We start from the raw sequence: 144,179 nt of genomic DNA on the forward strand, positions 1-144,179 counted from the left end.
CAGAAAACGATCGGTTTCAAAGCTCTCACGCAGGTCACACGGAATACACGCAAGTAGAAGGTAAGTAGCACGCGTCTAGCAGGTAAGAAACAAGTGCAAAACTCGCAAACATTCTTGTCCGCCCGCAGAAAATTCTCCTGCGTGATGGAAAATCCCTCCCTCAACAAGCCCGCGTAGCTATCGCTGCCCGGAAAGGTGTGACACGGCCTTTGCGTCTGCTCAATTCACGACGCAGAGGGCTAACTCCATGCACTGATCATGGGGGCGCCATTTGTACATTTGTATAGATTTCATGCAAACTGTGATGCAAAAGAACATTTTACTGATGTATAAGTGAACATCATTTTCATTATTTCACAGATGAAGAGCGTGAGTCAGAGGGAGAAATCTCTTATAGTGAAATTGAGCATGCATTGAAGAATATGAAAAATAATAAAGCTCCAGGGCAAGATGGATTTACAGCAGAATTTTTAAAAGTATTTTTTTGAAGAGTTATAGGTACTATAATTATGGTGCGTGGCATGAATTTTGCTTACACTTCAGGAAATCTGTCTCTTTCGCAAAAGACTGGCTTGATAACACTACTTCTTCCTAAGGGTGACAAAGTGAGACATTTTATCAAAAACTGGAGACCAATTTCGTTGTTAAATGTTGTTTATAAGATACTCTCAAGTTGTATTGCTAGTAGACTCAAAGCTGTATTAAATCGTATTGTTCATGTTAACCAAACAGGTTTTTTGAAGGGACGATTTATTGGTGAAAACATTAGAATCTTATATGATATACTTGCCTATACTGAAAGGGAAAAAGTCCCCGGGATGATTTCATTAATCGATTTCGAAAAGGCATTTGATAGTGTCTCTCACCACTTTCTGTTTAAAACCCTTTCTTTCTTTAAGTTTGATTATTCTTTCATTCGGTGGATACATTTTATGTATAATGGTGTCTTTTCTAGTGTTCTTGTCAATGGACATGTATCACGCAGATTTCGCATAGAAAGGGGATGTAGGCAACGAGACCCACTGTCCCCCTAGTTGTTTTTGTTATGCGTAGAAATTCTTGGGATGTTAATTCGGAATTCGCACCTGGTGAAAGGAATCTTTGTCGGTGCGAAAGAATTTAAGATCCTTCAGTATGCAGATGACACAGCACTATTTTTAGATGGTAGGCCTACTTATGTTAGTTTCCGCAGTGCTCTACATATTTTGGATTCATTTGGAAAATGTAGTGGGCTGAAGATTAATATGCAAAAAACAAATGCAGTTTGGATTGGTGCATTAAAAGGTCATTATGTTTTAGAAACTGAAAGACAAGTGCATTTTGTGCGGGATGATTTTTTTTTTTCCGTTATCTTCGAACAGATTTCCATATTGTAATTGATAAAATACCGGATTATAATTATGATTGGATTTTTGATAGGGTAAAACGTCAGATGATTTTTTGGATTAAACGAAATATTACGGTGTTGGGAAGAGTTACAGTTGTGAAATCATCACTGTTGCCACAGTTTAATCATCTTTCTATTTCAATACCAGCTCCCTCAGCTAAGTTAATGAAAACTATAAAAACTAAGTTTTTTTCAGTTTATATGGGAGAATAAGCCAGATAAAATTAGTAGGAAACAGGTGGTTGAAGAGGGGGGGGGGGTCTAAGAATGTCAGATGTCGAGTATTTTGTTATGTCATTAAAACTGACATGGATTCGAAGAATGGTTTTAGGTACATGTAATGATGTCAGTCATTTAATGCAGTCATTTATAACAAAGCCATTTGAAGTAGGGTTTGGCAATGAATATTTTTCAACTTTATCCGATGAAGTTGCAAATCCATTTTGGAAAGATGTATTTTATGCCATGTCCCTATTATGTCGTTCAGAGGGATCTGATTTTTTAACTTATCCATTGTGGAGAAATAGTTTTATTCAAATCGGGCATAAAACTGTATTTTTGAAATCTTGGCATGAAAAAGGTATCAGGTATATCAATGATTTGGTTGATAACAAGGGAAATCTGTTGACCCGTGAAGATTGTGAACGGAAATTCTGTTTGAAACTTAATTACCTGTCATATCATTCGGTAAGTCAAGTAATTAAGTGTCGGTTTGGTGGTTATTTTCAAAGATGTGAACAAAATATTGTATGTATAGATCCGTTATTGCCATCACATATTAGAATACTACTGCAAGGATGCAGGTGTATGCAGGTGTATAATAATATCATAAAGCTCTTCTTGGAAAAACAAAATGTTTACCTTTGATATGTTCTAAATGGGAACGAAATTTAGATACCCCCCCCCCCTGAAATGGTCGAAATGGAAAAGTATCACACTATGATATTTCGTTTTACTGTGGACATTGGGTTGAGATATTTTCAGTATGAAATAGTTAATAAGATTTTGTTTTTAAATAAGCAACTGTACAAGATGAAAAAAGTCATTAGTGATAAATGATCATTTTGTAAAGAAGAGTTGGAAGAAATTATTGTACATTTCTTTTATGAATGTGAAACTAGTAAGTCAATCTGGAATGAAACTGAAAAATGGATAAATGAAGGTTCTAGAGCAAAGACAAAATTTAGTCTGGAAAATATCATTTTTGGTTTTAAAGAAAAGAGAAACGATATTCTAAATTGTGTTGTGATTTTGATTAAGCAACAACTGTTTGTATAAAGTTAAAAAACAAAGTTCCTAGGTTTAGCTCTATGAAGAGAAAAAAAAATTGAATACTGTGCAGATGAGAGATATATTCATTCTGTATCGGGTTCTCTCAACAAGTTCATTTTAAAGTGGCAGTTACCAAAACATTTGTTTGTGTAAACTTTTACGAGAGAAATGTTAAGAAAAAAAAAAGAGACTATGGTTGAATGTTTTGAATTTGTATTATGTTGACCTGGGGCCCGTTGCATAAAACTTACCGTTGAATTTCAGTGGTAACTACCATCAAAATTAGGCCTCACAGCCAATCAGCATCAAGGATTATAACATTTACCGCCAATTTGAAGACTTGCCGCTAGAAAGGAGCGGTAAGTCCAGCGGTAATGGTTTTATGCAACAGGGCCCTGGAGAAAATAAAATAGTCCATGGAGGGCATAAAAGTTTGGAAAAAAAAACCGTAAGTCGCTCGTAACAGAAAACGGATCGGTTTCAATGCTCTCATGTAGGTCACACGGAACAGACGCAAGTAGAAGGTAAGTATCACTTGTCTAGCAGGTAAGACACAAGTATGAAACTCGCAAACATTCTTGGCCGCCCGCAGAAAATTCTCCTGCGTGCTGGAAAATCTCTACTCGCAACAAGCCCGCGTAGCTTCCCCGGAAAGATGTGACAGGTCCTTAAGACCGGCATGTCGACTCTCTATAATCTTCATGCATGTCCAAAATATTACACTGCAAGGAAAACCGCATTACATATTGACCTGTAAAAAGGTTATAGCCAGTTGATAATCAAGATAGATTTTGTAGATTGAATTATTTTCATGTTTGCGATGTTTCTTTCCTACGTTCTTTCCAGGGCATAAGGACTATTATTTGCCTATTTGCCTGTAAGTCTAGGTTATTGAATGATATTCAAAACAAATCCAGTCCATATCCTATACCTTTCACCTCTACAATTATCTTTTTGAAGTGTACATTTCTTCACGTGCTTAAAGACTTATGTTTGTATCATTTTGGATCTATAGGTCATCTTAGGCTACGGTCACAACTCAGAGCGGAGACCGACCGATTTGTAGCCTGCTCGGTCGCTGCTGAAATTTTGGCACCGCTCAGCAGTTTTTGGAGATGCTGAGCAGGCTGTAAAACCCTAGCTATGGCCAAGCAGTGCCCTGTCGATTTCCCGTCTGTCACCGATCGATTTTCAGAAAAATTTTGGCGAAATATGGGGATCTGCAACGCGCAGAGTCCGAGCAGTCACCGAGCGATGCCTCATCGGCAACTGGACGATCTCCCACCGGTCACCGGCCGATTTTTACGAAATCGCTCAGCGACCGACGGGTGATCGATAGGTCATCTACCGGTGACCCGTAGGCGTACCGACGGCCACCCGCCGGTCTCTGCCGGAAATTTCTCACGAGCTACCTGTGTTTATTAATGTACCCGTGTGATTTGTGATGTGTTAATTAATTAATCAATTAAGATAAAACTCGAGGCAAAAGATCTAAGAGTTAAATTATCAACTGACAAACCTCAGATATGTGATACCACAGATAACTAGAAATTAGGAAATAAAACAAAAGGGAGGAACACCCGAGATTAGAATAGATTAGATTTTTCCAGAATATCTTCAAAAAATCTCCAAAATATCTTTTATATTTTACAGTATTTTTCTATTCGTATTTAAAGGGGCATAGTCCCGGTAGTGTAGAGGGCGCTGTTGATGATACTGCCGATCACCGTTAGCATTGATACGAAGATTACCGAAGTTGAGCTGTCATCAAGAGTAAAGTGCGTAGGTGTTGCTAAGTAACGTTGCCTTCGTTGTCTTCTCTGCGCATCGCGCAGTCTGTAGTAATGCCAGGGTGCGTGCATATGTGCTTGTTATTATGACATCACAAAAGAAGTTTGCTAAAGCTGTCATCCCCCTCAGCCCAATCATGAGCCGAACTGTGATCGGACCACTGACTGCAGTGGATCGGACTTCTTCGGACTCGGGAAAGTGGGCCAAAGCGTAAGCGCTAAAGAGGAGTCGATAGCGTAGGTCTCTATAGGAAACTAGCGCCGTGCGCCCGCGTACGCATTTGTCTAAAACATGTACTTTTAATTTTATATTTTGATTTTCCCCATCTCTTGTCATTCATTTCTTCTTCCATCAATAGGCCTTAAATGAATGATAAGGTAACCAAACCATAGTTTACTACGTCAACATATCAACACTAACTTTCAGCTTTCATCTCTTTTGCCCCAAAGTGGTTGCCTCTGACTTCCATGTCCCTCATGTTGGTTGCCGAGATGCTGAGATGTTGGTGGGGTTTCTTTGCCTTTTATTCTTCCCCCTGCTTCTTCCACATAGCGTTAGATTATCTTCTCCATTTCGTCCCTGGTTTCCTTCAGTGCTTCTGTCATTTTTATCTTAACATTTTTAGTCCCTAAGTCGCTCAACGGCGACCGCTCGATCTATTCTCTTGGTTTTCTTCTGTGCTGTTGTCATTTTTGTCTCCCTATTATTTTTGTTCCCTAGATCGCTCGGCAGCGACCGCTCAATTTGGTCAGTGCCTGGGCGGTTCCCGCTCGGACACCGAGCGTATTTTGGGCAGCGAGTGAAAACTGGTCGGTCGCCGCTGAAATTTTAACTCCGCGCTAAAACTTCAGCGGCGACCGACCGATGCCCACAAAATCAGTGGCGCCTGGTCGGTCACCGGTCGGTCACCGGTCGTTGTCCGACCGGTTTTGGCCAAAAACTCGCCGACCGGTCGCCGAGCAGGCTGATTTTGGGGGTTGTGACCGTAGCCGAATTAAGCAATTAGTGCGGACAAAGTTGGAGAATCTCGTATCTACAATCAAAAATATCATATTAGAAATGTATACATTTAAAAGAGATTCCGGTGGATCATGACAGAAATTCACAAGTTTACACTGACATAATTATAGTATAAAGCATGGGGAGAGGAGGATCACCATCTCCTCCACCACACACGCCAACATCTCAAGAGGCATGCTTTATATATATTATGCTGTCTAATGAAAATCTTATTGTCGTCGGTACATCTGTTTGTTTTTTTTTTTTCGGGTAAATATATCAGCTTTTGGATTTAGGGGCCCCACAGGACAAAATTAAGGGCTTCGGTGTTTCGGTTATAATTGCAAAAGAAATTAGCCCCGTCTCTCTCAGCTATTTTGATAAGATCACATGTGGGGGGGGGGAGGGGGGTACTTCATAGCTACTGTCTGGACCCCTATACAAGATGAAATAACTGGGTTTGGTGTTTGGGGTATCTCTATTGTGTGCTACTTCCATTGCAAAATAAATTAGTAATGGCTCTTTTCAGGTAAATAAAATCATATGGGAGGCACTTTGAGGGCCTGGGGCCCCCGTACAGGATGAAATAACTGGTTTTAGTGTTTTGGGTATCTCTGTTATAGTACTTCCCTTGCAAAAGAAATTAGCCGTGATCCTGTTCAGCTGAATATGGGTGGGACATTTTGCAGCTACTGTCTGGGGCCCTGTGCAGAATAGAGTTACTGACATTGCTGTTTTCATAATGGGTAGGCCGACCCCGGAGGAACAATAATATTTATCGACTTTCTGTCCATGACTCTCTTCGGCTGAATAAATACATTTTGGGGGTCCTTTTGTAGCCCCTATAGGCTTATGGTACAGGATGTGACTTGCCAGTAATTATATGATATTGACTGGCCTCGAGGAAGATACCAAAAAATATTCTTTCAGTGCGGGCAATATTTATCTGGTATCTCCCTCAAGGCCAGTCAATATCATAATTATTACCTATCCCCTAGGTAAATTAAGAAAATATGTAAATACGGCTATACACTATGATATAGATCAAGCCACATTTGACTACCTGTAGATCATCAACATGTCGAATAATTGAAAAATTGTTCATCAATGTATATCATTCAACTCCAACTTCAAAGATACATATGTAGTTGTAACAGGCGAACTTCAAACATCTGAACGCTTTTACACTTTATTTTTACTTCTGTTTAAATTTGGAGAGTTGTAAAACTGATGGTCACTCTGCAATTATTGAGCACAAATGGACTAGTCATTGTTTGACGCGTAGTGCTGCTGTAAGTGGTCGACCTTCTGCGGTGCGTGTAACCGACACCCAGCGACGTCCTGGAATGTTTTCTTCGGAATATTTACATGTAAAGCAGGGAGGTGGGGAGAGAGATCCCACTCTTTCTCTTCCCACCTCCCTGTGTAAACAGGCGCGGTGGAGCACTCCAATTTGCATCTCATTATCGCCCCGTTCTATTTGAATTTCCAACGGGCATCCACGGCTGCCCGAAACTGTGTGCATGAAAAAGTCAAATCTTTACCTTCTCCTAGTGCCGCTATGCGTGCCGCTAGTAAACTCAAACTTCCCACACTATCTAAGTTTTTAAAAACCTTCCTTTTGATGAAAAAAATATGAAATTTGCTGCACTAGAACTTGAGATATTAAAGCGTTTTGAAAATCACCTCTCGCAAAACATGCTCTCTGTTTTTTTCCGACTGGACTATGGCCGGGCTCCAATGTGTCCGAAATTGGCAACATAAGTTTATCAGGCCTCAATCCATTTATGGTGAAAGTTTTCACATGGTTCCACCTGTACTTTTTGAGAAATCAACTTGTTTCTACAGGTTTGGAATAGAAAATTGTAGTCAGCGAAACAATTGAAAATGACGTAATTTCTTTTCCCGTAATATTGGGCATGCGTGGTACAGTACGTGAGATTCAGGATTTCGTGCTCATTGTTGGTTTGCATGTGACGCAGTCAATTTTGCTGAGTGTCGCACGGCGGTGACTGCTGAGCTGCTGCCGCGCACGTTGCATGCAGCAAAGCGTTGTGTGTGCTGTGACATGCAACGCTACAGTCACGCGATTACATATACATGGGACCGACCTGTACGCTTTGCGTTCGTGTCATTTTTGACATCACCTTCTGTTTTTTCCCGACACAACCATGGCCGGGAATATTACGGTATGACATTTAAAACGCAAGCAGATAAATAAATTTCGGTGTACTTTGTTCGAATGGCGCTTTTGTTCCGCTATCACACTTCGTGAATTTTAGGATGATTTTCGTGGCACATTTTTGGTAATTTTGCTCGCCAGGTTTTCGCTAAAATTTCACATTTTATCATTGTCAAATCCTTTAATATGTTATATATGCATATTCGGACATGTTTTCAAATTCAAACTAACTCAATTTTAATCCGAAAATAGGTTTCCTTAAATTGTTATTAGCTTGAGAAGTTGTTTACTTTTTCTCAACTACGCGAGTACATGTTGTTTACTTTATGCAAATGAGGCTCGGCTGCCGATGGATTTCTGCGAGATAATTGGGGTGCTCCACCGCGCCTGTAAAGTGAATGGCGAAAACCGGAAGATTGCACTGTTTGCACACATTGTTTTGTGTACGGTACGGTGTGCGTAACCGACACGCAGCGACGTGGCGAAAACCGGCAGAGGCGAACGAATATTGCCTGCTGACCTTTAACCCTGCAAAATAACAACTGCTGACCTTCAACCCTGCAAAATATCAACTGCAATTGCCTCGCAAAACTACCTCGTATAGGTAATAATTGATTTTATTGACCCTTGGCCACATACTAGTATGACGAGACCACCCAACCTTGTGATCGTTTTCGGCTGAATAAATCTTGTAGCCCCTCCCTCGTCTCATAGTATAAATGATATGTTACGGTGGTTACTAGGAAGTCATAACACGAGTTTTCCGTGGTCATTTGATTTCTTTTTCGCAATGCAATTTGACCGTGTATAATCAATTTTAAGGCGTATATACTCTTGAATATTATGAATATTATCATAATTGCATTCACATTGCACATTTTGAATTTCACTCTTAACGAGTGAAGAAGCCTTAAGAACAATTTCGATCTCAACAACGTTTAAAACCCTATCAGTTTGATATGAACACCAGTATAATATCGCTTTAAATGAGTGTCAGTGCTCTTCAAGCAACTAAACACTGGGAACGGCGGGGACAAGGTAGTATAATAACTGTTCCGAAAAGGAGCAGTCGTATTTACGTTAAGATTATCATTATTTTTTTCTTATTGACGGTGGAGTTAACGGGGACAGGCATTTGCTGTTTGGCCTGCGTGCACAGGCTTCCAAACCTCGCTATACAAACTGAAGTTACATAACCGACCGATAGTGCTACGATAAAGAAAAGATGAATGAAAATCCTGCTGAGTCACTGTATGCGCTGCGGATGAGAAGTCACAGGCAACGTCGCCCCTGTGCAGCTGACACGCCCTGATAAATATCGGAACCAGTATAAGGTGTAGTATAAGGTATAGTATCGGAACTAGTATTACTTTAGATGGCTCAATCCTGAAAATCTTACCCACTATACGACTTTTTTTTTTTTGTTTTTTTTCTTTGTTTGTTTTTAGAGCTAATCATTGACAACAATAAGCTTACTTGGAAACCTCAGATCGACAGCGTTTGTCGTGCCATATCCCGTAACATAGGAGTAATTAATAAAGTAAAGTATACTTCCCATAGTATGCTCTAGCTGTTAATGTTGTATTCTACATTGACTTTACATTATCAAGTTTATGGTACTCTGGCATGGGTTCACACTCATTCAACATAATTGTCATGATAGAATACTTCTCCTCCTGAAAAAAAAAAAAAAAAAAGCTTTGCGAATAATTTGTCATACTTCCTGCGGGTTCCCTTGCAAATGTTCTAATTTCTGAAACTAAGATACTGAAAATTTCGTTATCACCTGGGTCAATTCATGTACAAACTAAAAAATCAAGCGTTGTGTTCTGTTTTCTCCGATTTATTCCATAAAAACGAATCAATTCATATTATGTGTCCAACCTGTCATTCGAACGAACTTCATCTGCCGTTAACGGGAAGCATTCTCATCCATTTTATATTTACATTTTTCTTTTGTGAGAATGTGTTACCTCTCCTCTGCAAATTCTTATCCTTGTCCAAAATGATCTGTTTCAAAGTGAACTCATGATTCCTTCCCAACCCCATTTTTTTTTTTTTTTTTTTTTTTTTTTTGCTGCAAGAAGGCGATTTTGTGAAGGGCTTTCATTGGTAAGGTTATAGTTCTGTTGTTAGTGTTCGTGTTAGTGTATTCACCAACAATTTATTTCGGCACACAAATTTGCGAGGTATATATATATATATATATATATATATATATATATTGTAGCGAACAACGGGGCCTTGGCACTTATGCAGACCGAGCCGACCGTCCGTTTGATCGAAATATACGATCACTCTATGAAGAGGATAAAACCTTAAGTTTCCCACCACTTGTACGTCACCAGTCTACACCTTGCACTTCACACCATCTGATTCAACGGCACACTCTCACTCTCATATCTAATTCACCCAACACACTTGACCAGTGAATTTTCACTCTCACTCCCGACGTCGTTTCTAGAGTAAGTCGTCCTCCGACGTTCGCCCTGGAAGTACGTCGTTTGTACTTTTCATTTCCAAAGTACTGTACTTCGTTCTCCGACGTCAGTTCTGGAAGTACGTCGGACGTACTTGTTCCTTCCAAAGTACTGAACTTCGTTCCCCGACGTCTGTTCTGCTCGGACGTACTTGTTCCTTCCAAAGTTCTGAACTTCGTTCTCCAACGTCTGTTCTGGAAGTACGTCGGACGTGCTTGTTCCTTCCAAAGTTCTGAACTTCGTTCTCCGACGTCCGTCCAGATACTCAGTTATCCCACGGTGCAGCAAAGCCCGCTCGAGAATGCTCGCAAAGGCTGCTGGACGAGTTGTCTTCTGCTGCAGAACCACTGGTTGCCATCCTAGTCTCACCAGCATTCATTCCAACCAATACTTATATTATATTGAACACGAATGCATTAACTTCCGAGGCGATGTACCGGAACACCAACTTGATTATTTACAGGTATAGTGAGTACATACTCACGTTCACAACTCGTACCGAGCACAAGACAGAAAGACAATGCTATCCCGAGGATCAGCCTCTCCTCTGCACTGTCGAGCACTGGGTATATGAGCAGAGTAGCGTGCAAGTACACTATCAGCACTTACCTTCCTGAACAAAAATTGACGTAGTTAATAGTACCTGTAATAGTACCTGTGCTGAATTATTATCGGCATGGTTATCAATTTCTCCTAAAATTTCCTTTATTCTTTCTTTAGTTTTACACAGAGTTAAGCTATCCCTTTAAACTCTTCACAGTTTGATTGAAATTATTTAAATCAAACATCAACACCATATTCAGTCCCATAACTGATCATGTTTACTAATTAATCAACGTTAATTGTCTAAAATGTGTCATATGGCCAACCTGTATACACACGTATACACACACAATGCTAAATGTGTGTGTCAAACCTCTGTAACACAACTTTGAACTAACTGTAGGAATTATCGCTGCACTTATCATCCATACTTTTTATCACTATCTGAATCTCCACAAAAACCACTAATTGACAAATAATCATCAATACAGAAGGCTGACTTAAAGGAATAATTCAAACACTCTTTTAGAATGCATAGCTTGTTACATGTATAAATCAGCAGAAAGTAACCACGACTACATTGTGTTACTGAATTTCTATGAACAAATTTCGCTCTAACAATGGTGTTGCACAAATTCCAAATGAACTGCAGTAACACTACACAAAATAAATATCATTTTGTTACAATATATAAGAATGAGTTTATTCTACTCAAGTTTTCAGCGGCCTCCGCCTTCAGGAGTCTTGACAATGACGGCATCAAAACAGAGCAAAACAAAAATTGAACACTAGAGCGCGCACTCATAGACAGACTTGGTTGCTATGAGACACGGCTGGGAGTGCACACCAGTGAAGGGAGCTAAGGGACCAAGCTTTGGAGAGTGCGTTTGTGTGTGTGGGTGTGTGGAGGGGGGTTTCTCACCTCCCGTGGTTAGAAGCATCAGAATGCAAGCTGTTATTCATGCGATCTGGTGCATTATAAATACAATGTTACGGCTTATTCTAATAAACCAACACATCGTCTTAATTTGTGACTTTTTGGTGGTTGGAAATCCATATTTGTTTCTTAATCGCGCTGCGTGAAAAAAAAAAAAAAATGTGAGGCGTATTGACGTGAGCGTGACAAGGATCCCTGAGAGGTGAGTCTCACGAGAAACGTGGTAGGTGTGTCATTTCATATTCTTCAAATCTTGAGCATTGAGATTATGAATTATTATATTCCACATGATAAGAATCTTGCCATAGGATTGGTCAAAAGCTGATCACGTGGTAAAGCGTATAGTTTTGCCCATCACAGTCCGTACAGTCCTAACGCGTGATCACCTATAGTTTTTAGTACGTGCGAAGTATTTAGAAGTGCGTTACACAGTGGACTATATCCTTTACCTAGGTCAAGTGATAGTCCAACTCATGTGTAAAGCGGTAAGTACAAATTGTTGTTATTGTCAGCTACGTCTAATGTTGATTCGTATATGTTACCGTGCGTGTCGTAGTCTGAGCTTCCTTGGAGTTTTGCCTTGTTCGTGCTTCAGAATGTTCAGCGGGTTTTTGTTGTTGTTGTTTTTTTAACAACAACATGATTGGTAAGTGAACATAGCCTAAGCCTGATAAGGATACCTGGTCTATACCTACTAAGGATAGGCCTAGACCCTAGCTAGGCCTACACGTTAGATCTGTAGTTTTCATGTTTACTTTAAAGGGGCATTCCAGACGGTTTTCATAATTTCACATCATGAGGTACATAAGTCGACAGCTCCATTATAGATTTGTGGAATTTATTGTGGTCCTTGAGCAGAAAAACAGTACTCTGAAAAATCTTAAACAAATTACATGCACTGAACAGTGTTGATGACATTCCATTGGGAGCCTCACATATTTCAGAAATGTAGCAGTGTAATCCCATTACAATACCACTTGCTTGACAAGTTCACCTGTGTAGAATGTATGCATGTCATCTTGTTTTGTTCTGTTCCCTTAAGCCCCAACTCATGCATTCTTATGGTGAGGCTGCTATGTCATCATCCTTGTTCATTGCAATTTGTTGTAAATTTCGAAACATTCTTATTCCTCAACCCAATAACTATAAACTCTGAAACCTTGTACTCGGTATAACTGATTTACAATTGTTCAAATGTAAAAGTCTGAAAATCATCTGGAGGTCCCCTTTAATAGTCTAACTAGCTGTGTTGTTCGTCACCTCACCATAAAACACATTCACATATACGCCAATAGCAATCGACAGTGACGTGTAACACTGAATTGTAAATAATAAATATTTGGACATGGAGCTACAGATCGGTCCGTCCTGGCAAACCATCCAGAGTTGAAAACAAGAGAAACCAAATTGCTGATGAATGTCTTTCTTGAAACAAGGTATGAATGAGAAATGCTGAAACTGTCGAGAAGCTTCATTCTGGGAGACAATATACATGATCACATGTTGATGTGACCCTTCTTTGTGCTGATGTGACCCTTTTCATTCATTTTTTCCAATTTCCAACAGAAATATATAGATATTTTACATAAATTGAATGCTCGCTCATGCAAAATCACATCACAATACATAATAAAAGATAAGTTTACAAAATATTTTAAGTAGGCCTATACTGAAATGCAGGAAATAGGGAGCGATAAAAAGCCGTGCTTGTAGGGTAATGCAACAGATTATATGATTGATATACTGTTATACATTTCAAAAAAAAAGGCAGAAATACTAAAGAAACTGAGATATTGAAACCGAAATAACCTGAAACAAACACCCTGGACAAATCCCTACACTAAGTTGCTGTCATGCTGGAGGAGAAAGGAAAGAGGCCGGGAAAGAGGTGTGTGCCTGAGAGAGAGAGTGAGAGAAACTGATTACATGGTGTGAAGATAAAAAGATAGAAGCCTATAACAAGGAGCCGCTCAGCAGTGTTGCTTGATTTGAACAGAAAATAAAGTTGGATTTTCCACTTCTTTGAAACCATTAAAGGATCAACACAATTCTACGATTTCATGATGTCAATACAGCTAAGCCATTAGATTTGGTGATGAGACTCAGAAAATTGTTTGTATATAATAAGATTATTTTTCTTCAAATCATTTTTAACAGAACTTAAACTTGGGAACGCCTTTAAACTATGGAGCAGAGATGAAACCAATATCTAAGTCCAGCAAATGTAAATTTAGCCTGTGTAAAAATAATCCTAGTTAAAGGCAAATGAAATTCATCAGAGCGATGAGTCGGGTGTTTATGGCAGGAGCGGTTTCTCGCTAACATGCTCGTGAAAACGGATGGTAATGAATTGTTACATGATTATTACTGCGTTTGTACATAAATTGGCCAAGATGATAATAATAAACATCGGTTATCTTTAAAATGTTGTTTTCGGAAAACAAAACATTGGTGTAAGATCTCTAAGATACGTGGCAAATTATTCGAAGGGCTTTTTTTTTTTTCTGCAGACTGGACAGTCTGTCGAGATAAGTTGGATGAGTGCTCCCCAAAGTTATGGTACCATAATTAAGATAAGGTAAAATTATACTATTGGGGAGACTATTCAAAGTATTATGAATAATATTCATTTAGTTTTTAGACAACTTGTTTGACCTTATCCAACACAGCAATTCTTTAAGTTCAGAATTCAACGTATCCACCAGAATGTGGGGATCTGAATAGGAAAGAAATACATTTGAGTCATTAGCAAACAGTGCGGAAGATGAAATTTTAGAAGCATTTATTACATCATATATGTACAGAATAAACAAAAGAGGCCCTATACCCTGAGAAGTACAACAGTTGACAGAACTTCAAAACAACAGAAATTCAATTCAATTCCTTTGAGATATGGAAATATACTGTTCTGGTGATATCTTGTCCAATCTGAGAAAAATAAAGGTTAAATGCATCAGTTATCAACACAGGGTCTGCCATTTCCTTATCATCAAATTCAGCCCTATTATACGGTATTTATCCTTATCATTATTTGCAACACTATTTATTATTTTCCAAGTCTTATGTCATTCTTGAAAAGAGATATCTGATTCGATAATGCTTCTTCCCCGTATAAAACGCAGTATTCTTGTAAGAATACTTTTATACGTAATGTACGGTAAGATAGTCAGTACGATTAATTTTGTCTGCATAATATAAATCATTTTGTTCAATTGTTATCCACGGTAATGTAGGATTTTTTTTTTTTTTTTTATAATCACGTTCAACTTCAACCAAAGGAACATATTCATCCAAATAAGAACTCAGAATTTTCATAAAAACATCAAATGATATCCAAATCAGTCTAGTGACTGCTATATACTTCTCTCCCAATTTCTTCATTCAAACTATTCTTCAAATTCTGTGAATTATCCGTTGTTACATTTCTGAATGCTTCTCGAGTAGGACTTATTGGTTTCGTGGTGACTGAAACAGAAGTGAAAATCATAACCAAAGTGTGCACTTAGATCGTTGAATGAAGATCATAAAAATGCACGAACTCTCTCGTATGGTAGGGGTTTCCCCTTCCACACCCTCCCCGTAAATATACCTGAAGATAATATTTGAGTTTCAGGTTTGAAAATACCAAATCTCCCTCGTGTGGGACTAAATATATTTCTCTTACTTTTCATGATAAAAACAAAAATCGAATATTTCACCAAAAGTCTGCCCCAGATCTCTGATTTTCAAGGATGAAGATGCAATAATCTCCCTCGTGTGGCAGGGGGTCCCCTCCCACACTCTCCCCTGCACATTTTCTTGAATATATTTTTTTTTCTTATTTTTTGACAGAAACAAAAATCGAATACTTCACGAAAAGTATGCAGCAAAAAGTATGCACCAATAAATTAATTCAGAAATCTCCCTCGTGTGAGAGGGTATCGTCCCTCGATCACCCTCCCCCACACATTTCCCTGAATATAACATTTCTCTTACTTTCGTTGCAGATTTGTAGATTTGAAGTCTAAAGATGCAAAAAATTTCCCTCGCGTAGAAGGGGTATCCAACTCCCACAACCTCCCAATCACATTTTACTCAATATATATTTTCTTGCTTCTTTCAAAGAAACAAAAATTGAATATTTGACCAAAAGGGTGCACCAGATCTCTGAATTTCAAGTCTGAAAATGCAAAATGGAAGGGGGTACCCCTCCTATACCCTCCCCCGCTCTCGCACATATCTTCCAAGTCCCCCCCCCCCATGTAATAAATTCTCATATAATTTCCCTATTACCATTTTCATTCCATTTCATTTAATTTTGTACGCACACATCTCACGCGTGTGCGTATTACGCGTTTACACTCGTGCAGTAATGGTGACGGATTTTCGCCGGTGATACATAGGCCTCCACATCAGTTTTCGGCTGAATGAAAGTCCATCGGACACCAAGGTTCACATACTTGTGTGAAATAGGACTTTGTTAGGTGATACGCTATCGGCGTATCACCTCTTGAGTTTGTACGGAATCTTCCTTTTTTTTTAATTATGCCTCCGCCAACGAAGTGGCCGGAGGCATTACGCTTTCGGGTCGTCCGTCCGTCCGTCCGTACGCCATTGTCGAACGTCCGTCCCGTTTTGTTTTTGTCGATATCTCAAGAACCGTGTGGTGGTTTTACATCAAACTTGGTATGAGGGTATATCCTGGGGGGGGGGGGGGGATAATACTTGTTTGGATTTTAGGGTCACGGGGTCAAAGGTCAAAGGTCACAGGTTATTTTGTAAAAAAAAAAAAGGGTTGAAAATTCATGTTTTTTTCCATATCTCGCAAATGGTTCAAGGTATCTTCATGGAACTTAGTATATTAATATGCTTGTTCCAATGGGCAGTGATTATCTAGGGAAGTTGGGGGTCATGGTTCAAAGGTCAGGGGTCAAAGGTCAAGGTCAACTCAAAATATCACTACTTTCCTTATATTTATGCAATGCCTGAAGGTTTTTTTTTTTTTTTTTTTTTTTACTTGATGTATGCATGTATTACCCAATATATATTCTGTGGGAAGTTTCTTGCCAAAAGGTCAAAGGTCAAGTGAAAGTGCTGAATTGCACTTTTTCCTCCATATCTCAAAAGTAACTCAAGGTATCATCATGAAACTTACATATTTATGCATGTTCAACCTAACAGTGATTCTCTTTGGAACTGTGAGGTCAAAGGTCAAAGGCCAGGTTTAGATAATGCTATTTTCCCATTTGATACTGAAATTATACTTTTTCTCAATACCTTGAAAATTACTCAATGCATAAACTTATAAAACGGTCAAAAGTAAAATAAAAACCAATAGTTCCCCAAATACCTGCACTCTGACATTTTAATCATTCATCCAATTGAACCTAGTTCTAGGAAAGTGAACAGTCAGCACATTTGTGGCAAACCTGTCATTTTAATATTTTGCCAATTGTGTGAAACTGTCATCACACATTGTCAAGACATTGTACTATAGACCTATTAGGAGAACCATGCATTATGGCGGAGGCATGTCAGTCGCCGTAGCGATATATCTAGTTCTTCTTTCTTTCTGACGAATTTTGTGGACAAAATATCTCAACAATGACAGGACGGAATAACATGAAATTTTCAGTCAACATATCTCATATCAATATCTCTGTACATGAAACTTTTCATGACGATAACATATCTGTGACGTCATCTAGCCGCCATTTTTTGATTTTCAGATAAAGTCACATGATCGATCATAACTTCATATCAAAATGTCATTTCTATACCATTTTCGGTGAATATAAAGTTCAGATCACGTTTGATCTTCATTTTCTATGCTAATTACCCAAGTCATCATTACACAATTTTAAAATGCCTAAAACGACTTCCCAATGGGAAATCTCAAAGTTTCAGACAATTTTAAGCGTTTCAAAAAATTCCGCGCGTACACGTCCGTCCGCGCATTTTCACGCGCACAGCGCGTAAGCAACATGAACATGCACTTTTTTTTTCGACTGATTTGGATTCCTGATATATGAAGTAACAATATCCATTGATTTCCGATCGGTTTTGACCTATAACAAAGGAATGCACTGGCGCCAAAGTGAAAAATCCACGCGCGCGTCTTTCTGCAAATATAGCTAAAAAACATGTCTTTGTTTATTTAGCTCTTTAAATCGTAGAATTAATTTTTTTTTTTTTTTTTAGGTACTGCTTCTGACATTCATTTGCTCGTATCTCTGTTGTTTAAGCTCAATATTTTTCCAAATTCAGGTATGTTTTACTTTGAACATTTGCCTTTCAAGTCTATGTCATGGTTTTGAAATTTGATGACGTCATCATAATTATTTTAAATTGTGATTAAAGGTAAAGACTCAAAATCAGACAAGGTTACGTATTATGTTTATGGGAAGTGATTTTTTTTTAAACCATGCATTGAATTGACAACGCTTAAGCACCTTTATCTCAGTTGATTTTGCTCCATTTCCTCTCAAACTTAAGTATGTTGTAGCTTAGACAATAAGCTGCAGTAATCATACATTTCATTTTTTTCAAATCTCATCAGGTTGACAATTTTGCAACTTAAAAGTGAAAATGAGAATGGAATGTGGACGAAACGATTCCTGATTCATCTATCACGTACATAAGCTTACGTTCCTCATATTTTCTCGTCGAAAGTATGGCCGAGAGGTTAGAGGCGACGTCTCAGAGACGTGAGGTTGCACACGTGCGGTTTCGAACCCCATTAAAGCACGAAACAGAATACTTAGCTCTTTTACATTTTTCGTCTTCAATGGTGTATTACACCTTCGTCCATGTAGAAATCACGTTCGTATGTAAATGCACCTATACACACACACACACACACACACACACACACACACACACAATATCCCTTTGTTTTGTGTTGGATACCGCATTGCTTCGACGGCTGCAAAATTTTGCAGGCTGAGTTTGTCAAACCGATCATAGTATGTAATGACGAGGATGTGTTTTACTTTGAACAATTGTCTTTCAAGTTCATGTCATTGTTTTGTATTTTGATGACGTCATCACACTGAAAATTGTGATTAAAGGCAGGGTATCAAAATCAGCCGATTATAGGTGTTATGTCTACGGGACGTATTTTTCCCCAAGTTGCCAGAAATGGCATAGCAACATCAGTCGTTACAAGGCCGCATTTCCGTCCAGCAATGCAATACATGTTCACAGGGCCACGTTTGTTGAGTGGCCATTGACTTTTCCCCCTGTTATATCTATAAATTGTTTTTTTTTTCTTACCAATTCCGTGGATGTTCCGTGGCCGAGTAGTTAGAGAAACGGTTTCGCATGCACGCTCAATATAACTTCAAGTTGCTATATCACATTCTTTTCCTTGCCAATCACAGATGACCAATATCTGATGACCCCAAGCGTATCACCTAACTCATCCTCAATGTGACGAATTTCATATCTCGTTGTTGTTGTTTTTGTCGTTGTGTGTGTGTGTGTGTGTGCGTGTGTGCAGGTGAATGATGCGTGAAAGATACGCCAACATCCATGAATGTTGAAAACTGACATCTGTTTTCTGAGTCTTATTATTTCGTATCAATTTCCCTTTTAAGCGGATAGGCCTATGTTTATTCCACAAGAAAAACAAACAAACAAACAAACAAACAGACAGACAAACCGCGTGACTGATATATGATCGAAACACAAACGCATGCCTTTAGGTTACGAAGCAGCTATCATGGATGAAACTGAATACGAATTCTTCCTCGTTTGGCACTGTCTACTCCGTGTTGCCTCCGTATTCCTACCTTGTAGGCACCGGCTACTCCGTGTTGCCTCCGTGTATGCTCATTCCGAGATAATCCGTGAAGATATCGACGTCTGGACGTTCGTATTAGCATCGGCTCCATCCGGGATGAAAAAAAAAAACAAAACACACACACACAAAAAAAAAAAAAAAACATGTATTTTGCCAATACAAGCTCATAAAGTCCATGAAATTTGCTAACATCTTCCCCCATCAGTACAACAGCCACCAGCCCCTCAAACTGTTCGTATAGTGGTCGCCCGAGAACCTTCAACGTGACCCACACACATCTCATACCTGTGTTTTGTTTTGTTTTTGTGTGTGTTTTGATTTGTTTTGTTTTGCTTTGCTTTGTTTATGCCATGATGTTCCCGCAAGATGAGAGTTTGCAACATAGAGATTTGCCTTTGTGATGTCGACAAGCAGAGGCATATGTAGGCTGCTGTATTTTTTTTTTCTGGTGTGCTTGTATTGTTATACTTAGCTCTGGAGGCATGACTCCCGAGAATGATATAGTATCAACAGCAAAGGCAAATGTCATCTGTCAACATTTTGGGGATATCCATGTAAAGACGGCGAAAGGACCCAGTTGTATCCGTGCTCTTCCTTGATATGTTAGCTCCGTATCATTTCCGCTGTGGTCCGAGTGCTAAGGCACCGTACTGATATATGACCGAAACACAAACGCATGCCTTTAGGTCACGAAACAGCTAATTTTTCATCCCGGACATCATGGATACGGCCTCCGTACTTGTCTGTGTAGACACCCAGTTGGGATCGTATTCACATCGGCATTGCCAGGAAGAAGATCCTTGGTAATCCGTGAAGCAATCCGTGAAAGTGTAAAAAGGGCTTAATGCTATATAACATTTTAAGTCAACCATTCAGTACTTCATGCATATATAGGCCGATCAGTCGCGTTTGGTATGAAATACCAAATTGTTAATGAACTGGATGGTGGTGGGGTTCCGTTCCATTTCCCCCCAAGTCCAATTTTGTAGCTTTTCATTGGTCACACCAAACAAATGGTTACTATTCCTTAATCTTCTCACCCTCGGCTTCTTTAAAAAGTCATATGTATTCACAGCTGTATTCCTAATACTGAGTCTATTTTTGTGGAAATCGAGTAGTCAGTTCATTGATAGTTCAAAGTTGCATTTTTCTCATGCTTTATCTTTTGGAACATGTGCATACTGTCGAGTGCATTGCACTACGGCTATGATGTTGCCAAGTCACCCATGCGATACACGTACATTATGCGGCTTCACAAGTACTAGGTGTTTCAAAAAACATTTCCCACTTTTGATCGTTAATAGTTCAAAAACTATTCATCAGATAAAACTGTAATTGATATGAGTAATAGCTGAATAGTGTACACTTTTGTTGAAGGTAATTTGAGTGTGAAAACTGTGAACTTATCATGGATTTCATGAAACTGATTTATGCTTTCATATTTAAACCACCTCCAACAAAATTGTACACTATACAGCTATCACTCATCAATGACGTTGTTATCTGATATATATTTATTGAATTATTAAGAATCAAAAGTGGAAAATCTTTTTTGAAACACCTAGTATTTCACATTGTAACAAATTGGTTGACCAAACCGAGATTTCTGACGTTATTGTATTTTCTTCTGAGGATTATTACAAGCAATGTTACACCACCTTATTATCTTACCCATGTATGTCTGTTAAAAATGTTAGGTAATGCATCTAATGGTATTGACGATATCAATACTCTTAATGATGATATGCCTGATCTTGACCTCATTCACGATGACCATGACGCTTCATTCCATCCGAAACCAAGAACATCTAGTTATATTTTACCGCAACATGTAGCACAGCTCAAGTCTTTCAGAGCGGAGTATACTTTCTCAGTTTGCATTATAATATAAGGAGTTTGATTAAAATTTTTGACCAATTACAATTATTTCTTGACACTTTGAATGTAAAACTTTCAGTTTTGGCATTATGTGAAACTTGGATGGCTGAAAATTTAACTTCCTTTGTACAATTAGATGGTTACACACTGGTAACAAATAATAGAGTTTGTGAACGCGGTGGAGGTGTGGCATTTTATGTGAAAAATAATTTGAAAGTTGAAACGATAACCCAGCTGAATCATATGTCTGATTAAATTGAAAGTATTTTTATTGATATAAGTATGCCAGGTGGTAAAAATGTATTAATAGGAGAAATTTACAAGCCCCCAAGCTGTAATCATTCTGACTTCATCTAAACTTTAGAAATTATTTTAGATTCGCCCTATTTCCGCAACAAACACGTGTATATAAGGGGCGACTTTAATCTAGACTTACTTGATTATGGTAAGCCACAAACCGTGATTTTTTTGATACTATGGTTTCATCCTCTTTCACTCCTTGTATTACCAAGCCAACAAGATAATGTGGAGCCTCCGCAACACTGATCATATAACATATTTTTAAACAGTCATGATTATGTTGATCAATGTATCGTTGTTACGGACATATCAGATCATTTTCCCGTTATAGTTTCTTCCATTTCTGTTATACCTGAATCCCATAAACAAAAGGTGTGTAAAAATTTATCGCAATCACGAGTATTCTCCGATCATAATATCCAGCTGTTCAAACAAAGTTTATCCGAAATTGATTGGAATGAGGTTTTTGACTCTACTGATCCGAATGATGCGTATGACAGATTTATGAATATTTTGGTACCCTTATATCACTTGCATTTCGCTTTGAGAAATCAAAGAGGAAACTACAAAACAGTCCCGCGCTCACCTTGGATAACAAAAGCTCTAGATCCATAAACAGGAAAAATACTTTGTTTTACAGATATAAATCACGTAATACAGCTTTGAATAAATCAAAGTACATTTAATATCGGAACACTCTTACATCCCTGTTGCGTAAAGCAAAAAAAAAGGATTATTTTAGTTCTTTGTTTGAACAGCACAAGTCAGACGCAAAATCTCCTTGGCATGTAATAAATAGTGTTATTCATAAACGTGTATCCTTTGTGGAGGGAAGAATTTAACAGATGATGTCGAAATTGCGGAAGCATTTAACTCTTTTTTTTTTAACATTGGTCCGAATCTGGCCCGCAATATTTCATCTGTACACAGACCCTTTCATTCATATGTACTAAATTCCAGTCCTCAGTCTTTATTTTTTTTCTCCCAGTACTTGAAGCAGAGGTCTTAGATATTGTCAATTCTTTAAGCCCAAAGAAGAGTACAGGTCATGATGGGATTTCTAATCACCTCATGAAACATATTGTAAATGAAATACTTTCACCATTAGTTCACATTTTGAATTTATTTTTATTAACAGGTATTGTGCCCACTAAAATATTTTTTTCACATTGGCGGGAGACAGCTCGGCGACCCGAGGGCAAAACAGATGGGATTGAAGTTTGCATTTTTAGTTGTTTTCTTGTGACACAATATTTTTTAAATGTTTTCTCTACTTACATAGATGCTCATGAAATTGCATTTTAATGCTCTTTCTTGTTGTTTCATGGTCATTGGAGGCTTTAGTTTCGCCTTCGGGCACGAGCGAGTTGTGTTTGTGTATTGTGTAGCCCCACATACTCTCAAATTTGTTGTGCCTGTGGATCAGCTGCTGTGCAACTGCAAGTCATCAGTCGTGATCGGTGTAGCAAAGCTTTGTCACGGTTTTCATCTCTAACTTGGCCTTGGGCATTTCTGTTTGCATCAGTCACTGTAAGTTAATTTTCCTTTTTTCATTATGGCCACAAATTTTAGTGAAGATACTAGCCTAGTTTCACATGGGTCCACTGCCAATCAATCTCGGTCTCGCACACTCAGTCACACAAAATGCATTGGTCCATGTCAGACTAAGTACAATGACTCAGTTCGAGAGGTTGATATGTTAGAATGTAGTGCGTGTTGTGGTTGGATGTGTTTCAAGTGCCTGACATACAATAAAACTGAGAAGAAGATGCTTTGCAAGCCTGAAATTCAGTGGAAGTGTCCTTCATGTGTGAAGTTGCCTGTGCAGGGCCAGGCCCAAGCACAAGGGCAAGGCAAGTCAGAGGTTTCACAGGCTAGACTTGATAGCATTGAAAGCAAGCTTGATAAGGCAATCCTCATGTTTCAAAATAGCTTTCAGGTTCTGGCTGACAAGCTGGATAGGAAGGTTGATCGAGTTGAGGTTGAGCAGCTTCAGACACAGCTCACAGCTGTTCGGTGTGACGTGGATAAGTTGAAAGCAACGCAGAATGTAGCCCCTGCTGCAAATGAAGGTGTTGATTCATGTATCAGTGAATTGGAAGCAAGGGAAGAGAGGAAACTCAATCTTGTCATTTTCAATGTGAGGGAGAGTGACAGTGCTGATGGCAAAATTAGACAGAGGGAGGACACTGAAACAGTCCAGGCTGTTCTGGCTCAAATTGAGGTAGCATCAGTTACTATCACAGACTGCAGACGCCTGGGACCATACAGACGAGATTTTGCTGGGAGGAAACCCCGTCCCTTGCGCATCAGTACTGAGTCAATTGCCCAGAAGGATGCTATCCTCAAGTCAGCCCATCGCTTGAAGGAGCTAGATGGCACAAAAAACATTGTAATTAGGAAGGACTTGACTCCACTTCAGAGGGAACAGGAAAAAAACTTAATGGCAGAGTGGCAAAAAAAGAAGGAGGAGTCTGTCCGGAAAGGCGACCTGTCAGCCAAGTGGATTCGGAGGAACGGCAAAGTTGTAAACATCGGGAAGTATCCAGCTGTTCCCAGTCAGTCGCCTCAGAGCACAGCACAGGTGCCTCAAAGTCAAACCCCGCCTCGGGAGAGGCAGGTTCCAGAGATGCCGGATCTGGCCAGTCGTCAAGACTTCCCAGAGATCGGCAAGTAGGAGGGCACGCAGATAATCTCAAGTGTATATATACTAATGTAGATACATTGTTAAATAAGAGGCATGAGTTACAAGCTCTTATATCTGTTCATTGTCCACATGTTATTGGTGTTACAGAAGTTAAACCTAAAAATTCACGTTACAGTTTGTCTTTGGCTGAAATTCAGCTTGATGGGTATGAGGTATTTCACAATCTGCAAGAAGATGGTAGAGGTGTGTGTTTGTATATTTCTTGTTATTTGAAACCTGAGGTGTTTTCGGGTTTGTCTTCACATAATTATAGGGATGCTGTATTTGAAGAAATAAGCTTTAGTGACAAGAAGAATCTTCTTATTGGGCTGTTTTACCGCAGTCCAAATAGCAGTGAAACAGAGAATGAATGTTTGTTTTCAACAATGAGTAATATTGGATCACATAACTTTCACGAGATTTTGATTTTAGGGGACTTCAATTTCCCTGAAATTGATTGGAGTACGGAGTCATGCAATGTAAGTGCAGACCATAGTGCCTTTAAGTTCCTAGAAAGCACTAGAGACAGTTTCCTTGTTCAACATCAATCTGAACCGACCAGGTACCGGTCGGGGCAACGTGCCAATATTCTGGACCTGGTATTTACTAGTATGGAAGAGTCAATATCTGGCATCACAACCTCAGCGCCCATTGGAAAAAGTGATCATTATACTCTTATCTGAAGTTATGAAGTTATGTGGAAATGATGGAACTGGAAGGGAAGTAAAATACCTGTACAACAAGGCAGATTATGACGCAATGCGGGATACCCTTGGTGCCGTTGACTGGGAGGCGGAACTCCGTTCAGGATCTGTGGATGATTTCTGGCTGTTTTTTAAAGAAAAGGTAAATTCTGTACTAGATAGATACACACCAAAGAAGGATCTTAAGAAAGGCAAGAAGAAGAAATCATGGATGGATGCTAGCACTCTCAATCTAGTAAGGGAAAAACATAGACAATTTAGAAAGCTGCAAGATATGTTGAGAGTGCAGACTAACTCACAGTACAATAGTCATGATATCAATATGCAAAGACTGTGCTACACTCGTGCACGGAATCAAGCCAGATGGGCGTGTAGAAAAGCAGTTCGTAACTTTGAAAGTCGTATAGCAACTGCATCAAAACAGTGCCCTAAAGCTTTTTGGTCGTATGTGAAATCGAAGACTACTGTTCGTGAGTCTGTTGCCAATCTTAAGAAAAGTGATGGGAGCATCACCTCTTCAAGCAAAGAGAAAGCAGAGGTATTGCAAGGTGTATTCACATCAGTATTTACACAAGAGGATCTGGAGGATATGCCGGACCCACCGGTAGTTGAGTTTGACCATCCACTCTCAGATTTTGCCATATCGACTAAGGATGTGTTTGACCTGCTCCACAATCTCCAACCGATTAAATCCCCGGGACCTGATAATCTTCACCCTCGCATACTCAAAGAATTAGCAGATGTCATCTCTGAACCTCTTGCCATCCTTTTTAAGGAGAGTCTTGAAACAGGTAATTTACCAAAGGATTGGAAGAGTGCTAACGTGACTCCAATTTTCAAGAGGGGTAGTAAGGCAGATGGAAAAAACTATAGGCCAGTAAGCTTAACCAGTGTGGTGTGTAAGTTGTTTGAAAGCCTGCTGAGAAAGCAAGTTGTTAATCATCTCCAAAGGAATGATCTTCTTTCTGATCATCAGCATGGTTTCATTGCTGGGCGGTCATGCATGACAAACTTGTTGGAAGTGTTGGATGAATGGACACAAGTACTAGACGAGGGTGGTACTGTTGATGTTGTGTATATGGATCTAATGAAAGCTTTTGATACCGTTCCCCACCAGCGCTTGCTCTGTAAATTGGAGGCATATGGCATTCAGGGCAAAGTCCTTGCTTGGATTAGATCTTTTTTACTTGGCAGACGCCAAAGGGTCGTGGTCAGTGGTCAGAAATCAGGTTGGTCAGCTGTCTCAAATGGAGTACCACAAGGGAGTGTACTTGGCCCGATTCTGTTTGTAGTGTACATAAATGACCTCCCAACATGTGTTCGGTCTAGCTCAAAACTCTTTGCAGATGACACAAAGCTGTATGTGCGCTCAGATAAGCCAGGAGCTACTGAGCAGCTGCAAGAGGACTTAGAGGCACTTGAGTCATGGGCAGATAGATGGCAGCTTCGTTTCCACCCTGATAAATGTGTTGTAATGAAAATTGGTCGGTCATGTTCAGACTCCCAATATGTCATGAAGAAAGGGTCTGACACAATTGTCTTGGCTCAAACAAAAGCTGAGAAGGATTTGGGTGTTTTAGTGGACTCACAATTGACATTCAAGGACCGTATTTCCCAAGCTGTTGCAAAATCAAATAAGCTGTTAGGAATTATTAGGAGATCCTTTGTATATTTGGATGAGGATACTGTTAGGCTCTTGTTTAAAGGCATTGTGAGACCCATCTTGGAATATGGTCAAGCTGTGTGGTCACCTTTCAAGCTAGGTGAACAAAGAAGACTTGAAAGTGTTCAGAGAAGGGCGACTAAAATGATTCCGGGGATTAGGCATTTGTCCTACTCTGAACGTCTACGCCACCTTTCAATGCCATCTCTTAGTTACAGGCGAAAAAGAGGGGACATGATTGATGTGTACAAGTATCTACACGGACACTATCACACAAAGGTTGACATGTTCTCTCATAATAGTAATGGACGAACACGTGGTCATTCTATGAAACTGGGAAAACGGTTTGCAAGGTTAGATGTCAGAAAGTATTTCTTTGCTAACAGAGTTGTTGGTATGTGGAACTCTCTCCCAGAAGAAGTGGTCTCTTCTTGTTCCATAAATGCCTTTAAGAATAGGCTAGACAAGCACTGGAAAGGTGTTGTGTTTGCTTATGACTGATTGGGATAGTCATTACATGTATGTGTATTGGTACATAATACATGCTCTTGGTCTCCAGTAGCTGTCAACTCCTGCCATAGGCCATTTTTGGTAATAACACAAATACGCAATAGAAGTTGAGCTGTTAATTGTATAAGAAGGGTAACAGCGCTGGACAATTGCTTGATTGGAAAGAGAGCATCAAGAGATAACTCTACCTGATCGACGAACAGGCTCTGTCCTACACCATCGTTCCGGAAAAGTAAAAAAGTAAAGTAAAGTAAGTAAGTAAAATGAAAATTGCTAAAGTTATCCCAATTTATAAGAAAGACAGAGAGGATGAGTGTTCTAAATTACTCGAGAAGGTGGTTTATAATCGTTTAATCAAATTTGTAAATGAATGTGATATTTTAGCTGATAATCAATTCGGGCTCGGGAAAAAAACATGCAACCACCCATGCTATATTACTACTGGTTGAGAAAGTTGTAAGAGCTACAGACACAGAGTCGCATACAGTCGGTCTGTTTCTGGACTACTCCAAGGCCTTTGACAAAATAGATCACGAAATTCTTTTGCATAAACTAAATCATTACGGTATTTGTGGAAAGGCCTTGGAGTGGTTCAGAAGTTATCTTACCGGTCGAACTCTATTTGTTTCAGTAAATAGTCATGACTCTAAAATAAACTCGATTTGTTGTGTCCCACAGGGCTTCCAGGTATAGTTTTGGTGAACGGATTACAGTTAAACCAAATAGATTCAACAAAATTTTTAGGTATTTATACTGACAGTAACCTTTCATGGAAGGTACATATTGATTATTTATGTAAATTGTTGTGTAAGAGTGTTGGAGTTATTCACAAACTGAAATATCTCTTCCCCAAGCCAATATTGCATTCTCTTTATACAACTCTATTATTACCTTATTTGAATTACGGAATATTGGCCTGGGGGAATTGCTCAAAGACTAAAATCGATTCGTTATTTTTGATTCAGAAAAAGAGTTTGCGGATTATCAATCGTGCACATTTTTTTTTATCACACTAATGAATTGTTTTTTTCAAGTAAATTGTTGAAAATTTCTGATTTGTATTTGTATCATGTTGGAATTTTTATGTACAAGTTGAATACTGGTGATCTTCCTAGTATATTTTCCTCAATGTTTGTTAAAAACAGTGATATCCATACTTACCGTACAAGGCACAGTGAATCCTATCATTTTCCCCTGTTCGTACAGTTTTAGCCCTTAAGACAATTACATCCACCGGAACTTCTTTCTGGAATGAGTTAGATTCGGTTCGAATGCAATCAAGTTCTTTAAGTTCCTTTAAACAAAATCTCAAAGCCAATTTTCTAAAATCCTACGTTTAATTATTTTGCCGTGATCACTTGAAAAAATTTCTGCATACTCAAATGATGCCTCACTCGGATGACTTCATTAGTTTTACCAACTTGCTTCCTTTCTTAGCATTGATACTACAAGTTTAATCATGGACATCATACAATACTTTCTACATTCCGTAAACTTTATGATATTCTCGACATCTTGTATTTTTGCATGTTACGTCACTTTTGACATTGATATACTGTACTGAAAGCCTGTGTTATATTTTTGGAACCCACATCCTACAAGCTTTGCTTTTTAGTGGGTTCCTCACATTACACGTCAATCATACGTCCTTATACATTTGTGCAATTTTGTGTCAAACTGACCATTGTGTTAAAAACATTGCTTTTTCAAAATCAAATGGAATATAAAACTTGTATGAAATGTGGAATATGAAATAGGAATGAAAAAAAAAATAATGCATGTACACGTTTTGTTTGTGTTTGTTTGTGCGTGTGTGTGTGGGTGTGGGTGTGTGTCTAGATTTCATCTTTCTTTTAAGTTCGAACACATGACTCTGTGTGAATTTCGATGTATGATAATCACATTATTATACGGGGGGGGGGGGAGTGCTTGTATGTTGGGGCATAATACTGGTTGTGTTTTTGCCTTATAGTGATACTGCCGAGTCATCACACGCATTGTATATGCGCTTATTTGCATGAAGACCCTCGGCAGCATTACGTAATCGCTATTGTATGTGGGCCTATAAATTGAACTGCCTCTCACGTCGAAGTTGGTAGTCTTTCACTGCAGCTGAAGTCGGACGTCGAAGTGCAACTTTGTCGTTTTCTTACCCCGTCGCTTGCTCTGTCGTTGAAGCTTTGGTCATAATGCCGTCGTACAAACTCATGTACTTCAATGCGCGCGGGCGTGGAGAGGGAATCCGGCTGCTCTTCGCCCAGGCCGGAGTCGAGTACGAAGACTGCCGATTAACTGGCGAGGAGTTCCGAGACATTAAGACTGACCCAGAACGTAAGTACAATTCTACACGTTTACTAAACATGTAATGCATCGTGTGTCTTACAAGTATCCGCTCTAACGAATCTTTGATTTTTCAGGATGATTGAGAATATGGGGAATCCATAATTGTGGAAGATGTTTTTAATCTTAATTAATCTTAATCTTTAATTATCTATTTTTATTTTCCACATATTTAAAGAAAAAAAAACAAATACAAATACAAATCAATTTTGGGAAAAAATCCACTAATTGGCACAATCAAGGTAGTTGGTGTTCTCTGTACCTCAACTGATATGTATACATCTCCGAATAAGAAACTTATACTTCTCATCATCCTCAACATCCTAGTGTTCATGAACAGCTGTAAGGCATGAATCGCGCTAACCGATTGAGCCACATGGCTCTATATTCAATGGAATATTATTCATCTTTGCAGGAAAAAAATAATATCTAAAATAAAAAAATAAATTACTCTTGTGAATTCCCATATACATGTATATTTTCCCTTCACAAAACCTGTCTGACACGGGCTTATCAATTTATCAGTCAGTTTGTTCGTATGTTTTGCAAAAACCTTCGTAATAATATTAACATTTACGTTTAATAACGATATAGGTCTCCAATTTTTTATCTCTCTTTCATCCTTACCTTCTTTCTTTGTCAAAACAATAATAGCCTGTCTTTGTGAAACTGTCATTTCACCCTTTCCAAAGCTTTCTTGTAAAGAGTTCATAAATAGATCTTCTAATTCATTCCAGAAGCGTTGGTAAAACTCTACAGGAATTCCATTATTCCCAGGACTCTTATTTCCGGCTAAATCATTGAGCATGTTGAGTGCTTCCCTACATTCTTTCTTTCTTTTCTTTTTTGTAACTGGTTTCTCTAAAATCTTCCCTTTCATTTTCATTCAACTCTGGTATCTATACGCTTTTAAAAAAGTTCTACATTGTTTAAAGTTTCAAGTTTATTTATTTCACCAAAGCAAAGAAGATGTGAAAAACAAACAAACACATACAACAACATTAGAAAACAATTACAAATATATCAGTTAAACAATGGAAAAAGAAATGCTATGGTAGGCAGCAGCCAGAAAGGAAATTGTCCCTTATTTTCGGCTGACCTAAAAACATTCCTTACATTTCTGTTACCAATGTGTTCGAATCGAGTAAAACATAAGAACAGGACAAGACTAAGACATGACAATCAACATACAATGACAAATAACAAAATACCTGATGTCTCATAACAAAAAAGATAAAAACTGATGCTTTTAACTTAAATGAGTTTGGTTGTAATTATTGAGATTTTTTTTTTAATAACCAGATTTAAATATATTCAAAGAGTTAGCATTGCGTATTACAAAGGGGAGAGAATTCCGCAGAATAGGATCACTGTAAAGAATAGATCGTTGATAAAAAGATGTACGAGATAAAGGTAGGTGAAAATCACTCACGGTTCGCGTATTGTAATTATGACTTTGATTATTGCATGTGAAGAAATCCAAGAGAGTTTTTGGTAACAATAGATTCTTACATAAATACATAAAAATTCCCACTTGATATTTGTACATATCAATCAATTGCAATATTTTCAGGGATAAAAAAGTGGTGGGGTATGGGCAAGATAAGAGGCATGGGAAATAATTCGTATTGCACGTTTTTGAAGTACTGAAAGTCTTTGAATATGACATTCATGAGCATTACCCCAAACAGTTATTCCATAATACAAATAAGGTAAAATTATAGCATTATAAATTGATTTCAAAACAGACTTCGGGTGAAAACTAAGTTTACACATTACACCAATATTTTTTGATAATTTATTAATTTTTTGATGATTTATTAATTATCTTGCCCATACCCCACCATTAAAACATAATTAGTATGATTAGACCAATTCAACTTGTTGTCTACAAAAACTCCAAGAAATTTCAGTGAAGATGTCTGCATGATTTGAGAACCACACATGTTAATAGGTACAGTGTCAATGCTGCATTTTTTCTTTGTAAATATCATAAAAATTAGTTTTTGATATATCAATTAATAATCTATTTATTCGTAGCCAACTTGTAACATATTGCAATTCCTTATTAAAAACCTCTTGTAAAGAATCGATATCATGAGACAAAAATATGCTTGTGTCATCGGCAAATAAAATGCATTGTAAAATATGAGAAACATTAGGCAAATCATTTATATACAAAAGAAACAGAATAGGCCCAAGGATCGATCCCTGGGGCACTCTACATCTTATGTTTTTATATTCAGAAACATTCTTATCAATTGGTACAAACTGCCTGCGATTACTCAAATAACTTTAAAAAGAAATTAAAATAACTCTACGAATACCATACTGACCTAATTTAGCTAAAAGAATATTATATGATCAAGCGTGTCAAATGCTTTGCTCAGGTCTAAAAATAAGCCCAGTAAAATTTTCCCGCTGTCTATTGCACAGGTCACCTTATGAATGAAATCAATCAATGCAGAAGATGTGGAGTGCCCCGGTCTAAATCCATACTGATTTTTCTTGATGATATTGCACTTTGTCAGAAATTCAACAAGCCTAGTGGAAATACATTTTTCAAAAACTTTGGAGAAAACGGATAAAACTGATATTGGGCAATAATTTGTCATTAAATCAGGGGAACCACTTTTAAAAAAACAGGTACAACTCTTGCTATCTTCAGTTTATCTGGAAAAATACCAGATTCCATGCACTGATTAAATATTGCACATAAGGGTTTACATATCAAATGAATAGCTCTTTTCACAATTCGCATATCAATATTATCGTATCCAGCACTGACATCATTCTTAAAACTGGTTACAACATCAATTATTTCTTTACAAGTAATTGGTTTAAAAAATGCGGTTGACTCAACTTTTGTAACATATTGAAGATAATCATACTCGTCTCAATCATTAAAAGACGAATTAATATCGCAACCAATATTAACAAAATATGTATTTAAAAATTACAAATCTCTTTCTCATTTACAATTGTTTTATTATTACACTTGATAGATTTAATGGTTGTTTTCTTATTGCACTTTTTCCCTAGGGCATTATTAATCGCATCCCATGTCTTTTTACTATTCCCAGTACTATCAGCTAACTTTTTTCTCATATTTCTTTTTAGCTAATTTTATCATACTAGTCACTTTATTTCGATATTTCTTATAAAGAGTTTTACGATAATCATTTGGATTCTTCTTATACAGTTTATACATTTTACACTTTTCCTTATTAATTTACGAATATCATTTGTACACCATACATTATCATTTTTCCTTCGTTTACAACAAGTTGAAATCATCGGAAATGATTCATTATATTTGTCAGTGATTAAATCAAAATAATTATCAAAACTAATGTGACCATCATTTCTATCATATACCCAAGACGTGGATTCCAGTCACCGTAAAAAAAAAAAAAAAAAAAAATATATATATATATATATATATATATAATATATATATTATTTTCATTTATGTTTCTCTTCATTTGTCTTTGCTGACTTTTAAACGATTAAATCACACTTTTATACAATACAATCTTTATCTAATTTTATAAAATACAATATATCGGGAAATGATCTGATATAATTCCGGAGTGAATCTGACAAGAAGCATTAATAGAAATATTGTCAAGTAATGAGGCGGAAGAGTCAGTTACACGTGTGGGATAATGAACCAAAGGTAACATAGAATTCAATGAAAACAAATCCAAACAATCATTTACATATTGCACATATCCTATTCTAAGCAAATCAATATCAAAATCACCCATTAGATAAAAACATTTCTTTTCCTTTTTAACAATATCTAAAATATGATTCAAAGACTAACAAAATTTATTAAGTGACTTATTGGGTGGTCTATACAAAACACATATCAAAATAGAGGTATTGCAATTTGTTATTTCTATGAATATACTCTCAAAAAAAAAAATCAGTGTTAATATCAAGATCACATCGGCGATTAAAAGATATATCTTTGTGTACATAAAGTATTGTACCCTTGCTCCACCATCTAACTTTGAAGCATGAAGCTCTTAAAGCTGCTTTTGGGCAGCTAGAATGTCTCTGAAATCAGTAATTAACTCGCCATGCTTCAACACTTAACAACACATTTTTCTTACATTGTTTCTTTTCTCCAATCCTAAAAAAATATATAGCTGTTACTCTTTTCTCCTTTCTCATACCAGCGACCCCGGGATCTCACAATAAGCCAAGATATCTTCATTTCATCTATTTCCAACAGTTTCTCCTTAAACTTCTCAATCTCATGTATTATGCTATCTTCTCTGTCTACAGCCAATCTACTTTCTAACATATTCCAATAATTCTGTAAAACTTTCTCATTTTCCAACATTTGCTTCTGCTTATTACCAGAATATCTGACACTAAAACACCTGGTCTGAAGTTCTATCCAGTCCCATTTCGCTCTTGTTCCATGGATGAATATTCTCTCTTCCAATATTTAATCTTCTCATTCATTTCCTTTACGTAATTTTCGTCTTGGAGGAGATATACATTCAACTTCCAATATCCTTTTTCATGTTTACTCTTATGTAATTTCAAGGTGGTCAGTTCGTATACGCCCAGGTAATATTCACCTTAACCTTTGAATATGAATTAATCAAAAAATAATCGAGCAGACATTGAATGAGATGTGTGTTTTTTCGGCATTTTGTTTTGTCACCATGAATTGTCTTCTATTCCAATTCATTCTCCAGGACCTCCAAATATCTAATAGTTAAAAATGTATCATTATATTCCTTATTTTTTGAACTACACAATTGTGTGTGTGTGTGTGTGTGTGCACATATGTCCCACCCATCTTATTCATCTGCAGATCTAATGTACAATTTAAGTCTCATCGAGTATATATAGTATATAGAAGAATCTAAAATGAATATGTTTTTTTTTTTGGTATAACAAATTGCTGCTGTTGTTGTTGTTTTGTTCCAGTGTTCCACGTCTTACAAGCTTGGCTTTTTAGTGAAACACTGTTTTCCATCGTTATAATTATTTAATATTTTTGTTGCCATGGCTAAGTGCATTGTTTCTTTTTTATGACATCATTCGTGCATAATATTATACTTTATATTGTATCTGAAAAAAGTGCCTTTATCAGATAAATGAAAGACAAATTGAAAAATTGTACCACTTTGGATCATGTTCCCTTTTTCTTTTCTATTTTTGATGATGGAAATAAATAAACTATTGAATTGAATTGAATTGAATAATATTTTCTCTACCATCCCATTCTTCTTCCATCAATTCTAACAAATTCTCATAAATATTGACTCGGACAACATATCTATTAACCATATATTTTATGTGGAGCATTAAGAGCGGGAAAGTAGGCTTCTGTACAATCTGTGGCGAAAAAATCCTTAAACTGCCATGCTCTTAGAAAGGCTAGATAACAAAGAGGATTTGTTACTTGTTACTACCGATGACACGACATGACCAAGCTTATGCGTGAATTTTACCAATCTGCCTATACCATCCAGGGCTCCCCTTGGGGAAACTGCCAGTACTGATTGTGGATAACAACCCACCCATCCCGCAATCTAGCGCTATCGAGCGGTACCTTGCCAGGGAATTTGGTGAGTATTCTTCCAAAGTTTGATAAAATAAACTCGGCAACAGACGTATGTCATTAATACGTATTAATGTACGTATGTCATATACACACATATCGACCGCATACAATGTTTCCATTGAAGTTTTAATACACGGGCAGTAAGCGTGTAAGATTGTCAAATGTTAACTGACATGGAAAGAAGCGAAGTCCAGTAGGTTCCAGATGGACATAGTGGCGCAGAATTGCGAATACATTTCAAATTTAAGGCATAAAATTACAAAGTACCTAAAATCTGTTTCAAAACTTCATTTTCTTCACATATCTATGATATCGGAAGTGCTAATTCGATGTTTTGCTGCGCAGAGAAATGTTTTAGCATGTATGAGCATGATTTCGTTCAAAGCAAGTCCTACGAACACTGTACGTGACAATGCGGCGTATCGAAGACAGACCATATCTGAGCCCATGATTTAACATAAACCTGAAGCACTTTCGTAGAAATGAAAAGTTCTTTATTCATTATTTAAACTCATTTTGCAAGCATTTTCCGTAGGCTACACATTGTGTACCAAAGGCATAATTCATGTAATGTGTTTCAGAAAGATACAATTGTATCTGATATGACACAATTCAACACGCGTGCCTATTGGCAGAGAACACGGATGAAAGGTTTGTGTTATCAGATTACAAAGACTGTTCCTTTGCTCTTACTGCAGGGATGTACGGTAAGAATACTTTGGAGACAATCAGGATCGATGTCGTCTGCGAGACTGTACTCGACCTCTTCAACGGCACGATCAAGTTTGCCTTTGAGAAGGATGAAGCGACCAAGGTACAGTAAACGTTCCTTTCTTGCCTGCTTATGGTCTCATACTGTTCACGCTCCTCATGAACATTGTGTTGATTACTGAGTATCACAAGTATCTACAGGGGATTTCCGTTATAACAAGATCGGATGCAACGAGAATCCGCTTATAATAGTCCGGCAGCCATGGGGGGTAAGATTGCATTGGAATGTTATAGTTTGTTTTTTTGTTTTTTTTTTAATTGATGTTGACTGTTAAGACCCTCTATTTTAACAATCCACATGCTGGAGCTCTGTCAGCATTGAGCAATTTGAGATATACGCGGAAATCCAAGATGGCCGCCGGCGGCCATCTTGAAAATGCAATGATTACTTACTTTTAACCCCCCTAGTACATCAAAAATGGGCATTGAATGTTTTTAGGGATGGAGAATTCAAATCTGAGGTTAGTTTCAGGATGTTACTATGTTTTGATGTCTTATAATAAAATGGCGGCCATTTTTCAAGATGGCCGCCATACAAACATGCTGTAGTGTAGACTATGTAGAATCGCGCAAAGACCAAACTTATCATTTAAGTTTTCCCTTTTTTGGGGGCAAGGGAGGTGCATAATGTAAAATATTTATGAAGATTAAGGCTTATTAAGCTTAGATTCATTGATAAAAATAATACAGGTTACCTGTTATAACGAAGTCGCTTATAACGAATGACCGCTTACAACGAAGCAATGCTAGCTGAAGTCCCGATTCTCTGTACATACAAACCTATAGCACAGCGATTCGCATATGTATACAACGAAATTCGCTTATAATTAAGTATTTTATGTGATCCCAAGCATTTCGTTGTAACAGGTTTCGACTGTAGTATTACAGGGGCCGCGGAACGGGGGGGGGGGGGGCTGCAGCCCCCCCCCCACACACACACACACACACACACACACACGTTTGGTTTGTGAAAAAAAAAAGAAAAGAAAGAAAGAAAAAAAGGAAAAAATCGGGGACAAAAAATCAAAATACCCATGAATATGAATATCCCAAGATTCCGCCCTTACATAAAGTTCCCGTCTAAGCACCAGCATAGCAAAAGCGGGGGGGGGGGGGATGGGGGCAGTCGCCCCCTTAATTTTCTGAATAATTCTGAATGCACAAGACTTACATTCCGAAAAAAATCAGAAGTTCCGTCATGTACAAGGGGAATATCGCCTTTTAATCAACCCTTTCCTCTCTCGGTTCCCCCATCATTTTTGTAATACTTTCCCAAATATTCCATCAAATATGCGTATACGAAATATAGATCTCATTTTCAATTTTAAAAAGGCAAAAGCTCCCTCGTACGGGAAGGGTGAGGATATTACTCTCCCACGCTTTCTCCCTATCCCCCCCCCCTCCCATGCAAACAAGTAGACTATGGCTACACTTCGAGTTTTCCAAACATATACCACAAAATGTGTGCACAAAAACGTTTAACTGCAATCAGAAAATACAGAATCTCCCTCATGTGGGAGGGAGAATAGGGCTTATCCCCTCCCACATCATACTGTTATGTTTCCTTCTACAGACTTGCACTTCTGTATTTGACAAATTTTCAGATATTCCAACAGAAGTGTGCGCCAGATTGTTGAATCTCAGTTCTAAAAATGAAAAAAAAAAAAAAACAAACCTCCCTCGAATATGGGAGAGGTATCTTGCCACCTTCCCATTGATTGGTCCCCTCTATAGACTTAGTACACTTTGGGGAATGGCAATTTCCCACAAAAAGTGTGCTTCAGCTCGCTTTATTTCAATTTTAAAAACTCAATAGCTCCGTCGAGTGGGAGGGGGCATCCCCCTCCCAAACCCTCCCCCTCTACCTCATTAGACTTTGTACATACACACAGGTGATGCACATGCGGAAAAATAGCTAAGTCCCATGATTTTGCTATTAACACTTCCCTGAAAAAAGCCCTAATTATTTCCTCTTTTTTTGGGGGGGGGGGGAGCTAGACAAAACTCCAAGTATTTCAACAAAAGTTTGCACCAGATCGCTCAATATCAGGTCTGAAAATGTAAAATCACCTTAGTGTGGAAGGAGAAATATCCCTTATGTACACCCTCGACGTGTGCATGCCTTTTCTGTTTGATTGCTTTACGAAAGACAGCGTTCATGAAATTCATTGTAATAATCAATACAAGAAGTTTATTAAAATGCTACCACTAATGTCTTTACAGGCAAGTTGTTCAATAATAATCCACATCAAAATATCCTGCTACCTTAATTAAACAAATGTGGCCGTTTCAATTCCATAAGACGCGCAAAAACACGCATCAAATTGCGCCATTTACAACATCAAAATGCAAAAAGTTCTCACCCTGGGAAAAAACCCTTGAAAAACGTTCCGCGGCCCCTGGTATTATCAGAAGTATTTCAAAATAGTCATGTTGCTTTTCTGTATACATTATTGGTATCACCACACATAATTTCAAGGTATCTTTTAGATGTGATTTTGAAAGTGATCTCTTTTGGGTGATACAATATAATGATCAAACTGGAACCTTAATGACTGTTGGAAGATCTGTCCTTGCAGAAGAGTAGTGCGAAACAACTCAACAATCCTACCTGAATGAAGTGCTTGTTCCCCTGTAGTGTCACCATTGGTTACACTGCTACAGGCAGAGGTGAGAAAACAGATCTTCTGTTCTATCAAGAACCAAATATTTAAGTTTGTCGACTACTTTATTTGGTTCAGATGTATGGATCATGTTCCTGAATATCAGTCTTTTTCTTGAAGATTCTTACTGTTTATGCATCTATTTCATTTGCTTCTTCTGGATTGCTGGTAATATCTCTTACCTCACTCGTTTGGTCATTGTGACAAGAATAATCAGCCGTTACAGAACAGAAGTATTTTAAAAAATCATATCAAAAAGATACCTTGAAATTATGTGTATACCAATGTACAATTACATGTATACAGAAAAGCAACATGACTATTTTGAAATACTTCTGATAACTCTACAGTCGAATCCTGTTATAACGAAATGCTTGGGATCACATAAAATACGTCGTTATAAGCGAATTACGTTGTATGCGAATCGCTGTGCTATAGGTTTGTATTTTCAGAGAATCGGGACTTCAGCTAGCATTGCTTCGTTGTAAGCGGTCATTCGTTATAAGCGACCTTGTTATAACAGGATTAACCTGTATTGTTTTTATCTATGAATCTAAGCTTTAGGCCTTAATCTTCATATTTTTTTTTACATTATGCAACTCCCTTGTCCTCCCCCCCCCCAAAAAATAAAGGGAAAACTTAAATGATAAGTCAGGTCTTTGCGCGATTCTACATAGTCTACACTACAGCATGTTTATAATATGGCGGCCATCTTGAAAAATGGACGCCATTTCATTTTAAGACATCAAAACATAGTAATATCCTGAAACTAACCTCAGATTTGAATTCTCCATCCCTAAAAACCTTCAAGGCCCATTTTTGATGTGCTATGGGAGGGGGGGGGGGTTAAAAGTAAGTAAATAGCATTTTCAAGATGGCCGCCGGCGGCCATCTTGGATATCCGCGTATATCTCAAATTGCTCAATGCTGACAGAGCTCCAGCATGTGGATTGATAAAATAGAAGGTTTAAACATTCAATATCACTTAAAAAATACCCTATAACATTCCAATGCAACCTTAGCCCCAAAATCCGGGTTTGGCTACCGGACTATAACGAGATACATCGTCCGGTCTCAACTAACTTTGCGTGCTAGCCTATGGAAATTTGAAGTTCCGTTTGTAGCGAGATAATTTTCGGGCCTAAAAACAAAGACGAAATTGTGCGGATATAACAATTTTCTTTTTGTTTTTAACCGAACTAAACAACGGGCAAAATCACGCATTGTTTTAAAACCGGAGAAGGTCCATTCTACATGTAATTGTCTGAAATATCTTTGCGTGCAAGCAGCCACTAACAACTGCCGGTGCCAAACAAAACACAATCAAGGAGTACGCGCCGGAAATTCGTGAAGTCTCTTTCCGAGGGCCGAGATGGAACAGCATTGGAATATCTGGAAGCTATTGCCTTCGCTAGGAAATAGGCCTAAATGTTACCGCAAACGCTACAATTCGAATTAAAGGGATTGTATAGTTTTGGTTAAGACCTAATTTCAGGTTTCTAACATTTTTTGGTGAGATAATGAGAAACCTCTTATGAAATGTGAAAGAGCATGTAATTCTATGAGGAATTCAAAATGTATCTGTTGAAAATTGGTTTTGAAATGGCTGAGATATCCAAAAAAGAGCGATTCTAATAAAGTGTGGGACCCACACTTTATTACGATTGCTTTGTTTTACTGTGTTTTTGGATGTCTCAGTCATTCCCAACCCGATTTTCATCAAATAAACTTCGAATTCCTCTTAAAATGATACGCTCTGTACTATATCATAAGTGATTTCTTGGTATCTCGCAAAAAGTTAAAAGCCCAATTTTCATCTCCACCAATACTGTATACCATCCCTTTAATGTGTGTGTTTTTTTTTTTTTGGGGGGGGGGGCTGAAACAAGGAAAAAAAAGTAATAATGGTGTATTTATTCATCCGAAATGTCAAGTTAACCTTTCCCGTATAGATACGTAAAAGGGGGTATCTCAATGAGCTGCGAATGTTTGAGAGTGTTGCGAATTCTAGGGAATTTCAGGATTCGCTAACAGTTGCAATCAAATTCGTAAACAGTTGGAATCAAATTCTCAAACAGTTTTCATGGTCGTTAACAATTTTTCTTGTCGCAAAGAAATTTTGAACATGTTCAAAATTACTTTGCGCCATCCGTGGTAACTTTCAATAATGTTTTATTGCCTAACCAATCTTTCGCGGGTGATATTTCTTATTTCTAAGGTTCGTTATTCCGAAACACACAAATTCCCTACACTAACATGTTCGTCAGTTCGAAGATGAACTTTTTCATTAATCCGAACATGTGTTTTCAGTGAATGTAGAAATATTAGGACACTCGAGCGAAGCTTGAGGAAAGTCGAACAGTCTGAACAAATATATACAGTATGTCCCCCCAAAAAAATTACAACGGGGCTTTCCGCAATGATATCTTTAAAAATAGTGAATCAATCTAAATACAAATTCAGGGTATGAAACTATAACTCATTGCCCACATCTTACAGAAAACCCCATTTAATTTGCTTCAGTGGTCAAAGAGAAATGAGGAATTTTGTAGAGGATGTCGGGAATCTTTTCTGTCCACGTTCTGTCTATTATTCACACGCAAGATCGTCGAAATTTGTGTTTAGATTGATTCACAATTTTTAAAGATATCATTGCGGAGGGCCCCGTTGTAATTTTTTTTTTTTTTTTTTGGGGGGGACATACTATATATATATATATATATATATATATATATATATATACACTGTATATTGTGTAATTTAAAACTTCGGATTTTTCGTCACCGCATAAGAAGGCTGCAACATCCTAGAAGTGGAACGGTGTAAAGAAAATTTAAAGAGAATTCCACATATTTTTGCTGTTTGCTATCATGACAAAAGATCATTTGACTTACTTCCTTCAAGGGGAATATTACGTCAGTAACAAATTGAGGGAATGTGTACTTTCACATTTTATTTTGTGGAAAGCTCTTCATACTTGCTTGATACCATTCCAGCACTGGGACACGTTGTTGCGACAAAGATTGTCGCCCCGTCAAAGATTGTCGTCTGGCGACAATCTTTGACGCTTGTGCAGTTCCCAATTTTTGACCTCGATGGCGACAATTTATGATGGCAAAAAAATTGTTGCGACAAAGATTGTCGCCCCGTCAAAGATTGTCGCCCCCGGCTCGGGGTGGTTGCTCCGGTGTTATGCTTTGGTGGGATGGGTATGACTTGTAAGTTATGCGTATGTGTGTGTGGGTGTGTGTTTGTGTTTGTGTTTGTTGGGAGCTGCATGGTATGTGCTGTGTATGATTTGTAGGTGCGTACAATAAGTGACTTGTGTATGCGTTTGCATATAGCTGTGTGTGTGTGTGTGTGCGTGTGTGTGTGTGTGTGTGTTTGGAGTATAATAATACAATATGTAGAAACTGTGCGTGTGTGGTGGTTGCATAGTGGTAGTGTTGTTTGTCTGTGTGTATACGTGTGCCTGTATGCGAACGTGTGTATGTGGGTATATAGTGGCGTATGTGTATATCAAAGGGTGTGTGATGATGCGTGTTTGTGGGCGCAGTTTTGTGCCTGCATGAGTATCTGAGGGGTTTGGTGTTCGTGGGCTGCGTAGGCCCTACGTATGTGTGTTGTGTGCGAGCGTTCTTGTGTCCACGTAAGCACGCAGGAGATAATAGGAACGAAACATTCAAGCGACACAATTCCCATAATACGCGCAGCGCTCCATCACACACACACACACACACACACACACACCGATTGTTTTTTAGTGTTCATAATATATATTGTAATGATAATAATACATGAAAAGCACACAAATACATTATACAAAAACCGACCACCCCCCAACCGAAACAAATCTATATCTATCCTAGATATTAAATCCTACCAAAATCTGTCATACCATTTATAACTATCCTTTTTCAAATCAAATCCCCAACCCACCAACCCCCGATTAACCAAAACCTAAATCATCCCACACCCATATTCACCAATCCACATACATACTCACGCCCACACACATATACACACACGGGTGCTGTTCGTTATTCCGAAGGTTCGTTTTTTCCGAAGGTTCATTTATCCGAAACACACAATTCCCTATACCTAGAGGTTAGTTAGTCAGAAAATGAAAAAGGGTTCGTTAATCCGAACATTTGTGGCGTTATTCCGAAGGTTCGTTGATCCGAAAATGAAATTCGGAATAACGAACCTTCGGAATAACGAACCTTCGGACTAAAGAGCCTTCAGAATTAGGAACCTTCGCAATAACGAAATGTAACCCTCCCCTCCCCCCCCCCACACACACACCCGAACAGATACCACCTTCCTTCCTGATGAAGCGACTTCCTAATGTTGATACATAAGACATAATGGACCGTATGCATAAAAGCAGCATCCGCCCGCACGCAAGCACCACTCCGAATTCATACACAAATCCGTCAAACTCATCAAACTCAAAGCTGCTGATAAAATCAATATAACGTTTATGCCAGCACCAGCTTATCCCTCCCCACGCGCAGCCAAAACACATACGCTGACATAATAAACACACTCTTCCATCATATACATTTTTTTTTTGACGCTTTTTATAGCCTTTATTCAGACCAATCAACATTGTTACATTGTAGTGACACAAAATATCTATATTACACTGTTTGACGGACAACAAAAAGGTTTGTGCAAAATATAGATTGAACATTAATAAATTGTACGCACTTGACATGATTCAGTCACCAGTCTGAATAAAGATTTTATCTAAAACAAATACACTGTACAAGAAACATGAGAGGTGATGGAATTACAAAATCTTTAAAATGTAATCTATTCACCAGTTATAAACATCATGAGAACTAATATCTCTCTGGGTCATAGGCAAGTGGAGATTGATAACCAGATAATTAAGCTTTAATAATGACGATCAGAGAAAAGGAACCAGTATATGGAGCGGGCAAAGCAAAACACAGGATATTCCATTCATTTTAAATAGATTGACTGAGATAAATACAAAAGATATGTCTTAAACGGGATGCAATAATTAAACCAGGTATTTCATGAAGTATAATTTTCCCATTTCGCGTAATGTAATATCAATTTATCCTTTAAAGTTGCTTTTTCATATTCAGACTGTTTTGAGGTGGCAATTGCCTTAGATATTTCTTTACAGGTTGGAACTCTTCCACTTTTACGGTTAGCAAAAATCATATGCTTAATCAAAATTAACACATGATTCAACAAAGCATCGAGTTTGATATTTTCCCTGAATCCAAGTAAAACGTCAAGCCAATTTATATTAACAAACTGAGGAAATTTTAGTTTATTTCCTACCTCATCCATATTCGATAAACTAAAGGACAGTCATAAAATATATGATAATATGTTTCAACCTCTTCCCTACAAAAGGAGCACAGATTTGATTGTGTTATTCCAAACTGGTGAAGTTTATCATTACAAAAAATAACATTGTGCAGAAGCTTATATTGGAATTCTCTCAGCTTCCAGTCTAGTGTCGAAATTCTAGGAATAGAAAAACAAACTGCAGTAGCCGATCTATCCATGTTTAATGCTAATACTTCTGGGTGTTTTGAAAGAAAAGAATCTTCAATGGTACCAATAAAAATATTGTATATCATTTTTGAAGATACTGACAATAAGGGGTACACTTTTTTGTTTATATTAAGACTAATTTCAAAAACATCAGCAGGGTTATCACTCAAAATATGATCCCTCACGTTACCTTTTCTCGCCACCTTCCATTCTGCTGGAAATTTATCATACAATTCATAAAGAGAGATTAAATCGTCTGCATTTAGGCCCTTTCTAATAAAATAAGCCCCTGGTCTAATTTTTCCACCTGCGTCAATGACATGTTTAACTTGAAAAACATTAGCTTTAAATAGTTTTTCATTAAAGGGAAAATTCCTACCTGAAATAAAAAAATTATTAAAAATTATTTGATTTTCATTATACGTTTCTTTAACAATTACATTTTTTCCTTTCAAATAATCCCAGATATCTAAAAATTCTAAATACAACTTCGGCGCTTTAATATTTAATAACCGGGGATCATAATTACAATGAAAAATTAGTCTCCCTCCTACTTTGTTAAATACATGTTCAAAAAACTGTTTCCATTTCATATTCTTATCACCTCTAAAAAGTCTCTTAATCCACATTATGCGCTGGGCATACACCATGTACCTAAAATTCAGCATTTTCATTCCCCCTTTATCATAATTCAAATACAATAAATTTCTCTTTATTTTGTCACGACCGTTCCAAATAAAATTAAAACAAATCGTTTCCACCTCTCTGAAAACCCATCGAGGTACTGACATTATGGAAGAAACGTATAATAGCTTAGATATAGCAGATACTTTAACCAGTTGAATTTTCCCAAAAAGGGTCAAATCCCTTTGCTTCCACCATCCCAACAATTTTTTTATTTTACTCAAAATTTCTTTATAATTCATTTCTTCTTTAACATTAATATCTAAAGAAAAATATATTCCTAGCACTTTAACTGTTTGAACCAATTTGCCCAGCGTTATTCCAGTCAAGTTATCATTATTCTGACTAGAAGACCCCAATTTCATAATATATGTCTTATCCCTGTTTATCTTTAATCCCGATGTATAATAAAAAGAATCCAATATATTATCTAATCTTTTTATATCACGTTTTTCTTTCACAAAAATTGAACAATCATCTGCATACATTACTATCTTTGTCTCCATATCACCAATCAAGATACCCTTTAAATCTTTTTCATTTCGAATAAACAATGCTAGTGTTTCTATAATCAACAGAAAGAGGTATGGAGACAAGGGATCCCCTTGCCTTACTCCCCTACCTATTTCGAAGTATCCCGTGGAGAAGCCTCCATTCATAACACAACTAATTGCATTGTTGTATAAGACTTCTATCCATCTACAAAAATATGGACCAAAGCCATATTTTGTCATTAATAATTTCATGTAAGAGTGTGAGACGGTGTCAAAAGCTTTCTCAAAGTCGACTGTCACTAGATAGCCCTGCACATTGTACAACTGCGTATAAAATATAATATCATCAATAACCCTAACAGCCTCTCCAATATTCCTCTCGGGCAAAAATCCAACTTGATCTACGTGTATAACTTCTCCTAATACCAGTTTTATTCTTTCAGATAAAACTTTAGATAAAAGTTTATAGTCTACATTAAGAAGGGTAATTGGTCGGTAATTACAAATATACAAAGGATCTTTATCTTCTTTTTTAATTATTGTTATTACGCCTTGTCTTTGTGAGATTGATAATTCCCCTTTCTCAAAAGCTGCATTAAAAGATTCTAAAACAAGGTTTCCTATATCAGACCAAAATGTTCGATAAAATTCAACTGTTAAACCATCATTTCCTGGTGATTTATTTAAAGGCATTTTATTTAATATCGAAATACATTCACCCATTGTAATCTTCTCATCACATGATTTTTTACTGTCTTCACCTATATTCAAATGAGGCATATTAATAAAAAGATCCTCTTTATTGTCTATTATCTCACCTTGAGAATACAAATTTTGATAAAATTTTTTAATTTCTTTCAGAATCTGCTTCGAATCAGTAATTTCTACACTATCTTCTAATTTTAATTTATCTATAAATGTTTTTCTCTGATTAGATGCTAATAATTGTTTAAAATAATTTTCATTAATTTCACTTTCCTCAAACCACTTAGCCCGCGATCTCACTTTTAATCCCGCTACTTTCTGATCATATAATCCTTTCATCTCATTTCTCTTCAATTCTAATTGATGTAAAATATCATTATCTTTGGAAATAATTAACAATTGTTCTAAATCAGAAATATTTTTCTGCAATTTCCTTATTTTTTCCTGTATTTCTTGCGCCTTTCCTTTCGAATATTTCTTTGTTATTTCACGAATTTTCATTTTAACAAAATCCCAAAGGACTCTAACATCTGTAAACTCCTTCTTTCCTTGCTCTATTATAGATTTAATTTCTGCTCTCAAAAAAAGTACATATTCTTTATCTAAACACAAACTATTATTAAACTTCCAATAAGATGGTCCTATATTCTTTGAAATGTTGTAATTTAAGATCAATCCTAACTGAATAGCCGAGTGATCAGGGGCAATTGATGAAAAGATATTACACTCTAAAATTTGCTTCTCCAATTGATTAGAAATTATCCAATAATCTAACCTACTTTGTATCAAAGGGTTCTTCTGCTTATATGTAAATTGGATCTTATCTGGATTTCTTTTCCTCCATATGTCTAAGGCATCGAAGGTTCCAAGGAAATGTTCAAATTCTAAATTAAACTGATGGCCTATAGTACTCCTTTTACTCGAAATATCATAATCAAAATTTCGAATCATATTAAAGTCCCCACCAATAATCATAAACGAGTTATTAACATTAAAATTGTTGAGGTGATCACTTAACTTATTTAAAAAATCAATTTGCTCTTGCTGCTTTTCTCGAACCGGAAAATAAACATTGCATAAAATGTAACTTGTATTGGATACTTCAATCTCCAATAATATGTATCTCCCTTCTGAGTCACCCTCCTTCTTCAATACCTTCAACTTTAATTTATTTGATATGAGGACACAAACTCCCCGACTGTGGTTACTCCCATGACTAAAAAAACAGTGCCCGCTACATTAACACATACACACACGCACGCACACACACACACACGCACACACTCACACACACACACACACACACACGCACAAACGGACACTAAATTATCATGTGCGCGCGCACATACACACTTCCTTGAAACCTCACCATGACTTCTATACATGGCATGTTTGCATGGATGTAGCCATGTAAGTTATGTGTTGGTATTTCAAGGACTATGTCAAGAACGATATTACCCAGCAAAATGTGCTTCGAGGGCGGGCGACAATCTTTGCCGCCAGCCCTCATCAAAGATTGTCGCCAGACGACAATCTTTGCCGCCAGCCCTCATCAAAGATTATCGCCAGACGACAATCTTTGACGGGGCGACAATCTTTGTCGCAACACACGTCATGATTTTTTTTTTTCTTTTGTGAGCCTCCTCATCTAGCTGTGAAGGCACCTGGATTGAACAAAACTTTCACATTCATTTCAGTATGTTTGAAAGTACTGTTCCATTTTTCTTTACTTTTACTGATGTACTACTTGGCCCATGGTAGGTCGGAAGAATGTTCACCACAATTGTATTACATGGCATACATCATTTCATATCGTCAGGGTAAATTGAACATATGCAAACACAATCGCAGTTTTAGACTCAATCGCAGTCTTCCCCGATCCTGGGAGACGAAGTAGATAAATTTCAGATGCTTGTTTACCCATGGACACCATGATTGATAATCGAGCAAGTGCTACGTTTCCTTGTCAAATAGGCCAAGAAGAAGCAGGACTTCATGGAGACGGATTCTGTAAACGCCATGAAAGCACTGAGCAAGGGGCTTCAGTACAACAGCCAGGGCAAGGGCTATTTCGTCGGTACAACGGTAAGTCTTCGTGTAAATTTGTTTATAAGTTCAGAATTCATATTCAACAGTGATGAGGCATTAAGTGTCATAATCACATGAACGTATTTTGCTGAAGTAATTTTTGTATGTCTAGCAGCAAGTAAACTCCGTCCATCTTTCCATCTAACACCATTGACTCTCTGGCTTCACTTTTCTGTCGTTTGGTGCTGTAACTGTTAATTATATATATATATATATATATATATATATATATTTTCAATCCTCACTTTTCAATCCTCAACAAACTTCATATTCCCGACGGATATATACCAAACGGATATATATATATACATATACATATATATATGTATATTATATATGTATATTTATACATATACATATTATATATATATACATACATATATGTATATTATATATATATATATATTGTTATTTGCCGTTATTGTTACATGGTGTAGAGTATTTCTTTTTATTCTAGCCCTCTGTTATGCATAAATAAGGTTTGTTGTGGTGATTTTTTTCGTGTTGAATTTGTGAAAGCCTCTGAATTACTGGATTTATATAAGTGATACTTACATCGCTTTTCTCTAACGTTGGCAAGTATTTTATAATACTGATGAATTCACTGAAGACTACGCCCTTGAAGCAGGTGTGAGCTGCGACATTGAGCATGTTGTGAAATATTTCCTTGTAAACTTCATTTCACAACTACTGTTGTAGATGTTTTTCTAGTAGGCTGACCTTAATATGCACATCATAACATGATTATCATTCTTTTCTTTTTTTTAACGCAGATTTTTTTTTTTGTGGGGGGAGGGGGATGGGGTGGGGAACGAGATTACCTAAAAAATGTCGAAGATTTGATTATCATTATTATTCATGGTTTATTGGAATCGTGACTTGCAGCATTGAAATTGCTGAATTGCTCACAATTGTACATAAAAGGCTTGATGCATACATATAAATACAGTATAAAAAACTGTCTAATACTTGTACTGCCCATACAATCATAAAATTATAATTCTTTGTACATATAGAGTAAAATACATAATATATATATATATATATATATATATAATTCCGATACTTTGCTACAAAGAAAATGCCTCTTGGTGCATTTCGAACTTCTGTTGAGGTGCTTGAGGGATGTGTCTTTGAGCATGTGTGTGTGTATAATGTGTATGTATTATGACGGTGTATGCGGGTATGTGTGTATTTAAGTGTATGGTTTTGCGTGTTTGCAGCGATGCAATTGCTGAATCGCTCCTGTTTATACATGATAGGACATGCACACTTAGAATATCACAAAACTGTCTTTTATTGTACTACAAATATAATTACAACGAGACATGAAAACTCGTCACATTGAGGACGAGTTAGGTGATACGCTTGTGGTCATCAGATGACAGTCATCTGTGATCGACAAAGAAAAGAATGTGATATAGGCACCTTGAAGTTGTATTGAGCGTGCATGCGAAACCGTTTCTGTAACCACTCGGCCACGGGTCATCCACGGAAATGGTAAGACAAAAAAACAAACAACAATGTATAGATATAACAGGGTGAAAGTCAATGCCCACTCAACTAACGTGGCCGTGTGAACATCTATTGCATTGCTAGACGGAAAAGCGGCCTTGTAACGACTGAGGTCGCTATGCCATTTCTGGCAACTTGGGAAAAATACGTCCCGCAGATATAAAACCTATAATCAGCTGGTTTTGATACCTTGCCTTTAATCACAATTTTCAGTGTAATGACGTCATCAAATTACAAAACAATGACATCGTCTTGAAAGACAATTGTTCAAAGTACAACACCTCAGTCGTCGTCATTACATACTATGATCGGTTTGACAAAGTCAACCTGCAAAATTTGCTGCAGTCGAAGCAATGTGGTCTCGAACACACAAAAAAGAGGGATATGGCGTGTGTGTGTGTCTGTGTGTGTGTATAGGTACGTTTATATACGAACGTGATTTCTACATGGACGAATATGTAATACAAAATTGAAGAACAAAAAAACAGTATAGTAGCTAAGTATTTTGTTTCGTGATCTTGTGGGGTTCGAACCCGCAACCTCACGTCACTGAGATGCCGCCTTTAACCACTCGGCCACACGTCTCGACGGGAAAATACGGGGAACGTTATGGACTTGAAAGACAGTTGTTCAATATATAACACATTCATCGTACGTTGTCAGTTTGCTATTGACATGACGATCTATCACACGACTATGAGGCAGGTATTAGTACCTGTATGAAATTATTATAGGCATGGTTATCAAATTGCCCTAAAATTTCCTTATAATTGCCTTATTTTTACACACAGTTATGCTATCCCTTTAAACTTTTAACAGTTTAATTAGAATCATTAACATCATACATTAGTACCATATTCAGTTCCATAGCTGATCACGTTTGCTAATCAGTTAAGATTAATTGTCTAGAATGTGTCATATGGCCAACCTGTATACACACGTATATATACACACACACAATGCTAAATGTATGTATCAAACATCTGTAACACAACTTTGAACTATATAAACTGTAGGAATTATCGCTGCACTTATCATCCATACTTTTTATCACTATCTGAAACTCCACAAAAACCACTAACATCATCAATACAGAAGACTGAATACCTTTTTACAATGTATAGCTTGTTACATGTATAAATCAGCACAAAGTAACCACGACTACATTGTGTTACTGAATTGATATGAACGAATTTCATTTTGTTACAATATACTATATCAGTTTGAAAAGCCCAGCCTGCAAAATTTTGCAGCAATCGAAGTAATGCAGTCTCCAACGCAAAACAAAGGTATACTGTGTGAGTGTGTGCGTATAGGTGTGTTTACATGCAAACGTGATTTGCACAAAAAAAAGTATAAAAAAAATTATTATTTTCTTTAGTGCTCTTGTGAGGATCGAACCCGTACGTGTGCAACCTCACGTTTCTAAGACGACGCCTCTAACCACTCGGCCATACGTCTCGACGAGAAAATTAGAGGAACGTAAACTTATGTACGTGAAAGATGAATCAGGAATCGTTTGGTCCGCATTCCATTCTCATTTTCAGTTTTAAATTGCAAAATTGTCAACCTCATGAGGAGATTTCAAAGAATAAAATGCATGATTACTGCAGCTTATTGTCACAGCTACAACATACTTAAGTTTCAGAGGAAATGAAGCAAAATCAGCTGAGATAAAGGTGCTTAAACGTTGTCAAGTCAATGCATGGTTTCTAAAAAAATCACCTCCCATAGACATAACACGTAAACTTGTCCGATTTTGCGTCTTTACCTTTAAACACAATTTAAAGCATGATGACGTCATCAAATTTCAAAACTATGACATGGACTTGAAAGGCAAATGTTCAAAGTACAACATATCTGAATTTGGGATAATATTGAGCTTAAACAACAGAGATACGAGCAAATGAATCTCAGAAACAGTACCTTAAAAAAATTAATTCCACTTTTTTGATTTCAGATGATGATATGATGACGTCATAATGTATTCATGGAGATATTGCTACTTGAAACGTTATTTCCAATTCATATGTTTTTGTAATATGCAATAAAAACATAGGGTAACCAGACGTTTTAAAGAGCTATGGCGAAATAAACAAAGACATGTTTTTCGCTATATTTGCACATAGACGCGCACACGAAATTTCAACTTTGACGCCAACGCATTCCTTTGTTATAGGTCAAAATTGATCGGAAATCAATGGATATTGTTACTTAATGTATCAGGAATCCAAATCTGTCAAAAAATGTGCATTTTGATTTTGCTTACGCGCACTACGCGCGAAAATGTGCGAACGGACGCGAACGCGCGAAACGCTTAAAATTGTCTGAAACTTCGAGATTTCCCATTGGTAAGTTATTTTGAGCCTTTTAAAAGTTTGACGCGCACGTACGCGCACGTAATAATGTCCTAGGTAATTCGCATTAAAATGTAAGATAGAGCGTGACCTGAACTTAATGTCCACCGAAAATGATACAGAAATGACCTTTAGTTATGAAGTTATGATCGATCATGTAACATGGTCCGAAAATCACAAAATGGCGCCTACATGACGTCATAGATATGTTACTGTCATGAAAACCTTATTGTGGCTAGATATTGTCATGAGACACGTTCCCTGAAAATGTCATGTTATTCCGTAATGTCATTCTTGAGATATTGATGACACAAAATTGTCCAGAAAGAAAGAAGAACGAGATATGAAACTCGTCAGACTGACGAGTTAGGTGATACGCTTGGGGTCATCAGATGTCCGTCATCCGTGATCGACAAAGAAAAGAATGTGATATAGGCACCTTGAAATTATTCAGCGTGCATGCAAATCCGTTTCTCTAACCACTCGGCCACGGGACATCCACGGAAATGGTTAGGCAAAAAAAAAATGTATAGATATTACAGGGGGAAAAAGTCAATGCCCACTCAACAAACGGGGCCGCGTGAACATGTATTGCATTGCTAGACGGAAATGCGGCCTTGTAACGACTGATGTCGCTATGCCATTTCTGGCGACTTGGGAAAAATACGTGCCGTAGACATAAAACCTATAATCGGCTGGTTTTGATACCTTGCCTTTAATCACAATTTTCAGTGTGATGACGTCATCAAAGTACGAAACAATAAGCCAGTTCGGGGTTCCACTTTGAGCATGAGCAGAAAAAGGTCATCTGTACCAGCAGAGCATGGTGGTTTTTAAATTCACTGAGATAAGCATCTGTAATGTAATGATTATTCAACTGATCCCTATAAGTGGTGCTTGCCAGCACATCCACATGACAGCAAAAGCGGTGTCTGACAATATCAATAGAAAGAGATTGTTAATACATTCAATGCAAAATAATGAAATGGATGCTTTCCAAAATGTCAATGGAAGGATCATTCTGGTCACCTGGTCTATGCAAGTTCATCCTTTGTTTGAACATGACTGATGAATTCCATAAATTGTTACGTTGGGCAAGCTCATGCCTTCTGTCGCTTGAAACTAGTGGAGTGCCTAATCAACTGAGAAAGAAGAAAGGTCATTTGTACCCATGTGCCCATGAGCTAACCCCGAACTGGCTTATTGACATGGTCTTGAAAGACAATTTTTCAAAGTACAACACCTCCGTCGTCGTCATTACATACTATGATCGGTTTGACAAAGTCAGCCTGCAAAAGTTTGCAGCAGTCGAAGCAATGTGGTCTCCAACACAAAAAAGAGGGATATTTTGTGTGTGTGTGTGTGTGTGTGTGTGTGTGTATAGGTGCGTTTATATACGAACTTGACTTCTACATGGACGAATATGTAATACACCATTGAAGAAAAAAAAGTAAAATAGCAAAGTATTTTGTTTCGTGATCTTGTGGGGTTCGAACCCGCACGTATGCAACCTCACTTCTCTGAGACGTCGCCTTTAATCACTCGGCCATACGTCTCGACGAGAAAATATGACGAACGTAAACTTATGTGTGTGAAAGATGAATCAGGAATCGTTTCGTCCACATTCCATTCTCATTTTCAGTTTTAAACTGCAAAATTGTCAACCTGATGAGGAGATTTCAAAGAATAAAATGCATGATTACTGCAGCTTATTGTCTCAGCTACAACATACTTTAGTTTCAGAGGAAACGAAGCAAAATCAGCTGAGATAAAGGTGCTTAAACGTTGTCAAGTCAATGCATGGTTTAAAAGAAAAATCACCTCCCATAGACATAACACGTAAACTTGTCCGATTTTGCGTCTTTACCTCTAATCACAATTTTCAGTGTGATGACGTCATCAAAGTACAAAACAATGACATGGTCTTGAAAGACAATTGTTCAAAGTACAACACCTCCGTAGTCGTCATTACTTATACTATAATCGGTTTGATAAAGTCAGCCTGCAAAATTTTGCAGCAATCGAAGCAATGTGGTCTCCAACACAAGAAAGAGGGATATTGTGTGTGTGTGTGTGTATAGGTGCGTTTCTATACGAACGTGATTTCTACATGGACGAATATGTAATACACCACTGAAGAAAAAAAAAAGTAAAATGGCTAAGTATTTTGTTTCGTGATCTTGTGGGGTTCGAACCCGCATGTGTCATGGTATACCCTACTGTAAAGTCATGTAATGTCGTTGTGTTTCTACTGTCTTGTTCTCTCCTGTCTTTGTAAAAAAAAAAAAAAAAGTTTAATGTATTCACAAGAATCCTTTTGAGTGGTTCACAATTTACAAGCATGCTTTTCAGTGAACCTCTCAGTTCTTTCTTTTTTTTTTATCCTCCAAACATAACTTTGTATTTTGCCGGTATGCATGTATAATTTCGTATTTGTTAACCATTATCTACCATGTAAAGTCGAATACATGCCTATGTTATATCTTCTGATACATTTCGTGTTATGTTTGACGAAAAAGAAAGAAGGAATGAAATAAATGAAATGAAAATGAAAATGAATGAAGGAATGAATGTGTGCAACCTCACGTCTCTGAGACGTCGCCTTTAACCACTCGGCCATACGTCTCGACGAGAAAATATGAGGAACGTAAACTTATGTATGTGAAAGATGAATCAGGAATCGTTTCGTCCACCTTCCATTCTCATTTTCAGTTTTAAGCTGCAAAATTGTCAACCTGATGAGAAGATTTGAAAAAAAAATAAAATGTATGATTACTGCAGCTTATTGTCTCAGCTACAACATACTTAAGTTTCAGAGGAAATGAAGCAAAATCAAGTGAGGTAAAAGTGCTTGAGCGTTATCGTCTATGCATGGTTAAAAAAAAAATCCCCCCATAGACATAACACATAATCTTCGCTGATTTTGATATCTTGCCTTTAATCACAACTTCTAGTATGATGACGTCATCAAATTAGAAAACATCGACATGGACTTGATAGACAATTGTTCAAAGTATAACATATTCAACGTATGTCGTCAGTTTGGTATTGACTGGACGATCAAACACAGGAACATGAGGCAGCGATTAGTAATCTTCGCTGATTTTGATATCTTGCCTTTAATCACAACTTCTAGTATGATGACGTCATCAAATTAGAAAACATCGACATGAACTTGATAGCCAATTGAAGGGGTCGATGCAATATAGTGCTAACCCACACAATGTTCATTTTGAGATAATCGCTGTTGAATGTTTGGAAAGTCCATACATTGTATATTGATAAAACATGAATGCATGCATTTTTTACCATCTTATTGGTTGAATTCAAATATGATATTTTCACGGAGGTTAGAGTGAAGGATAAGGATTATGAAAATGCTTAATCGTGTCATTAATTCCCAATCAATGACATCCCTACTATAGGCATATCATAATTTCTCATCTAAAATCAATGGTCTATAGGATTCATGCACCATTACTTGTATAGTGCATAAACTTTGCTTTTTAAGCTTTGAGTGAAACGTGTCATAGCATAATTCTGTAATTCCATCAGCAGTGATTGACATAATGAAGAAGAAATATATAACACATTGAACGCTTAGAACCTAACGGGGGGGGGGGTATTATAGCATGATACTCGGTTTTTTACTGCCCAGCTAGATGCCAACAACATCCATCACTCACGGCTACGCATAGAGAAACAGCCATGGCGAAAATAAAACTTTGCTTTCTCATAGGCACAATGACACAGAACCCCGTCAAACACACTTTTCTTGGCAGGGATGGACATGAAAAAGTTCATTACTAATACTAAACAGCGTATGCATTCCATTCATGTGGAGCTAGATACCTCTATAGCAACATAAAGCCTGTCTTCAACTCCGTTGATAGAACAATGACAACCTGAAATTTCAAAGAGATGAGCGAGACGCTATATACACCTGGCCTAGAGTTAATTTATTCAGTTCTCATTCCTACTTCAAGTTGGGTTATGTCATTGTAATCATTCCCATCTGCAGTATAACAAAACCAAAGTGAGGGAAAAGGGGAGAGAAAAACGAGAGGTGGCAAAAGGAAAACTGCATGCACAACTGCAATCCATAGCATTGCGTGTGACAAGTGAAACAAATGTTTTAGTTGTTATAGCAGTGTTTCATGAGCATAAACAGACAAATAGACAGACAATGTCAAATTTAAAAACCATCAATTTAATGTCAGAGAAGATGGTAAACAAGATGCATTGAAACCGTAACTAAATCGAACAAACATTCTTGAATTAAAAACAAGATAAAGAAAAATAATGTCCACGTCAGGATTAAAAAAAAAAAAAACGCCGCACGAACATGCATTATATTCTTGATGCAAAGTTCCAAGGATTGTCTCATTAATTTAAAAGCAATGATTCCCTTACCACCACCAGCACCACACCACAATGACGTCTCTAAAATCAATGGTAGCACATATCATTGTATCTTGCATTGAATTAGCTCCCTTTTCCCAAACTACCAGTGAAACGTGCCATATTATATGGTGTAATTCGATCAGTAGTGATTGACTTTAAAGAAGAAAGATAATGCAACAAATTGAATGCTTACCACATTGCTTATAGGGCTATTCCAGTTTGGTACTGATCTGTTCTATTCTCCCAGATGCCAACAACACATATCACCTATGGCTAAACTAGTGAAACAGCCATGACGAAAATAAACGACAGAGAACCCTGTCAAAATCACTACACTAATTGGAAAGGTATTGCCCGAAATTCCTCATATAATATGAAGCAATATCAAGTCACTTCCTTCCCTGCCTGTCTTTAACTCCGTTTTTGTCAAACAATAACAACCTGGAATTCTAAACAGATAAGCGAGACGCCATACACCTGGACTAGAGTTAATTAATTCAGTTCCCATTCCTGTTAGTTATGTAAACGTACACGTTCCTAAATATCCTGCTACAGTATAACAAGAACAAAATCTAAATGAAGAGAAAAGGAAAGAGAAAAAGAATGGTAGCAAGCGTGGCACTGTTTCAAGGGGCAATTTACAACATTACGCGTGACAAAATTAATGAAGCAAACCCAACCTCCAAACTCCAATACAAAACAAGGGAAATAGAGTAGCTGTGTTCATGACATCAGAGTGAAGCTGAACTGCTGAAAAAAAGAAAAGAAAAAAGAAATAAAAGGAAAAAGTCCTGCGGGACTCGATTAACTTCTCTCCTTCCGGTCGGGCATTATAAACACGCAGCGTGCTAAGCGATTCTGCCACACGGAAGATCCGAAGATCCTGTGCGAAACTTAAATCTATCTATGTATGCTATACACAACACAAATTTACATTGATATTCAGTTTTTTGGCGATATACGTCAAGTGACTGATAGCGCTGTTCAACTTCCCACGAGTGGCCGCGTGGATTCGATCAATATACAGTTACAAAGATAAATCGGGAATCGTTTCGACCAGATTCCATTCTCATTTTCAGTGATCGACAACGAAAATAATGTTAAGTAGCGACTTGAAGTATAATATAATATTGAGAAATATTCGTGAAGTCCAATTCTTTATGCAGTCCTACATAATTCAGATGAAATTGTTTCTGTCATGCAACCAATTGAAAATTTCGTGTGGTGTCGGCGTGTCCAAGTAAGTTGATTGGAAAGGATATGTGAATGAATATTTACCAATAGGTCTTTATATTGTAAAAAAAAAATCAAACATGGCCATGCGGTCTTTTAAGAGCCATCTTCACTTTAACATTTGTAATTTCAAGTCCAAGTTGCCAGTCAAAGCAATGTGGTCTCCAACACAAAACAAAGGGATATTGTGTGTGTGTGTGTGTGTGTGTGTGTGTGTGTGTGTACGTTTACATGAAAACGTGATTTCTACATGGACGAAGGTGAATACTCCATAAAAGAAAAAAAGCAAAAGATGTAAGTATTTTGTTTCGTGTTCTTATGGGGTTCGAACCCGTACGTGTGCAACCTCACGTATCTTGTGACGTCGCCTTTATCCTCTCGGCCATACGTCTCGACGAGAAAATATGAGGAATGTAAACTTATGTATGTGAAAGATGAATCAGGAATCGTTTCGTCCACATTCCATTCGCATTTTCAGTTTTTAGCTGCAAAATTATCAACCTGATGAGGAGATTTGAAAAAATAAAATGCATGATTACTGCAGCTTATTGTCTGAGCTACCACATACTTAAGTTTCAGAGGAAATGGAGCAAAATCAGCTGAAATAAAGGTGGTGAAACGTTGTCAAGTCAATGCATGGTTTAAAAAAAAAATCACCTCCCTTAGACATAACACGTCAACTTGTCTGATTTTGAGTCTTTACCTTTAATCACAATTTGAAGTATGATGGTAAGTCTTCTCGAACTAAGAGTGTGGAACGGAAGCTTCTACGTGAAAGATGAATCATGACGATCACCCGTGACCGACACATCTTTAAAGGGATCAGTTATTAGAGGTGGAAGACCTCGTGCCAAGATATTGTTTCAGCAATTCCAAAGCAATGATACCCTTACATTTAGGTATACCATAATTTCCCTCTGAAATCATTGGTATTATTCATGTACAATTGCTTGCCTTGTCCATAAACTTTGCTTTATAAACTTTCAGTGAAAGGTGTTATAACATAATTCTGTAACGCCATTAGCAGTGATTGACTACATAAATAAAGATATATCAAATTGAACGCTTAGCGCGTATAAAAGGGGGATTTTAGCCTGATGTTGTGTTATTCACTGCTCAGATACCAACAACACTCATCACCTACGGTTACGTATAGAGAAATAGCCATGGCGAAAATAAGGTTTTCCTTTTCTTTGGCAGATAGACACACAACCCCTTTGAACACACTATAATTGACATGGAGGGACATGAAAAAGTTCATTACTACTACTAAACAGTGATGCCTTCTACTCATGTGGCACAAGATACCTCTATAGCAGCATAAAACCTGTCTACAATTCCGTTATTGGGTCAAACAATAGCAACCTGGAATTTCAAAGAGACGAGCGAGACGCCATACACCTGTCCTAGAGTTAATTTATTCAGTTGCCATTCCTGCTCCAGTTGAGTTATGTAAATTATTTTCCGACCTGTCTTGTGCAGTGTAACAGGAACAAACGTAGAGAAAAGGAAAGAGAAAACGAAAGGTGGCAAGCGGGGCACTGTATATCAAGGGCAATTTACAACATTACGTATGATAAATGAAGCAAATCCAACCTCCAGCCTCCGACAAAAAAAAAAAAAGGGGGAACTTGAGTGACTGTGTGTCGTGGGGTAATGACATCGGAATGAGGCTGAACTGCCAAAAGAAAAACAAAGAAAGAGAGAGAGAGAAAAAAAAATAATAGCGTCCTGCGGGTCCCGAACATCTCGTCCTAAGGTAGTGCATAATGACCATGCAGCGCGCTAAGCGACTATAAAGCCACACGGCTGTCCCGAAGATTGGATGTGAAATTCATATCTTTATATCATTTACAACATGAAAAAGTTCATTACTACTACTAAACAGTGATGCCTTCCATTCATGTGGCACAAGATAGGCCCTACCTCTATAGCAACATAAAACCTGTCTACAACTCCGTTATTGGGTCAAACAATAACAACCTGGAATTTCAAAGAGATGAGCGAGACGCCATACACCTGGACTAGAGTTAATCAATTCAGCTCCCATTCCTGCCAGTTATCTAAACGTACATGTTCCTACCTATCCTGTTACAATATTACAAGAACCAATGAAGAGAAAAGGAAAGAGCAAACGAAAGGTGGCAAGCGGGACACTGTAACAAGGGGCAATTTACAACATTAAGTGTGACAAAATTAATGAAGCAAACCCAATCTCCAAACTCCAATACAAAACGAGGGAAATAGAGCAGCCGTGTTCACGGGTTACGTATACTTGGTAAAATAATACGATAAATGACATCGGAGTAAAGCTGAATTGCCGGAAAAAAAAAAAAAGAAAGAGAAAACTTCCGCGGGAGTCGAACTTCTCGCCTTCCGGTATGGCGTTATGAACACCCAGCGCGCTAAGCGATTACGCCATATGGCTGTCCTGGAAATTCTATGCGAAACTTAAATGTATGATTATACTGTCGTGACAGTGCTGACTGAGATGGCGCTATTCAACTTCCCACAAGTGGCCGCGTGGATTCGACCAATATACAGTTGCAAAGAACAATCGGGAATCATTCCGTACAGATTGCATTCTCATTTTCAGTTTTTAACTACAAAATTGTCGACCTGATGAGGAGATTTGAAAATATAAAATGCATGATGACTGCAGCTTATTGTCTCAGCTACAACATATTTATGTTTCAGAGGAAATGGAGCAAAATCAGATGAGGTAAAGGTGCTTAAACGTTGTCAAGTCAATGCATGGTTTGAAAAAAAATCACCTTCCATAGACATAACACGTAAACTTGTCTGATTTTGAGTCTTTACCTTTAATCACAATTTCTAGTATGATGACGTCATCATATATCAAAACCATCACATGGACTTGAGAGGCAAATGTTCAAAGTACAACATATCTGAATTTGGGATAATATTGAGCTTAAACAACAGAGATACGAGCAAATGAATGTCAGGAACAGTACCTCAAAAAAATCAATTCCACTTTTTTTATATAAAATGACGATTTGATGACGTCATCGCGTTTCTCTGGCAATATTGATACTTGGAATGTTATTTACAATTCATATGCTTTTGTAATATGCAATAGAAATATAGGGTCAACGGACGATTTAAAGAGCTATGACGAAATAAACAAAGACATGTTTTTTCACTATATTTGCAGAAAGACGCGCGTGCGGAATTTCAACTTTGACGCCTGTGCATTCCTTTGTTATGGGTCGAAATCGATCGGAAATCAATGGATACTGTTACTCAAAGTATCAGGAATCCAAATCAGTCAAAAAAATTGCATTTCCATGTTTCTTAAGCGCTCTGCGCGCGAAATTGCGCGGACGGACGCGCACGCGAGAAAATGTTTGAAACGCTTATAATTGTCTGAAACTTCGAGATTTCCCATTGGGAAGTCGTTTTGAGCCTTTTAAAATTTTGACGCGCGCTTACGCGCGCCTAATGATGACCTGGGTAACTAGCGTTAGAAAGTAAGATAGAGCGTGACCTGAACTTTATGTCCAGCGAAAATGATACAGAAATGACATCTAGTTATGAAGTTATGATTGATCATGTGACAAGGTCCGAAAATCACAAAATGGCGCCTAGATGACGTCATAGATATGTTACTGTCATGAAAACCTTATTGTGGCTAGATATTGTTATGAGACATGTTGACTGAAAATGTCATGTCATTCCGTGATGTCATTGTTGAGATATTGACGACACAAAATGTGGCAGAAAGAAAGAAGAATAAAAAAAAAGAGAAATTTTGACAATTACAATAGGTGATACGCTGATAGCGTATCACCTAATAAAAAGAAATAAAGAGAGATTTTGACAATCACAATAGGTGATACGCTGATAGCGTATCACCTAACGAGACATGAAAACTCGTCACATTGAGGACGAGTTAGGTGATACGCTTGTGGTCATCAGATGGCGGTCATCTGTGATCGACAAGAAACGAATGTGATATAGGCACCTTGAAGTTATATTGAGCGTGCATGCGAAACTGTTTCTGTAACCACTCGGCCACGGGTCATCCACGGAAATGGTAAGACAAAAAACAACAACAATGTATAGATATAACAGGGGGAAAGTCAATGCCCACTCAACACAAAAAAGAGGGATATGGCGTGTGTGTGTGTGTCTGTGTGTGTGTATAGGTGCGTTTATATACGAACGTGATTTTTACATAGACGAATATGTAATACAAAATTGAAAAAAAAACCCAGTAAAATAGCTAAGTATATTGTTTCGTGATCTTGTGAGGTTCGAACCCGCAACCTCACGTCTCTGAGACGTCGCCTTTAACCACTCGGCCATACGTCTCGACGAGAAAATATGGGGAACGTTATGGACTTGAAAGACAGTTGTTCAATATATAACACATTCATCGTACGTTGTCAGTTTGCTATTGACATGACGGTCTATCGCACGAAAATGAGGCAGATATTAGTACCTGTATGAAATTATTATAGGCATGGTTATCAAATTCCCCTAAAATTTCCTTATAATTGCCTTATTTTTACACACAGTTATGCTATCCCTTTAAACTCTTCACAGTTTAATTAGAATCATTAACATCATACATCAGTACCATATTCAGTTCCATAGCTGATCATGTTTGCTAATTAATTAAGATTATTTGTCTAGAATGTGTCATATGGCCAACCTGTATACACACGTATATACACACACAATGCTAAATGCATGTATCAAACATCTGTAACACAACTTTGAACTAACTGTAGGAATTATCGCTGCACTTATCATCCATACTTTTTATCACTATCTGAAACTCCACAAAAACCACTAATTGACAAATAATCATTAATACAGAAGACTGACTTAAAGGAACAATGCAAATACCTTTTTTACAATGTATAGCTTGTTACATGTATAAATCAGCACAACGTAACCACGACTACATTGTGTTACGGAATTGGTATGAACAAATTTCATTTTGTTACAATATACTATATCAGTTTGAAAAGCCCAGCCTCCAAAATTTTGCAGCAGTCGAAGTAATGCAGTCTCCAACGCAAAACAAAGGTATACTGTGTGAGTGTGTGCGTATAGGTGTGTTTACATGCAAATGTGATTTCTACATGGACGAAAAGCCCAGCCTGCAAAATTTTGCAGCAGTCGAAGTAATGCAGTCTCCAACGCAAAACAAAGGTATACTGTGTGAGTGTGTGCGTATAGGTGTGTTTACATGCAAATGTGATTTCTACATGGACGAAGGTGTAGTACTCCATTGAAGAAAAAAAAGTAAAAAAAAAAATAATTATTTTCTTTCGTGCTCTTGTGAGGATCGAACCCGTACGTGTGCAACCTCACGTTTCTGAGACGACGCCTCTAACCACTCGGCCATATGTCTCGACGAGAAAATTAGAGGAACGTAAACTTATGTACGTGAAAGACGAATCAGGAATCATTTCGTCCGCATTCCATTCTCATTTTCAGTTTTAAATTGCAAAATTGTCAACCTCATGAGGAGATTTCAAAGAATAAAATGCATGATTACTGCAGCTTATTGTCACAGCTACAACATACTTAAGTTTCAGAGGAAATGAAGCAAAATCAGCTGAGATAAAGGTGCTTAAACGTTGTCAAGTCAATGCATGGTTTCTAAAAAAATCACCTCCCATAGACATAACACGTAAACTTGTCCGATTTTGCGTCTTTACATTTAAACACAATTTAAAGCATGATGACGTCATCAAGTTTCAAATCTATGACATGGACTTGAAAGGTAAATGTTCAAAGTACAACATATCTGAATTTGGGATAATATTGGGCTTAAACAACAGAGATACGAGCAAATGAATGTCAGAAACAGTACCTTAAAAAAATCAATTCCACTTTTTTGATTTCAGATGATGATATGATGACGTCATAATGTATTCATGGAGATATTGATACTTGAAACGTTATTTCCAATTCATATGTTTTTGTAATATGCAATAAAAACATAGGGTAACCAGACGTTTTAAAGAGCTATGGCGAAATAAACAAAAACATGTTTTTCGCTATATTTGCACATAGACGCGCACACGAAATTTCAACTTTGACGTCAACGCATTCCTTTGTTATAGGTCAAAATTGATCGGAAATCAAAGGATATTATTGCTTAATGTATCAGGAATCCAAATCTGTCAAAAATGTGCATTTTCATTTTGTCTACGCGCACTACGCGCGAAAATGTGCGGGCGGACGCGAACGCGCGAAACGCTTAAAATTGTCTGAAACTTCGAGATTTCCCATTGGTAAGTTGTTTTGAGCCTTTTAAAAGTTTGACGCGCGCGTACGCGCCCGTAATAATGTCCTAGGTAATTAGCATTAAAATGTAAGATAGAGCGTGACCTGAACTTAATGTCCACCGAAAATGATACAGAAATGACCTTTAGTTATGAAGTTATGATCGATCATGTAACATGGTCCGAAAATCACAAAATGGCGCCTAGATGACGTCATAGATATGTTACTGTCATGAAAACCTTATTGTGGCTAGATTTTGTCATGAGACATGTTCCCTGAAAATGTCATGTTATTCCGTAATGTCATTCTTGAGATATTGATGACACAAAATTGTCCAGAAAGAAAGAAGAATAAAAAGAAACGAGACATGAAACTCGTCACGCTGACGAGTTAGGTGATACGCCTGGGGTCATCAGATGTCGGTCATCTGTGATCGACAAAGAAAAGAATGTGATATAGGCACCTTGAAGTTATATTGAGCGTGCATGCAAAACGGTTTCTCTAACCACTCGGCCACGGGACATCCACGGAAACGGTAAGGCCGAAAAAAAAATGTATAGATATTACAGGGGGAAAAAGTCAATGCCCACTCAACAATTGTGGCCGCGTGAACATGTATTGCATTGCTAGAAGGAAATGCGGCCTTGTAACGACTGAGGTCGCTGTGCCATTTCTGGCAATTTCGGAAAAATACGTCCCGCAGACATAAAACCTATAATCGGCTGATTTTGATACCTTGCCTTTAATCACAATTTTCAGTGTGATGACGTCATCAAAGTACAAAACAATGACATGGACTTGAAAGACAATTGCTCAAAGTACAACACCTCCGTTGTCGTCATTACATACTATTTGACAGAGTCAGGATGCAACATTCTGCAGCAGTCGAAGCAATGTGGTCTCCAACACAAAACAGAGGGATATTGTGTGTGTGTGTGTGTGTGTGTGTGTGTGTGTATAGGTGCGTTTATATACGAACGTAATTTCTACATGGACGAATGTGTAATACACCATTGAAGAAAAAAAAGTAAAATAGCTAGGTATTTTGTTTCGTGATCTTGTGGGGTTCGAACCTGCACGAGTGCAACCTCACGTCTCTGAGACGGCGCCTTTAACCACTCGGCCATACGTCTCGACGAGAAAATATGAGGAACGTAAACTTATGTATGTGAAAGATGAATCAGGAATCGATTCGTCCACATTCCATTCTCATTTTCAGTTTTAAACTGCAAAATTGTCAACCTCATGAGAAGATTTCAAAGAACAAAATGCATGATAACTGCAGCTTATTGTCTCAGCTACAACATACTTAAATTTCAGAGGAAATGAAGCAAAATCAGCTGAGATAAAGTTGCTTAAACGTTGTCAAGTCAATGGATGGTTTTAAAAAAAATCACTTCCCATAGACATAACACGTAAACTTGTCCGATTTTACATCTTTACTTTTAATCACAATTTAAAGTATGATAACGTCATCAAATTTCAAAACCATGACATGGACTTGAAAGGCAAATGTTAAAAGTACAACATATGTGAATTTGGGATAATATTGAGCTTAAACAACAGAGATACGAGCAAATGAATGTTAGAAACAGTACCTCAAAAAAATTAATTCCACTTTTTTGATTTCAGATGATGATATGATGACGTCATAATGTATTTCGGGAAATATTGATACTTGAAACGTTATTTCCAATTCATATGCTTTTGTAATATGCAATAAAAACATAGGGTCAACGGACTTTTTAAAGAGCTATTGCGAAATAAACAAAGACATGTTTTTCGCTATATTTCCACATAGACGCGCACACGAAATTTCAACTTTGACGCCAGCGCATTCCTTTGTTATAGGTCAACATCGATCGGAAATCAGTGGATATTGTTACTCAAAGTATCAGGAATCCAAATCAGTCAAAAAAATTGCATTTTCATGTTGGTTACGCCCTCTGCGCGCGAAATTGCGCGGACGAACGCGCACGCGAGAAAATGTTTGAAACGCTTAAAATTGTCTGAAACTTCGAGATTTCCCATTGGGAAGTCGTTTTGAGCCTTTTAAAATTTTGACGCGCTCTTACGCGCGCGTAATGAAGACCTGGGTAACTAGCGTTAAAAAGTAAGATAGAGCGTGACCTGAACTTTATGTCCACCGAAAATGACGCAGAAATTACATCTAGTTATGAAGTTATGATCGATCATGTGACAAGGTCCGAAAATCACAAAATGGCGCCTAAATGACGTCATAGATATGTTACTGTCATGAAAACCTTATTGTGGCTAGATATTGTTATGAGACATGTTGACTGAAAATTTCATATCATTCCGTAATGTCATTGTTGAGATATTGACGACACAAAATTGTCCAGAAAGAAAGAAGAATAAAAAAAAATAAAGAGAGATTTTGACAATCACAATAGGTGATACGCTGATAGCGTATCACCTAACGAGACATGAAAACTCGTCACATTGAGGACGAGTTAGGTGATACGCTTGTGGTCATCAGATGGCGGTCATCTGTGATCGACAAGAAACGAATGTGATATAGGCACCTTGAAGTTATATTGAGCGTGCATGCGAAACTGTTTCTGTAACCACTCGGCCACGGGTCATCCACGGAAATGGTAAGACAAAAAACAACAACAATGTATAGATATAACAGGGGGAAAGTCAATGCCCACTCAACACAAAAAAGAGGGATATGGCGTGTGTGTGTGTGTCTGTGTGTGTGTATAGGTGCGTTTATATACGAACGTGATTTTTACATAGACGAATATGTAATACAAAATTGAAGAAAAAAAAAACAGTAAAATAGCTAAGTATATTGTTTCGTGATCTTGTGAGGTTCGAACCCGCAACCTCACGTCTCTGAGACGTCGCCTTTAACCACTCGGCCATACGTCTCGACGAGAAATAATGGGGAACGTTATGGACTTGAAAGACAGTTGTTCAATATATAACACATTCATCGTACGTTGTCAGTTTGCTATTGACATGACTATCTATCGCCCGAATATGAGGCAGATATTAGTACCTGTATGAAATTATTATAGGCATGGTTATCAAATTCCCCTAAAATTTCCTTATAATTGCCTTATTTTTACACACAGTTATGCTATCCCTTTAAACTCGTCACAGTTTAATTAGAATCATTAATATCATACATCAGTACCATATGTGACCCGCTACAACAAAATGATCCTAAAGTCGGGCGAGGTCGATTATTTGAAAATTGCATGATATAATCCCCTAATCTTTCTGCTTTAAATTGATATATAACACATTTTATAAAAATAATCGGCTGCGGAGATATCAATGTTTAAAAGAGAGCATGTCGAGACGTCTGGAAAATCACTGTTTCGAGAAAAGCGCCCTAAAAGTCTTCCTTTCGACGCAATCGCGATCAAGGGACACGCAAGTCAGTTTTCACCTCTGGACAATAGAAGGTAAGCCCTAGCAACCCCCGAAGAGTGCATTCAAGCACATCAGCGTCGGCGGTCTCCTCACCAACCAATCAGTGACCAGGATGTGAGAAGCGGTTGAGCATAGCGCACCCCCACCCGCATGCACCAGTCGACTGGGCAGTGTGCGAGCTTCACGCTTCGGTTAGCAGCAAGTAGCAAACTTACCAATGAGATCACTCTGGTCGTTGTTAGGGGCGGAGCCTATCTCTGGCGCTCAATCCAAATTTTCGAACCAGTTTCTGCTTCGTTGAAACGCCAAAAAACATGGCTCAGAAAAACGCTATTTTTTGGTCTTTCCTTTGATCATTTTGCTTCAAAATTTCGACAGATGATAGAAGACATGTTAGACTCCAACAATATATCAAAATCAGAAAATCGTAAGTTTTGACCAATCTTAATGCTCTGACTTCAAACTCGATTTTCACGGCTTCGACCGTGCGCGACTTTAGGACCTTTTTGTTGTAGCGGGTCACATATTCAGTTCCATAGCTGATCACGTTTGCTAATTAATTAAGATTATTTGTCTAGAATGTGTCATATGGCCAACCTGTATACACACGTATATACACACACAATGCTAAATGCATGTATCAAACATCTGTAACACAACTTTGAACTAACTGTAGGAATTATCGCTGCACTTATCATCCATACTTTTTATCACTATCTGAAACTCCACAAAAACCACTAATTTACAAATAATCATCAATACAGAAGACTGACTTAAAGGAACAATGCAAATACCTTTTTTACAATGTATAGCTTGTTACATGTATAAATCAGCACAAAGTAACCACGACTACATTGTGTTACTGAATTGGTATGAACAAATTTCATTTTGTTACAATATACTATATCAGTTTGAAAAGCCCAGACTCCAAAATTTTGCAGCAGTCGAAGTAATGCAGTCTCCAACGCAAAACAAAGGTATACTGTGTGAGTGTGTGCGTATAGGTGTGTTTACATGCAAATGTGATTTGTACATGGACGAAAAGCCCAGCCTGCAAAATTTTGCAGCAGTCGAAGTAATGCAGTCTCCAACGCAAAACAAAGGTATACTGTGTGAGTGTGTGCGTATAGGTGTGTTTACATGCAAATGTGATTTCTACATGGACGAAGGTGTAGTACTCCATTGAAGAAAAAAAAAGTAAAAAAAATAATAATTATTTTCTTTCGTGCTCTTGTGAGGATCGAACCCGTACGTGTGCAACCTCACGTTTCTGAGACGACGCCTCTAACCACTCGACCATATGTCTCGACGAGAAAATTAGAGGAACGTAAACTTATGTACGTGAAAGACGAATCAGGAATCATTTCGTCCGCATTCCATTCTCATTTTCAGTTTTAAATTGCAAAATTGTCAACCTCATGAGGAGATTTCAAAGAATAAAATGCATGATTACTGCAGCTTATTGTCACAGCTACAACATACTTAAGTTTCAGAGGAAATGAAGCAAAATCAGCTGAGATAAAGGTGCTTAAACGTTGTCAAGTCAATGCATGGTTTCTAAAAAAATCACCTCCCATAGACATAACACGTAAACTTGTCCGATTTTGCGTCTTTACATTTAAACACAATTTAAAGCATGATGACGTCATCAAGTTTCAAATCTATGACATGGACTTGAAAGGTAAATGTTCAAAGTACAACATATCTGAATTTGGGATAATATTGAGCTTAAACAACAGAGATACGAGCAAATGAATGTCAGAAACAGTACCTTAAAAAAATCAATTCCACTTTTTTGATTTCAGATGATGATATGATGACGTCATAATGTATTCATGGAGATATTGATACTTGAAACGTTATTTCCAATTCATATGTTTTTGTAATATGCAATAAAAACATAGGGTAACCAGACGTTTTAAAGAGCTATGGCGAAATAAACAAAGACATGTTTTTCGCTATATTTGCACATAGACGCGCACACGAAATTTCAACTTTGACGCCAACGCATTCCTTTGTTATAGGTCAAAATTGATCGGAAATCAAAGGATATTATTGCTTAATGTATCAGGAATCCAAATCTGTCAAAAAATGTGCATTTTCATTTTGTCTACGCGCACTACGCGCGAAAATGTGCGGACGGACGCGAACGCGCGAAACGCTTAAAATTGTCTGAAACTTCGAGATTTCCCATTGGTAAGTTGTTTTGAGCCTTTTAAAAGTTTGACGCGCGCGTACGCGCCCGTAATAATGTCCTAGGTAATTAGCATTAAAATGTAAGATAGAGCGTGACCTGAACTTAATGTCCACCGAAAATGATACAGAAATGACCTTTAGTTATGAAGTTATGATCGATCATGTAACATGGTCCGAAAATCACAAAATGGCGCCTAGATGACGTCATAGATATGTTACTGTCATGAAAACCTTATTGTGGCTAGATTTTGTCATGAGACATGTTCCCTGAAAATGTCATGTTATTCCGTAATGTCATTCTTGAGATATTGATGACACAAAATTGTCCAGAAAGAAAGAAGAATAAAAAGAAATAAAGAGAGATTTTGACAATCACAATAGGTGATACGCTGATAGCGTATCACCTAATAAAGAGAGATTTTGACAATCACAATAGGTGATACGCTGATAGCGTATCACCTAAAAAGGCATTTCCTTGCATGTATAAAGTGAAATTGCTTAGGGTATATAATATCCCAATCCTTACCCCGAGGAAATAACCTTTTGCTGTCATTTCGAACATTTGTTGAGGTGCTTGAGGGATGTGTCTGTGAGCATGTGTGCGTATAATGTGTATGAATGTGGGTGTGTATATAATGTGTATGTAGACAATGTGTGTGTGTGTGTGTGTGCATTTAGTGTGTGTGTGTGTGTACTCAAGTGAATGGTTTTGTGAGTTTGCAGCAATGAAATTACTGAATTGCTCCCATTTGTTCATGAAGGTAATTACATATGAATATATAACAAAATTATTGTCTATTATTGTACTACAAATATATCACAAAAACAACAGTGCGTTGAACATATAGAATGAAAGTGATTAAGATATGTAAATTCAAATTATTACAACAAAGAAATTACCTCTTGGTGTATTAGGAACGCTCTGTTAAAACACGCAGAGGCATAGAATACATGTACCCGTGTTGCGGCACAAATTGTCGCCCGCCCTCGAAGCATATTTTGGGGGTAATATCATTCTTGACATTGGCACTGGAATACCAAGACATCTTTTTTGAACTGACATGGCTACATCCATGCAAACGAACCATGTAAAAAGTCAGGTTTCGTGGAAGTGTGTATACGCGCGCGCACATGATAATTGAGTGTCCGTTTGTGTGTGTGAGTGTGTGTGTATATAATTATATGTGTGGGGTGCGCATGAAGAGGAGATGAGTGGATGTGTGGTGTGTGTATGCGTGTGTGTGTGTGTGTGTGTATGGAGTGGGAGGATGATGGGTGAGTGTATAAGGGCATGGGTGTGTGTGTGTTTGTGTGTGTGTGTATGGAGTGAGTGGATGATGGGTGAGTGTAAGGGAAATGGGTGTGTGTACGTGTGTGTGTGCGTGTAAATAGGTGTGCGTGAGGGATGTCTATAATGTGTAAGTGCGAGTCTGTGTGTGTATGGTGTGTGTGTGTGTGTGTAGGGATGTGTGTGAAGGCGGATGTAAACGTAAATGGGGGGGGGTGGTAGTCTTATGTGTGTGTCAGTGCTTCGGGTTGTGTGTGTTTGTGTGTGTGTGTTCGTGAAAACGTATGTCTGTGTGTGTGCGTGTGCATGTGTTTGTGCATGTTTAGGCGGGGTTAGCATCAACCACCACACATTCACACTGATTCCACACATAAAATTATACTCCAAACACACACATACAGCTCATATACACGTCACATAATTATACGTACCTGCACACCATACACAGCACATACCATTTTTTTTTCAACAATATTTATTCTGTTCCATTCAAAGTAATACAAAAAAATAATTTCATTTGCTACAACTGAAATAACTGAAATATACATTTGTGATCATAATAGCAAATTTGCTATTGCTGTACATAATGGAATAACAAAAATTACATTTTCATCGACAATTATCAATTTACATACAGTTATTTCCCCTATGCTCTCAAAATTTACTTAAATTTAACAATGATGATTCAACTCTTCTAACATTAATCTTAATAATCATTCAAATAGATTATACAGCAAAATTGTAAAATGATAGATAATGGAACCATGTTATTCATCGACCAACACCCGCCCACCTACTCCTAACTCATATCCCTTCCTGAATCCCTACCACCCCCATCAGTTCATTCCCTTCCTGTTTCCTCCCCCACCCCTATCTGTACACATACATATCAACACCTAAACACAAAAACACGCACACACACACACATGTACCTAATTAATATTGGTTAACTGCTCTTGCCTACACATCACAATATAAGAAATATAGTTATGTAATCAGCCCGCCAACAGGGTGACAGGAACGCATGGGAAAAGCAAGGAGGGGAGAAAATAGAAAACAACAAAAGAAAAAAAAGGAAGAAGAAGAGGAGGATAAGGAGAATGAAGAAGGAATGAAGGAAAGGAAGAAAAAATGAGGAAAAGAAAGAGTGGAATACTATGGAAACATTACTATTTTCATAGAAGTCACAGACGTTGCATAAAGCTTAAAAAAGCTGAAAGATACCAAATATTTCCATTTCAAATAAGTCGTACGTCATACAAAGGAAATATATTCTTAAGGTGCCACAGACACCTATTAGATTCCACAAAGAATCCAATAGATTCCACAAAACCAAAGCACTTCAGACTGGTTCATTCAACAAAGTCTCAAAATATTCCCATTTTTGTAAATGTACATGTAGCTTCCCAGCCTTGGTTGCAATGATTTTTTCCTCATTTATTAATTCAACAATGATCTTCTGCATCTTTTCTCTAGTGGGCAACTTATTTCCCTTCCTAGATTTAAAAATTGTGTATTTTATTAGAATAATCAAACTATTTACACATTTTGATCTATTTGAATAACCCGAGATTCCCCCAAATATATTTCTCCAATCCATATTCCTTAACTCATTTATATCAAAATAATTATAAATTCCCATAACGGTTTCACTTTAACACAGTGTAAGAATAAGTGCAAATAAGTTTCAGGCTCATGTTGGCAAAAAGAACAAAGGCTGTCTGTTACAAAACCAAACTTCATTAAACGCTCCTTAGTGTAAACTATACCATGTAACATCATAAATTGAAATATTCTATGTTTTCTTATCAATGAACACTTACTCGGTTTAATAAAAAGATCTTTTATTTCTTTGTTTGTATAATCATAACTACTGTGGTTGTCTTTAATTTGTAAAACATAAGATGATTGTAAATCTTCCACTATAGCCTCATATATTTTCCTCGATTTTAAAACTTGCAAATTTACTCTCTGACCTGAAAAAAAAAAATCAATTTTAAATCAAAATTTGTAGAATCAACTTGCTGAAGTGTACCTGCTCTCATAGGGTCCTTCCATTTCTGGGGTATAGCATTAAATATATCATTCAGTTTAAGCAATTCTTCTGCCTTAAAACCAAGACCCAATCTTTGACAATGTGACTGAGATCTGAAATGACCGCTATCAAATATATCTTGAATTGTAATTATTCCTGCATCAAATAAGTCTCTATGAAAAAACATCCTACCTCCTATGCGTACACGTCTATTATTAAATATTATTGGATTTACAACATCATTTTCCAATTGTCTATATTTATAAATATCGAGCCAAGCCTTCAACATTTCCGAATAAAAAGGTGGTACATTATCTGTCATAATAGATGAATCGAAGTCACACATAAACAGAAATCTACCTCCTACTGTACTAAAACTGAAGTCAAAAAATAATTTCCACCCAACTTCTTTTTCTCCATATAGAAGGCGTTTTAGCCACATAATACGTTGTGCCTTAACAAATAACCGAAAGTTCGTCATTCTTAAACCCCCAAACTCATAATCATGATACATAATATTTCTCTTTATGCGGTCTTTGCCATGCCATAAGAAATCAAAGGTGATTTTTTCGACTTCTGAAAATACCCACTGAGGGACAACAATAAGTGATGCTACATAATTCAATTTTGACAAGGCGAATGTTTTCATAAGGTGTATTTTCCCCATAAGTGTTAAATCCCTTTCTTTCCACCATCCTAAAAGGCTTTTTATCTTGCTTAATATTTCTTTAAAATTTAAATTCTCTTTTGCCTTGACATCTAAAGAAAAATGAATTCCTAATATTGTGATTTCTTGGACAAAATTCCCAAACAAATGAATATTTGGCCTATCCTTTTCCTCCCCAAGCCATCAAAAAAATTAGTCTTCCCTTTATTTATTTTGAGACCACTTATTTTCCCATATTCAGCAAATAAAAATTGTAACCTTTTAACTGAGCCCTCATCTTTCACAAACAAAGAAATATCATCCGCGTATAGAATTTGTTTTATTTAATTTTGACCAAATTGAATTCCCTTAATATCCTTATCTTTTCTAATAGCTCCAGCTAAAATCATAGCTAATAAAAATATATATGGAGACAGAGGATCACCCTGCTTCACACCCCGTTTGATATAAAAGTACCCCGTTGAGTTTCCACCATTCATAACACAGCTGCTGATATACGTGTACAAGACTTTGACCCAAAATTGAAATGAATTCCCGAAACCAAATAATTGCAGAATTTTAAATAAAAAGATATGCGCTACCGAATCGAATGCTTTCTCAAAGTCCATCGCAACTAGATAACCGCAAGGATGTTCCAATGCATGAAAAAGAATGTCATCTATTATTCTCACAGCTTCTCCGATATTTCTGTTTTTCATATAACCTACTTGATCATGATGAATAATTTCAGGTAACACCTTTTGAATCCTTTTGGCTAATATTTTTGATAAAATCTTATAGTCAACATTTAACAAGGTAATAGGTCTATAATTTTGAACATACATACCATCTTTACCTTCCTTCTCTATAAGTGTAATTACTCCTTTTGAGATGTGGACAGTTCCCCCTATTATATGCCTCATTTAGCGTTTCAACTAAAACATCTCCTAAAACTGGCCAAAAAGTATCATAAAACTCTACAGTGAATCCATCATTTCCCGGAGACTTATTAACTTTCATTTCTTTCAAAACTTCATAACATTCATTTTTAGTTACTTCACCTTCACATAAATTTCTACTTTCTTCATTTAATTTGGGAATAGCCGATAAGAACATCAACTTTTCATCTTCAAAAATATCACAAACAATAAAATTTTTCATGAAATGTTCTAATAATTTTCAAAATCTCATTTTTATCTGACACTATTTCTTTCTTTTCATTATATGCTTCTTTAATAACACTTTTCCTTTTCCTAAATTTCAATAACTGTTCAAAATACTGTGTTTTCTGTTCTCCCTCTTCATACCACTCTGCTCTTGACCTAATTCTCAGACCTTGGCGAGAATAATCATATAAATTGTTTAATGCTGTTTTTTTCTCTTCAATTTCGTCCGTTATAGATTTTGCAAATAAGGTCAATAATTGAGTTTGTAAGTGACTTATTTCTGATTCTAACTTTTCTATTTCCTTTCTCCTTCGTTTTGCCTTCTCCTTTGAATAATTAATTATATTTCTCATTTTCATCTTTATAAAATCCCCAAAAAAGTAATTTATCCTGGATTTCTGGAATCAATTGTTCCCATAATTGATAAATTTTCTCTTTCAACATATCAACAAACTCAAGATCTGCACATAAACTATTATTAAATTTCCAATAAGATTTACCAAATGAAAATTTATCGCACTTATTAACCAAATTAAGCGCATTAGAGGAAAAAACCAATAGTCTAAACGACTTTGAACGATTGGCCACTTTTGCCTAAAAGTAAATTCCCTTTTTTTCCGGGTTTCTTTTTCGCCACACATCTTCTCACTCATACCTTCTCAAAAATTCTTCCAATTTCTCATTGAACTTAGTTTTTATAATATTTTTTTTTTGGCTCATATAATCTAATTTTCCATTCTTGAGTATACTGAAATCCCCCCTAAAACTACGAGCTGAGAAGGATCATACAATTCCGATATCTTAGTATTTAGCTTCTCCCAAAATTCGAACTGTGTTGTTTCTTTGTCTCTAGTTGGGAAACAACAATTGCCTACTAATATTTTCACGCTTCTCAATTCTTCCTTCAGTAATATATAACGCCCATCTTTATCTAATGAAACATTCTCAATTTCAAACTTTAAATTTGGGGATAACAAAACTAAAGTTCCCCTACTATGGTTTCATCCGTGGCTGAAAAACATTGAGCCATCCCACTATGAGCTCCAACTTTCCTCTACATCAGCAGTACTATATGTTTCTTGAAGGAAAACAATGTCCCTCCTTTGCTTTTACACCATGCAAAAATGTTATTCCTCTTAGCCCTATCCCTTATTCCCCGAACATTCAAAGAAATTAACGTAAGATGCTCATTTGTTTCCATTATTTAACAAGATTCTTATTATGAATGATAAAGCGTGCATTAGCACAAGACATGAATAATACAAAGACCTCTCCCATGCGTTCCCGTTCAGGCCTCTCCGAGACTTTCCAACGAGTTGTGAGTACAGAGAGAGGACAGCTGATTTGTATAAACATGTAATTAGTTTGAGTGCGAGCAAATAGCAGAACCATCACTGAAAAGGAACCTATGTCTTCTTCCAACTGAACATGTGGTACAAACATTCCAAACACACAGCATCTAACATACCTCAACCACGCCCTATCCATATCCCTAGATGCCGATCCCTAACCCAGCCAATGAATTAAAAAAAAAGCACAAGTGAAAAAAAAAAAACAAAAAAAAAAACTAAATGTAGCTGGCGAGTGGCGATATATGCAAACTTGCAGTGACATTCAGCCTACACGCCCCAACAAAATTTTCATTTTTATGAGTATCTTGCCTATAGCTAGATAGCTTATAACAATTACGAAACTAAACCGTATATAATCTTAGACAATAGAAAGAAAGTCGAACCCCGCATAGTAGCGAAGGACAAGGTAATGACATAGTGTATATGCCACAATGAAGTATATCTCATATGATATTCAAGTACGTCATCACTTTCCAATAGCAAATATTTTAAAAGACAGTATTTTAACCCAGCAGAACAAAGGAGAGAACTAATTATTTCATAATTTCCTTCCAATCAAAATAAATCGCCGTAAATAAAATATACCAGATGCACTACAAATTACGCCTAGTACCACACCAAGTAAAAGGGGTATGAGTATATAGAGAAAGAAAAGGGGCAAACAACTGCAAAGTCAACCATTGGGTGTGTGCCGCTTTGAAATGCAAAATATAAAATTCAATAAACATCTGCCCTCTATAAAAAAGAAAACCAACATAGATTGCGCAACTTTGGGATTTATCAGAAAGTACCTCACTCAGTCTAGTACAGAAAAGATAGTGCATGCACTTATTACTTCTCGTTTGGATTTCTGTAATGCTCTACTGTATAACACGTCAAAATTACAACTAGACCGCCTTCAAAAGCTTCAAAATAATGCTGCCCGTTTAGTTTCATTGTCACCTACAAGAAAACATGTAACGCCCTTACTTATCTCTCTACCCACTCCCCATTCATTATCGAATCATGTTCAAGTTACTGCTATTTGTTTTTCATTCATTAAATGGAACTGCTCCTCACTACAACTGTAGTTTGATTACCCCTTACAATCCTTCTAGGCGCCTTAGGTCTTCAAACTCATCTCTACTTGCCGTACCACAAACTCACAATTCTTGGGGTGATCGATCATTTCTGTATGCTGGCCCATTCCTATGGAATAGACTTCCACACAACATTCGCAATCTGTCCTCTCTAAGTGAGTTTAAGAGCTCACTTAAAACTTGGTTATTTAGACAAGCTTTTTCGTAAACATTTCCTTTATTCCTTTTTTTTTTGTTCTCTCTCTCTCTCTCTGCCTCTCTTTCTGCGCCATGAGCATCTTTTCATGATGGATACCGGCGCATTACAAGTGTTCATATTATAATACAAAATCATAATTACACAAACACACTCTCATCGGTGAGGTACGCCCAGTGAGCTTGTGTTTTATACATGAGCTGGGTCATCAAAAATGGCACCCAGCCGCACTGTCATTACCATTTTTTTTTTTTACTTAAACATTAGATACATTTTTATGACTGCCCTTATTATTAAAACCTCATACATTAATTTATAAATAATTTATAAGTTTAAAGTCCTGGCATGCCTGGGGCACGGTAACCTCAGTTCAATATTAATGTATGTCATGTAACAGATAATACACTTCCAGGCACAAGTAGGTTGAATACAAAAAAAAAAAAAAAAAAAGTAAGTAAAAGATTCACCCACCATCCCTGTGCCCAGAATTACAATTGCAATGCCTCTGCACACAAACACTGCTGTAATTCATGATGCATCAATCTTTTCAGGCGCATTTTCACTTAAAGGATGCACACTAATAAAAGGTTGACAGAGAAATGTGCGTTAAATATGCAAGATCATTATAAGCATGGACTTGAAGAAATCCGCATATTATACAATACAATTATATATATCCTAAGAGGGAGCTTTACTAGTGGGATTATGCAAATCATGCTTATAAAGAAAAGACTATTTATATAAATCATTCAAACCCAGAACACACAATAGTGGTCAAATGCATGCATCTAATACTTACAGAATACAATTTCTTAATAATCAGATGTCACCTTTTACAAGCCAAAAAACATCAGTGGCACAACACCACTACGGAATTTCTAGTAAACAACATTCTCTTGCATTAATGAATACCCCCATGACCTCCGCAGCCCCTATCACAATGCAAAGAACTAAGAAGCAATCAAGTCTTCAACCTCTTTTTTTCTTTCAAAAAAAAAAAAAACACCTCATACTGTCTGTATCACAAAAATCCTCCAGCTCCTGAATCACAACTAAGCCTAAAATACTGCCAGATGCAAAACTCTATACGGTTAAAAAACAAATGCACCGTGGTATGATACAATCACGATTAACCTTGAAAAGACCACAATTTCTAGGGTCTCAAATTTACAAATTTAACCTTTCTAGTCGCGCCGGAGTCATTCGACCTACCCATCTCCCAAATACATTCCAGGCATGCACCTGGGACCTAAAACGGCACGTATTAGTTGTACCTACTAAACAGGACCAAGTCACATTGCTCATACACGTATAACAACTTATAACTTTTGTTATGTTAAACATGATCTCATTTGAATATCAATTGTCCTGATGGGGAACCATCCTACTTCCAAGAGTGTGCACTTACATAAACATGCAATGTATATTATAGTCGTCTTCTTTGGCCAAACAGCTTCTGTCTATAGGTCCTTCAAATACATGCCATTATGGTCTACGTGCCAATTTGAATCAAAAGCATTATACAAAGTATCAGATTCTAAACAGTTTTGTCAAAAAGCACATATTTTATCAAGGTCCTGAAAAAAAATTATAATGATCGTATTGATTATGCCTCAGTATTCTAAAAAAAATGATATTGTAAATAGATATCCATAAAAGTGTTTCAGGACAAGCATTTAGAATGCAGTTACAATAAGCATGCAGATCAGTGCGCCAGAGCGTGGCAACAATGCTATCAACAATGCTATCAAGGCCTCACGCTCCTTTTACGGGCTCCCGTAGAAACCTGTGTTAAATGCAGCATATTCCATGAATCATAAAAAATTAATCAAATCGTAGATATTTTTTAAATTGAAGCAGATGAAGGGAAATTTTCTCTGCTTTCAAGCAAACAACATATTTTGGGATGTTTTCCAGCTCTAAAAAAAGTTAAGAGCCTCCATACGAGACTAGTCATCCAGTCACTCTCAAAAACGATAAAAATAGCACATTACCTCATACATCAATAAAAATTCATTAAAAATACAAAAACCCTGATTCAGTCAACTTCTTCATAGCCTGCAGAAGCCTCTATCCTCAAGCAATGTCACACACTACCAAAGGTGGCAATTTTCCACTTGACTGGTTTTTAATGATTTTTTTGGTAAAAAATAACATTACCTCATCTTTCATCTCATACCCGGCAGGCAATGCGCGAGTTGAATTAGGAGCGTGAGGCCTCAACGCTCCAATGCAAAGTCCTGCACCGCTCGCATCCCAACATGGATTCCAAATGATCGACCTATTGAAACAAAAAACAGTCAAATATGAGTCAAACCTGGATTTTTCCGAGACGAAGTGTGAATCAACAACAACAACAACAAAAAGGTTTTAAATGCCTCAAAATAAAGTAGCTTTAGATGATTTTTTTTTTGCCAATAAACATATTGACACAGTCTAGCGACCAATATAATTATTTGGCCATTTTGGTGACAATTCAGAGTATAGTGAAGACCTCATGCAGGGTGCATGCCATGCAGCCCAATCTAATACAGAAAAATGATCATATAATTATCAACATATTCCTTCGCCTTCTCTCAAGAGGAAGAATAATCAGCATACGCAGTTAGTTGCTTGCTCTTTATACACACAAATAAATGCAGTCGAAGATGGTTATGTCAAAAAGGTACTCCATGAAACTGTGTGTTTTCAAAACTTCCACAAACAAAAACTGATTCAATGACCTAATTTACTTTGGAGATCCATTTTTTGTATTCATATACACATGAACTCATTTAAAATAGCTCCTTGGGTACAAAAATTGGAGATTTACTAACAAAATATACTTAATAACAGTTATGCCAGCAACATAACTGCTCGTCTATCTAAAAATCTGTCTCATTACATTCAATCAAAATATTTACGTTATTGATCCTCACTCAAATCCAAACTTCTCTAATCCACCCTTTTATTATAATTATAGATTTGATTAAGGCATAACCAGGTTTATAGAATAAATCGGCCTAATTACAGAACTCACTGTTGGTAGTAGAATTAAGGATACATATATGCAGACTCTCAAAGTGAGCCTGTGGGGTTTACCAGTCTGGCGCTGTCATAACTCGGCAAATTGTAGTTAAACTTTGTGTGAAAATTAAATAAAGCAACACCATATAACTGAAAAAATGCAAGTTTCAACAGGCACCTATTCAATAGTAGATGGTGACTCTTAACTTGGTTTCCATGTAGTCTTTTCTTTATCTCTTCATAAATATCCACATCAAATTCACTGCCATTTTAATCCAATTGATAAAAATCAATTTTTAGTCATGCTGATGATGAAATTTTCAGATCATACTAATTACTAATCATAGGGATTAAATCCTCACTTGCAATGCCTTGTTCCTTCCAAGTGTAAAATTTACTTTCAAGTTTCAGTAATTCAGTTGCAACACAATATTATGTACTGTGGAAAGCTGCATGAAAATGAATGTTTCAATTGGCGCTTAAGATGTTTTCTACTCACACATTGATGTAATTAATCCGTAAAATCATTCCATCTGTTTGTTCCTTTTTCCTTCCACTGCAAGATGACACTTACTCCCTTCACAAAAATCTTGGTTGCGAGACCTTTTTCCGTACAAAGCTTGTACGCTTCCTTCGCTAGCACTGCCCGACGGGCTTTCATAACGGGCGGCAGGTCCGTCCGAACAGTGACACGCGGTTGGGGGTTGGCGGGCGTTCCAGGCTGGGCGGTATCCCTCGTGCGCCTCCTCTGCTGGTCTTCAAAGGCCGCTAAGATCCGGTTTCTGTCGTGCATAAAAGCGAACCGGGCGATGATAGGAACGGGCGCCTGCCGGGCAGCTTGGGAACCATCCTCCCTCCTCGGCAGCCTATGGGCGTTGGCTAACGCTATCCGAGAAGCCGCCGAGGCATCAAGTCCAAGGGTCACGAAGCCTTTTGAAGCACGTCAAACACATTTTCTCCTTCGTTTTGTTCTAATCCATAAAATAGCAAGTTAGATTTCCTGTTATGGATTTCCATTAAGATGATTTTCTCCTCTAATGATGCAATATTTTTTTTTATAAGCGATTTTTCTAACTCCGGCAACTTTTTCTTCTCAATGTCTGAGATTTGGTTTGAGTTAAAATCCACAGTGGTTTTAAGTTCTTCAAACTTCTGATTGATGGCTACCACATCAGCCGAAATCTTGTCTAATTTCGTGGTAAGAAAGTTCTTGAAATCCACGATACTCTGCTGCAGGTCTCTGAGGGTGGGCTGGTCCAGCTGACTGGGCGGGGCCATGCATTCCTCGGCCGTTTCCTCGGCTTCCGATCAAGAGGCGCCATGTGCAGCAGCTTCCATCCCGGCGCCCCCGCTGGCTTATTCTTAGTCTAGCGGGCGACGTATTTTTAGCCTGAATCAGTCCTTGATTGGCAGTCAATAGAGGGCGCGACGATGTGGAAGTCAAGTTGACTAAAAATACGTCTAGCAAGAAACCTCCGAATAGAGGCGTGGAAGCGGGCGTGGCACGACAGTTGCCAGTCTTCAATATCGAAGTTTCATTGGCTGAGCACCAATGTCAATCAAAACACATTGCAGAACCCAAAGGAATTCTAGTCTACTCTCCGAGGTATAATACATATTGTCTTTCAGTGAAAATAGAATTTCCCTGTCTCTTTCACACTATCATAGTATTTTGCCATTCTTTCCCATTCATTTTGATGTGTATAACATCTTACCTTACTTCAAATAAGAGAATGATAGCAGTAAATGACCACATGCATTTGAAAATTCATGAGGGTTCTGCACATGGAAACTACTCCAAAATTACTGCCGAATGCAAACCTCTCACTGTTGTTGTAAAGTCTACGAGATATTCACTGTCATTGTCAGTTTTGAAAGTGTGATTTATGATTTTTTTCCCATTGGCATTTCTTTATTCTAAAATACTTTATATTATTTTCATATCAAATCTATCAAGATAGTTGCTCAATATCAATTAAATCTGCCATATAGCTAATCACTATTGCCAAGCACATCTACATTAAACAGGCATTTTGTGGGTGATCACACTGTCATGGGAAAATCCGTCCGTGGTACATTTTCTGTGAAAGGAGAAAGAAAGGACCTGCGACACAAAAGGATTCCTGCAAAGCCAAAGTGCCAGGGAAATATGGTGCATTCTTTGCAATCATGAAATTACGAGACGCCAGTCTCACAGAAGACTTGTAAGTACTGATTAACATTTTCAACTCAAATGTAGATAAGGACATCTCTCCTGGCAATTCGAAATGCATGCCTATGTAGAAAATGTGAAGCTGAAAAAATGAAATAACATTAACGAGCTAACCTATGTGGATGGTGTACACACACACACAATGGGCAGAAACACGATATGTTACGAAACTAGAGCACAACGCACAAAATCCATGACCACGTCAAAAGCGCCAGAAAAGACCCATGTGGCTCAAATGAAGTGTCTGATACCATTTTCAAAAGAAACATCTCGTTTAGAAGAAACCCATGAATTGTTTATTACGTATATTATACAAATTAGTTTAGATCTGTCTGAGATAAACACTGTCTGCCTTTTATGCCAAGATTCTAGAATTGTAAATTAAGAATTGTATTCCTTGATGTCCTTTCCGAAGTTGTTCGAAGGATCGTTGATCCGAAGACAAAATAGGGTTCGTAATTCCGATGATGAAGTAAACTAAGCTGTCTGTAGTGAAAAAATGTAGCGATATAACAAAGTAGTAGGATATTACGCAGTGAAAATTGAACAAAAACATGCACAATTCCCCCCCCCCACACACACACACGCATACACACACGCACACGTACTTAAAAACATACAAACACTACCGATACATACACTCACTGGCGAACCGGAATACGATCGTAATTTGTAAATTGTATTATTAATAAAAAAAAAAAAATAGGTACTTTTTTCCTCTCCTCTGTATACTCATAATCAGGACGAGCCATATGTGACGAAGAAACAATAATTGCACTAAGAGGCCACTTAAAAACAAAACAAAACAGAACAAAACACACACACACACACACCCACACATACATAGACACACACACATAGAAATGCCGCTATGACGACTGGTATGTTTCCGCCATAATGCATGGTTCACCTTGTAGGTTTATAGTACAATGTCTTGACGTGTGATGACAGTTTCACATAATACTTATCAGAAAAATATTAAAATGACAGGTTTGTCACAAATGTGCTGAATGCTCACTTTCGTTAAAGTAGGTTTAATTGGGTGAATGACTATATTCAATGCTCGACACTAACTTTTATTTTTGGTGGCCCGATCGGGCCACCGAAATCATTAATTTTTATTTTTTGGTGGCCCGAAAGTAAAATCTGGCGGCCCGAAAAAAAAAAATCAAGAAAAACATAAATACTAAATCGGTCCTACTGAACATAGAAAATGAAATATTAAGTATTACTGAAGTGATACATGTACCCATGTCTAAAATAAATGAAGAGAAAATTTAATCATCTTACCGTTATTCTGAGTTTTAAGATTTAGCAAATAGGCTTATTATTATAAAAGTTGATGCCTATTTAGGTGGTCAAAACTTACGTTTGAAACGATAGAGTGGGAGCATTTGCAGACATTTATGAACATCCGACATCTGTTTTGGCATTATAAAGAGCTGGAAGTTACCGTTATTCATTTCTGATTGTAAAAGCAATTATCCAACATTTACTAGTATTTTAACACCATACGGAGCCGAATGTTACTATTAATTGTTTTTTTTTTTAGTTCAAATGTAAAAGCAAAGAACTGACATTCATTTTAGCATCTTACGGAGCTGAATGTTATCCTTATTAATTTCTGAACGTGAAAGCAAACATCCCCGATTTATTTTAGCATCTAACTGAGCCGATTGATACAGTTAATCATTTCCAAATGTAAAAGCAATAATCTGTTATTCATTTTAGCATCGTACGGAGCAGAATATTACCGTCATTCATTTTAAAATTAAAAAAGCAATCATCCAACATTTGTTTTATTATCGTACGGAGCCGAATGTTATTGCTGTCCACTTCCGAAAGTGAAATGAATTATCTGACAATTTAGCATTGTACGGAGCCGGATTTTACTGTTTTTCATTTTTGACCGTCAAGGCAGACATCTTTTACCCTCAAACGCAGCTGAAAGTTACTGTTATTCATTTCGAAATGTAATAGCAAATATCCGACATTCATTTTAGCATCGTATGGGGCAGAATATTACTGCTATATACTTCCCAACGTAAAAGCAATCATCTGACATTTATTTTAGCATCTTCCTTAGCCGAATGTTATTGCTATTTACTTTGGAAAGTAAAAGCAAACATCCGACATTTATTTAATCATCATCCGGGGTTGAATATCATTGTTATTCATTTCCGAACGTCAAAGGGCAAGGGATTATTCGACATTTATTTTAGCATCTTCCGCAGCTGATCTGTTATTGCTATTTACTTCAAACCTGAACGTGAACATCCGGTATTTATTTGACTATCTACAGTGATCTATGGAGTTGAATATTATTGTTGTTCATTTCCGAACGTCAGAGCAAAATTAATATCCGACATCTATTTTAGCATCATCCGGAGCTGAATGTTGTTGCTATATACATTCGAACATAAAAGCAAACATGAGACATTATTCTTATCATTCACCTGAACGTGAACATCCGGTATTTAGTTTACTATCTATTTGGAGTTGAATATCATTTTCATTCATTTCCGAACGTCAAAGGGATCATTCGACACGTACTTTAGCATCTTCTGGAGCTGAATGTTGTTGTTATTTACTTTCCAACGTAAAAGCAAACATCTGGCATTTATTTTCTCATCGTACGGAGTTGAATATTATTAGTATTCATTTCCGAACGTCAAAGCTAACATTCCACATTTTTTCAGCATCTTCTGGAGCCGAATGTTATCCTCATTCAATTCCGAACGCAAAACCAAACATCCGACACTTCTTTTAGTATCATACGGAGCCGAAAATTACCGTTATTCATTTCCAAAATAAAAAGCAAACATCCGGCATTTATTTTCTCATCGTACGGAGTTGAATGTTATTAGTATTCATTTCCGAACGTCAAAGCTAACATTCCACATTTATTTCATAATCTTCTGGAGCCGAATGTTATCCTTATTCATTTCCGAAGGCAAAATCAAACATCCGACACTTATTCTAGTATCATACGGAGCCGAATATTACCGTTATTCATTTCCAAAATAAAAAGCAAACATCTGACATTCATTTTAGCATCTTACGGAGCCGATTGTTACCCCTGTCCATCTACAAAAGTAAGGCAATTATCCGACATTTTGGTGGCCCGATCGCGTTTTTGGTGGCCCCGGGCCACCGGGCCACCGTTAGTGTCGAGCCCTGCTATATTGTCTAAAAGTGCGTGTATTTGAAGATTTGAGGATTTTTACTTAACTTTTGACCCTTTCATAAGTTGAGGGAAGAAGTGAAATTTAGTACTTTCACTAGACCTTGAACCTTTTGACCTTTGACCTCATGGCAAGGTACTTCCAAAAGAATCTCATTGGGTCATACTTGCATACATTAAGTTTAAAGAAAAATTCTGCAAGCATCGCATCTAGATAAGAAGAAAATAGTGAAATTTGGAGTATTTGACCTTGACCTTTGATCCATGACCCATGCATTCCCTATATAATCACTGCCAGTCAGTGCATGCATATGTACTAAGTTCCATGAAGATATTTTGAACTATTTGTGAGATATGTGAGATTTGTGAGATAGTAACACTTATTTGATTTGATCTTTCTTCGTTTTAATCGGATCCCTCAGTTATAGTATGGTCTAAAAAATATCTGTAATTATGATTCCCCTGATCTGATTTTATCACGGGACCTGCGGCTCTATATAAGCTTGCTTTCCCGCAGGCCCCATCATATTTTTCGCATTATATTCTCAGTTTAACTCGCATATTTATATACAGATCTTATGTATACCAAGACAAACTTTGAACATTCCGGTGAAGTTCTATTTTGTACTGTGTTCTGTATAAATTTCGTATCAATTTACTTTATATTGTGATATATGTGAGAAATATGAAAATAAATTGAAATGAATGAAATGAAATATGGAGAGAAAGTAAAATTCAACATTTTCACTTGAACTTTGACCTTTGACCTCACGACACAAAACTCTCTCTGGAGAATCTTCATTTGGTATAGTTCATGTATACACAAAGTTTCAAGAAATACCTTCAGGCATTGCATAGATATGGGGGAAATAGTGAAATTTTGGACATTTGATCTTTTTGACCTTTTGACTTTGAGCATGTGTGCCCAAAAGTTGACAGTTGATAGGCATAACGTCACCAACTCGTACATATACATGGCTGCCAAGTTTCATTAAAGGCATAATTTACCATTTGCAGATGAAAAAATAACCTAGCATTAGTGCTTAAAATAGTTCTAGAATGTGAGTTAGGGATAGAAAAAACGACAGTAAAAATTTGAATCAGTAAAATCGAAGTTAAGTACTGTTAAATATACGAAACGTGAACAGTAGTTATAATAGAAATGTTTAGAGACTTTAGGAGAAATTTTCCGAAGAATAATGTTTCCCAGAATATGGCGAAATAAAGGATTATTGTCATACCTCCAAGGATGTACGGTTTTGAATAGGTAATAATAAGAAATAATCTCCATTCGATAAATCATTTCATCAACGCTCAGAATTGACAGTTCCCATTGGGTAGCAGAAGGTCTTGCAGCTTTAGACTTTCGAGAGCAGGCCGGCAAGGATGACGAAAACAGTTTCGCCCTTTATATTGGTGCACTAACATTTATATCAGATTTCCACTCTTCCTAATGAGCGATGGTAACAAATAACCTCGAATTAACATGACATTTATGTTACGGATCTGACGTCACCGTTTTCACCTTTTTCGTGTCTCATGCATTTGATTCCTCTCACCCATAACACAAGTCTCTTGGTGGAAACTTCGTGATATCGCTCATTGAGAACGTGCAATAATTAACTGGTATGCAAGTTATATTACTTGAGCATTGTTCTAGACCAAATCAATGTCGTAAAAGTATACTTTTGGGATCTTACCCTGTTTGAACTCAAACCCTGCACATCAGGCTGACAAAATCAGTTTCATCCAGAATATTGCTGTAATAAAGGGTCTATAGACCATTTCGATATTCCGAAAATGAAATAAGGCTCATAATTCCTAAAGTTTGTTGATGGCCTGAAAATGAAATTGCGTTCGTTTTCTCGAAGGTTCGTTAATACGAAAATGAAACAAGGTCCTGTTTTCCAGTGATTCATTAATTCAACATGTAATAAGGTTTGTTAATCCCAGCATGAATCAAGCTTCGTCAATCCAACAATGAAGGTTCGTTAATCCGAACACTATTTCTATTCGTGGAGAAGCTGGTACTGTCGAGAAGAGGGATGGTCATCGTTTCTGTAGATTAGTTATAATGATGGAAAGGGGTGATAATGATCAAGGGTGCATACAGTATTCTTTCAGAGGGTACCATGAGTACACGCATGCATGACTTTTTTTTTTTTTTTTTTTTGGGGGGGGGGAGCCCTAAGGTGGCCTCTTGTAATATTTGTTCTACGTCATGCATGGCCCATCATAATGATGCCATAGATGACTATGGGAGCATACGGCGGAGAGGGAGAAATTGTTCATGTTTCCATGAAAAATGCAATTTGCAAATTGTACGATTGCATTCCAGTTCGCCAGTGAGTGTATTGGGGAGTTTGTGTATTTTCCACATTCCTCTCTCTCTCTCTCACTCTCTCTCTCTGTTCTCGTTCAATTTTCATTGCGTAATAGGCCTATCATACCTTTTGTTACGTTCAAATTAATTCAAGTTTTATTTCATTTTTTCGAAAAGAAAAAAAAAAACATTTCACTTTTTTGCTAACAGAAAATAAGGTTGCATAATCAAAACAAAGTAAATTGAGAAATATAATTGTGCAACCTTGGAGTAACAATAACAACATATTACAGTCTTTTGTCTCTAAAACAAGTTCACTTCATTTTCGGAATTTGAACTTTATTTCGTTGTCGAATTACCGATCCTTCGAATACTTTCGACAAAGAAAATGAAAGAACACAGTATTAATAAAATCATGTCGAGAAAGATGGGAAAAGTTTATTTCTGACAGATCTAAACAAAAATGTCTCTACGTAATCAACGATAGCTTTCCTCTAAATGAGATATTTCTGGTGAAAAAGGTGCCAAACGCTTCAGTTGAGCTACACGGATCTTGACGGGTGCTTTGGACTCACTTTCCCAACATGTCGTTTTTTGTGCATCATCCACAAACTTGTTGGTGTTACTCAATTTAGCTTCACGTTTTTCTGCATAAGCATGCATTCCGAATGGACAAAAAGAGATGTCCTCATCTCCATAATTATTTGTGTAGAGAATGTCAATCAGCATCGACTTCCCTTCACAAGTACACCTGTACCGCCATCTCAGACTGGCGTCTCGTAATTACGGATTGCAAAGAATGCACTATGTTTCCCCGGGCCTTTGGCTTTGCAGGAATCCTTTTGTGTCGCAGATCTTCTCTTTTACCTTTCACAGGAAATGTACCACGGACGGATTTTCCTATGACAGTGTGATCACCCACGAAATGTCTGTTTAATGTAGATGGTGCTTGTCAATAGAGATTGTTATCTTGGCGGCATACTTAATTGATATTTGTCAAATATCTTTACTAGTAGATTTAATATGAAAATATCAAGTACTTTAAAGTGAAAAACATACCAAAACATAACAATGGGAAAATTCATAAATCACATTTTCAAAACCGACAATGACAGTGAATATCTCGTAGACTTTACAACAACAGTGAGAGGTTTGCATTCGGCAGTAATTTTGGAGTAGTTTCCATGTGCAGAACCCTCATGAATTTTCAAATGCATGTGGTCATTTACTGCTATCATTCTCTTATTTGAAGTAAGGTAAGATGTTATACACATCAAAATGAATGGGAAAGAATGGCAAAATACTATGATAGTGTGAAAGAGACAGGGAAATTCTATTTTCACTGAAAGACAATATGTATTACACCTAGGAGAGTAGACTAGAATTCCTTTGGGTTCTGCAATGTGTTTTGATTGACATTGGTGCTCAGCCAATGAAACTTCGATATTGAAGACTGGCAACTGTCGTGCCACGCCCGCTTCCACGCCTCTATTCGGAGGTTTCTTGCTAGACGTATTTTTAGTCAACTTGACTTCCACATTGTCGCGCCCTCTATTGACTGCCAATCAAGGACTGATTCAGGCTAAAAATACGTCGCCCGCTAGACTAGCTTATTCTTTGCTATGGCTTTCGTGCGAGTCATCATGACCGCTTCTCTTTGCTGCGTATAATTTCAAGCTTACTACAACTCAGTGTGTGTTATCAAATTGTAACAAAATTTCCGGAAAATTGGCCGATATGCGAAGTATGCGTTTAAAATGGCATATTATCCAAACAAATACCAAAACAATTCCGTTGATGAATTAAGCAAGATGTGTCGAAAGTGACATTTTGGGGCGTCGGCTGAGGAGCTAAGCAGCTACACGTCCTCTTCCATCGGCATCGCAGACACACACCATGCAGACCCCCCCCCCCCCCCACACACACACACACATCACATTTACCGGTCATACCAACCCCATGCACCCAAGCACAACACAGGACAACTACTCTAACCACACAATTCGTATTGCATCTTAGAATTATCTTCTGCTTAATTGAAGACAACGACCGACGACAATTTGTGCAGTTACGTTTCATTTTGCCTGCACAAATAGTCGCCATTGATGTCAAGAATTGGGAACTGCACGAGCAGCATACCAGGCGAGAAATTGTGCAGAGGCGACAATTTGTGCCGCAACATACCCGTATGATAATATGCCTGCGAACATGTGTATGTGTCCATGTGTGCGTGTGTGCGTGCATGTGTGTGTATATGCGTGACTTATGTGTGTGTTGTGTGTGTGTGTGTGTGTGTTGTGTTTATGTATAGATAAAGTTGCTGTCATGAGAGCTGCTACAGCAGGCTCATTAGTCGATTGACATCTTCATCATAAAATTATAACACGCAAACGAGGGTGGTTTTGCATTTTTGGAATTGAAATGAAATGATCTGGTGCACGCTGTTACGGCACATTTTGGTATGTTTCTTTTATTGATGATTTCAAAATTTTTAATGAATAAAATTCAACAAGGAGAATGCATATTCCATAATTTATCATAATGAGAGTAAAGGTACATTGAGTCTTGGATTGTTTCATTTCTTTCGAAAATACAACGTGCCTTTTTAAATCTTCCCTTAGGTGACTCTGGCTGACATCCGAGCCTTCGTTTTCTTCGAGATTGTGGAAGGGATGATGCCAGAGATGCTGGACAAGTACTCAGACCTCAAGGACTTCCAGGCCAGGATGAAAAAGGAGCCCAAGATTGCAGCATGGCTGGCAAAGAGACCCGAATCCTCGTTTTAACGGGAAGGATGAAAGCCCTCCAATCTCTGCCACACTCCCCAATAATCACTTTGTCACATAATATCTGAATTCAAAGAAAATGTAACGCGCTCTTACATTTTAACAGGAAAGGAGAAAACAGCTATTTCGCTCATTACAGAATCGTTACCAGCCTTTTCAATAGCCAAATTCAACGTTCATAATTTGTCTTCCTTCGACATCGGTACCTATATAGTTTATGCACAGAGCAGTGAATCATGAAGTGAATGATTACAAAAAAACTCCGGTTTTTATGTATTATCTCTGTAGGATTGGTGCGTTAATGTTCATGAAGACCATTTCATGATTCCATCAAAAATCCGAAATATATGTAAAAAGACATGAGAGCACATGTAATAAATGAATAAATCATCAAGGAGAAATACATATAGTATGCGTGGACTGCTTATTAGACATCACATTGCGTATGACTGAAACATGACGGTACGCAGGATTTGTTCGTTTGTTTGTTTGTTTGTTTGTTTTCTGGGGGATATGTGTAATATTTGAATGATACCGACTAGCAAGCAGTGCACGGCGGGGGGGGGGGGGGGGGTTCCCCAGCACGTGGGAACTTTTGCCTTCTTAAGAATTTTGTATTCTTTTTCAAGACATGTAAGATAACGAGAAATATTTATTGAAGTAGAAAGCACAAGGCAACCTTCCCTCCACCTTCTGCGTACGACCATGCTCACAAATATTTGGATAAACAAAGTGAAACTGAGTAGTTATATACCTAAATGTGTATGCGTGTGTGTCAGTGTAAGAGAGAGAGGAGAGAGGGAGAGGGAGGGCGAAAGAGAGACAGACATACAGACAGACGCAACAAACGAGATCTTCCCATCTTGTTCAGTATGAGCAGTATGAGGAGCAAACAAACGAGATCTCCCATAATGTTCAACGATAGGCGGCTTTCGCATCCTCGGCACTAGTCTAGCGGGCGACGTATTTTTAGCCTAAATCAGTGATTGGCAAGTCAATAGAGGGCGCGACGATGTGGAAGTCAAGTTGACTAAAAATACGTCTAGTAAGAAACCTCCGAATAGAGGCGTGGAACCAGGTGTGGCAAGACAGTTGTCAGTCGCCAACTCTCGAAGATTTATTGGCTGAGCATCGGATGTCAATCAAAACACGTCGCAGAGCCCGAAGAAATGCTAGTCTACTCTCCTAGGTATACTACAGATAATCTTTCAATAAAAATACAGTTTGCCTGTCTCTTTCAGCTTACTACAGTATTTTTTCACTCTTCTCCATTCTTTTTGAGGTGTATTACATCTTACCTTACTTCAAATAGAAAAGAATGATGGCAATCAGTGCAACTGACTTCAGTTGTAAATCTATGAGGGTTTTGCACGTGGAAACTACGCCCAAATTACTGCCGAATGCAAACGTTCAATTATTGGAGTAAAGTCTATTTGATATTTACTTTAATTGTACGTTTCGGAAATGTATTTGATATCATTACTTCCCTTTATTATTTTAACCATGAGTTACTATATATTTTGTGTTAAACTTTGCATGATATTTGCTTAACATCAATAAAGCTGTCGTCAAGACATCAATCTCTATATCGGAGCACCGTAGACTTTAAACAGGCATTTTCTGTCGTGTTCCGCGTGATCACGCTGTCACGGAAGAACCCGTCCGCAGTAACATGGGCGTCCAAGGGGAAAACAAAGAGGAGCTGCGACACAAAAAGATTCCTGCAAAGCCAAAGGCACCGGTGAAATATGGTGCATTCTTTGCAATCATGAAAATTTAATTACGAGATGCCATCTATGTGATCCTGGCAACAAGTAATGATAAACCGATTCAATCTGATTCACATTTCTTTACAAATGCAAATGAGGACATCTTTCTCACCATTCCGAATGCATGCCAATGCAGAAAATTAAGCTAACCAATGAGGCTTATGCATACACACACACGCAAAGGAAGAAAAAAAAAAGCACGACCTACTTACGAAACTGAAGCATAACACGCACAATATGTGACCATGGCCAAAGCGCCGGAAAAGACAAGTGATGATCATTTTTTATCCAATTTCACGGTTGTCAAATCAAACATCCACGAATAATTTGTGTACATGCTTATATAGTTGGTAGCTCATGGTAATTCCTATATCTTATTTTCCTGGTTTCCATATATCAGAAAGTGCTTCGAGGGACGTTATACATTGGTTGAAAAGTTAAAGTTATATTTCCAGGTTAAAATTTGAGTTATGTAGATTTTCAACTAATTTCAAACGTAGGAGTTTACAGTACAGGGGATGTAAAGTGTGGAATGATCTCCCAGATAATATTAAGATTATGAGTTTCAATAATTTCAGGTCTTATTTGAAACAGCAGCAGTTCTAGTTTGATATCCACTGCGTTATATATCATATTACATCATATCAATTATCATAACGTTTCCTATTATGTTACGCGATGAGTACTATTGGCATTTGTTTTATATCAATCTCTTGTCAATGTCTGTATTTTTTTTTATTCATATGCTGTTATATGTAGATATACTTTTCCTTTTCTTCGTGATTTTTTTCCTCTTTTTTCTTATTTCAATCATTGCTATATATTACGCTGTTACTGAATCTATGTTTCGTTCTGTTATAATGTATACATGCACGGACTTGCAGAATAACAGCCGATGGCTGAGCAAGTTTCCTTTTTATTACCGTGTTGAAATAAAATGAAAATGAATGGAATGAAAATGAGGTGTACAGCAGGTCAACGTGGCATCACAAAGTATAGACATTAGGTAAATGTTTGGAAATGCGCGAGCGCCAGCAGTATTTTTTTTTTAATATTTTTGTTGAAAGTGTGAAATATGACTAGGAAGTATAGGCGTAAATGGGTAAAACATACTCTTTAAATATGGATGCACCTCAAGTGAGCATGAGGACATCTGAATTGAAATTTTCAAAATTGTTGCTCTGAATGCAGTGACGAACGATTTGACATAGAAGCTTCGCTTGCATGTGGAGATTCACCATTCTCACTCCATAGAAGATGTTAAACACGATACCGCTTTTACGCTTCGCGAAAGACCCTGTTCTCTTTTATCAGCACACTGTAATACTTTTCTTATCAAGCTTTATCCATCATGATTTTCTGCATCTATTCAACCAAATATCTGTATAAATAACTTGCGTTAGTGGCTAGCGCACGAAAGCCAGAATTTTCATTGCTTTGATAGACGTTTGCCTGAAAAAAAGACACTTTTCACAATGTCCAATTCAGCTGACAAAGAAAGTGACTTTGTTCGAATGGCGAAACATGGACATGTGATCCTCTATAAAGCTATAGATTCTGTCCAGCGACACATACATCGCCAGTCATGATGGAAGTGCCACAATAGAGTAATAACTTATCGAATAATATCGAATGATAGGATATGAAGTGAAACCTTGCGTTCTATATGTGTGCAAATAGGCCGAAAACTAAACCATTATTTCAACGACTACTAGTAGGCCCTACTGTAAAACATGCTGTCATCCATGGTTTACAACTGCCTGTCTGATGCATTTGAGTTATGAGAGTTGGAAGGGGCTGATCTATGATTTGGGCCGTATTTCAAAGGGGATTATCAGCACATACACGAATGCTTTATTTTTGACGTTTTTAGTTTGTGTATGTTTGTCATTATACTTGTCCTTGTGTGTGTCAATGCGTGTGTGTGCACGTGTGTAGGCATGAATACGTGTGCGTGTTTTCATTCAATTTTTACTGCATAATATTTAACCTTTTTATTATTGCTGTCACATCAACGTATTTTGTAACTAAAACATTTCAACTAAGCTACTCATTTGGAAATGCTATCATAGCTTGATAAACAAAATGACACCAAAAAGGTATTGCCACCTCAGGTGGTACCATTATCTGGCCTGGCCCATGGACTATATTGTACATGCAAACAGAATGGTCACAAAGATGTCCTCATATATGCATTTGTAATGAAATGTGAGTCAGATTGAATCGGTTTATCATTACTTGTTGCCAGGACCACATAGATGGCATCTCGTAATTTCATGATTGCAAAGAATGCACCATATTTCCCCTGGGCTTTTGGCTTTGCAGGAATCTTTTTGTGTCACAGCTCCTCTTTGTTTTCCCCTTGGACGCCCATGTTACCGCGGACGAGTTCTTCCGTGACAGTGTGATCACAATTGAACACCACAGAAAATGCCTGTTTAAAGTCTACGGTGCTCCGATATAGAGATTGACGTCTTGACGGTAGCTTTATTCATGCTAAACACATATCATACAAAGTTTGATACAAAATATATGGTAACTCAAGGTTAAAAAATACAAAGGGGAGTGTCGATATCAAATACATTTCCGAAACGTACAATTGAAGTAAATATCAAGTAGACTTTACTCCAATAATTGAAGGTTTGCACTCGGCAGTAATTTGGGCGTAGTTTCCACGTGCAAAACCCTCATAGATTTACAACTGAAGTCAGTTGCACTGATTGCCATCATTCGTTTCTATTTGAAGTAAGTAGTAGAGCAGATAAGCCGAAGAATTGTGCAAAATTTGACTAAAGCATGAAACTTTCACCATTGTTAGTACATGCTATAAGATTAATTTTAAGATCGGGAGGTAAGTCTGAATTGACCTCTGATGACCTCTAGAGGTCAATGACCTCAAAATCTAAGAAAATTGATATTTTGCGTCATTGGTTAATGATAAACACAGTAATGATGTACTAAAACTTAATATTTGTCACAGTGAAATTGTCTTTATGTTCCACAGAGCCCTGACAGGTTTCTACCTTTGACCTCTGATGACCTCCAGAGGTCAATGACCTCAAAATGTCAGAAAATTGATATTTTAATGCGTCACTCATAACTGAAACACGATAATTATGTACTAAAAACTAATTTTTGTAAGAGGAATTGCCTCAATGTTCCACTGAGCCTTTCGAGTCAGATTTCTACCTTTAACCTCTGATGACCTCAGATGACCTATGATGAGGCCAATGACCTCAAAATGTCAGAACATTGATATTTGGTGCAATTGGTTGATGACAAACATGATTTAGATGTTATATTCATTTGTATTACAATTGAATTGTTTTCCTATTCCACAGAGCAAGAGAAATTACTCACGTGTCTCTACCTTTGACCTCTGAGGAAGGTGACTGGTCAATGACCTCAAATATCAGAATATTGATATTCTATGTATAGTCAATGGTCAACTTTGTAATACCCGATGTACAATCATTTATGCTATAATAGAAGAATCTTGTCATTCCATGGAACATTGGTCATTAGCCTGTGCATTATATCCAACTTTGACCTCTCAGGACAATGAGAGGTCACTTAGGTCACATGTGTAGGCTTACCTGTATTGATGTTTGGCTTCATTGGTGTAATCGTAAATGCTTAATCATGTACAAATCACGCACTGATTTTTTGATCAAAGTATGTATGCATATTCCACAGAGCATTGGTTTATAGTAACAGGTCTCTGAAATGTGAGAGGTCAATTACTTCAGAAATAAGCTTAAGTTTCTTGAGTGATGGCAGTGACCTAAACTACAACTGTTATGTTTGGGTTATTTATGTAGACTAGCAAATATAGGAAAATATGGCCATTATCTCGACACTCGAGGAAAACAAGGCCCACGAGACTGATATACAGAGTGTTTAATCTATTCAGTGTAAGTCTCATAGATCTTTTCCCCCATTTGTCGGACTCATTATGGGACTGGTTTGCCAAAGTGTCAAGCTCATGGGCAATATTTGCATAGTTTCCAGCTGGTGGGCCTGTATTGGCCAGTGTAAAGCTGGTGGGTTGTTACAGTATGACTGCGATGAATGACTCATGGTCCTGGAGTATACAGTCCACAGCTGCGACATCATGGACCATCTTGAAAACTTCGACATACTGTGAGGCCCAACATGCATTCCACATGAAGCAATCCTGTGTATTGCAACTAGCTATTGCCATCCGAGACCTACCCAGGGAATAGATAAGCATTCATGGCAAACCATGGAGAAAGCGGATTGTGCAAAATATTTTGGAGTTCCAATAGGAGGCTCAGCTGGAATCAAATCGCCACAGCAGCTTAAAAAGGTTATACTTCAACCAAAGACTCTCTCCAGACGAAGATACGAGTATCATAAAGTTCAGGTGTTTTGCTACTCCATGCCGCTCAGGACTGTCCTGGAATATGCATGCATCATCTGGGATCCATTCACCCAGGTGAAACATCATGAAGTTTGGAATGATCCAGAGAAGATATGCACTCTTTAGCTGCAATGACCATCATATGCAAAACAAGCAGTGTTACAGCCACACTTGAAAAACAAAACAAAACAAAACAAAACAAAACTACAATGGCAATCTCTGTAAGAAAGTACAGCTGAGGCAAATTCAGCGATGATGTTCTGCATCAAGAACCCCACAATATTCACTCCGCAGGAAGTTGTGGCTCTATTGCTGCATTCTTCAAAAAGGGCAAATGACCAAAAATGTCAGGCATCATTTGCAAGAACACAAAGTAGGCCAACTCCCAAAAAAGGTGGCGGCTACTCTCGGCCACTGTCTCTTGTATCTCTTTGAAACACTTCAGGAGAGAGATACTCAATATTCAGCTCTGTTATTAAAGATACATATGTCTCTCTTTTTGTTTTTGCATTTGTTTGTTGTTTTTTGCTTCATATAGCTCTTTGGATACCTTCTTTAACCAATTAAGAAAAGGCTCCATGGCAGAATATTACAAGATTACACAGTATAATGAAGAAGAAGAAGAAGAAGAAGAAGAAGAAGAAGAAGGAGAGTAGGAAACGAGATCTGCTGTCAATGATGCAGAGCCAATACCAATCAGTTCCATGGCAGATCTTAGTCGGCACTGCAAAGGTTTGGATGTCTCTCTCTGTTGACAAAGGATATTCTAAAGCTCCAAGTAAGTCCATGGGGTGGTTTACATTGTCTGGGCATAGAGGGTTGGGTTGGGTATATGAGGATATGATGCTTTGTTATAACAATTAGGTCTGAGATATCTATTTTTTTATGTTTGTTTTGACCATCCCGCATGGATCTCCAACGAAAAGGAATGATAATGTGTTAGACCCAGCCGCCACCGTGTTTTTTCAATAGATTTTGATATTACAGTGTAGTTGAGAAAAAAGTAACCGCTCATTGTCCTAGATGGAAGTCAAAATTGAACTGTGTGTGGAATACTCTGCATACAATTTTGGACACACACACACACACACACACAAAATGCATTTTTTTTAAATATAATTATTATTTCATAAGCAGCTGGCCATTACAAACCAATGAGACCAGACATCAATATTCTTACATTTTGATGCATATCTTTCAATATCCTCCAGGGGTCAGAGGATCATTGCTAATGTTCATGTGAAATGAGTACACGCCTTTTGAATTGCTCACTTTATTGCTATAGAAATACATAATATGTGCATCATGTCAATCATTAAATATTGTATCAGTTTCATTTTCATTTTCAGTCTTGGATTATTTTTTCTATGTACAAATAAAATCGTGGCAAAGTAAACAACTTTCACATCAAAATATAAACGAGAATACTAAAAACGAAATAGATGTAATAACGTGCAAGGCAAATACCAGGCCTACATCATCTTAAGGTATACAGGTGAAGGAAATCACCTTATTGATAAACAATTAACTTGACTGGGATAGCGACCACTGAACAATATTGTTTCTTAAAACTCTCTCTTCTTTTCAACAAGTGGAATAAAACACATGCACATACTGGGGCATCAGTTTGGAGGAGGGGTGGGGTGGTGGCAGGGATAGTTGACCCCCACCCCATTAAATTCTGAGATGTGAACTATGTTTTGTTGTTGTTAGTTTTTGTTGTTTGATGTTTTTTGCTTTTTAGACAGAAAACTGCCCAAGTTTTTCACTTTAAGTGTGCATCGGATTGTTAAAATTTAATTCTGAAATGCAAAATCTCCCTTCTGTGAGAGGGGATATCTCCTTTCGATAGACTCCTTCCCCCTGCTTGGTTCCTTCCACAGATATAACATACTTTGGGGAATGATAATTTCCCTTATTCTATGAAAAATGTTTTTAAGAGATATTTTTATTTGAATTCCAAAGATGAAAAGGCTTTCCTATATACATTATGCACGATTGTTCATTTTGGAGGGCAAGAGGCATTTGCCCCGCCTCCCGAGAAAATATGGGAGGGGGAATGGTGGGGACATATAACTTTGCCTCCAAGTATTTCCTGAGATTGAGATTTTTTTTTCTTCACTTTTTTGACAGAAAATGAATTGTCACTGAACATTTCAGCTATAGTATGCACCAGATTAAAAGGCAGAATCTCCTTTGCATACCCCCTCCCCCACACTATCTTTCGTTATGTCCCCTTCCATATACGCTCAGTGCTTTTGTCCCATTTTTTGTTCTATATCATCACAAAGTATGTACTAGATCTTTAATTTCAGTTCCGACATATTAAAGAAAATCCATCTTGTTGGAGGGGGTAGTGTATCTTTCAATTAACAATCCCTCCTCGGTTTCTACCCTTAGATTTGGTACACTCCTTTTACTGATAATTTCCCAAATATTCCATCATAAATGTGCATACTAGATTTTTTTTTTTTACATTTCTATTCTTACTGCAAAGGCTCCCTCGCATGGGAAGGATTGGGGGACAGCCCCTTTCATACCCTCCTCTCGCTGTATCAACCTCTCCTCCATGCATTGATTATGGCTACACATTTGGGTATGGACTTTTTTTTTTTTTCAAAATGGTAGTTCAACCAAGAGTGGCACGAGATCATTGAATCCATGCAAACAAAAGAATGCAAAAGCTCCATAATGTGGGAGGGGGATACCTCCACCCACATCCTTCTGTCGATTGGTCTTCCTCCATAGATAGCTGACTTACTACACCTTTTTGATACAATTTCGAGGTATTTCTTCAAAAGTGCCTGTGTGCCAGGTCGTTGAATCTCATTTCTCAAAATACAAGAGCTCTGTCGAATGGGAGTGGAATACCCTACCCTCGCCAACGCTGCGCTTGCTGGGTTCCCATCCATATAGACTTGGTACACCTTGGTGATCCATAATTTTCCAAATATTCCCCAAAACGTATGCATCAGATTCTTAAAAAAAAAAAAAAAAAAAAAAAAAAAAAAAAAAAAAAACTTCGTCTTTGGGAGGAGGGTAGGTGAGATGCGCCCACACCCCATCAACTTCCGTATAAGTGATGACGCACACATTAAACAAGAGCTACACTGAATCACTGATTTCAGGTCTAAACCTGCAAAAATCCAATCCCCCACCCACATCCTCCCCCTCCCCCTCCGCTTCATTCCTTTGCACTATGAACTTATGCTTTTAAATATTTTCCAATTCCCCCCCCCCCACGTGAAAACAGATCGACACCCCTTGCTCTGTGCACATACCCGACTTAGATGATTACCTGAAAAGTTCTGCGGAATGAGTAGCCACTTTTTTGGTAACAGAAATGCATGGTTTGTAAGCCCTACATTATAAACAATTATTAACTATTAATTATCGCAATATCAATATTAACATCCTCACATTTCATTCGAGTTATTTGACCTTGTGTGATTTTCATAGGTGAACGGTAATGGCTCGTTAATAAACAGGGCCTACGAGTGCTCTCTAAAACATCATCATGTTTACCATTGATGATGCCAAACTATTCTGATACTTTGAGGTCATTGACCTCTCGAGATCATCAGAGGTCAAAGGCAGAAACTAGTCTGTGTGCCTTGGAATATGAAGACGATGTCATTGTACACAGATATGCTTGTTTTGTACATCTTTACCATGTTTGACCTTTCACCAATGATGTCATGCTTCAATATTCTGATATTCTGAGGTCATTGACCTCTCAAGGTCATCAGAGGTCAAAGGTAGAAACCTGTCTGCTCTTTAGAATATGAAGACAATTTCATTGTAAGACAGATATGCTTGTTTTGTACATCTTAACAATGGTTACCATTAACCAATGACATCACAGATCAATATAATATTTTGAGGTCATTGACCTCCAAAGGTCATCAGAGGTCAAAGGTTAAAACCTGTCAATGCTCTGTGGAATCAGAAAATGGTTTCCCTGAAGTATAGATGCCTGTTTAGTGAATCATAACCACATATATCATTCACAAATGTCTAAAAACATCGATATTTTGATATTTAAAGTTCATTGACCTCTGGAGGTCATCAGAGGTCAAAGGTAAAAACCTGTCAGTGCTCTGTTGAATCTGGAAATGATTTCTCTGTGGTATAAATGCATGTTTAGTGCAACATAACCACATATATCATTTGCAAATGTCTAAAAACATCGATTTTCTGATATCTAAAGTACATTGACCTCTGGAGGTCATCAGAGGTCAAATCAGACTTACCTCCCGATCTTAAAATAAATCTTATGGTATGTACTAACACTGGTGAAAGTTTCATGCTTTAGTCAAATTTTGCACAATTCATGTGATTTTGAGGGCTTATCTGCTCTACTAAAGGTAAGATGTGACACCTCAAAAAGAATGGAGAAGAGTGAAAAAAATACTGTAGTAAGCTGAAAGAGACAGGCAAACTGTATTTTTATTGAAAGATTATCTGTAGTATACCTAGGAGAGTAGACTAGCATTTCTTCGGGCTCTGCGACGTGTTTTGATTGACATCCGATGCTCAGCCAATAAAACTTCGAGAGTTGACGACTGACAACTGCCTTGCCACACCCGGTTCCACGCCTCTATTCGGAGGTTTCTTACTAGACGTATTTTTAGTCAACTTGACTTCCACATCGTCGCGCCCTCTATTGACTGCCAATCACTGATTTAGGCTAAAAATACGTCGCCCGCTAGACTACCTCGGCACGGACGTAGAATTTGCGGTCCGTGCGCAAAAATCGACACGTTACTATAGTAACAGCAGGCAGCCTGCCGTAGCTTAGAAATCTGGAACGGGTCTTGCCCAGATTTATGTCGGTCGCAACAAGGCCGGCCACAGAATCAACAACCAATCAGCGAGCTTGTAGACACCACGCATGATTGAATCACACGTGCATTGCAAACCTCTTTGTTATTCAGATCCAGGTTCCGTCGTCTCTAACCGGGTGGGTTGGCCTTACAATCACAATGGATTCGACCAATTTAATTTTCAGAGATCTCTGGAGAGTTTTTTTCAACTATAAGTATGGGTATAATTAAAATGAAAATGTTATACCGTAATATCAATTTGAATGAGTAATTGTTTGAAGTAATTGTGAAGTAATTGTTTGAGTAATTGTTTGAAGTAACTGTTTGAAGTTATTTTGAAGTAACTATGAGGAGCTTAACAACATTGAAGAACAAGGCTCGCCGCTCGTGAGTCGTGAGATGTGCATTGTGAATCGTTTGCATAGATCTGCAAGCTGCAGCTGCAGCTGCATACATGCAAATTTGTGTTACTAGTAACTCCTTAGGCAGTCTACGTACGTCCGCGTTCAGGTAATCAGCGAAACCACTTCGTCGGGAGTGTTTTTTGAGCACGGCGGACATAGCAGGAGATCGCTCCCACGTCGTTGAAACCCTAGTCCAGATTCTGGACGTTTTTTATCATTACGCATCCACGCGCGCTCCACAGCTTATCGCGCTATCCCCTGTAACCGCTCGATATCGATGAGGGCGCCAACAAAACCTGTCCGAAAAAAACGTCCAGAATGGTTTGACAGTGCGTAGGGTCAAAAGTTCATATTAGGTATGCTTACGTAATGCCCTATCTCTCGCAAGCTCATTGCGTATGCATGAAAACTAAGGGATCGATCACAGAAAAGTTATGTGGGATCGATCGATCTGCAGCCAGCTGTGTGCATTGCACCGTGAATACAGTGCGATCTGCAACAATTATGTGCACAGAGATGCCTGTATTTTTGCACAACACACATTATCACAATCAAAGAGCCAACTCTAACTCTTTGATCACAATGCAATGCGATACATGTATTCAGTTCTTCAGTGATCCGTACCATGCATTGTTGCACAGCTGATTCGTGCAACGTTTTTGACTGGCTGAAAGTTATGGTTGCAGTCATGTTATGTCCGACCTACTTTCACGTGGTGTTTTGGACTTTGTTGTGCCCAGATTCGATGATGACTTGAATATTATTCTTAAGATTGAAAATGGCGAGCTACAAATCGCCAGCTCGCCGATGTATGATTTGTGATGTGCCACTTCTAACGTCCAAACACTACATAAAACTGCAAAGAACTCTGTGAAGGTCGTGAGATGTGGACCTCAAGAAAAGTTGGAAGATTTGTTTGGCGATGATATTGTTGGTAAAGGGGATCAATATTTTTTTTTTGAGGGGGGATTGTGCCAGTCATATTCATTAAAGGAAATAATTTTGTCATCAATTATTCTTCCTTAATAATATTGTATGATGAAATATTCAGAAATTAAAGAAATTCTTTAATTGACATAGGCACTTGTGGCCCACTAAATAACAATGTAATTTTGTTTATTATAAGCTCAGGGCTGTGAGATGTAGGTTCTATGAACCGCTACTTAGCTATGGTATACAAGATATCAAGCATATTCTGATCAGGGGTGGTGGAGGTGAAGGGGATAAGGTACTACCACATTACACAATTTGTAGTGCAAAGATTTGAAGTACATGTAAGGAACCAGAAGGTGCCTTTTTTAGAGAGCAGTCTAAATTTAAAGAATTGCGCTAAGTTTGTACAACTTTTATAATTTTATTACCACTTCATGTAGGGCCTACTGGGCAGTTAGACCGACACTATTCACTTTGATAATTTCTGTAACAGAGACAATCAGACCAATATTCCTGTTGTAAGAATACCCCGTCACTCAGTTTTTTGTTTGTGAGTCTTCGTGATATAGTAAAGCTAAACTTAGTAAACCAAGACGAAGACTCTTAAGAGCATTTTTGATAGAGATATTGGTCCATTTGTCTCTGGCATTACAAGTGAACAGTTTTGGTTGAACTGCCCTTCTGCATATGCATATAAAGGTTATATATATATATCTTCCTTTTTTTGGCAAACCATACCTGTATTTGCTCAAAATACTAGCTCAATGTATATATACATTATTAAATAAGTAGGCCTATTCATATCAAAAGACAGTCTGACAAAGCAACTTGTTTTTTTTCTTATTCACAAACATTTAAGGGGGATATCAGTGTGAAATTATGCTTGGGAAATGTGTGGGCCATGCACACAACACACACAAACACACACACACACACAAACATACACAAACACACGCACACACACACACACACACTCACATGTTGGCAATTTGATTAAACCTCCTATTACAAATCACATCCAAATTAAAACATTGTATATGTACTTTGTACATACAGCTGTACAGTGTAGTAGACTTTACTTTTTTCAACGTTTATGGCACCTGATTATTGGCAAATAAGTTTAGATTTTTTTTTCAGTGTTGAGGTGTGGTCAGGAAATACATCAATTTATCACTATTGTACTTTGAAATGTACAATGTACAGTGTACGTGTACATTACACATATGTGCAATATCTGTTAAACACACTGTGTAGTCTTCATCATTTCACGTACAGTAAGAGCAGACAGCAAAGTGAAAACAAATGAACTACGAGTAGTGTAATTTGAGCATATGTATAATTGTACATTTTTTTTATCACATTACTTCTTAAGCCTTCATTTTAAAAATTTGGCCATGATGGTAAAACTGTTAATGTTGTACCAACTACCAAGGAAGTTTCGAAGCTAGCATCCCACTCCCAACTGTCAATAATGAGTTCAAAAAGTTGTCACTCTGGGAAGGACATTCAAAATAATTCCTCAGGTGTATAAGTGTCTTTAAAGTTGGATATTCTGTGCCACCAATTACTCATAAGGAACTGAAATTAAATGTTCTATAGTTGATAAAATATCAGGCATATTTCAGTTGTTTCTCCATGCTCTTGAAATTCCTTCATTATACACTTTCATTTGTACATGTACATGTACAAGTACTGTAATATACAATACATTTACAGTATATTCATGATAGTTCATGATCATTGTTCAACAACAGTGCATTATTTCAAACAAAATACATTGTAAACTGTTTGACTCTGAATTTTGATGTCAGAGAAATCATTTGATATGTCACATTTCAGTCTGATTACCATGTGTAGTAGACTCTCATTACACATCAAAAACACAGGATTAACACAAACTGGTTACAAGTTATGACAAAGAAATCTTTGTTTTTTCATTTGTTGCGCTTTACAACAATTCTTGGTAAAAAAAAAAATGCTTCAAAGTTCAAAAAAGAAAATAAATTCATTGCTACACAGTTCAAACTATAGGTACAAATGTTCATGTGCATTAACAGAACTAGTTTTAGTTTTATCAAAATGGGCCAAAGAACATACTGTACTTCTCATGAATGATTTTGTATGTAAAGAAAGTATTATATGTAAACAAGTTCTTGGTAGTTGTACAACTCACAAACACACTCTACACATTTGTACACTTGTATGTACATGTATGCATAGATGAACATGCGATGTACAATTACATGTGCAGACAAACAGCATTTTCAGTTCAATTTTCAAACACCCACCCAAACACCCAAAACACACAGCCCATCCCCACTTGGCATGGTCTGTATGTACATGTACATGTAATCCACTACATCACAAAAACACAACCTTGAACTAAAATATTTCAACTTTTCCATAATTTTATCACTTGTAATTACGATATGTACCCATCAACATGTCCGATGAAATGAAAATATTCACGCCTAAAAAACAAAGTACAGTATGAAAAGTAGGTGTGTACAAATGTACATTGTATTTGCTTCCATGAATAAGAGCAAGGTACAGTAATTGCAGTGATAAAAAGAAAATTATTGTACATGTAGCATGGAACTGCAAAAATTCAGGTACACCAGAAACCAATGTACCAACCACTCACCATTACAAACCTTAAGGAGGAAAAACACCCACAGTGGATTCTTGTTTTAAAACAATCATATGAATTCTCTAAAAAACAATTTTCAAATCCCAAAGGTACAAGCTAAGCTACATGTACACGTGTATACGTGACATTTTTCATTAAAAAAAATAAAAAATCTCAGCTACTATGTACAGCTGTACAGCTGTACATGATTCTTCATGTTACCAATATATCTGATAAGGCCTGAAAATTTAGTGCTTTTAAAAAGTGGATATGATCGTCTAGATCACTTGGGCAGCCACACAAAACCGTACTGTATACGTTGCTTACGTCAACACCCAGGCCAGATGCAATGGTAGCTATCAGAACTCTGATTTCACCATCTGTTGCTAACATGCTGTCAACAATTTCCTTTTGGATATCAGTTTCCATGTTCTGGTGGTACATATAAACTTATTAACATACCTGTGGCAACCTTCTGGAAGCAGTGCCATAAAGGTCGCGTACACATTACTGCACATTTTTCTTATCATCCTTTCACAACATGCACCATGGATCTTCAAGTCATCTGCCAGCCACTTGAACATTGTATCTAAATCTCTTGCAGCAGACTTGACCACATGTTTTATATTTTACTTGTCCGGCAACTGATTTACCCAGACATAATTGCGAAGACCAAATTTTTCGATGATACCGCTACGCACATCTCTGGTTGCAGTGGCTGTCAGGGCAACAGCGGGACTGACGACTTGAGTTCCGATCGTAATTTACCAAATTTTCCATACACTGCTCGAAATGCTTTGGTGTCTCCAGATGCAGTCCCTCTATTTGAAAAATAAGAAAAAAAAAAACAGTAAGATTAAAATAAAAAAAAAAATTTCTACATTGCACATGTGATTTCAATAATGCCTGCAGTCTCTTCAATGCATATCGCATAGCTATAAGACTGCATAATTTTAATCTATAGATGAACAAGTATTGCAAGGGAACATAATGTGTAAACGATTGTAACAGATACGCCGAGAGAGGGCGGTAAGAAGAACGTAAGATGGCGACTGTCCTCAGAGGACCTATGTTGACGATTCGGTGCCGGAGACCGAATTAAAGTGTTCAAAAGGCAAACCCTGTCTGGTTCTAGTGTCATTCCCTGTTGTGCAAAGTTGTCCCCTTTCAGTATAGTACATTTGCATACTGAAGCATGTTCCTATTTGAGTTTTTTCTCGATGTACATGCACATGAAGAATTAGTCTGTGGGCCACAGCGTGTGTCTCGATTGCTCCTCTGTCTGTGTAGAGGAGCAAAGCCGACGAGACACAGGCTGTGTCTCACAGATTAAAGCTAAGGCAGTAGGCCTATATGTGTAATTACATTTGTATGCGAGAAAGTTACAGTAGTTACTGTACTGTACAAAACAATTAAACCAGTGCAGTTATGGTGTTAACAATTTATTACAATTACACAGGATTTGACTCAGCTCAGTGCACCTAGGAACACTCACAAGAGTAGTACTGTAGTAGAAGCCTGACATGTGTTTACCCTACCCGGCCCAGAGGCCAGACATTTTAACTACATTTAGTTTGACAATCATTTTTTTGTTGTTGTTCAACTAGGGGCCTACAGTTACAGTTTGTAATTCAAGACAAGAGACACGTAATGAAAGTTGCCTTGACGAATCATTTGTAGAAACTGGATAGATCTAACGTTAAATGATTAGCTTACCGCTAGGCCGCTTGAGTCTTCGACTTTGTCACGCAGGCCAAGCAAGATCCATTAGCCCTGCTCATCTGGTCCTAAATTAAAGACTTCAAAGGCATGACAAGAGCCACAGCTTTCGGAGAGTCTGGTCCATCATGAAGATCTAGTTTGCAAAGAATATCAACGCACAACGGTGCAGCTTGGAAGTTGGAACACCACACTATTGCCGAAACCAGTCGGCATGGAGATAAACGAAATCATGAGTCTATGACCACGCACGGAGAAACGAGTACCTGGGACTTCTAAGTTCTGGTTCTGCTGCTGCTCCCCGAAACCGTCAACGAATCCAAGCTTCTCAGTAGCACATTGCATTGAATGCTCTTCTCATATCACTGTCAGAAAAGCGACGCGGAGACGCTGATGTTGACATCCATTGATCATGCAAACAAGGTTTGGAGGAAATACTTGAAATGCTGCACAGATTTTGGTCGGAAAACGCAAGACTCGGAATCAATACGAAAAGCACATTTGTTGCACAAGCTGTATGCTGTACACGCGATGGGGGGGATCCCCGATCGAGAAGTAAAAGCCACCTCGAAATTGACATGTACGGTAAGTCACGATGCTTTAAATGGGCGAATATCTTTTTTACATGTATTTATCAATTTGTTTATTTTTGATTTTAAATTTATTTTTTTCTGTCGAAACATAGATTTAAAATGTTAGTTATTGTGATATTTGTAATTTAATTCATAACAGTTATGGAAACGAGTAGAAGTTAGTCTTATTCTTACGCACGGTTTATGTACGTTCTAATTTCATTCTCCTCTTATGATCTCTAAAATATATCATTTGAGCAATTTTTAATAAAAAGAAAAATAATTTTGAAATTTCATCAACATATGTAGAGATTGATACAAGTATTGGCGTAAAATACGTATGTTATATTGCTACATGCAATATACCTCTTTGCAATAAGACTACAAGATTAGAGATCGATCGACTTTTTTCGATCCCACAAACGCCTGCTGGACGCGATCTCATCGACCAATCAGGATGCTCGAAATGAATGAGCGGGTGAGGGTGGGGCCAATTTTTTCCGAAATATTTCGGGGAGACTTGGCAAACCACACTGGACTGTTTTGGAGGTCGAGATGCGTGCGTGCGTGGCAAATAATACACGAGCGTACGGTAGGGCATACGCGTGCTGTAGCGGTGTGTGCGCGCGGTAAATGATCACACAAAACAGTCCAGGCAGTGGACTATTGAAACCCCCGTACGTAGCTGAGCGAAAACACGCTTATGTTACTTCTGCAATATCATTCTGAGATATCCTGTTTATTTCTTGTAGACGACTTTGCTGCTGATGTCGTTGTTATTGATTTTTTATACGCAGTATCAGTCTAATAATGTAAATTTGCATGTTTATAGCCTAAGCAATGAGATAAAAAATACCATGTGTAATGTAGAAGACTTGTAAGTCTGTATAATGAATTACTTTCTCTTTCGGTCTGTTGTACCAATCACATATATGTATATTCATGTATTGATTAATTCTTAAGGCTCTCTCTATGTATCGCTACACATGTTATTAACACTTGAAATTTTTCGCAAGGACCCCTCAGAAAACATACTCTAATACCGCTAACAATCACTCTTATATTGTTTAATTTCATAGGTTTGAAATCATCTTACAAGAATAAGCAAGGATCTAAAAAGCTGTAGTTGAATCTGCCAATGAATCTCTGCACTGAAAGTTACTGTTGAGGGAAACAAACATAAAAAAGAATAACATGAACGGCTTGTGTGGAGATTTTTGCTATCAAATAAACAAATCAGCGGCACATAAGCAAACGACAACATCGTTGCATGACTGCAATGACTGGAGTCTATCACGAAATTACATGTCGTCATGTACCCATGATAACCTTTTTTTGTGCATACAATTGAACTGCCACCGCTTGGTTTCTCGTCGTTATTCTGACAAATGATCCCGAAATGAAAAGTGGTTCGTTTATCCGAAAATAGGAAAGGGTGGGCAAATCGGATATGAAATAGGGTTCACTGTACTCCGAAAATGAGTAAACTTCTGTAGATTTAAAATACCGTGTATAAACAACCATTTAGTGATAATATACAGTTCAGAATCAGGAGATAAAAGACGCAATAAATTGTTAATGCGGTCGAAGAGGAGCTAGGATTATTATACAGCGTGTCAAAGAAAAAACGAAACCGAGTTTCCTCTCTCTCTTTTTTTTTTTTTTTTTTTTTTACTATTGAAATCAGAAATATGCTTTATGAAATATACACGAATGGAAAGATACTCTTCTCAACTTTCATTTGATGCAAAACTTAATGTTCATAATTCATGAAAAATGGACAGTGGTGCTCCCAAATTTTCATTTGCACACGAAAATGGTGACTTTAAGTGAATTTTTCAGACTTTTAACAATGCTCATAACCCAAACATCCGTTATTTTTTCTTTCTTCTGAAACCTTATGCGTGAATATGAATTACGGATGTTCGAGGAACAGTGACAGGAAAATATGTTTCATTTCTATCGATTCTACGGATAGTCGAAAAACAAGCATTCAGCTTTCCCGACTTCGCACTATAGACAGCGGGTTCATCTGCGCGATTGAATTCACACAAAACAACCGTAGTGCTACAGTCAATGTTGTTCGGAGGGGGGTAGGCGTGCAGGGATGGGGGAGTATTTACAGAGAATGATGTATTGAGACGGAAAGCCCGTTGTTGTCATGTGTTTACAATTAACTATGAGACTTAACAAATAATTGAAGACATCGCGAGTATTCTCAGGCTGCATGGAGTCTAATGGCTATGGAAAATCAAAGTTACAACGATGGACACATATTAATTGTTAAAGGGATAGTACAGTTTTGGTGGAGATGAGAATTGGGTTTTGAACTTTTTGCGAGATACCAAGAAAACACTTATTATATAGTACAGAACATACCATTTTAAGAGGAATTCAAAGTTTATTTGACGAAGATCGGGTTTGGAATGACTGAAACATCAAAAAACAAAGTAAAACAAAGCAATCGTAATAAAGTGTGGGTCCCACACTTTATTAAAATCGCTCTTTTTTGATATCTCAGCCATTTCAAAACCAATTTTCATCAAATAAACGTTGAATTCCTCATAGAATTACATGCTCTTTCACATTTTATAAGAGGTTTATCATTATCTCACCAAAAATTGTTAGAAACCTGAAATTAGGTCTCAACCATAACTGTACAATCCCTTTAATCTCTAGCTTCTTTCAGCCTTTTCGTTCCTCGCTACGTTTCACAGGCAAGCATGGTACATCCTTCATCACTGAAAGAGAAGGCGGAACATATTTGAAAGGGGAGGAAATGCAGAAAATCATGAGGTTCACCCCATTTTATCACTAAACTTGAACTTCTAATAATTCAAAGGTAGAAGCATAGCAAGTCCTTTTGTGCTTTTTGTGTGATTTGGTATTTTTTTGTTTTTGTTTTGTTTTTGGCAAGCAAGGTTTTTAAAGTGGGTCACCCCCTTCAAACATTCCGCTGCCCCTGCTTCATCCACTCACTTAACCAACATTTTGTACAAGTAATCCAAACATAACGCATTCAATGCAATCAAGCCAATCACAAGATCGCACTAAGAATTCTTCAAGCCATTCGAAGATCAAGCATGAATTATGTTTATACTAAAAAAAAAAAAAATAGGGAAATGAAATCATTTGGAAAGGAATTGAGTTTTATTATGCTTTGTATTATTTCATAATCATAATGCAAAAATAAACTGATTAAGCTTGTCAATGAGAGTTCAAGTTAATGCGACATGACCACCGTCTCTTTGAAGGCATGTTTGCGCACTCGACCTCATGGTTCTCACTGTGCGGCGAATTAATCCTCTGTCCTGTCGGAGAGCGTCCACCACTTCGACGATTCTGGCTTTGATATCCCGAAGGTCACGAGGAGGAGTGACGAAGACTTTTCCCTTGAGGAAGCCCCAGAGAAAGAAGTCACATTCAGTTGTACATCAAATGAAAGAGGAGAAGTGTATCTTTCCACTCATGTACATCTCATTAAGCAAATTTATGATTCTAATCGAAAAAAAAAATACGATGAATCTCGGTTTCGGGTTTTTTTTTTTTTTCTGTTATGGGGCACGCTGTACATTGTAATTCAATTTCTGCCAATTACTTTACAACAAGTAGTGGTGTAGATGGGTTTCCGATCTTGAAAGAATAATTATGTTGTAGGCAGGTGTTAGGGTAACCATATCCTGCCTTCGGTGATGAAATGGCAATAACGATGATAATTATGATACTGAAAATAATGAGTAAGTCTTTACATACTTTCTTTGTCCGATACGTAGGTACACAGTATGCTTGATTGTACACCAACACTAAATATGCAGTACTATTAATAACATTCAGGATGTGACATAACAACAGTATTAGTGGAAACAAAAGCCCAAATATAAATGTGGATTGAGTGAAAGTAGCAATATAAGCAGAGCACATCAATGAAAGTTTGAGGGACAATCCCGCAATCGATTCAAAAGTTACGAATTTTTAGAGTTTTTAACAGCATTATGGCCAAACTCTTTGTAGATTATGAGCGGGAGTTTAAACTGTATTCTGAAATGTAGTGCATGGGGGTCGTGGAGACGTGAAAGAATGGGGCAGAACAGGTGTGATATACTTGTTGGACCGGGATCTTGTTACGAGATTTTTTTTTTTCAGCAATATTGCTATTGCGCTCTAGTTTCTCTGAGTCGAAGTGAGGAAGATTACAGATGATAGAGTTACAGCTGTCAAAGGGAGAGGTTACAGTTGTGTGAACCAGCATCTGAGTTCTTCTCAATCAAGAAACTCCCTAATTTGGCCCATTTTTCCTAAGAGCAGTCATACCGACTGACGGATTTTATTCATATGAGGTGATGAAGCTCAGTCTTGGTATAGATGAGATGAGAGAGAGTTTATTCCAGGTTATTGCCAACAGTTGATGTCTTTCAGGTAACCGTTGAATTGATGAATGGCACGTCGATGGTCAGAAGCATGTACGGTGTGGTACGTGTGGTTGTCATCAGCAGAAATCATCGAGCGCGATCCATTCGAGTGGATATCGACCTCATAGGGTGGCATAAAGTGAGAACAGGAGGGGTGCGAGGACAAAACCCTGCGGAACTCCACATATGTCTTGTACACGGTATATATATATATATATATATATATATATATATATATATATATATATAACTGGTGATGTCGTCCATCGGTCCATGTATGGCATCGAACACTGACGAAAAATCCAGCTGTTCAAGAATGATATCTTGTGGTGGTGGTCAAATGGATGCAGGATGCCTGATCTTTAAAGTACTGAGCTTTGGCTTTATGCAGGAGACTATGGTGCATCTTACAGTGATCAGCATATAAATATCTCTATCAATTTGGAGGGATGTCTTTTCCATTTGTCGCTCTAGACATCTACGACGGTCTTTCACTTTACGAGTTAAAACCAAGGAGCATGAGGGCATAAAAATGACTTCACCCTCTTTCAGTAGTGCACAGTGTGTAGAATGTTCACCAAACTGCGACGACATGGACTCTAATTATTCCAGTGTCGTGACTTCATGCAGTGAGCATGAAATCATGAATATACATTATCATCTGCATACAAAAAAAAAAAATGATAATAATGTTACCATTAAATGTGGCGTCCCACAGGGTAGTTTATTAGGACCTTTACTTTTTATCATCTATATTAATGACTTTCGCAGATCGTCTGACATACTCTCATTTATACGTTTTGCTGACGATTCAAATATTTTCTTTTCTCACCAAAATCCAGATACTCTTGTACGCATCGTTAATTCCGAATTGAAAAGAGTAACTCGGTGGATAAGAGCTAATAAGTTATCACTTAATCTCCAGAAAAATAAGTATATGTTTTTTAGTAATTCTATAGAAGATTTAGGCACAGGTATTATTTTTGATGACACTTTGTTAGAACGAGTATCTCATATAAAATTCCTTGGTATTACAGTGGACGATAAACTTTCATGGAGGCCACCTATTATTACAAACATTTGTGCAATAATTTCACGCAATATTGGTATTATTAATATACTCAAATTTCATATTCCATTGTCCTAGCGTGGGGTGGTGCCCATCAGAATTTACTAGATAAACTACTGTCATTACAAAAAAAAAAGGCTATTCGTATCATTTGTGGCGTCCCGCCACGTTCCCATACGGAGCCATTATTTACTAAATATAAGATTTGAAAATCAAAGATTTGTATTTTTTTCAACTTGGTCAGTTCATGTTTAATTTTCTTTTTCTTTCTTTCCCCCATTCTTTTCATCTATTCTGGCAAGTTTTGTCATGTTGTCGTGTTTCTTCTGTTTTGTCCCGTGCCGTCGTATATCATATTTGTGACAAGTGTCTGTAAATGTGTAATTCATAAGTTTTATGAGTGGTTCACAATATATGTCTGGGTGTTAACCGCACACTCCCGTACACACCAATTGACCCCTGTACAAAGTTAAAGTTTTGTACAGAGAACTGAAAATAGAGCAAATCTGAATCCTTAACTTGATAATTTATCTAGAATTTAATGAAACTGATTTATGCTTTGGTTTTAAAATTAGTGTACCTCCAACAAAACTGCACACTATAGGCCTACAGCTAATAACTTATCACCTCCCACTTTTACTGGGACGTTTGTGAAGAAGAACTCCTTCCACAGATACCCAACTCGTCATTCTAATGAATTTCATTTGCCTTTGACCTTTTTTTTTTAAAAGATATTCATACAAATTCATTTGAAAGTCATCATATATACATATATATATATATATATAATATATATATATATATATATATTTAAATTTATTGTAGATAACATTTTGTTGATTTCTCAATGATTGTAGAATTACTAGAATATTTTTCTTTAATGTTATGCGTATGTCTTAGCGGCTACGTTCACTCATCACTTCTTGTCTTCACAATCAACATTGGTTTTTTTTTTTAAGTATTTTCCAACCATGTTACCGTTTCTTCTTCATCTCTCCGTCTTTTCTTTCCTGTTCTATTTTCTGCATGACAGCGACTTAGTGTTTGGATTTGTCTGGAAGTGTGTCTCGGGCTATATAGTTAGGTTTGTCTTTGTGGTTAGTGTAATTCATTTTGTAAATTTAGTTTCATGTACAAAGTTGAAGATCAATGATATGATATGTTTAATTGTTTTTCTATGTTTGGAGGAATGCACCCTACAAGCATTGCTTCTTCAGCATTCCTCTCCATCTCCTGCATTTTCTAAACTTAAGAATGTTCTTTGTGCTCTTTCTTTTTCAGCCTATCATTTGTATATCCATGAATTTAATTTATCATAGTTTGTAATATTGACATATATAATGTACGTATATTTTATGTAAAAATAAAAATGTATTTATAAGTTCTGTTGAAAATGGAAAAATAAATGAATGAATGGATGAATGAATGAATACTGTCCTCAACATACCAACCTCACTACTTTTGCAAAACGGTTTTAAAATCCATTATAAATGTAACGAAAGGAAGGTAAGCTCCTGCTCAAAAATTACTCCAGTATGACATGACAGCAGTCTGTGGTATGTGTTTACACGAATGCGTGCTTCAGGGCCGGTGGACCCCCCCCCCCTCCTATTTTTTTTATTTACATTGTATTTATTTATTTATTTATTTTACTCAAACCTCGGAAGTAACACCAGAAAATTGTTTAGCCTGTTCTTCTTCTTTCTTTTTTTTTCTTGTCAGCCGATTATACACGGAAGTGGCACCAGAAAAGTGCGCGTAAGACTTTTTTGTGTTTTGCTTGTCAGCTGATTAACCCGGTAGTGGCACCAGATATATGTTATCGAAAATATCTTTCCCCGTCCATCCTTAAAATGAATCGACGTCCCATAAACTGCCCCCCCCCCCCAACTTTTAATAACGAAGCGCCAGTACACCGGCCTTGTGCATTGTCGTCCAGCAGGCCAGCCTCGCTCCCGCGGCTGTTCAAGCAGCCAGCAAAGGGAGGGCGCTGCGAGCGAGTCGCATTGATACATCACTGCACATGTGCGTCATGAACGCGTGCAATACATAATAGGGAGCTTGTGGAGCTGGGAAATGTGCAAACGCCGGGAAATGTGCAAATCTCTAAATTTTATCAAAGGGAAATGTGCACACGTGACGCCGAGAAATGTGCAAATGTTCAATTTTGACGGGAAATGTGTAAAAGCCGCCGGGAAATGTGCAAAAGTTCACTTCACCTATACTCTGTATATAGATGGAAGAGAAACTCTCAATCAAAGCTTCGCATGAACCATTGCCATCATTATCTACAGATAGAGACCACCTGTCTGTAGCGGCCACCTGCCGCATGCGATGACTAAAAACAATACCCTCCGAAAGTAAAAGCATGTTAATGAACCTGTCTATAGCGGCCACCTGTCTACAACGGTCACTTTTTGGTCTCACTCGGGGTTGCCGTTATATACAGGTTAGGCTGTAACCCCTACAGTAAAACCTGTCTTAGCGACCACCTGTCTATAGCGGCCATCTGCCGTGTACAACCACTAAACACAAATTCCTCCGAGAGAAAAAGCGTGATGTAAAACCCGTCTATAATGCCCCAGTCACACAGACATCCCGGATTACCCCGGACCACCCCGGATCTGATCCGGGGAGAGATCCGTGTTGACGCCGGAGGCCAACACGGCAACTTTTGGAGTTCAAAAACATCCGGCGTCATCCGGGGATTGCCGTGTTGGCAGAGCAATCCGGGGTGGTCCGTGTGGCTGCCGTGTAGCTGCCGTGTTGATCCGTGTAGACGCCGCGCTCTTCCGGCCTTATCCGTGTAGCTGCCGTGTTGATACCGTGTGTACAGTCATACCAAAATCCCGGATCTCCCCGGACGTCCCCGGATCACCGTATAGATCCTTGAGCATCCGTGTTTATATGTGACTGGGGCATTACTGCCACCTGTTTATTACGGCCACTTTTTATACCCCCACCCACACACAGTGTGTATGGGGTATATAGGAATCACTTGGATGTCGGGTGGCCGGGCGGCTGGTTGGTCGGTCGGTCGGCGGTCGGTCCGTTGCAAAATCATGTGGATCGAACTACTCTCTCATTTTTGAAGTAATTGACCCCAAATTTGGCATGTGTGACCTCTATCAAAGGTAGATGTGCAAGACACCCTTTTTCGGTAGTATCGCATAATGCGTTGCCATGGCAACGGCAAATTTTCATAAAAACTTGTGGATCGAACTACTTTCTCATTTTTGAGCAATTCAGTTTCATTTTCAGTTTCAGTAAGCTTTATTTCTCCACTTCTACATAACAGAAGATAAGTATGACAATATTGAACATATTATTCGCAAGTCATGAAAATATAAACAAAATGTCGCATTACAAATATATAATCATGTGAAATTATACATAAATATCATTTCAGATCTTTCACAAGTGTGCAGGTGGAGGAGGCCGCTTGACTTGGACAAAGGCCTCTGAACATAGTATGCCTTGTAACAATTTTTTTATTTAAATAAAGGAAGGAACGGAGCAATTACACACAAATACACACACAAATAATATAAATCTTTAAAGTATTTCAAATGTCATTTGACAAAAAAAAAAAACAACAACACAAGGTGGAATGTGTAAAGACGAAAGAAGGACAAAACAAAACAAAACAAAACAAAGCCCGAGAATAAGGTACCCGAATAGGAAGAGTAGAGGAAAGAGAGAAGAGAAGAAAAGCGATGAGATACAGTGTTCAGGAGTTGGGAACAATAAAACAAAAGCGTAATTTCTAATTCGAGTGGTACATTGCGAGAAGAACATATTTTTTTATATAATTTAAAACATTGTAAAGAAGAACTGCGTTTAAGGTCATCATTCAATGAATTCCATATATCTGGACCATGATGTCTCAAGGAATTTTGAGCTACAATGAGTTTAGGGTTTTCCAAATGATAATCTGTTGCATGACGGGTAGGATATGAATGGATACTATAATTTGAAATATACATATCATTAAACAAATCAGGGAGCTGATTGTTAGTATATTTATACATTGCTGTTTGCCATGTATGTATTTAAGAAATTCTAAGAGTCTGTAAATCATAAAACAAAGATTCATTATGTGCTAAATAGTGTGAACCGGTAATAAGTCTTACAGCACGTTTTTGTAATAACAATATCGACTTTATTTTGTTAACACCGCAATTCCCCCCACAATATTACATTAGGTGATATGGGGTAATATAAGTGCATTATAAAGAATTTGAAGGGTATGTTTGGTAAGATATTCTCAGCTAGTATCTCACAAACGGAGACGTCTCCGCGACGTCTCCAACTTATCAGTCGCAGCAGTCGCGGAGACGTCTCCAACATAAAATCATCTTTTCATCTATTCTGGCAAGTTGTGTCATGTTGTCGTGTTTCTTCTGTTTTGTCCCGTGCCGTCGTATATCATATTTGTGACAAGTGTCTGTAAATGTGTAATTCATAAGTTTTATGAGTGGTTCACAATATATGTCTGGGTGTTAACCGCACACTCCCGTACACACCAATTGACCCCTGTACAAAGTTAAAGTTTTGTACAGAGAACTGAAAATAGAGCAAATCTGAATCCTTAACTTGATAATTCATCTAGAATTTAATGAAACTGATTTATGCTTTGGTTTTAAAATTAGTGTACCTCCAACAAAACTGCACACTATAGGCCTACAGCTAATAACTTATCACCTCCCACTTTTACTGGGACGTTTGTGAAGAAGAACTCCTTCCACAGATACCCAACTCGTCATTCTAATGAATTTCATTTGCCTTTGACCTTTTTTTTTGAAAAAGATATTCATACAAATTCATTTGAAAGTCATATATATATATATATATATGTATATATATATATATATATATATATATATATACATATATATATATATATATTTAAACTTAATGTAGATAACATTTTGTTGATTTCTCAATGATTGTAGAAGTACTAGAATATTTTTCTTTAATGTTATGCGTATGTCTTAGCGGCTACGTTCACTCATCACTTCTTGTCTTCACAATCAACATTGTTTTGTTTTTTAAGTATTTTCCAACCATGTTACCGTTTCTTCTTCATCTCTCCGTCTTTTCTTTCCTGTTCTATTTTCTGCATGACAGCGACTTAGTGTTTGGATTTGTCTGGAAGTGTGTCTCGGGCTATATAGTTAGGTTTGTCTTTGTGGTTAGTGTAATTCATTTTGTAAATTTAGTTTCATGTACAAAGTTGAAGATCAATGATATGATATGTTTAATTGTTTTTCTATGTTTGGAGGAATGCACCCTACAAGCATTGCTTCTTCAGCATTCCTCTCCATCTCCTGCATTTTCTAAACTTAAGAATGTTCTTTGTGCTTTTTCTTTTTCAGCCTAACATTTGTATATCCATGAATTTAATTTATCATAGTTTGTAATATTGACATATATAATGTACGTATATTTTATGTAGAAATAAAAATGTATTTATAAGTTCTGTTGAAAATGGAAAAATAAATGAATGAATGGATGAATGAATGAATACTGTCCTCAACATACCAACCTCACTACTTTTGCAAAACGGCTTTAAAATCCTTATAAATGTAACGAAAGGAAGGTAAGCTCCTGCTCAAAAATTACTCCAGCATGACAGCAGTCTGTGGTATGTGTTTACACGAATGCGTGCTTCAGGGCCGGTGGACCCCCCCCCCCCCCTATTTTTTTTTTATTTACATTGTATTTATTTACTTATTTTACTCAAACCTCGGAAGTAACACCAGAAAATTGTTTAGCCTGTTCTTCTTCTTTTTTTTTTTTTTTTTGTCAGCCGATTATACACGGAAGTGGCACCAGAAAAGTGCGCGTAAGACTTTTTGTGTTTTGCTTGTCAGCTGATTAACCCGGTAGTGGCACCAGATATATGTTATCGAAAATATCTTTCCCCGTCCATCCTTAAAATGAAACGACGTCCCATAAACTGCGCCCCCCCCCAACTTTTAAAAACGAAGCGCCAGTACACCGGCCTTGTGCATTGTCGTCCAGCAGGCCAGCCTCGCTCCCGCGGCTGTTCAAGCAGCCAGCAAAGGGAGGGCGCTGCGAGCGAGTCGCATTGATACATCACTGCACATGTGCGTCATGAACGCGTGCAATACATAATAGGAGCTTGTGGAGCTGGGAAATGTGCAAACGCCGGGAAATGTGCAAATCTCTAAATTTTATCAACGGGAAATGTGCACACGTGACGCCGAGAAATGTGCAAATGTTCAATTTTGACGGGAAATGTGTAAAAGCCGCCGGGAAATGTGCAAAAGTTCACTTCACCTATACTCTGTATTAGATGGAAGAGAAACTCTCAATCCAAGCTTCGCATGAACCATTGCCATCATTATCTACAGATAGAGACCACCTGTCTGTAGCGGCCACCTGCCGCATGCGATGACTAAAAACAATACCCTCCGAAAGTAAAAGCATGTTAATGAACCTGTCTATAGCGGCCACCTGTCTACAACGGTCACTTTTGGTCTCACTCGGGGTTGCCGTTATATACAGGTTAGGCTGTAACCCCTACAGTAAAAACCTGTCTTAGCGACCACCTGTCTATAGCGGCCATCTGCCGTGTACAACCACTAAACACAAATTCCTCCGAGAGAAAAAGCGTGATGTAAAACCCCGTCTATAATGCCCCAGTCGCACAGACATCCCGGATTACCCCGGACCACCCCGGATCTGATCCGGGGAAAGATCCGTGTTGACGCCGGAGGCCAACATGGCAACTTTTGGAGTTCAAAAACATCCGGCGTCATCCGGGGATTGCCGTGTTGGCAGAGCAATCCGGGGTGGTCCGTGTGGCTGCCGTGTAGCTGCGTTGATCCGTGTAGACGCCGCGCTCTTCCGGCCTTATCCGTGTAGCTGCCGTGTTGATACCGTGTGTACAGTCATACCAAAATCCCGGATCTCCCTGGACGTCCCCGGATCACCGTATAGATCCTTGAGCATCCGTGTTTATATGTGACTGGGGCATTACTGCCACCTGTTTATTACGGCCACTTTTTATACCCCCACCCTCACACAGTGTGTATGGGGTATATAGGAATCACTTGGATGTCGGGTGGCCGGGCGGCTGGTTGGTCGGTCGGTCGACGGTCGGTCCGTTGCAAAATCATGTGGATCGAACTACTCTCTCATTTTTGAAGTAATTGACCCCAAATTTGGCATGTGTGACCTCTATCAAAGGTAGATGTGCAAGACACCCTTTTTCGGTAGTATCGCATAATGCGCTGCCATGGCAACGGCAAATTTTCATAAAAACTTGTGGATCGAACTACTTTCTCATTTTTGAGCAATTCAGTTTCATTTTCAGTTTCAGTAAGCTTTATTTCTCCACTTCTACATAACAGAAGATAAGTATGACAATATTGAACATATTATTCGCAAGTCATGAAAATATAAACAAAATGTCGCATTACAAATATATAATCATGTGAAATTAAACATAAATATCATTTCAGATCTTTCACAAGTGTGCAGGTGGAGGAGACCGCTTGACTTGGACAAAGGCCTCTGAACATAGTATGCCTTGTAACAATTTTTTTATTTAAATAAAGGAAGGAACGGAGCAATTACACACAAATACACACACAAATAATATAAATCTTTAAAGTATTTCAAATATCATTTGACAAAAAAAAAAACAACACAAGGTGGAATGTGTAAAGACGAAAGAAGGACAAAACAAAACAAAACAAAACAAAGCCCGAGAATAAGGTACCCGAATAGGAAGAGTAGAGGAAAGAGAGAAGAGAAGAAAAGCGATGAGATACAGTGTTCAGGAGTTGGGAACAATAAAACAAAAGCGTAATTTCTAATTCGAGTGGTACATTGCGAGAAGAACATATTTTTTATATAATTTAAAACATTGTAAAGAAGAACTGCGTTTAAGGTCATCATTCAATGAATTCCATATATCTGGACCATGATGTCTCAAGGAATTTTGAGCTACAATGAGTTTAGGGTTTTCCAAATGATAATCTGTTGCATGACGGGTAGGATATGAATGGATACTATAATTTGAAATATACATATCATTAAACAAATCAGGGAGCTGATTGTTAGTATATTTATACATTGCTGTTTGCCATGTATGTATTTAAGAAATTCTAAGAGTCTGTAAATCATAAAACAAAGATTCATTATGTGCTAAATAGTGTGAACCGGTAATAAGTCTTACAGCACGTTTTTGTAATAACAATATCGACTTTATTTTGCTAACACCGCAATTCCCCCCACAATATTACATTAGGTGATATGGGGTAATATAAGTGCATTATAAAGAATTTGAAGGGTATGTTTGGTAAGATATTCTCAGCTAGTATCTCACAAACGGAGACGTCTCCGCGACGTCTCCAACTTATCAGTCGCAGCAGTCGCGGAGACGTCTCCAACATAAAATCATCTTTTCATCTATTCTGGCAAGTTGTGTCATGTTGTCGTGTTTCTTCTGTTTTGTCCCGTGCCGTCGTATATCATATTTGTGACAAGTGTCTGTAAATGTGTAATTCATAAGTTTTATGAGTGGTTCACAATATATGTCTGGGTGTTAACCGCACACTCCCGTACACACCAATTGACCCCTGTACAAAGTTAAAGTTTTGTACAGAGAACTGAAAATAGAGCAAATCTGAATCCTTAACTTGATAATTCATCTAGAATTTAATGAAACTGATTTATGCTTTGGTTTTAAAATTAGTGTACCTCCAACAAAACTGCACACTATAGGCCTACAGCTAATAACTTATCACCTCCCACTTTTACTGGGACGTTTGTGAAGAAGAACTCCTTCCACAGATACCCAACTCGTCATTCTAATGAATTTCATTTGCCTTTGACCTTTTTTTTTGAAAAAGATATTCATACAAATTCATTTGAAAGTCTATATATATATATATATATGTATATATATATATATATATATATATATATATATACATATATATATATATATTTAAACTTAATGTAGATAACATTTTGTTGATTTCTCAATGATTGTAGAAGTACTAGAATATTTTTCTTTAATGTTATGCGTATGTCTTAGCGGCTACGTTCACTCATCACTTCTTGTCTTCACAATCAACATTGTTTTGTTTTTTAAGTATTTTCCAACCATGTTACCGTTTCTTCTTCATCTCTCCGTCTTTTCTTTCCTGTTCTATTTTCTGCATGACAGCGACTTAGTGTTTGGATTTGTCTGGAAGTGTGTCTCGGGCTATATAGTTAGGTTTGTCTTTGTGGTTAGTGTAATTCATTTTGTAAATTTAGTTTCATGTACAAAGTTGAAGATCAATGATATGATATGTTTAATTGTTTTTCTATGTTTGGAGGAATGCACCCTACAAGCATTGCTTCTTCAGCATTCCTCTCCATCTCCTGCATTTTCTAAACTTAAGAATGTTCTTTGTGCTTTTTCTTTTCCAGCCTAACATTTGTATATCCATGAATTTAATTTATCATAGTTTGTAATATTGACATATATAATGTACGTATATTTTATGTAGAAATAAAAATGTATTTATAAGTTCTGTTGAAAATGGAAAAATAAATGAATGAATGGATGAATGAATGAATACTGTCCTCAACATACCAACCTCACTACTTTTGCAAAACGGCTTTAAAATCCATTATAAATGTAACGAAAGGAAGGTAAGCTCCTGCTCAAAAATTACTCCAGCATGACAGCAGTCTGTGGTATGTGTTTACACGAATGCGTGCTTCAGGGCCGGTGGACCCCCCCCCCCTCCTATTTTTTTTTTTATTTACATTGTATTTATTTACTTATTTTACTCAAACCTCGGAAGTAACACCAGAAAATTGTTTAGCCTGTTCTTCTTCTTTTTTTTTTTTTTTTGTCAGCCGATTATACACGGAAGTGGCACCAGAAAAGTGCGCGTAAGACTTTTTTGTATTTTGCTTGTCAGCTGATTAACCCGGTAGTGGCACCAGATATATGTTATCGAAAATATCTTTCCCCGTCCATCCTTAAAATGAAACGACGTCCCATAAACTGCCCCCCCCCCCCAACTTTTAAAAACGAAGCGCCAGTACACCGGCCTTGTGCATTGTCGTCCAGCAGGCCAGCCTCGCTCCCGCGGCTGTTCAAGCAGCCAGCAAAGGGAGGGCGCTGCGAGCGAGTCGCATTGATACATCACTGCACATGTGCGTCATGAACGCGTGCAATACATAATAGGGAGCTTGTGGAGCTGGGAAATGTGCAAACGCCGGGAAATGTGCAAATCTCTAAATTTTATCAACGGGAAATGTGCACACGTGACGCCGAGAAATGTGCAAATGTTCAATTTTGACGGGAAATGTGTAAAAGCCGCCGGGAAATGTGCAAAAGTTCACTTCACCTATACTCTGTATATAGATGGAAGAGAAACTCTCAATCCAAGCTTCGCATGAACCATTGCCATCATTATCTACAGATAGAGACCACCTGTCTGTAGCGGCCACCTGCCGCATGCGATGACTAAAAACAATACCCTCCGAAAGTAAAAGCATGTTAATGAACCTGTCTATAGCGGCCACCTGTCTACAACGGTCACTTTTTGGTCTCACTCGGGGTTGCCGTTATATACAGGTTAGGCTGTAACCCCTACAGTAAAACCTGTCTTAGCGACCACCTGTCTATAGCGGCCATCTGCCGTGTACAACCACTAAACACAAATTCCTCCGAGAGAAAAAGCGTGATGTAAAACCCCGTCTATAATGCCCCAGTCGCACAGACATCCCGGATTACCCCGGACCACCCCGGATCTGATCCGGGGAAAGATCCGTGTTGACGCCGGAGGCCAACATGGCAACTTTTGGAGTTCAAAAACATCCGGCGTCATCCGGGGATTGCCGTGTTGGCAGAGCAATCCGGGGTGGTCCGTGTGGCTGCCGTGTAGCTGCCGTGTTGATCCGTGTAGACGCCGCGCTCTTCCGGCCTTATCCGTGTAGCTGCCGTGTTGATACCGTGTGTACAGTCATACCAAAATCCCGGATCTCCCTGGACGTCCCCGGATCACCGTATAGATCCTTGAGCATCCGTGTTTATATGTGACTGGGGCATTACTGCCACCTGTTTATTACGGCCACTTTTTATACCCCCACCCTCACACAGTGTGTATGGGGTATATAGGAATCACTTGGATGTCGGGTGGCCGGGCGGCTGGTTGGTCGGTCGGTCGGCGGTCGGTCCGTTGCAAAATCATGTGGATCGAACTACTCTCTCATTTTTGAAGTAATTGACCCCAAATTTGGCATGTGTGACCTCTATCAAAGGTAGATGTGCAAGACACCCTTTTTCGGTAGTATCGCATAATGCGCTGCCATGGCAACGGCAAATTTTCATAAAAACTTGTGGATCGAACTACTTTCTCATTTTTGAGCAATTCAGTTTCATTTTCAGTTTCAGTAAGCTTTATTTCTCCACTTCTACATAACAGAAGATAAGTATGACAATATTGAACATATTATTCGCAAGTCATGAAAATATAAACAAAATGTCGCATTACAAATATATAATCATGTGAAATTAAACATAAATATCATTTCAGATCTTTCACAAGTGTGCAGGTGGAGGAGACCGCTTGACTTGGACAAAGGCCTCTGAACATAGTATGCCTTGTAACAATTTTTTTATTTAAATAAAGGAAGGAACGGAGCAATTACACACAAATACACACACAAATAATATAAATCTTTAAAGTATTTCAAATATCATTTGACAAAAAAAAAACAACACAAGGTGGAATGTGTAAAGACGAAAGAAGGACAAAACAAAACAAAACAAAACAAAGCCCGAGAATAAGGTACCCGAATAGGAAGAGTAGAGGAAAGAGAGAAGAGAAGAAAAGCGATGAGATACAGTGTTCAGGAGTTGGGAACAATAAAACAAAAGCGTAATTTCTAATTCGAGTGGTACATTGCGAGAAGAACATATTTTTTATATAATTTAAAACATTGTAAAGAAGAACTGCGTTTAAGGTCATCATTCAATGAATTCCATATATCTGGACCATGATGTCTCAAGGAATTTTGAGCTACAATGAGTTTAGGGTTTTCCAAATGATAATCTGTTGCATGACGGGTAGGATATGAATGGATACTATAATTTGAAATATACATATCATTAAACAAATCAGGGAGCTGATTGTTAGTATATTTATACATTGCTGTTTGCCATGTATGTATTTAAGAAATTCTAAGAGTCTGTAAATCATAAAACAAAGATTCATTATGTGCTAAATAGTGTGAACCGGTAATAAGTCTTACAGCACGTTTTTGTAATAACAATATCGACTTTATTTTGCTAACACCGCAATTCCCCCCACAATATTACATTAGGTGATATGGGGTAATATAAGTGCATTATAAAGAATTTGAAGGGTATGTTTGGTAAGATATTCTCAGCTAGTATCTCACCAACGGAGACGTCTCCGCGACGTCTCCAACTTATCAGTCGCAGCAGTCGCGGAGACGTCTCCAACATAAAATCATCTTTTCATCTATTCTGGCAAGTTGTGTCATGTTGTCGTGTTTCTTCTGTTTTGTCCCGTGCCGTCGTATATCATATTTGTGACAAGTGTCTGTAAATGTGTAATTCATAAGTTTTATGAGTGGTTCACAATATATGTCTGGGTGTTAACCGCACACTCCCGTACACACCAATTGACCCCTGTACAAAGTTAAAGTTTTGTACAGAGAACTGAAAATAGAGCAATCTGAATCCTTAACTTGATAATTTATCTAGAATTTAATGAAACTGATTTATGCTTTGGTTTTAAAATTAGTGTACCTCCAACAAAACTGCACACTATAGGCCTACAGTTAATAACTTATCACCTCCCACTTTTACTGGGACGTTTGTGAAGAAGAACTCCTTCCACAGATACCCAACTCGTCATTCTAATGAATTTCATTTGCCTTTGACCTTTTTTTTTTTGAAAAAGATATTTATACAAATTCATTTGAAAGTCATCATATATATATATATATTTAAACTTAATGTAGATAACATTTTGTTGATTTCTCAATGATTTACGAAAGACCATTAGTGCCACGGAGAAAAAAAAAACTACTATTTCTACTAATCTGTTTAAACAGATTATAATCTGTAATAACAGATTACGGTATTTCTACTAATCTGTTTAAACAGATTACAGTAATTCAACTAATCTGTTTAAACAGATCGTAATCTGTAATAACAGATTACGGTATTTCTACTAATCTGTTTAAACAGATTACGGTATTTCCACTAATCTGTTTAAACAGATTACAGTAATTCAACTAATCTGTTTAAACAGATTGTAATCTGTAATAACAGATTACGGTATTTCTACTAATCTGTTTAAACAGATTACGGTATTTCCACTAATCTGTTTAAACAGATTATAGTAATTCAACTAATCTGTTCAAACAGATTATAATCTGTTATAACAGATTACGGTATTTCTACTAATCTGTTTAAACAGATTGCAGTATAATTCAACTAATCTGTTTAAACAGATTATAATCTGTTATAACAGATTACAGTATTTCTACTAATCTGTTTAAACAGATTATAATCTGTTATAACAGATTACGGTATTTCTACTAATCTGTTTAAACAGATTACGGTATTTCTTCTAATCTGTTTAAACAGATTATAATCTGTAATAACAGATTACGGTATTTCTACTAATCTGTTTAAACAGATTACGGTATTTCCACTAATCTGTTTAAACAGATTACAGTAATTCAACTAATCTGTTTAAACAGATTGTAATCTGTAATAACAGATTACGGTATTTCTACTAATCTGTTTAAACAGATTACGGTATTTCCACTAATCTGTAGATTATAGTAATTCAACTAATCTGTTCAAACAGATTATAATCTGTTATAACAGATTACGGTATTTCTACTAATCTGTTTAAACAGATTGCAGTATAATTCAACTAATCTGTTTAAACAGATTATAATCTGTTATAACAGATTACAGTATTTCTACTAATCTGTTTAAACAGATTATAATCTGTTATAACAGATTACGGTATTTCTACTAATCTGTTTAAACAGATTACGGTATTTCTTCTAATCTGTTTAAACAGATTATAATCTGTAATAACAGATTACGGTAATTCTACTAATCTGTTATAACAGATTACGGTATTTCTACTAATCTGTTTAAACAGATTACGGTATTTCTTCTAATCTGTTTAAACAGATTATAATCTGTTATAACAGATTACGGTAATTCTACTAATCTGTTATAACAGATTATAATCTGTAATAACAGATTAGAAGAAATAATAACAGATTAGAAGAAATACCATAATCTGTTTAAACAGATTAGTAGAAATACCGTAATCTGTTATTACAGATTACAATCTGTTTAAACAGATTAGTAGAAATACCGTAATCTGTTATTACAGATTATAATCTGTTTAAACAGATTAGTAGAAATAGTAGTTTTTTTTTCTCCGTGGCACTAATGGTCTTTCGTAGAAATGCCGTAATCTGTTATTACAGATCTGTTATTACAGATTATAATCTGTTTAAACAGATTAGTAGAAATACTGTAATCTGTTATAACAGATTATAATCTGTTTAAACAGATTAGTTGAATTATACTGTAATCTGTTTAAACAGATTAGTAGAAATACCGTAATCTGTTATAACAGATTATAATCTGTTTGAACAGATTAGTTGAATTACTATAATCTGTTTAAACAGATTAGTTGAAATACCGTAATCTGTTTAAACAGATTAGTAGAAATACCGTAATCTGTTATTACAGATTACAATCTGTTTAAACAGATTAGTTGAATTACTGTAATCTGTTTAAACAGATTAGTGGAAATACCGTAATCTGTTTAAACAGATTAGTAGAAATACCGTAATCTGTTATTACAGATTACAATCTGTTTAAACAGATTAGTTGAATTACTGTAATCTGTTTAAACAAATTAGTGGAAATACCGTAATCTGTTTAAACAGATTAGTAGAAATACCGTAATCTGTTATTACAGATTACGATCTGTTTAAACAGATTAGTTGAATTACTGTAATCTGTTTAAACAGATTAGTAGAAATACCGTAATCTGTTATTACAGATTATAATCTGTTTAAACAGATTAGTAGAAATAGTAGTTTTTTTTTTCTCCGTGGCACTAATGGTCTTTCGTAAATTATACCCCTTCACAGAATTTAAAGATGTTGAAATCCCAATCCTGAATGTTTTCACTTCATATTTTACTATTTTGACTTAGATAAGATAGATGCAAAGTGACCCATATGTACGATCTTTTCATCGCACACGGCGAGCTCTATTACAGTCCCACATATACAGATTCATGTAAGTTCTCCACACAAGAAACCTATGGCAAAACTGTGAACAATACATCGCAGTCTGAATGCTACGTATACACTGAATAAATCTTGTTAGAGTACGTGTCCGTGTTGGAAACAGATGACGTACTGATCAAGGAAGGCTTATGCGAGGCGCTAGATCTCTCCCTCGTACATCCGATATCCCCAGAGCCGTTTCCACTTCCGGGTTTGTGCGATCGCGATCGCAATCAACAAGATATTTGATATCGATAGCAAAAAAAAAATTAAAAAAAACATGGGGTCGGCGGAATTTTTAGAGTCGGGCGGGTTACGCCAATGCAACAATTTTTTTTTTTTTTTTTGGCCTTATATATGTGAATACTTTGCCGGTTCTGTAATTTGAACGTAAATTACTTTCTTTAGATATACTTGCTCAATAATAAAAATATATAAACGAAACAATGATGATTAGTAAATATCTTGATGAGATCGTGATCCTTATATAAAACACAGTGTGTGATTAAGACTAACCGAGTGCACATTAAAACAATACAGCACAACACTGACAGCTTGCAGCCTAGCTGCTGCACTGCAGCATGCAGTCAGCACAGGGCCCGGCTAGTCAGCATACAGTGGGAGTGTGTACTTGGATTAGGACACTCGTGAGCCTAGCCCTCAAGAAAATTTATCTACAGATAATGAGTAAGTTATTTAAAACTATTTCAATATTGAAAGAATAAAGCTGATCGTTTGTCACACGAAGCGAGGTAAACACAAATGCATGTTTGTCACACGAAGCGAGGTAAACACAAATCATAATGCATACATTTGTGTTTACCGGCCTCGCATCGTGTGATAAACGATCAGCTTTATTCTTTCATATTCTACCTCGATGATGAACATCTTCCGTACTATTTCAATATTAACTTGTTGTGAAGTAACTTTGTTAGGCCTAGACCCTAGTCAAAATTCCTCAGGCTCCGAATCCGAAAATTTCGGCGAAAGGCAATAGATCTAACTGTCAGATCTAGACCTATTTGTGTTGTGTTGGATAAACGTCAGGTAATGTAACATGTTAGACCCTGTAGATCTAAGTTTAAAGGGTGTGTACAGTTCTGGTCGAGGTGAGGATTTGGCTTTTAACATTTTGCGAGATATTCAGAAATCACTCTATGAGATGTCAAAGAGCATGCAGTTCTGAGGGGTATCAAAAGTTTATTCGATGAAAATCGGTTTTCAAATGGCTGAGATATCCAAAAACAAGGTGAAACAAAGAGATCCTAATAAAGTTGTGGCATGTCGCCTTTTATTATTAGCGCTTTTTTGAATATCTCAGCCATTTGAAAACCGATTTTCATCAAATAAACGTTGAATCCTTCTTATAATTACATGCTCTTTCATATTTTATAAGAGGCTTTTCATTATCTCACTTAGGAATGTTCAAAACATGAATCCGCACCTCAATCAGTACTGTACAGTCCCTTTAACTCTGAAGTCTAAGACTTGTCTAGACAGTAACGTTTGAGTCTTGCGTCTCTTTTCTAGCGTTAGACTTAACGTTAATCAGAACTTTCAGGGTCCGTATTCCGAAAGTCTAAAGAAAGATCTCGAGTAGTATTTGCTCATTGCAGTTCCGGAATCTCAGCTCGAGGGACTCGAATTGATCTCAAATCAGTCGGTATGCGTGTATCACCCAAAACAAAATATGAACACAATACTGCAATCCTGCATAGTCTCCATCGGTTGCCGATAAGGGCTGGTATCAAGTTCGATTTTCATATCATATACCTTGTATTTAAATGTTTTCATCGAAATGCCCGTATACAGTATATGCGTATCTCAATTAACTCTCAAACCATAATAAATTATAGTCGTAATCTACGTGCCAAGAATCTTAGGTTTTAAATAAGCGTGAACTCCAAGATATGTCGTGATAAGGACTTTAAGACAATTGGCATCGTCATTATAAAACAAACTCCTAATTATGACATGTTTTAGATTTTAGATAAATTCATGTGTATGCTAGAAACATATCTTTTTGATGATTCATGATAAAAACTGTCCTTCTGGTTGACTCAAGATACTCGACCTCAGCAATCTACAATCGTTTGTCATTAGATATTTTGGAAAAACGAAGATATAAACAATTACTACATGTTATGTATACAATCTCTAATAGAATGTTTCCAGAATATGTTTTGCAAAAGTTTGAAGAACATATAACAAATTATTTTTTGAGAAACAGTGTGAAGAAATTTATGCTGTGTAAGGTAAAAACAGAAGTCGGAAAAAGAACTCTTTCCTTTAGAGGTGTCCAGTGTTGGAATATGTTAACTTATGATCTGAAATGTAAGCTCTCTCTATCCAGTTTCAAACGAGCTCTTGATATATATCTGCTGTAGCCTAAGCAACTGCCCAGGATTTCTCTCTCTCTCTCTTTCTCTCTCTCTCTCTCTCTCTCCCTGTCTCTACTTGATATTGTTGAAATAATATGTTTCTTTAGGGTATTTGCTCAGTTTTCTTTTTTTTTCTTTTTTCTGCTGTACTTTTTTAATGTTTCGTTGTTTTTGTTGCTATACCTGATACTTGTTCAGTTCTTTATTATTGTATATTCACTTTGTATGTATTTCTGCTATCTTTATATTGTTCTAGGATTTGCAGAAGAACAGCTTTGCTGAAGCAAATTGCCGTGATTAAATAAAATAAACTAAACTGAACTGAATTGGATGTCACGGTGTACGCATGGAAATATGTATTCGTTTAAATGCAAACAAACAACTTGTTAAATCCTCTTACATTTTTTTTTAAAGATATGGTGCATACTTTAGAAGTAGCATGCTCTTGTTTTTGAGGCTTTGTGTACTGGTAAGAAGCATATCTTATTCTTAAAGATTATGTGAATAAGTACGCATTCAAGAACGTTTTGAATAAAACGTATCCAGACAACTGCATATCATATTTTTACCTCTTCCTTCATGCAGATGTATACACTTGCCTAGAGGGTTTGTTTGATAGATAGTGATAGTACTCACCTTATTTTTTTAAAGCTAATTTGGTAAAATTTTGGTTTCAGTATACTATTCAAACACAACTAAGTTGAATTCTACATTAACATTTTCAAAACTCACAAATTACACACACACACACACACATTTCATGATTCACAGGATCCAAACTACACTAATCCTATTTACTTTGCAGAGTGCAACAACAACATAAGTTTGATATACTGAGCAAATAGGCTTACATCAGTTCGCACTATTCAAGGTCTGAAGTAGTTAAGTAATTAAATTGTACCCGGTTATGTGATGATAAGTATATATACCTTATAGGTATAATGTTGCACCTATGTGGTGCACTTGAGATTACTGGGCAATATTGCGCCTCTAAAGGAGCAGACAGTGACACTGACTGGCTCCTTTAAAGAAGCAATTTTGCAGAAGTCATAGATCAAATAAGCACCACATAGGTGCAACATTACACCTATGAGGCACAAAATTGCACCCTCAAGAGAGGGTACAAATTTGGAACTTTGGGTGCTAGCTTCTTTGCTCCCTCAAGAAAGGGTGTAAAGTTGCACCAAAAGTAAAGGCAAAAAGGGTGCAAAGTTGCGCCGAAAGGTAAAGGGTGCAAGCTCGCACCCTCAAGAAAAGGTGCAACTTAGCACCACTTAGTGTGGGTGGAAAGATTCACCCGAGGGAACAACTTTGCACCCTCAATAAAGGGTTCAACTTTGCACCCTCTCTGGAGGTGCAAAGGTGCACCCATAGGGTGCAAGATTATACCCTTGCGAATGGTGCAACTTTTGCACCCATTTCTTGAGGGTGCGAAACAACACCCATAGGGAGCCACCAGTGTGACATCACTTTGCACCCTTAAAAGGAGCAAGAGTGAACCATTTTTTCTTAGTGTGTAGACAGGATACAGTAGGCAACTTTCAGCACTCTGATGCTTCAGGTTCATGTGATAATATCACAAAATATCACTTTTTGTTACTTGCAATCGTTGATTGTGAATCACACAGAATCCGCGTATCAACCCGGGTGCGCGTAGGCCTTCAGACTCAAGTGCTGGTTGCGTGGTGTTTTCTTCCTGCGCGCGAGTGTTCAATTCAAATATTTCCAACCCTGAAAAAGTGATATAAATCACTTTTTTTTCTGCTTCCGGAGAGGTCAACGCCAGAAAAAAAAAGAAAAAATAAGTCCAGATGAAAGTGGTCTCGATATCAAATGCCATCCAATGATACCTATTTTGGAATTATACACACAGAGAAATTACGGTTCTAATTTGCACCCTACAGGGTGCATATCGTTGTAACACCAGCGGCTCCATTTAGGGTTCTATTTTGGGGGGTGCTTATTTAGCACCCTATATTTAACACCATATATGGTGCATATTTGCACCCCTCCATTGGGTTCCCTTTCTGCACCCAATAGGGTTCATATCGTTGTAACACCAGCGGCTCCATTTAGGGTTCTATTTTTGGGGGTGCTTATTTAGCACCCTATATTAAACACCCTATAAGGTGCAAATATGGACCTCTATACAGGGTTCCCCTTCTGCACCTCATACCTGCACCCATTATGGTTCATATTGTTATTGTTGTAATTTTGCACCCTATGGGGTGATAAAGTCACCGCAATATAGGATGCAATACAATTTGCACACGTCTCTATATAGGGTTACCTTTCTGCACCCCATATGGTGAAAATTATAACCTTTTTTTTTAGACCAAAATAATTATATACTGGATGCCTTCACTGACTTCACAAACAATTACCTAAGGTCTACTGAATGCCTTCACTGACTTCACAAACAATTACCTACGGTAACACTCCAGATATGACGCAAAATAGCATGCATAGATTTACACACAGATTCTCAGTCAATTAAATCCACAATCTTTCGAAAACTGAAATCAGAGACTTCAATTCAACAACAAATAGAACATAAACGTGATGAATACAGTGCATACTTACATATAAATTATCAACATTTTAATATATGTCTCATGGAAGAGGGACAAGTTAACAGTGATTTTCTTTTTCATGGTTTACTTTAAAGTGAACATCAAATATACATTGTATTTCTGCAAATTCTAATACGAGATGCATATTTTGTCATAAAAAGGGCAATGTAAATCAAAAATGTATGAAATTTGGTCAGTACATTGAAAAAGAAAAAAAATATTCGTTCTTTCCATCAAGTGATTACTTTTTCTTCTTTTAAAGGAAGTTACCACATTGACAAAGAGCACTAATTCTTTTTATTTAAAAAAAAAATCCCTGAAGCTTGTGCAGAGTAATAGTAAACTATATGACAAATATCTTTCACATTGTCCTTCTACTTCTAGAATGGATCATAGATATGTACCTTGAATTTACCGGTACATCTTACGGTAATCAAAAGCACCTTTATGACGCTCTTAGACACTAACAGCGATATGTCAACTCTGATTTCTCGTACACAAGTTATTGCCAAAACAATGAAGGGTGTGGCAAAGTTCTGTCATATACATGTGTATCTAAAACTCACTACTTGCACTGACATATTCCATCCAATTCCAAGCTTGAGAGCTTGCGAATGTGCCCCATTATACAATTAGTATACTTCACATTTTGTTTTTCATATACAATTACACCAATGTTAAGAAAGGTGAAAAAAAGAATCAAAAATGAAGAATGCACATCTAAATTTGGTTACTTTTTTATGCACACAGCTAAAGATATGTCCCAGTTATAAATCTTGGGCAGAATAGCACATCTGAAAACACTTTTCATTGCATCAAATTAACATTAACAATTCCACAGAAAATGTTACCTCAGAAAGGGAAAATAAGGTTAACCAATCAGTGGTATGACAAACTGGACATAAAGAGGAAGGAATATGTCTTGTGAGACAAGTTTAAAAACAATTTTTTGATACATTTTTTTTTTCAAGCGATGGAAACAACTAGCACATTGCACTCAGTAGACCATAAATATAATTACACAATGTATGCAGTTTAGCCCCAACATTCAAAATATTGTAAAGAGCAGTCGATTTTTCACATTCATAAAGCAAGTATTGGTATTGGCACCATCACAAGCATAATGATCAGAAGAAAAATATATTATTATTACTATTATCATAATTATTATTACTATTATTATTATCATTATTATCATCATCATTATTATCATTATTACTATTACCATCAATATTTTACAGAGATTTATGATCATGCATGAGAAATACCTCAAGTGTTGATGTTACAGTCTCACAACTCTTCCAATCATTTTAACACTTAATTTTCACCAAACCTTACACAAATATATCAGCACTTTATACAATCTACTTAAAGAAAGCTTAAAATTATAATCAGAGTTAGAGGGCGAGTCCACCTTCATATAGACCTACATGTGGATTGAGTGAATGCGCAGCAATAAGCCAGTCCGGAGATAGCTCATGTGCACATAGGTACAACTGACCTTTCATTTTTCTCAGTTGGTTAGGCACTTCACTCAATTCAAAGTAACATAATGCAGCAGCTTGCCCACCATAGCCATTTATGGAACTCATATTCAAACAAAGAATGAACCTAACCAGTATAGATGAAGTGACCAGTATGGTTCGTCAATCAACACTTAGGGAATCATCTATTTTATTAAGTGCTGTTTTGAATATGTTAACAAATTTTTTTTTGCGTGTTAACATTGCCAAATACCAGGCTTGCTGTCAAGTGGATGTACTGGCAGGCACCATTTATAAGGATTCCATGAATAATCCTAGCATAACAGATGCTTTGCTCAGTGAAATTAAAAAACCAACCTGTCTCTCGGTACAAATAACCTTTTCCCGCACATGCTCAAACTGGTACCCCGAACTGGCTTATACTATTAGAACACATTAGTAAAAAAAAAAAAAAAAAAAAAAAAAAAAAGTGAAAAGCGGACATTCAGTTCAAAAGTTAATAATCTTTAAATCATTTGTGCAGTCGCAGCAGAGTGAGAAGAGTTTATGATGTCACATGCGTAGAACAATTCAAGGAAAACCTAAAGAGAATTTCACATTTTTTTTTCTTTTAGGAAAAAGATGCACATTTCCTCAACAAGTCACTGACGTATGTAAAGGCAATGATAATAGTTTCTGCCTTCTTCAAGAGTGAAGTCCAGTGTTCTTTTATATGCAAAAAAAAGTAGATATGATATGTTGAGTTTTCTCAGGTTTTGGAACAAACTCTATTTTTCAATCCTTATATACATAAAGGGTTTGTGAGAAAATCATGCTTTTGTCAAGTGTCACAAAGCTACTCCACTTATGACATTGCATTGCCAGAGATTGCCCAAACTTGACATACATTGTGTGGCTGTCTACTACAAAAAACAGCAGGCGACTTATTTTTTTTTTGTTCCCTACTTAAACAATCAAGTCAAAGTGTGCATGTGTTGTTGAAGCACTGAGGCTATCGATGGTGAAGAAATATCTAAAATATGAACAATACAAACTAACCCCATCTAGTATGAAATATAGTACCCCACATCCAACTAGACCCCATGGAAGACCAGCTTTAGTGTAGCTGAATGGGCTATCCAGCCATCTTCTTCACAGATGGAAATGGAGAGCATAATTTGAGTATTTCATATCCATTAGCAGATTCATATTTTCATCCATAATCCACCCTCCCCCCCCCAAAAAAAAAAGAGAGAAAACGATAAAAGTGAATAGAAGTCAAGTTCTCTGTAGGTTGTGTTTAAATTTGTAATTTGCAAGTTCGTTCTCTTGTATTTTTCTATTATATATTTCTTTAGAGTATTCTTGTAAATATTCAAGGCCAGTGCATTCTTAGAAAGGGAATAACCTGACAACAGTTTAGAAGACAGAATAAATAGTTATCATTATCTATGAAATTAGACATTTTCACATTTATTTTGCAAAAAAAAAAATGCTAATCTTCATTTCATGGAGTGGCTTCATGCTCACCCTCGGCTAAAAACCAGGAGGTGATTACTTTCTGGATTAAAATGGAAAGATGTTTCTAGAGCCGTGGTGTTTAGCAATTCTAATGGGGGGGGGGGGGGGGGCGATTCAATGTGACCCGTCTCAAATTTTATATGGTTTAAACATACATGACATATGATATAGGAGTCTCATTATTATGTCTCCGCCCTGAATGGTGCCGGAAGCATATGTTTTCAGGTTGCCTGTCTGTCTCCCGGTCTGTGCGGATGTATCTACGGAAAAATTGATGGGCTTTCATCAAACCTGGTTCTGGGATACTACATGATGCTGATGATCTTATTGGCTTTTGGACTATATCTGCTAAAAGTCAAAGAAAATTTGAAAATAACTTTTTTGCTACTTCTCTAGTCAGGGAAATCGGTGTACTCGTGTGTACTGGTTGGTTGGCGCATTCAGTTGGGTACAGCAAGATTTCATCCTCTGCTTTCACAGGAAAGCCATCTCCCAACTTCTTGTTCTCGTAGTCAAGGTATATCTGCTCCTCTGCTTCAGCAACCTGCAGCTTGGTCTTCATAGCTAATCTCATCTTACGCTGCATAAGTCGAAACTCCTCGAACTCTAGTTTTTGATGCGTTTCTATAGCAGCTGCTTCAGCTGCCAAATAGTATGCCCTTCTGGCCATCACTCTCAGAAGAACTGGCATGGCTTCCACCCTGACTCAACGAGGAACCAGGATTGACATCCTGAACATCTTCCATCTCCAGCTCTGGCATCCTATATGGCTCACCAGTCTCTAGAGGTTGATCTGCATCACTCATCCTGAAGACCATTATTGAACTTGATGCATAGTGAACTCGATGATAAATAATCAATCAAACACAGGTCCCTTAGGCCCAGTATGAGACCAAGCTAATACCATGCATCAGCATGGATCAGCAAGGTTCAACCTGTAATAGTATTGAATAAAACAAAGTTCAACATACAATCAATATTGGAATATCTACCTGCTAAAGTATGGGATCAAGTAGTTGTACTTCTGAAGTGATTTACCGTTTACATACCTTGTTTGTGTGACTTATTTTATGTCATGTCTAGCACATGCAACTTCTCCAGTAGATATTATCTAAATTCACATATCGTGTATCACTGCTTATGTTCTGTGACTATGGCATTGCTAATTTATAACACACATTATATTTTCATTGATAGACAACAAGGAGTCAAGGCCAACCTAAATTTTCTGACTTCAATCTTCATACATGTCTTAAATTCTCCTAAATGAACCAGGAACACTATTTTTCTTCATTAGGCACATCATACATGCCTACATCGTTCTTTCTGTCAACTTCACAGACACCAATATCCAACTGAGCCTCAACTCGGCTCAAACGTAATAATTCCCATTAACGAAAATGATGCGACTATATCCGGTCACCTATTTACGTACGTACCTTGGTAACTGCGTCCAGCAGCCCCATACGCATAGCGTAATTACGCTATGCGTATGGGGCTGTTGGTCGTAGTTTATAGTACATTTGTACCTTGGTTGAGGCTTTCCGTATTACCGTGCACTTTCATTGACTTATTCGCTATGCTTTACTGTATGTATGATCGCACTTCTGACATGTTAGTACACATGTAGCCTACCTCGATACAACTCTTTCGCATCAGTTTTCACCACTCAGCATTCTATGAGCATAATTCACACATATCATCATCGATTACTGTGAAATATTTTCAACGGAATTACAGTACAATTATCTACTCACAACGTTTGGCTCATCAAAAAGATTAATTCATCATCCTATAACCTCACGGTCGTCCGTCCATTTCAAACGAGGAACGTCAGTAGTATGCACGTACGTACGTATACCGCGCGACCAACGGCGTGGCGTGCGCATGCGATAATTTTTAGCTTTGCCATTGACCAAGTGCTCAACGGTCCACGCGTGCACGCATAATACGTGTACTCTATGATAACGTCATTGAAATGATATTCTTGATCCCGGTGCGAGAAGAAAAAACAAATGTTTAATTTAAGTAGTAATTTTTTGAGTACAGTATTACTGATGACACTGTTACTCTTTAACAACGTGTAGTTATATTTTCAAATAAAGATATACGATAATATCCAAAAATAGTGTGGCATTTCAAGCAAACACCATTCAACACCCACATGTCAGCTTTCGGGAAAGACTATGGAATGGTTCCAAATTCGAACCCTTAAGACTTGGCTCCCTTTAGGGTTCGGATTTGCACCCCTACATCCATCACGAACCCTATAAGGTGCCACTTAGTTAGATTTGCTCGTAGGGTAAAAATAAGAACCCTAATAGAACCCTAATTTCTCTGTGTGTATGTTAATGAATGTAAACCCCTTTTCAAGATGGTCCCAGATAGCAATGCTGCGTTGGCCCAACGTTGGTCCAACAGCATACATGTACGTCGGGCCAACAACAGAAATGTGACGTCGCTCCGACGTCATTTTGGCCATCGGGCCAACGTTGGTCCAACGGTAAAAGCCTTATGTTGGGCAGACGTTGGTACAATGTCAGACCAACGTTATACCAACAATTCTTCCACTTTGCATGATGCACTGGCCCAACGTTGGCCCAACTACATGTGTGTATGTTGGCGCAACGTCAGAAACATGACGTTGATACAACGTCAATTTGGCCGTCGGGCTAACATTGGCCCAACAGTGAAATCTTGACGTAATACTTAAAGGTAGGGGATACCTTTTACAGACCTCCCAAAATGCAGCAAAACATTAAATATGAACCCCGGGGGACTTGTTTAGGCCACTGCTGAGAAATTTGGAAGTCAACAGTTATCTACAATTTGAATAATGCACAAAACTCAACTACTCAATAGTTCTGTGTGTCAGCCACACTTAAGCCTTTTTGTTGCAGTCTACTGTATTTTTTTTTATCTATAAACACAAATCTAAAAGTATAAGATCTGATGTAATAGCATATAGAGTGTGTGGCAAGAATGTATATAGAAATGTTTGTAAGTTTTGATGAACTTTCTTTACAAAATATACATGATGGACACACATGCAGTGCATGGGTCTGCAAAGGTAGCCTAGCAATGTACTGAAATTTACGGTGAGCCCCGAAAAAAATTCAGTTCAAAATCTAACGGTCAATAAAAATGTACTAGATGTTACCTTCCACTTTCAATACTTTATGGGAGTTTCTAAAATGATACTCTCTTCAACATACCACTGTATTTCTGCAACCTTTCATTTAAGACATGCAAATGGGATTTCCTACCTTTAAGTTATATGACGCGCTTTTCCACCCTGTTATAACGTTAAGCTAAACGTTATACCAACCACTTTTCCACTGTAGTATGACATTATCACACAGTTAAACCACTTCCTTTTCGACTTTGCAATGACGTTATCCCAACATTAAACCAACCACTTTTCGACTCTGTTACGACGTTATCCTACCATTGGATCAACGCTGCATCGACCACTATTCCACCTTGTAATGACGTTATCCCACCGTTGACCACCATATGTTGATATCATATGTATTATACGTTAATACCCAGCACTTTTCAAAGGTGTTATGGTGTTATCCCAACCTTAGACAACGTTGTATTAACCACCCCACAATGACGTTATCCCAACGTTAGACCAATGTTGTACCAACCACTTTTCCACCGTGTTATGACGTTATCCCAATGTTAGCGCAACATTGTACCAACTACTTTTCCACCGTAATATACACCATTTTTCAAACATGTTATGGTGTTATTCCAACCTTAAAACAATGTTATATACCCACCACTTTTCCCACTGTGGAATGACGTTCGTTTCCCACCATACTATGACAGTATCCCATTGTTATACCGACCACATTTCAACTGTTTATCTTTTACTTTACTTCGTTGTGCCAACGATGTACCAACGTTGTTACAACGTCATCCTTTTACTGTTGAGCCAACGTTGGTCCGATGACCAAAAAAGCTTTTTAGGCCAGCGTCATGTTTCTGACGTTAGGCCATCGTAGTCTTGTTTCTAGGCAGAAGCCACGTGAATTAGAGTCTGTTCCTATAATTTCTACAATCTACCCTATTCCTAGGCTTCTACATCCTATACCTATTCCTACACCTAGACCTATACCTAGATCTATTCCTATACCTGGCTGAAAGAAAAGCATTTGATTTTCTTTATAAACCCCCGCGTGATGATTATGTTTCAAGACATGGTTACTAACTGGGTGACACTTTCATTACATTTTCATCAAAATTCCATTAAAACATCGGAATACTTTTTGAAACGCGAGTGGAAATTGTGAATAAATCAGCAATAATTTGATGACAATTTCTAACGCACTTTACAGTTTAATCCCAGCATCAATACTTTTAAATTTAACGGTTTTTATTACTTTGTGCCATATTTGAATGGCAAAATCTCTCATTAATATACATGATCTTGGTATATCGTTATTCCAATGTTGGGGCAACGTTGTCCCAACTGCTTTTTCACAAGAGTATGACTTGGCAAAAAAAAAAAAAAAAAAAAATCCAAATACAGTGTATTCAAAAATGTCTTTATATCATGAACATGTTGCAATAATATAAGCAGTAAACACTTAAATAGCTTAACAGTTTTTGGTTTCTCTTTTCCGTTGTTATGATAAATTATTTTTTTGTTGCCATGACGAAGTGTACATTTTTTAAAATATAATTCGTGTCATTTTTATATTCTGTTCGGCGAACCATCATTCAATGAATGAAAGTCAGATTGACAACATGTACGGCTTTAAATCATTTTATTTCTTTTGGTGGAAATAAGAATAAAACTGTTGAATCTAAAACAAAGTTTAATCTTGGCATTAAAAGTATTTTCATGTAATGTCTTTTGTCTATCTTCAATAGTTTCCAATTTACAGACTCCCTTATGATGGATAACACAGTAATGGAAATGACGTTTATCCCAATTTCAGTGAATTTATATGTAGTACCAGTCCAATAGTACACCAACCCCACTCCAGTAGGCCATTTCTAGCTAACTCAACTGTATGCTACAATTCATCAACATTTGGAAAAATACCCGGTTGTGAATTACATGATTATGCTGTAATTTGTCTCCCCAACATTGGCTAACACTCACGCAACTCTTTGCCAAAGCGCTGGCCAAGAGTATGTTTCTGACGTGCCACCATACGCGCATGACGTTTGACTAATAGGGACTTTTCGATTTGCACGTTGAGCCAGGCGTCACCCTGTTCTGACGTAGTTTTTACGTACTGCGCATGCGCGAGTGTCGACCCTCGGCTCATCGCACAAATTTCGAACGCGTTAACCCCGGTTATCACCGTCCACCCAAATCGGTTGCGCCGCGCTCAACCCACCTTGCTATGACGTCACACTCCTCTCGGGTATCGTGCGAAAGAGCACGATGACTCTCGGGAAATCCGTGCTCAGTTCACCTGTTTTCCTTTTTCTTTCGAGAGAATATTTATATTCTAATTACATGAAAGCTTATGATCTTGATACGTCACAGCAGGAGCGCTGACATACAAACTACAGCCTCTGGTACCTACTTTATTTGCCCGTTTTCACTGCTTCGCACTTTGCAACTGCCTACCGTAGTCCCACACATGCACTTACACGTAATGCTGTACGCAAACAGATCTTGGTGCTTTTGGCCTAGCTAGTGCAGCAGTGCATTTGCCTAGTAGTCTTACCATGCATCATGTTTTAAAATCCAAATAATTTCTCCCAGGATACGCATCTAGTCAAAGTCAAAATAAATATTACAGGTACAGAAACGAGTCACAAATTCCGCATATATGCACGCAAGGCACAGGTTGCCTCCTGCACACGCCACGAGACGTGACGCCGGTGTCACAGGCGATCCGTTCCGGCCAGTCGATAAGTTCCGCCGGAACTTATCGGCGGACTTTGGCCGGTATATCAGATCCCCCAGATCCAATCGGCGGGATTTTTGCCTCACCGCCGATACGATCCCCCGCCGCCGATTCGATCCGGGTCTCTTCCGTATACAATGTATACAAAGTGGTAATGGAAACACCCCTTCAGTAAAATGTACTCTTCCAGTCTCCCTCTACAGCCAATGAACTTCTCCAAATCTCTCTGACCAGCCAACCGAACAAAGTTGCCAATTTGAAACCCGGACTACAAAGCGATTCCTTTTTTTCCCCCTCCCTTATCTCTATCGTCGTCATGGTGGCCATGGTAAAGTCACAGAACTCTGCTCTGTATAACAGTTCTGCACGATGTGACGTTGGTCATGCCAACCTCTCTCTGATTTGAATAATTTGAACAGAATAACCGAATGAGTTACTGTAATTGGGATGTTCGGCATGCTAGGAGCTTCATATTAAACATACTATGAGCTCAAATAGTCCACCTTCATTTTAATGTCTATTTTCAGGGCACAGAGTCTAATCATTAGATTTTTAGTGCGATATAACGACCAATATAATCGCCAACGTCATATATGCATGTTCGTTTGGTTCATTATTTTTTCAGTTGTAACAACTAAAGATGACGGAATGAATTTTGTTTTTGTGTGTTCAGTTGTCTTTATCATATCTTGTGTGCGTGTGCATGTGCATATGAATGTGTGTGTGTGTGTGTGTGTGTTTCTCTTTTGGGGAGGCGGTCTATCAATACACAGAGATTACTTCAAACAGGCAAGGTATTCTAAAGAGATACAGTATAGTTTTGGTTGAGATGGGCGATTGAAAATTTAACGCTTTGCAAGAATTAAGTAGAAAGCACATTTGAAATAGAGAGCATACGATTCTAAGAGAAATTGAAAGTACATTATACAAAATCGGTTTGGACTGAAAAAAGAAAATACATGTGTAGTGATGGGCAGATAAGGTGGGTCCATCCTTTAATTAGGGTCTCTTTGTTTATACAGTGCGTATAAAAGAAAAAAAAACACGCAACAAGATTTGATTTCAAATTTGTGAAGATTGTGTTAACTTTACACCAAAGTGAGTAGCAACATCTTAAAACCATTAAAAAAAAAACACGCAACAAGATTTGATTTCAAATTTGTGAAGATTGTGTTAACTTTACACCAAAGTGAGTAGCAACATCTTAAAACCATATAATACTCCTCTTCAAAATGATATTTATGCATACACGGTCATGGATGGCTAAGTAATCATTCTTTTTAGACAATGGGTAAATTGGACTTGGGACCAAGTTTAGACACTGCAAGAATCAATGCACCTTATCAGAAATTAACTTATCAAATGGAATAATAAAATTAATAATCACAACTTACCATTGTTTTTTATTCTTCGGATATCTCTTTTTAACATTTTCATTATCTATAATAGGTTACAGCAAATAAAGATATATCATCGGTAACACCCTAACGCAATGAAAAAAATCACATTATAAAGTAATGAAATTAGGCATTTCATTTCCATAATTTTTCCACAGCTGCAGGCAGTCACCAGCTGCTGTCCGAAATACATCCTCAATCATCAGGCAATAATTGACCAAACTGAGGCTGGATAGAACACTGATGGTTCTTT

At 37.4% G+C, this 144,179-nt stretch overlaps 1 protein-coding gene across 2 annotated transcripts; it reads left to right on the forward strand.

Moving 5' to 3' along the window:
* Positions 1-8,942: 8,942 nt before the first annotated feature.
* On the forward strand, positions 8,943-91,039 carry LOC140229207 (S-crystallin SL11-like). 2 transcript variants are annotated; one of them, XM_072309477.1, is made up of 6 exons: positions 8,943-8,977; positions 29,294-29,446; positions 34,957-35,052; positions 35,747-35,862; positions 47,881-47,991; positions 90,483-91,039. In XM_072309477.1, the coding sequence occupies exons 2-6, from the start codon at positions 29,305-29,307 to the stop codon at positions 90,645-90,647; spliced, it is 630 nt and encodes a 209-aa protein (XP_072165578.1). In that variant the 5' UTR covers positions 8,943-8,977; positions 29,294-29,304; the 3' UTR covers positions 90,648-91,039. The 2 variants fall into 2 exon arrangements, with proteins under 2 accessions (XP_072165578.1, XP_072165577.1); XM_072309476.1 differs by lacking the exon at positions 8,943-8,977 and having other exon boundaries at positions 29,070-29,446.
* Positions 91,040-144,179: the final 53,140 nt, after the last annotated feature.

The sequence above is a fragment of the Diadema setosum genome, chromosome 5 (assembly GCF_964275005.1).
Source record: "Diadema setosum chromosome 5, eeDiaSeto1, whole genome shotgun sequence".
NCBI classification, from domain to species: Eukaryota; Metazoa; Echinodermata; class Echinoidea; order Diadematoida; family Diadematidae; genus Diadema; species Diadema setosum.

Excerpts from the sequence above, each read along its gene's own strand:
- LOC140229207 (XM_072309477.1), top strand. The coding sequence starts at position 29,305 with ATGCCGTCGTACAAACTCATGTACTTCAATGCGCGCGGGCGTGGAGAG. Across the intron at positions 29,447-34,956 it reads CATTAAGACTGACCCAGAAC|GGCTCCCCTTGGGGAAACTG; the intron begins GTAAGTACAATT and ends TATACCATCCAG. Across the intron at positions 35,053-35,746 it reads GTACCTTGCCAGGGAATTTG|GGATGTACGGTAAGAATACT; the intron begins GTGAGTATTCTT and ends CTCTTACTGCAG.